Source organism: Cinclus cinclus, chromosome 3 (assembly GCF_963662255.1).
Source record: "Cinclus cinclus chromosome 3, bCinCin1.1, whole genome shotgun sequence".
In the NCBI taxonomy this organism is placed as follows: domain Eukaryota; kingdom Metazoa; phylum Chordata; class Aves; order Passeriformes; family Cinclidae; genus Cinclus; species Cinclus cinclus.
In genome coordinates this window covers 5531930-5653825 of record NC_085048.1, presented here as the reverse complement: position 1 = coordinate 5653825, position 121896 = coordinate 5531930, and the positions used below count along the sequence as shown (strand labels likewise).

The following is a 121896-nucleotide window of genomic DNA, read 5'->3' as shown; positions in this document are numbered from 1 at the left end:
TTTTTTTTTTCTCTCCTGCCTCATAGAGCCTCTTCCGTCTCACTTCCATGCAGGAGAGAAGTCCCATTTCACTGGACACTTAACAATACTTTTCTTTGCACTTGGAGGGGGGGGCAGAGGAAAGAAGAACTTGGATAACTCACAATAAAGAAACCCACATCAACTGTATTTATTTATTTTAAAATAATACCTTATGCTCTTACTCCTTATTTTACTTGTGATATTTTAAACTCTCCAGCAGGTGCTGCTGCATCCTGCAAATGTCATCTTTGTGGAGAGAAAAAAAAAGTTATAGACTGGACTACAACTGGACTTCGTTCTTTGTTTTGTGTCATGCATATTTCTGTGTTCTTTTTTTTTCCCCTCAAACTGTTTGCCTGCCGAGTTATTAAGGAGGGAGTTTTTATGATCCCAGTGAGTTTAATCCTGCAAGCACTCTGTAAGAAGGGGTTGAAGATCAGTGGGAGTTGCTGATCAAAGTCATGCTTAGAGCAAGTTGAACAGACCCAGGCAGAAATACATTTGTCTTTGTACAAAATATAAAGAAATCCAAATGTTTTATTAGAAGTGAAAAGTAGTCCTAAAATAAGTTCAATTTATAAAATTTAACAGCTGTTTTATTGCTTTTCTGAAGTTTCTTGAACTCCAGTTATTTAAGTTCACGATTTTAAATCAGTCTTATCATTGGCCTTCGTCTTGAGTGCTAGAAGTTTGCAAGACGGATTACACAGCACTTATTTCAGAATCTCTTAGTTAGGATTTCCACATGAGAAATTGTGGCCAAGTTACATGCAGCTAATGTAAAGAGATATGCTCTGTCCTGTTTGGAGATGGACCACTTGTGCCAAGCAGGAATGTGGGGGTAGTAAGAGTTGAAATTAGGCCTCGGCAATGGGTAATGTATCCTTGAAGTCCTTTAGTTGCATCAGGCCAGAAATGCCCTCATGAGCTAAGAGATCTCACTGATCTCTGATACTTACCTTCATCTTTGTACTGTACAATCACAGTGATTAAACTTGGTTGTGACCACAGTCTTGGCATTTTTCAGGTTATCTAGGAGTCCTCAGTTTAATTAAGATGAAATATTGGTTTGCTTTTGATATTTAACTTTACTAGAACTCTAAACTTCTTAGTATAACAGTAATGGCAGTTAACTACAGTCATAAATCCCAGGCAGGCAGCACCTGCTACTCTACCCTGTAGAACAGCTTGTGCTCCCTTCTTATTCTGTCTGGGGTGGCTTGAATTACCATCTTTCTCTTTGCCTTCTCTTCTTTATTTCTTTAAGAAATCTAACCTGGCTAACCTGGCTATGGCAATTACCTCTCAGGAAGTTACAAGGATGGGCAGGAGGAAAAAAACCTTCATTTTCCTTTTGACTCAACCCCAAAAGATTAAATATAATTAGGCTATAAGAATTATTGTAATAATCTAGGTAGTCCAGATGCAGTAAACATGGAGATAAAAAGTCTTTAGTCAATAAGGCTGGAAGTTCTCATGACTTTAGTAAATTGGTAACTTCATAATAATTTGATAAATGCAGGTTTGGATTTTCTGTGAGTTTCAGCTCTGTTGAATTCGGGCACTCTGGAAAGTGTATCTGTCTCCAGGAGGGCAGTTAATTCTATGCTAAACCTGGCAGTATTCACCCACTTTAGGTTCTGTGCAGTTTGGTGTGTCTCTCCATTCATTATAGAAAAGGAGCTGTATACACAAGATGGCAAACTAGATTTCTACAGTGTATGTCTTATGACCTGGAGATACATAACCTAAATGTGATTATAATTAATGGATGCATTATGTATATGTAATCATGATTAATACTTCTTCATTGTTCTCTTTTCCTATATTCCCAGGGCAGCTCATGAGGGCTTTTATAATTTTGGCCCTAGTTTATAGTTGAGAGGAGGACCCCAAAGTGGATGAGTGGCAATGTTGGAAAGAGTTTAAATTTACCTCTTGATAATTTTTTGTAGTTTTTTTGGTAAATGATCATTAATTGTTGATTTCTTAAGTAACCACTAAAATGTTGCAGATGATTGCTTGTATTGTTGAGGCAGTTATGCCTTGCTTTTCCTTGAAGTTTTTGTGTCCTGAAAATATGAGTAAGTGGATAAAGTCTGCATTTCTACCTCTTAACATAAATCAGATTTCCAGTAGAACTCTATTCAACTTACTATGTGAGAATACTTATTTTTTACTGTAACTTTCTAGTAGTGATAGGTTCTTCAGCATTTTTTGGCTATACTTATCCAGGCAACATCTGGAGGAACAACTTATTGCAGCTCCTGAGATACAGTTCCCAGGAGTCAGATCGACAAAGGGGTTAAAAGTGAGACAGCCTTTTACTTGGGTGGAAGTGCAGTTGTTGATTCAAGGCTCTCAGTAAATGATTGTTGGAGATCTGCCATGTGTAGCTGAGCATTTAGAAAGTACACCACAGACTCTGCTTCCTCCTAAGGAGCCTTGTCTGTCAACATCTCACTTTAATTGTAGTCTGTAAGGTACCTGCAAGGTAGACAAAACTCACCAGCCAGCAGCCATGGAAGAGCCAGGCTTTACTGACATCAGTCAAAATACTAATGACACCACTGTCTCTGAGGTTCCAGATTCTGGGGAAAATAAAGGGGGTGATCTTTCTGATCATGTCCCTGAAGACTCAGTATCCCCTTTTTCCTTTACTAATATCCCAGAAAACACAGATGGTAGTAAAGAGAACTCTGAAGATAGCTGTAATAATTCTGTGGCCTCTCAGTATGGAAGTGATGGAGAAGATGATTCTTCATCTCACCATGGTGCTGAAGAAGACCACCCACAGCAGCAGATGGATCTGATGAGCCCAGCTCTGGAAGATAAAGATGTAGAGGGCACAATCTTTGAGAACAACCTGCATTTTCCTCCAGATTTCAAGTTTCGTCAGAGACAGAGCACTTTTACCAACTCTTCAACTCCCCTCAAGTTTCCCCTTAACAATAACTCTGGAGAAACTAAGAACTTTCAGGAAGATTTTGACATTTCCATTTTTGTAAAGGTAAGAACCTGGATGCTCCTAAACACTAGTTTAAAACCCCAAATCAATGTGTGTGTCCTCCAAATCAGTGAAATACAGCTACCCACTGCTTTGCTCCCAACTCTGCTGTAGGGAGCCAATCCCTTCACTTCCCTCTTGCATCTTTAAGCAGAGAAAGAGGTGATCTGTGTTGTGTGGAAGTGCCTGGGATTTCTTCATTCAAGTGGAAGTGCGGTGCAGGTATTCTGATTGTTGTTGCAATTCATTAATTCTGGGAAATCTCCCTGCTGTTACAGCTAGGCTGCTGCTATTTTGTTGAGCTACTTCAGCTGTCCTTGCACTTCACTATCTAGTAGCTCCAAAGTGACAGCTATGAATGCTATGAAGAAAACTGAATCTATACTTTAAATAATGCTCATCTCTGAAAGAAGTTTTTCTTTTATTTTTTTCTATATTTAGATTTAGGTATTTCTGTGAAAATTTCAACATTTATTTTCATTAATTGCTAGGGATAAATTACGGAGGGGGTTTTCACACCTTTTCTCACCTCATAAAGGATTACTTAGATTTCAAAACTGTAAACACCTGTGTTCTTGAATAAACACTATGATTCCCTTCATAAGAGCACTTGTATTTAACTTTTCTCAGCATTTATTAGGCTGAAACACAGGCCTGACAGTTCCTTCTTTTAACTATGTAAGAATGCTCAAGATCTTGTGTACCTTGAATAGTTCAACAATACATCATTATTATAATATTCTGTTATTTCAAGAGAACCTCATGAAGTTTGTCACTTTTCAACACAAATAATATTATCAAAATCAGTTTCTCAGTTCCATGGGGGGCTTTGGAAACTGAAGAAGAGATTCTGTCACCACACATAATGAGAAGTGTTTTCAGCAGTAATTATTAGGTTAAATGACTCCCTGAAACAGCATCTGTCCTATTTCTGTGACCAGATCATGGTAATTCCTAAAAATATATTGATTATATGGTCAAAGTAAGAGCTGTGGCATTAGTTCTCTTTTATGTTCATGTAGTCCTTTGTACGTGTTGAAAGTTGCATCAATTGAGTACATTTTGTTTGTTAGCAACTATATGGTGTTAGCAACCTGAGAGCTGTATTTTGGCTTTTAAATAATCTCTTTAATTTCCTTATTCTTTCACATTCCTCTTATTTCAAAATAACAATGTCTTCTTTTTCTATGGATAATGTTCCCATTCAGGCAGAGTTGTTTGGGTGAATTTGAAAAATGGAGAAGAGAGGCATTTTGAATATAACTGTCATGGACAAGGTCCGAGGAAGTCCTTTTCCTTGCTTTTGTTGTGCAGAATAGCTGATTATCCCATAAAGGTCCTTATCAGTAAGTCCAGAGAGAAGGGCAAACTGTGCTCTTTGAGTGCCAAACATAAGTGCCTGGTGTCTTTGAGATGTCCTTGAGCCCCAAGATGTCCCTACCTGGCTCAAAGGTTGAGACGGGAGGCTCTCAGGTGATCCATGCTGGGATCTCAGTGGCAGGGCATTGGGTACTGCTGGGTAGGTGGCTGAACTGAACTCTTGTTACAGTGTTTTAACCCTTAGGAACATATTGTTTAGTTTTTGGCTTCTGGTTTTTCTGTCTTTCTGGTATCAAGATAATAAAGCAGTAACTCCATGGAGTGCAGATTCAGCTTTGCACTCTTTAATTACCTAGATAGCAAAAATCAGCCTGTAAAATGGAAGGTCATAGAACAATATATAACAAGAGTACTGAAATCCCTAGGGGCTGTGGATTCTTGCACATGGAACTAATATCTCAGTTGTGACAATAAATATTACTCATAGGTGGTTCCCTTCTCACATGGTCTCTAGTCCACCTGAGGCCAGTGTTGCTCTGAAACTGGGTTCATCTGGGTTTGCACTTTTCTGGAGACACTAACAGTGACAGCAGGACCTTGTGCTGTGGGACAATAGTGATCATGACAGTTCTGCCACTATTTATTCCTCCCTTTGCTTGTAGCCCTATATATCTCTGTGAATATCTGGAAGCATGAACACAAGAAAAAGTGGGAAGATTAAATAGTGTCTAACACACAGTGCAGCTGGATGGATAATGTTTACAGTAGTCCATTCATTAGACACCAAGAAAATGTTTACATCACTTTAACTCATTTTTCACTGATTATGAGTTCTTGGCAACTAGGTCATGTCAGTAGATTATTTCAGGATGTGCCATAAGGTAAAAAATGAATTCCCTGTGCCTTTAACAGCAGAATGCAGCATGTAAAAACATGAACCTGTTTTTGTGAATCCAGCACGTCCAGACTTGTCACAGCCACCTTAATGCCCTTTCAATAACATTGTAATTTCTTCCAACAAAATCCTTTGTAATTTGAACAGAAATATGACTGGCACACAGGCTGTGTTACTGAGTGCACAGGACAGCCTGACCCAATCACAGCTCCAAGGTCCAGCCTTCTCACCTGCACACTGTATTTTCCTATTGAGTAGAAAGTTTATTCTGAAGGTTTAGGTTTCTTTGAAAATTTTAACTTTTTTGTTTTCCTGAAGCTTAAGTTGATATTTAAAGACTAGTCCTCAAATTTTCTTTTCAGAAGAAAATGATTGCCCTTCTGGCTTTTTGGTGACCTGAGACTTACTGCAGATTATAGGCTCTCTATACTAATTTGTCCCATAGGAACACAGTTCCCAAAAGAAGGAATGTAATTCTTTACCCTAAGCAATAAACACCTTGTGTTAGGCAAAAATACCAACGTTATACAGTGGTTTAGCATCATCAACCTGCACCTGCTGGATCATTGCACTGGAGTAACAAGAGTTATGGATGCTGGAGAGCATCTCTGGAGATCACCTGGTCCAACTCCTTACTCAGAGCAGGATCACCTGCAGCAATTGTTCAAGGTCATGTTTGGTTTTCAGTATTTCCAAAGATGAAACCACAACTTCTCTCTGCAGCCATTCTAATTGTCCTACCCTCATGGTAAAACTATGGTTTAAATGGAAGTTTGTGTATCTCAATTTGTGCTTGTTGTCTCCTGTCCTTTTAGCGGATGCCAGTGCTTATATTTAAGAATCAGAATCTAAGCATTTAGCTGTTTCTGTCTGGAATTATGGTATCCTTTTGTAAAATTTAATTAAGTCAGGAGCTGGAAAAGAGGGGACATTTTTGTTTTTTCACAAGATGTTTCCCACTACCTAATTTGAAGTGCTCAGTCCTGTACTTGGACTTGTTGTACAAAAACTCCTGCAGTGCTGCAGGCCGTGAGAAGAGTGGCTGGAAAGTTGGAAAAGAACCTGGGGGTGTCAATCAATAGCAGCTGAACATGACTCAGGTGAGCAAGAAGGCCAATGGCACCTGGCTTGCACCAGTCATACTGTGGCTAGCAGGGCCAGGGCAGTGATTGTCCCGCTGTGCTGGGCAGTGATTGTCCCGCTGTGCTGGGCATGGTTGAGGCCACACCTCAAATCCTGGGTTCAGTTCTGGGCCCCTCATGACAAAAAAGAAATGGAGGGGAGCTGCCACTGCTAATGTGTCCAGAGAAGGGAACAGAGCTGAGGAAAGGTCTGAAGCACAAGTCTGATGAGGAGCAGAAGAGGGAGCTGGGGGGGCTCTTGCTTCCCAAACTCCCTGAAAGGAAGGTGGACCCAGGTGGGGGTCAGGCTCTGCTCCCAGGTAACAAGTGACAGGATGAGAGAAGATTCCTCAAGTTGTGCTGGCGGAGCTTTAGATCAGATATTAGGACTTCTGTTTTTTTTTATGGAGAGGGTTGTCAGGTACTGGAACAGGCTGCTCAGGGAAGCAGAGTCACCTATCCCTGGGCATCCAAAAACGTGTGGATGTGGCACTTGAGGATCTGGTTTAATGGTGAACATGGTGGTGGTGCTGGCTTGACAGCTGGACTTGATGATTTAAACGTTTTTTTCCAGCCTTACCAATTTTGTGATTCTCTTGTTCTCTGATTTCCAAGTCAGGAATATCTGAGGAGACTCCAACTTGGTGGCACAACTAACTCTGTGCTAGTTCCCTACTGACTCCCCAAGCTGAGCTGAACTGCTGTGAATGACAGACCATGCTCCTCACAGGGACAGTGAGACTCATAATTGTGTCACTGGGAAAATCACACTTCTTTCTAAAGAGATGGCTTTTCTCTTGTTTTATGAAGCATTCTGGTATCTGTTGAGAAAATTCTGTTTAGGAATGTGTAGTATTGATTTAGAACAAGAAATCACAGGACAAATCTAATTTTAAGCATGTATAATTTGAAAAGAGCAGAACCACGTGTCCAGTCAGAAGTCAGTGGTTAAAATGGTGTTTTGCTGAGCAGAACTCAGCATTTCTTACTATACTCATAACCTACAGAGGAAAACAACTGTATTTGCATTTTTGGGCTGTTAGATATTTGTAAGCATAACTGGGCATCCAGATACCTCCTAGCAATGGAAACCAGTTAGTCTTTTGATTGATTCCAGTACAACACAGAAGGCTGGTGTTAAGCCATATCTTCTCCAGCAAGGCTTGCAGGTAGTAAGGTAAATTCAGGCTGAAGCCAGGTGGCAGGTGTAACTCTCCATATATACACAAAATTATAGTAGTTGGGCTTTTTATGACATTTTAGCCTTTAAAATATTATAAATAATAAATCTAACAGAAGTAAGCAAATATTATTTTTGTCTTATGAATAAGCTTAGAAAAAGGTTGAGTGATAAATAATCCACCTTTTAAATAGTATTATCTGAGCAACCTGAGCAAGGAAAAGATCCAAGAACTATTTTCAGAGTTTTCCAGTCTTGGCAGGTTTGCAGACCAAGATGCTGGAGCTGACATGTACACAGCAGGAAGTGACTCATGGGGAGCCAATATCCTAACACAATACCTGTTTTGATAATTAAAATGAAATTAATGGTTGTTTACTCCTGCAAATAGTCTTAAGATAGTTTACAAGTACAAATAAGTATAGAAATACAAGTCTGGAATACCAAATGATGTGTCCTCCTGCTCTCAGTCTTATCTGACTATCCCTAACATTTGCTCTTTGAGAACATTCAGTGATGCCCATTCAGCACCTATACTGATTAGTCTCTGTCAATGCTTAATCACTGTCCTGAGACAGTATTTTCCTTTAGTAAAATTCTGTTGCTCTGAATTATGCTATTTTTCTTTTGAATAGACAAGACTTTTATGTATATAGAAGACACAGATCAAATTTCCTTTAGTCTTTACTTTCTTGAACTAAACGAATCCTTCAGCTTGCCTTCAAGCTTGAGTCATCATTTCTTAATGTTGAGTGGTTTGGTGTGTTGTGGTTTGTTTTTTTTTTTTTTTTTAGGGCTGATTTTTATCACCTTTTCAGTCATTCTCTGGTTAATTTATATAATTCTTAAGCTCCAGTTTGTAGGTACAGGTAGTGCAGATAGCAGAGCCAATAAAAATTACTACAGCAAGTGCCCCTTTAATTCATCATTTATCCAACTCTCTAGTCACTTTATCTGCTCTATTTTAACGTATTTTTGAATCCTTTAACAGTTACATGGTTCCTCCAGCCCTGGTGTTTTCCCAATAAATGCTTCAGTGACAGCTTCAACCATTGTTACTTTACCCATTTGCAAGCAGGTGTTTTACAGTAGTACTGCACAGTTTGCAGCTGCCATTTGACTTGTAGAGCATTAGGTTTCTCTTCTGTGAGAATTTAGGTTTCTCTTAGTGGTGTGATCAGACTCTGATCACCCCTCACTGAAGACAGCATGGTTTTGGAGTCAGAGAACTGCTCTGACATAAATCCAGTGCGAAGGACACCCTCACCAGGGCTGTTTCTCTGTTAACTCAATACAACTCTAACACCTCCACAGCACTGCAGACCCAGCGTGACTTTATGGCTCCCTCCTCCACCCTGCCATGTACAGCAGACTAGTAATTTCTTAAGTCTTCACATATAAACCTAATAGCTACTAACCCTTATTTCTGAGGAGGAAAACTCTGCTGTGGGTCTCCTCACAGCTGGATTTATGCCTATTTGAATTTGTGTGTATGTGTGTGAAAAGATTAGTGACTGCCATTCTGCTACAGATAACACCCGTTCCTACAGCTATCAGTCGTGAGCAGAACGTGTGTTCAGCACCAGGGCAGAGCAGTTTGCTTAATCTTTTGGATACAAAGGGTAAAAGGTCTCGCTCCCAACCCTTGCTGAGTCTGTGCCTCGCTCAGGCACCTGCAGAAAGGTCGGTGAATCAATTCTGAGCTGGCACTCCCGTGTCCCCCTCGGTGTGTGGCTGCATCCACAGCGGTGTCTGGGCACAGCGTTGTAGCGTAGCAACAGCTTCAAAATACAGACCTCTATTAGCTAGGAAATTGTCCCTGCACAGCGATTGCAGCAATGACAAACACAATGTAAACAACGTAGACCACACCAAGAGAAAGTTAAAACAGGACTTATTTACACATTTATTTTCCCTCATATATATTTCATCTTGTGATACTCTCTTTAATGTTCTGGAAACAAGGCTCTTATGCCAGCATGGACTGTTTTTTTCTTTTGAAACGTCTCAGAACCTACATTTCTGGAGTGAAAAATGTTCAGATTTGGGGATTGATTACTTCCTTGCTGGCCTGGAAAACTTATCTGTGTAGCAGTACTGTTACTTGTTAAATGAACCCTGTCCAAAACGGAGCAATTTGTATTATATCAAATTGGTTATTTCAGAAGTACCTAAAGAGCATCTCTACTGAGAGCAATATTCTACAAACACAAAATAATGCATAATCCCTGTAGAGCAACAGGTGATGACATATGCTGATTATTTTGGAGTCTGCAAGAGGAAAGCAGCATTTCTGCTCTGCTCTTGGATTTGGCTCGTCCAACTGAAGGCGTGTCTGTAAGCCATTAACTACACCTCTGCAGGATCTCTAGGCTCTTTTTGCAATAAAAATCTATCTGAAATAGCATGATGGGATGTTAATTCCTGTGGCCAAGTGCAAGCACCACCTGTAGAGGGAGGTTACTTGTTAGGTAGAGCTAGTTCATTGTATGGAGCGGGACCTAATTGAGTTTTCCAACCACGGGCATCCCCTGCTGGTTTAGATGTCTAAAGGCTTCTTTCCTGGCCTCTACTGCCTCTGCAGGCTGTGTGTGTCCCATAGATCCTGTCTCATGTTTATGGAGTTCCTCAGCTATCCTATCAAATGCTGCTGGATATCTAGGCTTAGGCAACTGCATCAAGCCATAAACTTTCACTGAAAACAATGGCATGGTCACCTGAATTTAAATAAACTTAATACCACCAGTGACAGTTTAAAAACAAATCTTGGATGACTAGATTAGATTAGATTAAGTGTATTCTGGTAATGGACATCTGGAAACAAACTTTGGATTGTTTTAATTTATTTTTTCAGGCTATTTAATGTCCCTTTTTATTTCAGTGTCCACACTCAGCAACAACTGAAGTGCAATAGCAATCAAACAGTGCGATGTTGGACACTTCTGCTGTTCACTTTACAGTCTAAATTAAACAGATAAAATAATCTAATACATTTTACCATCTTTCCAAGACTGAGATCCAGCACTCTTCCGTTAACTTCAAACTTTATAATTTTTTTAACAGCAATACCCATATATGTGTCTTTCAGCTGTATTTATTTTAGAATTACATTTTATTTAGTAGAAAAGCCAACTGAACCAACTAAAATTTAATTCCTAGGTACTGCTTCAAACACAGCTTAAGATTTTAACTGGGAAAAGAAAAATTGTTTGTTTCTTTGGGTCATAAGACCCTGCATTGAAGGCAAATTTTCTACTGTTCTGCCACTGTATTTACTAGTTCATTTAGAAATATTCAATGTCCTCTTAGAGCGTTGTTTGTGGCTGAAAAGAGACATATAAATATTTTTATGTATTTGTGGGCAATATGAAAGATTTTTACCACTTCCTTCTGGGAAATGTTATGAACCAGTATGAAACTGCCTTCTGTGGCAGAAGAAAGGAAGTGTGTCACTTTAAAATGAGTAATTTATTTGTCATCTGCAGGTATGATTTTTATATTTAGATGATTTTTTCATATCAATTGATGAAATAATTGTAGGTGAATGTTTACTGTTGGTACATCTCTGCTAATGTAAGACATCAGTGACATTCATGATGTTACAATGACGTTCTCAGGGATAGATGAGAAGTGAATTTGTCAGTGCACACATCTGGTTTCAGTACGTCCAGCAGTGTTCAAACCCAGGATTTTGATTCACAAGTTAACTGATTTTCTGTTGGAGGCTCCATGCAGGTGCTAATGAAGTAAAACTTGAGAACACATCTTCTGAGAGAAAACCATTATTTTCCTACTTATATATTTATAAAACATATAAAAGGTAGAAATCTGTACACTGGCCAAGATTGTTTCTTTGGGGATTCTAGGTAATCTGAAAAAGAGATTCATGGGACTGGATGTGACATTTTGGGACATGAAATAAGTATTCTGTTACAGACAGCCTGATCATATAATACCTCATCATAAAATGATCAAGGTCTATTTAGAAACTATTACTATTATTATTCATCTTGGAAATCTGTTTCAGAATGTCACTGCTTTAAAGGTTTGACACTTTAATTTCCAAATTACCTTTATTTATATGCAGCTAAAACATCCTTGCTCTTATGCCAGCCTAATCCATTAGAATTTGTTCATACATTTAGCTCTTTCAAAAATCAGTTTAGGCTTAGACAACTTCAGATGTTTTGGGGCTAAACCAGCCAAACCTTTTTGTCTCCATTTCTGCCAGTTTTCATAGTAATCCCTTTCTGCACATATTTTGTTTCCACAAGGTACCTTTTTTTTCCCACAGCTGCATCTTGTCTCAGGTTGCTTCTGCTTTTATAACTAAACTAAATAAGCAGCAAAAAGATTATTTTAACAACCTCCAGTTTTAAGATACCTATGATTGTTTGAGTAAAACAATTCTATTTAAGGTGAATTGTCTATGTTGCTGTGCTTTGGGAGATCTCAACACTGTGTCCCTGAAGCTTGAGGGCTGGTTGAGAAGCAAATGGAAGGAGTGGAAGCTTTGCATCTTAAAATATAGGTATTTAATCACTCCTCAGACCTCTGCTCACATGCATTTTTACCTTTTTTGGATTCATTTTAAAATCTATTTGATTCTATTTGAATCTGACCAGCAGAAGTGTTTTATATTTCCCACATTTATACTTCTTCTATAAATATGTTCATCTTTAGCTGTAACATTGATACTTTGGGTGGCCCCTCATTGCAAGAGGGTCTTTGTTAGCCAGAAATGGCCAGTGAGGTGCCCAAATAATATTGGCAAGTCTTCAGTAAACAGAAATACTGTGAGAAATAATTTAAACTTATAAGGTTTTTATTTTTCTTAATGTCATCAGAAATTCTTCCTCATTTTAATACACATTTTTCTCACAATTTAAAATTAATTTCTCAAAGCCTAAAGTTACTACAATGTCATATTTCCAAAAATGTTACTAAAATAATATATTGGACAAAGGTCCCATGTCAAAAATCTGTTATACCATGTGGCCTGTTTTGAAGAGGCACCAATCTGTCTTCCCTTTCTTTGGTGAGCACACGGATTTGTAAATAATCACAGCAAGTAGTTTCCAGTTACACAGTACATAGTTACACGGTGACATAAAAACCACCCCCTTTGTAAAAAACACCAGGGACTGATTTATATGTATAGCATACTGAATGATTGCATCACTTACTGGGCTTCATGAGGCACCTTAAATTCACTAATTTTCACCAAATATAGGCATGGATGCTTATCTATTGAATCAGTAACTTCCTCATGGTCCGACCGCGTGTCCCTGGTTTGCTGGCGCCTTGCAGGAGCCCGTATAAGGAGCACCCCAAGTCCAAAGCAGCAAATCGAGAGTCCCTTGGCTCCTCCCTGTGCGATTGCTGGAGTGAAGTTTGGCCGGAGCGGAGTTTCTGTGCGGCCCCGGGCGCGGATTGGCCCCGCACCCGCGGCTGATAACAGCTAAAAATAGTCCCGGTATAAAGCCCGGCCAGCAGCTCCGCCAGCCTGGCATTCCCTCCTCGACCGCCAGCCGGGGAGGGGACAGTGCTCCCCAAGTCCCTGCAAGGATGTGACCAAAGAACACTCTGCTGCCTAATCCCAATTAACAATTAACCTGACAAGACTGGACTGTGTGACTCGTGGGGATGGTAACCAAGTACATTTTATATTAAAACAAAACAAAACAAAAACCTAACAAAAAACACAAAAAAACCCAACACGGACTGAAGGCCAGATTTTCCAAGCAGATTTTCCAAACAGTGCGTGGCAGGTGGGCTGGTGGAATGTCTTTGGAAGCGTGCCGGTAGAATACTTCATGCAAGAATGTTGAATTTGTATATATAATCACAAAATCACCTGTATGGAGAGCGTGCTTCATGACGATGGAGTTCTGAACACTTAGGATAACAAATGTATTTTCATTTGACAATGGTTTGACTAAGCTGACATTGAGGAGTACAGGAGTCTATTCTTAGCCTGCTGTTGATTCTAGGGAAATTGGGTCATTTCCTTGCATTTTTGTTCACTTTCAAGCTTTTGTTTTAAGATGTAGCCTGGGGGATCAGTGAGTTCATTGGCTGAGTGCATTGCAAGATAAATCTTTGGGAGTCCTGAAGTCCTTTGGATGAATAAAGAAGACACCAGTATTGAAAAGGTCCCTTTTTAAAGTCAGGCAAAAATTACACTGACTTGAAAACAGGGTGTAAACAGAGAAAGACTTAGGAAGCATTAAAAATCAGTGTCACTATCAGCCCTATCAATAGTAAACTATTCCCACATGTATTACTTCCAATGGCTCTGAGTCCTCCTCTTTGATTTTACGAAGCTTTGCACTATGAAGTTTGTATGTGTGGATTCCCCTTCATTTTCATTACAGCATCTTATTTTTTTTATTCTTTTTTGTTTGTTTGTTTCTTTGTTTGCAATAGTACATTTCAAGGTTTATAATATCTTGGGAGAGTGATAGATGTCCTGGTTAACTTGCTTTCAGTTTTGATTCTATATACTTAGTTACCTGAAAAGGGCTATCAATTACCTTTTAATTTGTTGTTTAATTGCTAGATCTCTCATCGCATAAAAGATAATTGCAGAGTGTGTTGGTTTGACAATTCTGTAGCCTAAACTCATCTTGTTCTGCTTAGGAGACCCAGCATGGACAGAGATGATAGGAACTTCTTCACAGTCACTTCCACCTAATTGAATTGCAGAGCTGAGAGGAGTCAAACCTCACAACATACACAACTTCAGTCTTTTAAACTCTGCTTTTCCTCTCTGAAGGTCAATTTTCTGCATGAACCTGTAGTCAAGACTTAACTGACTTAACAGCAAAGTTTTGTTTGCAGACATCGTCTGCAGGGGAATTTAGTTTTCTCTCAACATCAGGAGATACGTATATATATATTTATTAACTAGTCTGGTATCAACTCTGACTTGCTGCTTGGTTAGAAATGGGTAGAAGTTTCTAATAATGAGTAAAGGGTTCATATCTCATTAGAACTTTTCCAACTGATATAGGTCTCACAGGAGAACCTAAACCTAATTAGAGTTGTCACCAAAGTCAAAGCAGTAAGACTGCAAGACAAACTGAGCTTTTACATTTTGGTGGTCTGTGACTTTGCTCCCAGGTATTGCAGCCAGTGGCCAATGGTCCACATCTTTCTTATAAAAGTGATACCTGCTACATGCTCTGTGAAAATTTGTGATTTTGGCAAAAAATGGAAAATTTTGGGAAAAAAAGATGCAAAAAACCCCCTTATGTCTTTCTAGTTAGACTACCCAGTATTCCCAGTTCTGACAGACTTAAACAAGGCACCACCATTATTTAGACTGTGCTCAGTGCTGAATTTCAGCAGAAATTTACTTTTGGTCTTAAGCTAATCACTGTTTTAGGACTAACCATCACCATCTTTCACTTAAGGATGTGGGACATGTTCTTTGAAGTCCTATTAGAGCTGGGTTTTCTGGTCACCAGCAAAAATCTGTTAATGTGATGGTTACCAGCAAAAATCTGTGAATGTAAATTAATTTGCAGAAGAGAAGTTCACATCTGTGCTTAACTCACCACCTCACCTCAATTCATCCTGGTTGTTTGCATTAACTCTGCAGTGAAAAGGGTCTTCAAGCAAGAAAAACCTGAAATGGAGTATCACCAAGCCAGCTTTAGGTACTGCAAGATGTTGAACTCTTACTTTGAAGTTCTTCGGAAGGTACAAAAGAACAAAGAACCCACCATTCATTTCATAACAGCTTGAGGTGATGCACTAAGGCAAGTGAGCTGGCAAACTCTGTGGAAACTTTATCACAGAAGTACCAAAAGGTGAAATGAAAAATGAATGAAGGCAATTTATTAAGGAGAATGGAAGAGTTCTTCAGTTCATAGTGAGGCTCAAGGTCAGCTAGATTCATTAACACATGTGAGCAGCACTGCCATTGACCAGAGGCATCACCATTGCAGAGGTTAAACTTTGCTGCCTCAGAGGGATGTAAAGATGTTGAGCCCTGCTATTTCACACTGACCCAATGTGAGTTTATCAGGGAGCAAAAATCCAGAGGCCCTTTTCTTAAGCCAAACAGTACATAGACTGAAGAGGATTCTGAAATCCATGGTGCAGATCCATGCACATAACCTGCTGTGCAGGCACTGACGCCAGCGTATGAACCCATGGGGACTAGCCTGAGTCATGAGTAATTTCAAACTGAGCTGCTGAAGGCTTCAACTTTTAGAAATAATGTGCATCAGAACATAGAAAGTAATTTCAGCTTTCAGCCAAATTGTTTGCTAAACCACGGTGTGAAACACAAATGTGTCCAATGAAATCAGCAGCAACTGTGCATTTTTTGAGCCTTATTTACTGGTGGGAATTGAAGCCTAGCCTGAGATGTGCATGAGTTGTACATGCCATTTTGAACACTTTCTGTAAATAATATTTCATATCAGGATTAAAGTAGTATGTTGTGTGCTGGTCTTTTGTTTTGGGGGGTGGATTTGATCCTAGTTTGCATGTTCATACTTCAAACCTTATTAATTTAGACTTAATTTATTATATGAAGCATACAAAGAAGTGAACAGAAATAATCTAAATAGGGACTTGCATGATGAACTACTGTAAAATAAGAGAGGAATAGGCATTACTTACTCTGTTGCAGACTTGGAAGTAAAATCATGTAATTTTTGTTCTGTGACAGTAGTAAGTCAACAACAATGGGTACATCACATTTAACCTGGTGCTGTTTTTCTTCACCACACTTGATAGCATGGAGAATTCATTTTGAAAAGCAAGGGCTGAGGATTTCTACATTTCTCCTTTTATCAGCTGCATTACCCATATAGCCCACAGTTTGGGACAATATGTCATGCTCTCCATTGTATCTCCTACAATACCACTTTCCAGAACAGTCTCAGTCCTGGTTGGAAGTATCTTTTGTTTTTAATTGAAATGTCACTTTTGAAATGATAGTGAAATAAACTCCTGTCCTCTAGAAATTTCTATACTGAATGCAGCATTAAGGAGATTATTTTGTACCTTTTCAGAGCCACTTCCTTACAAATGGGTACCTGAGGGTGTCTCAATATGAGCACTGAGATCATTATCCATAATGAAATCCCTCTTCACATTGAACAGCAGCAGGTTTTCTCTTGAAGGTGTTAATGCTTATTAATGTTACAGCAAAGTTTGATGCTGCCTCCATGTGAAAACACAATTATATATAAAAACAATTCCATGGTTTTGGACTAGAACTTCGCAAAACTTCAGTCTTAAATAATTAATTCTGCTAAATAGAAGAGTTTCGGCAAGATAATTTTAGAGCTAAAATAATGCTTTTTAATAAAAAGATAAAAGAGAGCTGCTGTTGCTCATGGCTGTGATGGATTCATAATATCTGGGGGTGGGTATAGAGTGGGTTATTTCAAACTGTTCAGTTAATGAAGTGCAAGGATTTCTGGCCTAGGCTGTTCCATCCCATACCATTTAGTGGGACATTCAGGCTGCACAGCTCTTTTTGTATCTCTTGATGTCTTTTCTTCCATTACCTTGAGTGTGGGATAATTTGCAAAAAGGAACAAAATCACAGTTCTTCCATCAAACCAACACATTTTGAGGTACTGTACATCTTTAGAGTGGAGGGACAGTATCTGATCACCCAGTGTTGGCATGAGGCTGATGAGAAGAGCTTTGTATGCCCTTGCATGTCTTGTACATTTTGGGAGTTGAACCTGCTGCCTGGCCCCAAATATCTGAGACAAATATTTTGATTTTTCTGAAATTCAGACCAGAAATCAATAGTGACACATTGTAACTCAAAAGAAAATAAAAATTACTGGATTGATTCCTTGCAGTTGTTAACTTGTTAAATGTGTTGCATATCAAAACTACTAGCATCCAATAAATACAGTTGCAGATTTCCAGTGATTCAGAACTGTCTCTGGAAGAGATGTTTTCATAACCCCTTCAATCCACCCTGGCTGTTGCTTAGGTGTGGGGTTTTTTGGCAACTAAGCAGTTAAATAATTCCCTGGTAAAATCAGGGAATAGCCCTGAATACCATTTGCTGCAGCTGCACCAAGTTCTTGCTTCTTTTCATCACAACAATGAAAAATGTTGCCTGTGTCATATAAAACTTGCAATACCTGCTGTCATGGAATGAGCTGGATGGAAGCACTGGGGGATGGATGTGCTTTGTGCTCCGATCCTTCTTGGTAAGGTAGCAGTGTGCTGGAGAACTGCATGATAGAGTTACATTGTGGATGCTTGGCCTCTGCTTCACCCTCTCAGGACAAATCTTTGCTGGAAGTGAAGCTGGGATCAGGCCTGTGAAAGCTGATAGTGCATCAGGATTCACCTACAATAGAGGTCTTACATGGGGATGTGACCGTTCCTTTTCTGAAGCTGTCCTCTTCTTTTATTAATGGGATGACGTGCTCATATTAATTTCCATATCTCATAAACCTCTAACTATAATGATTTGGCTTATGAGGAGTTCATAATTCAGTGTCTAGTGTTCTTGCTTGTAACTCAAAGCCTCTGCTACTTCTGATTTGTGAGAAAATGATAGGCCAAACTAAGTGACTCATTCTTTGCAGTACAATGAGAGTGTACTAATTATTTATCAGTGTCTTACCCTTAATTTGGCTGAAGAAAGAGCTGATTTCATAATACACAAAAGAGCTGTGTAGACACTAAAAACCATTTTAGTCAGAAAGGTTCCACCCAGCTGTAAGTCAGTTTTATATGACAGAAAAGCAGTAAATGCATGAATAGATTCCTAAAGCAGTACATATATACATATATATATATATATGCATCCATATATATTTCCTCCTACTCACTGCCTTCTACAATGTTTATACTAGACTGAGCTTTCAGAATGTCTTTTTTAAAAAACAGTATTATATGAACAAGTTATATTGTCTGATATGTTTGATCTCTTCTGGGATTCCATGGGGGTATTTTTGTGAAGCAGAGGGTTCTTATTTTTTTGAGGTGGGCTGGCTTATTCTTTCCATGGATACCTAAAAGCACATCTGGAACACCTGGTGTGTGGTATTGACTCCTCAAATTTTGTAGCCTCTGAGCACCCCATATCAGGTCCTGGGGCAGGGGGGGAGGTGGGAGCAAATGGGGAAGGCACTTCCTTGCCCAGAAACACCCTGAGCCAGGTGGGATCTGGCTCGTTCCTTCAGAAGTTTATAACTGGGTTAGGATGGAAACGGCTGCAGGGCACCTTCACTGCCTTTGTATTGCAAAGTTTCCCTTCTGCTTTGCTGAGCCTCAGCACAATAATCTTCGTCTGCAAACTAATTATAACACACCACTAAACCCAGACATTAATTAGGAGGGAAGGATTTAAATGTTTTGACACGCTGAGTCTCTACTGAAATTGCTACATCTAGAGTTTGACTTTCAGAAGCGCAAGGCACGCACAGCTTCTGGAGTGAGGGATGGCACGTGGACAGGAATGAGCAATAAAGCCATGGATTTCTTTCACTTAAAAATTATGGCAGGATTTGCCTGACCATTACATGTTTATCTAATTACCCTAGGCTCAGTGGAAAAAATTAGACACTTCTAGGGCATACTTTTTTATTCTAAAATAGACATCTAAATAGGTCACATGCATCACAACTTGTAAGTGGTGATATTTTGAAAGCTGATTTTATTTCTACCCTTTGGTTTAGCATTAGCAGCATTACCTTATTATTGTGCTCACAGCTGGCAGTATCTTCTCTTCCAGAGCCAATGATCCTGTGATATAACTTGTTCAAACCACTTGCCTATATCAAAACTAAGTTTTCAGTGAGGCTGGAACTACTGGTAACCTCAGCGAAGATGACCCATTTCCCATTGCTCCCAGGAACCATCATTAAAGGGGAATTATGTCACCATGAGACACTAGAGCAAAACAATTTTTCAGCAAAACCCAAAAGCTTATAATTGTATAGTTAATAATGCACTATTTAGGGATGTGTTTTGGAGATACGGTGATTACTCTTAAGTTTTTGGCAGACTTTTATAACTGTAATGCAAAATTACAATGCAATGATTCTTTCTGCCACATGTAAGTACATTTAGCCCATGTCCTTGGAAACTTGCCGGTAGGCCTAAGAATAATTGTACTTTAAATGTTTGGTAATTAATGTGCCTAGTCCAAAAATTACATGTAAAAATTTGCAATCAAAGGAGTAATAACACTTAATTCTCTTATAGTTAACCTTCCAGTTATTTGAATGAGTGCTAATTAGATCTAAAAACCATAAGCATACTTTTACAGTAATTATAATGATGATTATGTTGTAATTACAGTTGCAATAGCATAATGAGATTTACTCGTTAACCATTTCAGTCCTTCATGTAGTGCACATGAAACAGCTGTTGTGGGAAAATTCCCATAGAACTTATCCAAAGGGACACAGAGATGCTGGCTGTGACTGCTCTGGAGCCGTGTCAAGTGCCTAGAGGTCACAGAGAGAATTGGAGATCATCACTGAAGTACACAGCTAAGAGCACTTTCAGGAAAGGCGAGTGTTTGATCATGTCAAAACCCTCCCTAAAAGGCCTGTCTGTGTCAGAAGGGGAAGGTAAAACTGCTCGTGTCTGGCAGCTAGAGCTGCCAACAACCTGTGAGCCAGAGTTTTGGCAGTCCTGAAACAGGATCAAGGGCAGAAGTGCAGGAAGATACTTTCCGAGGGCAGGAGGACACCAAGTCCCTCCAGGCAGGGATGGGGATGAGGAGGAGGTGCCATTGACCCCTTCACCTCTGCCCGCTGTCCCCTCCTGTGCCAGCATTCCCTCCCTTCGTGCCTTTTGGCTGTGTCAGGACTTTCTATAGGTGTCACCTAATGCTCAGGGCTGCTGTGCAGTGCCCTCTGAGTCATGCAAGGAATGTAGGGCGAAGAAAAGGGAGTAGGGATGACAGCAGCAGGCTGTTCCCCCATGCTCCACCCAGCAAATCATTGTTCTCCTGTCCCCCCTCTACAACCAGCACCCCAAGGGACATGCTGAGAAATAGTTATGGGACCTAAACATCCCCATTCCTCTGCTCCTGAGCTCCATCAGAATTGGTCACATCACAGGTGCTTCTCTCACCTGAGTATTCATTTTTGGCTTCTGTACCACTCTGTATGACACACATGGCAGGGGGTGCTGAGGCAAAGCTCTGCTTTTCTTCCCATTTCTCGATTGAGCCAAGAACCAGTGCACAGGCTTTTTTTCTCTTACTTTTCTTAGCAATAACAATATTAGGATTTTGAACAGCTAGAGGCAGGACCAACACCCTTCAGAGAAGAAAAAAAAAAAAAAATCACTGTTGCTTAAAGCAACGAAACCAGCCCTGCTGCAGGACTTCCTTCTTCCCTGTCCCTGATGCTCCCAGCTGTAGAATAAGGGAGGGAACAACAGAAATACTGAAAACAGGGAAGAGCACAATTATTTGCTCAGAGACTGATCCTGCCGTAGGTACCAGGAGCTTGTCTCCTCCCCTGTGAGTTTAACCCCACCCTCTGTTTTTTTATGCTCTGGGCTATTTTGGGCGGGCAGCGAGGGCTGCCGCTCTGACAGATGAGGATACTGTACCAGAGCACAGCAGCACTTGTTGCTCTGAAGAACTACCGTAACAGGGACTGCTCCTCTGCTGCCTGCCTTTCCTTACTTATTATTAATTTAATAACCTGCAAACTTGTTTATTCCGATGCTTTCGAGCTTTATCATTACAAATGATATTTTAGGAGCTTTGTGAGAGCGGCTCAGAAGGGAAACTCACACACCGTGCAGTTGAAACCTCGTTTTGCCACTTAATTCCAAGAGATCGGCTGGTAGCCTTGGGGGTGAAAAATGACAGACTCTGTTGCTGCTAATGGGGAAGGAAAGGACCCTGAAATTGAGCTCTTTGTGAAGGTAAGTTGCGCTGTGAACTGGACACTGGTGTGACTCTCAGGTCGGCTCAGCTTCTACTGAATAATCAAACTTTAATTTTCTGGTGCTGTGTGGAAGCGGTGCTGTGACAGCCTGTTATCTCTTGTACACACACTCCCTCTGCTTTCTTCTTCGTGACATTAGAATTAGGTAATGTTGTGGAAGGAGAGTCAGAGTTCCTGTGTTTTATTGTTAATTCTCTTCTCATGAGTTTGTTCTGTTATTCTTAGGCTCCTGCCTGCAATGAGCTGTGTCCTAACTTTAAACTTGAGTCTGTAGGCTTCAGGTTTTGCTCTATAAATCCTGACTTTCTTTTCCATTTCTGGGAAGAGCTGGGGGGTACCAGGATTTGGTAGCTCAGCAAAAGCTGTCAGGTCTGAAATGCTGATGGACCATAAAACAATAAGGATTGAGATAAGCTGTCAGTCTTCTTATTATTTACCGCAGTACTTCCTTTTTTTTCTAAACCAATAAAAACTATATCAGTTTTTACTGTTGGTTTCATCAGCCTGAAGCTCATTCTGAATTTACAGAAGAGTAACTGAGAAAAGAAAACAATTTAATGAAAATATAGAAAAATGACTACCCCTGTTATGTGATAGGGTTTCAGAGTGCTTTGAGTTGTGTATGACTGTTGGTCTTGGACTGTGAAAACCTTACCATTAAAATTAGTTGCACAGTTGAAACCCATGACACGTGTCATCTTATTAATTGTAAACTTCATGCAAACTCTGCCTCAGTGAAGAGCTCAGATTTTTTGATGTTCAGAGTGTTTTAAAGCTCTATACACATTGAGGTATACCCATGTAAAATTATGGAATGGCTTGGTTTGGTAGGGACCTTAAAGATCATCTTGTTCCAATCCCTCTGCCATGGGCAGGGGCATCTTCCACTAGACCAGGTTGCTTAAAATCTTGTCCAGCCTGGCCTGGAACACTTGCAGGTGTTTGTTCTCTCTGAGCCTAGTCTGTTCCTGTAAATCCATTGTATTATTAATACGTGGGAGTTACCTCAGACCCTTAGCAAATAGAGCCCTGAATGATTAGGAAAGCAAATTCCAACCCCTCCCTTCTGTCAGGATGAGGGTATGTAATTGCTTTGTACTCCCTGATGGATAATTTGGGCTGTAAGTTGAAATGTCAGCCACATCCATGATGTGTATACATGGCCTCTTCACACATCTTCCAAAACCAGTCAGTTCAGGTGCAGGTGCTGTGACTGAGCCAGTAGTGAGGTCTTTCTCCATAGCCAACAGATTTGACAAGAATTTCAGGTTCGTAAGAACCTTGTGGCTCCTTTTAACAGAGAGCTTACTGTACTAAAATGGACCAGCATGAGTCCATACAGCCAGACACCTCACCTCTTGCAAGTTTCTACCAAATTGAGTTTAATGGAGATGTTTATGGGCTAAAAAATAGGTTTGTGATATTGTCTGGCACTCTGTCATCAGTCAAATGTGTGCTGGAGTGGAAATCTGTAGCTACTGATTTGTTTTAGTGCTTGCACTATTTCACTGAGGCTGGCACGGATGTTTTTGATATGTGGTTCTTTGACTGCATCAGCTGTTAAAGTGAAGGTCATTGCCCAGATTCATTGTGTGACGCTCTGAATCCATAAGATACTGGGAAAAATGAGCACTGCATTAAACCAAGCCATGCCACCACCTGAAGATTTATAACTCCAGAAGGAACATTTTTAGTAATGTGATTTCCTGCATAATGCATGTTACAGAATTGCATAGACTTACATAAAACTCAGAGCTGGAATAGAAGAATTAATTGGTATCTTCCTGGAGACTTTCCATTTAGGTTGAGAAATTGCAATTCTTGATGTTTTGGAAAGGTGCCATTAATTTAATTAAAAGTTTAAAAGGTTCTATAGTAAAGCATGTGACCAGAGTATTAAATTATACACCTCAGAAGTTCAAAAATAAAAAGAGAAGAACATCCAAAGGAAAGACAGGCTGAAAGATGAAAAATAGCAGAATGTAAGAGAATAATGAACAGGTGAAAATTCTTGTGAAAGGTGACTGCTACGAACAGGATATTAGTAAGGGGAGGTAAACAGGAAGGCTGATCCAGGAGACACTCTACAAAGGAGAAGACATTTATTCTGTCTGTTTTAAGGCTGGAAAGAACAGAAAAGTGGTAACTTCTGGAGGACTGTACGATACTGGGACAAGTGGCAAATGTAAATATACTGAACCACACTTGAGGCAGGTTTTAACAACAGGGAATGTTGGGATCAATGCACAATCCCTCATTTGATTTTTATAGAGGTGATACTTCACCCAAGGAAAAGAGTTCTGTCCTGCATCCTTGAAGGAACACACAGAAAACACAGCAATAAGTGAGAAAATGCGGGGCAGTAGATGTGGCCTGGTGGAAACTGTATCTTCCACATGCCCAAAAAAACCAGAAAGGGCTGTTTTTCACCAGCCACAGTGTCCCTAATAAAAGCATTTTCTGTCTCAGGTTAAAAAAAGAAAGGTGTTATACAATTGCTCTATTTCCCTTTGCTGTTTGTCAACCAGGAGCGCAGGAGCCTCCGACAGACAAGCAGGGAGTGGGGCTGTAACCAAAAGAGCTGCTTTGTAACCTAATGCAGGTTGGCTCAGGATCTCCTAAGCTGCACAGACAGGCTGGGCACCACCAGGACACAGCTGAGCTGCTGTGGCAGGGACAGGTTAAGTGGTTATCACACCTATTTGTTATCATCCCCATTGATTTCACTTGTTTTCTAACGGTGCCCTAAGCTGGATCTGTGAGGTCTTGTTTTGTGAACAAGGGTTTGATCTTGCAAGGTGTGTGTCTGAGAGCAAATCCCCCAAATCTGGGGCAGGACACAAGGAGAGCGATGGTGGGAGCAGTGAGCTCTGCCAGGGCGGTGGTGCTGCCTTGATCAGATGTGCAGCTTGTGTGAGCAGGCCTTTGCTGAACACTGAAACTCTCCAGCAGCAATTCTCTCTAAACTTGTTTGACAGGGAATTGAAGGAGGCTGCCAGACAGAAAGGTTTGATGAGTGTTGTTGTGAGACAGTGGTGGTGGCAGCGTGGGGAAGGGAACATCTGGAGGTTGTGCTTGCTCTGTGTTTAACCCAGCTTGCTGTAACTCAGGCTAATTTCAATCCTCTGTGCGCTGGAGAAGCAAGTGTTTCTGTATAAATGGCAATGATACACTGATGGAAGATACATTTAGCATTTCCTGGCAATCTTGCACCTGTATGCATGAACATAATTACAAAATTGAAATAGTGCTCCTTTTACATGAAGTAATACAATTAAAATCATAAGGGAGGACCACAGGACTTCTGTAGTTTCTTTCTGTTTGCAATGGAAACAGATGTTTGGATGTACGTTCCTTGCATTTCAGGATTAGAGTAGTACCTAATATTAAAAGTCAATTTTAAGGGAGATACATTGTACCCATGGAAAACAAAACATGATGTAAAGAAGACTGCATTGCTTAGAATGCAGTCTGGAAAGCAAACAAACCCCACAAGTGGACCAAAGTACATTTAACTTTTAAAATCTCCCTGCTTTAGGAACACTCTATAAAAGGATACACTTTAATCCATATTTCTGCTAGTGAGAAGATGGCGATATCATGGTGGCAGGAGAATGTGTGGTAAGCTGGAAGGCAGCTACTTCTAGAAGGAGTCATTGTGGATTAATATTAGGGGTATGTTCATTGGTGTCCTGGGCTGCACCAAAACCAGAGGGACCAGTCGGTCGAGGGAAGTGATTCTGCTTCTCTGCTCCACTCTTCTGAGACCCCACCTGCACTGCTGCATCCAGCTCTGGGCTCCTCAGCAGAAGGAAGATGTGAACCCACAGGAACGAGTCCGGAAGAGGCCACTGAGTTGATCACAGGGCTGGAACACCTCTGCTATGAAAACAGCTTGGAGAAGAGAAATCTCCAGGAAAACGTTATAGAACCTTCCAGTTCCTGAAGGGGGCTAGAGAGGGACCTTCCACAAGGGCATATAGGATAAAGGGGAATGGCTTTAAGTTAAAGGCGGGTAGGTTGATATTAAATGTTAGGAAGAAATTCTCTGTGTAAGGGTGGTGAGGTCCTGGGACAGGTTGCCTGAAGTTGTGAATCCCTGTCAGTGTTCAAGACCAGGCTGGATGGAGCTCTGAATAACATGGTGTTGTGGAGGGTGTCCCTGCCCTTGGCAGTGGAGTTGGAATGACATGATCTTTAAGGCACCTTGCAACCTAAACCATTCTAGGATTAGGTCAGCAAGAACTTTTGCTTAAAAGGTGCAAGGCTTTACTTCTCAAAGTGTTCACCCACAGTCACACTGAATACCATTCTAGGGAAAATGTGAAGGTGCTGCAAGCGCACAAATCCAAAGAGACCTCAGAGGCCTTGAACTTTCACTTCAGTGGAAGCAGAGAACTTCAGTCTCTCTACATACATTTAACATGTCCCCATCTGCCAGCTGACTGGACCCATCAGGATTATGTCTGAAAGTGTTGGCAAGATTTTGTACCAAGCTTACTGTTCTGAATGAATGGGTCAGTCAGAGAGCCTGGCTGCCAGGACAAAGCAGTCATCAACAACAGCATTCTCCATCAAAGCCCCTGGAGCTGCTGCTCTCAGGAATGTGTTGCTTCCCCTTTTGTTGACACAATTATCCCAGAAATTACCTCAGGGAGGAGCAAGTGTTTTTTTTTTTAATTATTTTTTTGGGGGTGCATTTTTAGGATTTTTTTTTTAAAAATATTTCTGCTGAAAGGTGATTTCAAACCAACCTTGGTTTGGATTTTGGTGAAGTTGTCACACAGCCTTAAAGGAAGATATAAATATAAAAGTCTTACACCTTTTACAAGCTATCATTCCCTACTGTTAAGGCTTTTGTGGTTTTAATATAAGAGACTTACTCTGATAAGAAAACTGATTTCAGTTTCAGAATTTTAGGGTTATCACAAACAGTACTGGCTTTGCAAACAGGGAGAGATAACTTGATAGGAACATTTTAACCCTTTATAACAAGACAGGCTCTGGCAATGGATTTGATTCATAGACTGCCCTCAAAAAGTCTTTTTTATTGATGATTAGAAATCAGAATCAAATCTGGAGGGTTCTAAGTTCATTTCTGTTTCTTGAGAAATGTGGTTATTTTTTGGGTATTATGAGCTCAGCTTGGCTTTCATACAAAATCATTCCTATGTTTAGCTAAACTTTCTAGATAAAGAGGAAATAGCAAAGATAAAAAAAGCACAAGGAACAATAATGATACTGAAACATCTGGTCCGACCTGTCTGGTGCTCCAAGAATGACTAAAACATTTTTTTGTTGCCAAGCCTTTCATATTTTGAAGGAGCCACACCACCCTACTAAGCAGCTGTGTACAGTGTGTGCAGTCTCTGACTCTTTTCAGCTGCCACCCTGGAAGTGGCGGGAGCACAGGGTTTTCTGGATATCTTGAACTCTTACCTGTTGGAGCTGCCAAGCAGGAGATGGGCACCATGGTCTGGGTCTCTTCAAACTGCTTTTGGTGAGGCAGTGTGTGATCAGCAGCCTGAGTCTCCTCTTCAGCATCCTGGCCTTGTGCTTTGATATTAAGGTTACAAAATGTACAAGGTTTATCAGTAGTCTGGACACCAGGGAGGGAAATAATTTTACTGGGTTTGTTTGAACATCTGTAAATGAGTTTTGAAAGTTCAGTGCAGGGAGACTTGAGTATTTGAATGTAGTGGTTCTGCTAAGATCTTTTCAAATCAGGAGTGACCAGAGTGACAAATCACTAACAGCTCCACTTCTGACCCACTTAAATAAGGGAAATATTATTTGGACTGATTGCTGCTTCTCTTTTTAATTTTTTGTTTATATTTTATTTATTTTATTAAGCATTTTCAATAAAATCAGTACAAGAAATAGAGGAAAAACATCAATCTTGGCAAGAATTAAATTTGCTTTAAAATTAAAACTTTTTTAAAAAATTCAATAAATTGCCATATAACTGCCTAGCAAATGTTTTAAAGTTAGAAGTTGCTTGTTTTTCCTTGTGATGAGGAAAAACAGTACTTTAAAGAAACTTTAACCTGAGTTATACAATCTAGTGTCTGTGTGTCTGTTTTGTCTCTAAGCATTTGCAGGTTTTGTTTTATATCAAGCCGAGGTCCTCGTTGGTGGGAATATTAGAGGCAGGCAGTAAATTGTTTAAGTGGGCCAAGGTTATAAAGTGACTAGGCAGGGATATATTCACTATCCCTGCTACCTTGAACCCAGTCTGGAATGTTTCTAGGATTGCCTGGGAAACTGGGTCTCAAGGTAAAAAGGGTTTTCCAGTCGTGTCTCCTACCTAAGTTCATGGTCTCATCCTTAGTTTATGGTAAAAGGTAAATGATACCCTGATCTGCCATGGTTTGGGGGTTTTCCTCTATAAACAGCTGTGACTACTTGCTTTTTATTCAACTTGATGCTATTGACATACATATTAATTGTGATCAAAAACATCTGATTCAAATGAAACATATCCCAATTCTTTGTTGAGTATGCATACCTTCTTTACATGACTTTATAAATGGGTTCCATTGGAATAAAAAAGAATTCAGAAGCATTCAGTTTGGGTCGTGACCACAAAAGCAAATGAGTTTTGTACTGCTGAGTTCAGTGGCAGCAGAATAAGGCCTGCCTAAGTATATTTGAGATCTTGTTTAAACTCCGCTTGCTAGCTCCTTCCTTTTTTCCAGCCTTTCTGAGCCATACAGTCAAACTAGGTAAACACTGTGCTTTAATTTTACCATGAAGAACTGGTGATATTCATAATTATTATTGCTGGTACTTAGAAATAGCCACCAGTGTGCTCTGGGTGCTCTCTATGTTTAGCTGCAGAGTGCTCTTTTTCCATCTCTGGCAGCTCCCATCTCATCAGGCTCACAGGTTGTTGTGTTGTGGTTCAGCGATGACAGTGAAGCTCCAGTGTCCTCAGGAAACTTTTACTGGCAATACATGGCTGTACTGAGGCTAATCCAGAACAGCAAATGTCACCGGGATCGTTTGACATAACGTCCCAAAAATACACAGGGACCCTTTCCAAGAGAGCCAGCAGGAAGTACGTCTGCCCGTGCTCCAGGATTTAATGTTGATATCAATCCACCTGCCTATGTCAAATAGTTTAATGGAAGGCTGTGTAAGGATTGTTTAGAACACATTGATCATCAGAGCAACAATATCACTTAGTTCTTGTGTGGCACATAATTCTTCAACATGTGGCAGATACAAGCAAAATGATCCCAGCTGTGCTACAAAGTGGTAAAAGAAACATTATTTTGTTAGTAGTATTTCCATTTTTCAGCTAGGAGTTTAGGTAGATTTTTCAAAATCACTCATTTTTAACAGAGGCAGATGTTAAAGGGCTGTGACTTTGTGTTAATTTTATACATGAATAATAGAAGGTTGGAGTGATAAACTTTTCTTTTAGCTAAGGTGGACTTAAAGTCAGGGAGAATCAGTTGGGATAAGGAAGGGTTTGGTCTTTTGCTGGATTCAATCTATAAATCTTACATGATGAAGGAAATCAGAGCAGGTACCTAAAGTGCTGTAGTAGGTACTTTGCAAATAGCTTGAAGTGATTTGTTTGACACAGCAAAATTTCACGTGGAAATTTCCTTATTCCCTTTCCTTCCTTGTCTCTTATTCTCCCCATTTTTTTGCACTTCTGTGTTGCTGACATGCAGTAAAACTTATCTAGATGAGGTAGTATACATATGTACATCTGGAGCCATGAGTTAAAAAAAATGTGGTTTTTGTATGTCTGAGGAGTTTCATCAGCATCATGTATTCCTGGCATGATTTTTTATATTAAGCTTAAGACTTGGAAATTATTACAGTGGAACAGAAGTAATTCAAACTGTATCCAGCTGTGCTTTGCAGTTCCAATGCCAGTAATTTTATCTAATAATACCTAAGGGTAGAACTTAATCTAACTGACTGCATTTACAACATGTCATTCCTGTTTGTTACGTAACTTGATTGCCAGTATACACATAAATGTAGAATGGTGAGTCCATGGGATTTTTTTCTCTGACTATCTTAAATTTAAAGATTCTTTGTAAATGAGTATTATTGTGTCTTTCTCAAGAATAATTTCATTACTTATTTTTTTAAGTAATGAATTTACTCTTCTATATGTATCTATATTTTATTAATGGTGGTGTTCACTGCCTGAAGTGATCTGCCATGTTTTAACATGTATTCTTCTTTGATTCAGTGACTCTGATGTACCGCAGAAATTTCATGGGTACAGTGTCATAGGAGGAGATGTGCTCAAAAAAGAGATTGAATCACCAAAGCCCCTAAGATACAGTTCTCTAACACACCACAGCAAAGCTTTGCCATGTTAAAATGCCTCCAGTGTTGTCAAAATCCAAATCTACCTTTTCTTGACTTTCCACTCTATGAACAAATGAGCACTTCAACACATTATCTTAAAAAGCAACAGCACAGCTCCCACCATTCAAACTCTCTGATTTTGATTATTTTTTCTAATCAAACTGTGAAAAGGGCCTGCAATGCAAATTCTAAATGTTAAGCTCAGTAGTATTCCCAGGTTTTGACTCAAATTCTTCACAGGATTTATTTAATTTTTTGTGCTTTTCTGCCTCCTTCAGTGACCCAAGTTTTTCAGGATCTCCTCACCTTGATAAAATGCTGATACCAGTCCTTCTGTGGTGCCAAGTTTGTGCACATGTTGCATCTTCTGTAGGACCAACTTCTCTGCTTTTCCTGCTTGTTCTCACACACAAACAGACTCATAAATTTATTTTATACCAGTCTTGTGATCCCCATGATTTCTGTGTTGGTCCCCAAAGTAGCCTAGTTACTTCTTAAGAGGTATTGTATATCTGGAGCTCAAGGGCTTCTCCTGTTTTGCCCCTGTGCACCTGATTTCCAAAAGACATTAAAATAGCTCTTTTTTATGCATTTCTGGTAATCCTTCATAAAACTGAAATAAAGCATTAATGAAATGCATTTCAGGAGTGTTGTGTTGTATTAATGCATATGTAGGATAGTAGGAGTTGAAACTGTCCCTGCTATTGCTACTCTGGTGTAAAGGATATTATATTAAGAATAAAGGTGCTCAGATAGTGACAGTTTGCTCTTCTAAATCCTCATCTTGGTAGATAGTAATTTTGTGTGCAGTGCAGATGACAGAGGTCCATGGTATTTACCTGTATGTGCTTGCTGCAAAAGGTAATGTAAATGCTCAAGGCCTAATATTAAAGGCTGAAACTGATTTTCATTTATTTCAAATTCTATAAAACCTGCAAGGATCTTATACATGGGAACAGTAGTTTTCCCTCCCTTCTTTATGTAAATCCTGATGTAAAGAAGCTATTTATTAACTACTTCTGTTACTTCTCTTGCATTTCATAGACTCATAGGATGGTTTGGGTTGGAAGGGACCTTAAAGATCATGTAATTCCCACTCCCCTGCCTTGGGTGAGTACACCTTCCACTAGACCAGGTTGCTCAGAGCCTCATCCAGCCAAACCTTTTATGCTTTCAGGAATGGAGCATCCACAACTTCTCTGGCCAGTTTTATTGTTTCCTTTGGTCTAAGAAAAACATATCATGACTCAACTCACTATCCACCAGCATCTCAAGTGTTAAAACCTGTTCATGATTCTGGAAATGGGGTTTATACACAGATGAAATTTGCTTGATTTATGTATGGCTTTAGTTTTTGTTTCTCTTAACCAAGAAGATGCCAGAGCAGACATAATTTTTTTTAAACTTCTACTGCTGGTAAAGATATGTAAGTGTAATGCTCTGCTTCTTGGAAAAGGGCTCATCACTTCCAAAGAGACTGTGTTGCTGCAGACTCAACAGTGGAGTTCAGAGTATGATGAGCTAATCCTCTTATGCTCCATCTCAGAAAACATCTGACAGCTGAGTTCAGCAACTGCCTGTTCAGAAACTGTTTAGCATCAGTTTTAAGTGCTCAAAAGATGGATTTTTTTTTTTTTGTGAAAGTGTTGGGTTTTGCATTTTTACTTCTTAGTAGTAAAACACAGGGTGATACTAGAAATTCTCCAAACTTCCTAGATGCTAATAGCAGTTAACATCCTTAGATCCCAGTTCTGCAAAGGAGGCTATGCAGGCTGCTCTGTGCTTTGGCAGCCACCTCTGAACATGACTCTCTTTGCAAAACCTATTTCCTGAGGTAAAAAATAAATACAGATGCCTTTTTATAGCATTTCCAAAGCACTGTGCTGTCATGGTCAGTACTTTGTAGGTGCAGAAGCTGAGAAGCCATGGCTTTGTGTAAGGAGGGCCAGCAAGAATTCACCTTGGTCCTGTGCTCTGTTCTTTAGTCCTAGCTCTTTGTACAGCACTTAGCATGACTGATTTAGTGCTCATGTGCACTCAGCCTTAGTAATTCACAGTAAATAGCCCAACAGCAAACACACAAATCATACTAATCATAGCTATGCATTTTTACTTTCTCTTTTTGCTGCTGCTATTAGTAGGGAGGGGGTCAAGGTTTAGATGATCTTTTGACTGGTTGTTTTAAACAACACACAGAGTTTATGTATGTTAAGATATTGGAAAAGAAGTAGAGAAGAAAAATTTTAAGGCTTAAAAATTACTTAAGATTGCCACCCTGAAGGTAGCTTTCTTGTTTAATTAAAAGAGCAAACATCACTTGACTGCAATATTCAATGTATCTGCGGAGTCTTTTTAGCACAGTGGTAAGTATAACAAGACAGAGATCACAGAATGGTTTGAGTTAGAATGGAATTATAGCTGTCTACTGCTAATCCCTCTGCCATGGGCAGAGACCCCTTCCGCTAGTCCAGGTTTCTCCAAGTCCCGTCCAATCTGGCCTTGATCCCTTCCAGGGTTGGAGAATTCACAACTTCTCTGTGGAACATATGAATAGTTAAGGTCAAATATAGTCAGATTAGGAGTAGGCTTAATAGTAGTTGTAAAGGTGATTACCTGTTGGAATGAAGCACCAAAGAAGTCATGCCCTGTCTGCCTTTGGTTCAGATCTAGACTAGATATGCTGTAATGAAGCACACGTAGTTAGGGACAATAAAGGAATAAACATGCCAGGAAAACTGCAAATCATCAGGGCATTGCTATGAAGGAGGTCTTGACAAGCCAGAACAAGGCTTGGTTGAAGCGCAGAAGAAATCTTTGCTTTCTGTTTCTCTGAACAGCAGCAAAAGTTTGGTTGTGGCCATTCTGATAGAAATGGTGCTGAGAGGCTGCTTTCGTGTCCTGGGTGTGATAATGGAATGTGATTAATTCAGGTGGTTAAATATGGAATTGCTTATCTTACATGCTTATCATAGCTGGTTATGCAAGGGCCAGACTTTGGAAGGGCCTCCTAAGGCTGGGCAGATGAATGCTGTGTCAGTACAGGTCCGACCTTGAAGATGAGATGAGGAAGAGCTAAACTGGGAGATACAAGAGCAGAATTCCCTTTCTGTCATTGCCTAAGTTGCATCACAGCCCTGTGCCCTAGCTTCATTCCCTATGAAATGTTTGCCCCAACATCCATTTTCATATCTGTGTAGTCCAGATAAAATTTCCCCTCTTTTCCCTTTGTACATATGAGTGACTGTCAAAAATACCTAATCATCATGGATTAAATCCTGACAAAATACTAATTATTGATTAATTTTCAGGTTTGGCTGGTGCTTCTCTGTATGGATTGCCAAGTTTGTCCTCTTCACGACATTTTAACACCCAAATAAGACCCTCAACCTTGGCATCCAGGGCATGTAGCTATTGTTGTTCTACATGCTGGTACATGCTCATACCTGTATATTGTTCCAAACAAGTGGAAATCAGAAAAACCAGCCCTGATAGATCATCGCTATTGTTGCCAGTGTTTTTCTAGATTGTGACTCAATTTGTGTGGGTCAACAGGCACGTTGTATTACTGCTTTCCTTTTGCTTTTAGCTGCTGAATGGGCAACTTCAAACAGATGCAAATGCATATCATGGGGGGAAATTATTTTCTTTCACTGCCCTGTGTTTTGTGATGAGCCATTGCTGCTGATTCAGTGTACAGCTGGAGACCTGTTTTGCTTGTTTATTTTATTTATAGTATTTTTTTAAAAAGCTCTTCCTGAATGAAGAGGGATTGAATCATGGAATATTCTTGCAGGTTCTAGGTTCTCTCAAAATGGCAGTTTTAGTTGTTTATCTATGCTTAGTTCTTTTGAATTCCCAGGAAATGCCAAGAGGATCCAGTGCAAAAATGCCCTTAATTATTAAGTCTATTTTCAGTCTTCAATTAGCATTTAGTTAATTTTAATTCACTTTTCGTTCTAAGTGTTGACTCACCCATGCAGTTTGACAAAGAATTCTATTTTGCCCTTTCTGTACCAAGATGCACTGAATTTGAACTTTTGGTTTTGTTTTCTTTTTTAAAACAATATTTCTGAGTCTCACAGTTCAGCTTTAGAACCAGTCCTAGGGCTGGGTCTTGCTTGGGGTTCAAAAATGATGTTCTTTTGCCTTAAGTGCTCTGTACTTAGCCTGGTCCAAGATGGTGCCACAAGGAGCTCCTCAGAGTGCATGAATTTAATTTTCTATTGCATATTTCAATTCCATATTTACAAATCTTCAATTAGGTGTTTCTCTAAACACTCAGTAAGTCTTCTTGCTATTCTGTCTCTAATAAAGGCAGGTGAACATGGATGTGGGAAGACTTGTTTTAATAGGAAGTATCCACTGCCCATCCTGGCTCTCTGGCGCCAGCAGCCCTATGACCTGAACACCTTGTTCTCTTACTGAGCACAAGCTCTGCTCGATGGTTTAATGATTCAGAGTTTATCTCAAAAGAGATGGTACAACAATAATAATAAATCGTAAAAATGCTGACTGTAGACAGCTTCTCAAAGAGCTGGGGAAAGATGTGGCCAAGGTGGGAAATTTGAAGAAGTTATGTAACTTTTGTATAAGTTATATAAAGTGATATAGTATAAGTTATTTAAGTTATATAAACTTTATAAAGTTATAATTAGTCCCATGACATCTCTTCCAATTTGAGCACCAAGGATTATTAATTTTTAACTTATTAAAATATTTGAATATTTATTTAACATTTATTTAAAGCCATATCCAGGATCTTTGAAAGTGAGTGCAGTGTTAGTACTAATCACCTTGTGCCGTGCTGCCAGAAAGAAGGATTCTGTACTAAGAGATGTTTAGCTTTTCATTGCAAGTGTGAAATCATAGGATTTCTCTTGTTATTTTTGGAAGACCACTCGTGTGCGCTTGACATTTTACAATAATAGGAAAAAAAATCTCCATTTTAGAGAGAATTATAAGTAAAGATTAAAAAAAAAAAGGGCTTACTTTTCAGATCTTATTCAGGTACTTGAGGGAATTAGGCCCAGCTGTACACAAATGTATAGAAAATGTTACTAAATTTGCTTGCCAATTGCTGGTTTCTCAATTACCTGATTAACCTGGATTGTCTCCAGAGAAGGTGGCACCTTCTTGTGAACTTGACAATAAATGGGTGAGGAGATTTAGAGGGCATGACCCTTGTGTCACATTCCATTTCCACCATATCAAAAAGGATTTGTTTAATTTGAATAAAGCAGCTGGGTGACAGTGTCAGAGAAGCAGAGTGGAGAGCCAGAGAAAGGGTTGGGAGCTGGGGGCAGATCTCAGGGTTGCTATCACCAAATCAGTGGTGAAGCCAGGGAATGGGGAATATTGCTGAAAGGTGAGGGACAACAAAGCTATTATTTTTTTGTGGGGGAAGAGTGTGAGCAAGAGACAGTTTGGGGAGAAGGCTGCTGATTGCTTCTGAAAAAGCTGTGAGAGGAAAGAGCAGGATGGAGAAGAGTTTTGCTGCACAGCCATGCTGGCACTGCTGGTCTTCTTGGAGGGTGCTCCACTTGGAGCACGAGGGTCTTAGGAGTGATAAGAATAATAAAAAAAAAGATGACATGTTGGATTGACAGCATGATCAAGGATCCCAGAAACAAAAGGACACTAAGAGGTGAAAAGGTGCTAGGGAAAGTATAATTGATTATTTTAATCAATAGCATTGAATTAAATTTATTTAAGCTTTGGGGTTTTTTTTGTTTATTTGTTTTTTTTTTTCTTTTTCCTTGTTTCATGCTGTATAACAGGATAAAATTAAATTAGAGGAAATTCAGTCTGAGCATCAGGAAAGATGTTGAGATGCTTGAACACATCCAGAGGAGGCAACAAGGCTGGTGGGGGGCTTGGAACACAAACCCTGTGAGGAACGGCTGAGGGAGCTGGGGTTGTTTATCCTGGAGAAAAGGAGACTCAGGGGTGACCTCATCACTCTCTACAACTTCCTGAAAGGTGTTTGTAGTCAGGTGGGGCTGGTCTCTTTCTCCAAGCAGCAACTCACAGAACAAGAGGACACAGTCTCAAGCTGCAACAGGGGAGATACAGGTTGGATATTAGGAAAAAATTTTTCATGGAGAGAGTGATAAAGTACTGGAATGGTCTGCCTGGGGGGGTGGTGTCACCGTCCCTGGATGTGTTTAAAAAAAGACTGGATGTGGCACTCAATGTCATGGTCTAGTTGAGGTGTTAGGGCATGGGTTGGACTTGAAGATCTTGAAGGTCTCTTCCAACCTAGTCATTCTGTGTATTCTGTGAATCAGGTCAAAATTTGTTTTGAGAAAATTATCAAAACCATTTCCTATGGAAAGTTTTTAAAGCATTTCAAACTGGCCCAAACAGTACAGACAAAGGAATTTAAGAAATCATCCTGCACTGGGATACTGAGGAAACAAGAAATGTCTTCCAGACTCCTCTCATTGATCTGTTTTTTTCTGTTCACAATATTTATCATACGTTAAATTCAGAAGCCCATACTGCAAGAAGAAGACTTTTACTAATGCACAAACTTATTCAGAATTTCTCAGTAGCTTTTGGAAAGCATCAGTGTTTATTTTCTCCATCATTTGATATTGAACACACAAATTGTTTTGCTTTTAGGTGAGTCCCAAGGAACATTTATATGCTGTTTGTGTGTATGTAGACTCTTAGACTCTTGCTTTCACTGCAGGTATTTCCATTTATAAACTCAAAACTTGTTCTCTGTGCCTTTTTAAATGAAATATTCAGAGGGAGTGGCATCAGAAAGACTGCCTTGTAGTGCAGCACCCCTCTAATGGCTAAATATGACTGCATGTCTGTGTAGATAATCAGATGAACAAGTACAGAAAGGAAGAAAATATTAAAAATGGAAAAAAAATCTCCTCTATACTGAACTCTGTGATTATTTCTCTATGAGTAGCTGGAAACCAGAAAATGTATTTATAAGGGATTTTTATTCTCAGGGTGTTAAGATTTGGTCCAAATACCAATAATATTTATTGACAATGAGTTTATTGGAGTGATTGTGGGTTGCACTTGGGAGTCACACTGAGGTACAAACATCAAAAGAAAGACTGGTTTGGGCTTGTGGTTTGCTGGTCCTTTGCAGCAGAGCTTGATCTGCTTTCAGTGGAAGTCAGAAACACATCTCATCTCATCTCATCATGGAGCTCCCCCTGCCCTCTGCAGGGCTGTGAACTTTGGAGATGCAGAAGGAGAGAGGAAGGTCCAGTCCTGCCCATTCCAGGACACCTCCTGCGCGCTGCCAATTGTTCTTTTAGCCCATTCCGAGTCACTGAGGAACAGTATTTTTGTGATGTCAATAAGGTACAAAGCAAGACCCCCCGAGGACACTTTATGGGATCAGCTGATACAGTCAATGCCTTTATCAGCAGCACCCACCGTCCAGACCTTTATTTGCAGTGCCTGCAAGTGACTCTCTTTACTAAGACTGCAAATAAAGTAATGGAATTTCAATAAATAATTCAGCCCTGGATCTTATTTCAGGTTCAGCATTGACTTTCAGCACCTGGCTGCTGTTATTATTTGTTAGTCTGACATGCTGCTTAGAGGCATGGAAATTTGGCTGCTGTTCACCAACATTTGCAGAATATGCTGTGTGACCAGATTACTACCCCCAGCTCAGAGATTTTTAACAGGCATACAAATTCCAGATGTGCCAGATTGAATTCTTAAAAGAAAAACTTCATGCAGGATTCTGGTACTGTAATGGGAAGTCTGCACAGATCTTGTTTTGGAGAAACAACTTCTGTATTTGCACCTGATCTCCACTAGAAACAGGAATAATTTGGCTAGAATTTGCATTGCCTATGACACCTTTTGACACTGATCTATCTCTCATTTTATTTTCTGCAGCTTCCCCAGGGGGAGTTTCTTTCTTTCTTTTTTTTTAATTTTTAATTTTTTTTAAAAGATCTAATTAGCTTTCAGGATATAGTATCATCAGTATCTGGAAGAATTAAAATTGGTGCTTTGTGAATAGCTAAATAAGAGTTATTCACAAATTATTTCTTCAGAGCACTTGTGGTTTTAATAATTTATTAGGAAGAAACTAGTAAATCTAAAGTATGGCTCTGCTTTCACTGAAGTCAGTGGAAAATTTAGTGGGAATACTTTGTGTGAATACTGACTATTACAGACTAAATAAAGTACAATATCACTGAAACATAGAATATTTTGAGATGGAAGGAATATTTTAAAGGTCATCTAGTCTGATTCTCCTGCAGTAATCAGGAACATATTTAACTAGATCAGTTTGCTGAGAGCCTTGTCCAGCCTGACCTTGAACATTTCTAGGGATGGGGCATCTGCCACCTACTCCATTAGAATATAACACACTAATGGGTGTGGTGCCTAAAGGTAAAAACCCTAATAAGGTCCTGCAGGCTTAAGCTTCCAAAATGAAGGAGCTGCATTATGGATATGCAGAACATGAGTAGGCACTGTGGTATCAATATCTTGCAGGACAAGATCATTCCAGTACCTGAAGGGAGCCAACGAGAAAGATGGAGAGAAAATATTTACGAGAGCCTGGACTAACAGGGCAAGGGGGAATGGCCTCAAACTGAAAGGGAGCAGGTTTAGGTTGGATGTTAGGAAAACATTCTTCCCAGGGAGGGTGGTGAGGCCCTGGCACAGGTGCCCAGAGAAACTGTGTCTGCCCCGTGCCTGGAAGTGTCCAAGGCCAGGTTGGATGGGGCTTGGAGCAGCCTGGTCTGGTGGAAGGTGTCCCTGCCCATGGCAGGAAAATTGGAACTGGATGATTTTTAAGGTCCTTTCCTGCCAGAACCACTATGATTCTAAGTTTATTTGTCTTAATAGAAGTATTTGTGACTTTCTTGTTCAAAGTCCTTACTTCTTCCTATGAGATACACCACAAATCCAAAACAACCAATAGTAGCTGATGCTTCAGCATCGCTGTTGAATTTTACTAAACTCATGACAATGTTCTAAATACTGTCCTGACTCCCCAAATCCTGTCACTAAGGTTCCTTCCAGTACTTGAACCCACATGCATAAACGCAACTGATAGATAAGAAAAAAAGGTTGCGTGTATGAGGGATGTGACAAGTCAGCTACCTTTAGGAAAACCCCAGAAATGGGATGTTGACTTCCTTCGGAGCTGGAGCTGCTCCCTGCAATGCAAACAGGCAACGCTAGAGGGGATTTTACTACCACTCTATGTGAGGCATGTGCCTCTCCCAAAAACCTTTTCAAGACGTGTGTTCTGGTTCAGCCACAGGATGTTGGCTACAGGCTGAGCGAAATCTTTGTATGATGCAGGTCAGGAAAGATTATGATAATTGTTCCCTCTGGCCATGAAACCTCTCAGTGAAATTCTGGTCCTGTCAAAGTCATGGGCAAAATTGCCATTGATTTCACTGGGGCCAGACCTCATTCTGTGCAGGTTGGAGGGAAGCAAAAGTCTGTGCCACCAAGCATCCAGTACTGGCAGCAGGAGCAGTTTTATTGTTATAGTCACTAATATATACTGTTAAAAAGAATTTTTAAAACATCCTATGCCCCCTCTCCACTCTACAGCAGGATGACATAAATCAAGACCAGTTTTACCAGCTTCTTTTGATTTCTTCAAAGCCTCCACTAGATGCAGATTACATAATCTCCTTAGAAAGCCTGCTCTGTGTTTCATTAGTCCTATAATTACACTGTTCTTTTTTCTCTCCTAAATCTTTATTGTTGCAAATTGAGCAAAATACTTTATCCCATCCTCTGTGAGCATGAACAACAAAGGATCATCATCCTCTTTGTGAAACAGTCTTGTACATGCTTGAGGACTGTTATGTTGTAGTAGAACAACATGTGTACATCTCATTACCTAGTTGCCATTTCCTGTAGAAGCACACACTGGTAATTCACATTGTGATTTACGTAAAACCTCCTTCGCTTTGCCCTCACCGGCTATTCCCCATCCTGCATTTTGTACATTACATTTTGTTTTTCTCACATCTTACACCTTGAGGTTTATTTTGCTGAATTTCATTTAAGTGATTTCAGGTACTTTGTTCCAACTTCTTAACATCACTTTGAGTCTACTTCTCTCCTGGGAAATCCAGTAACCTCTCTGTGCTTATTGTTGTCAGGAAATTGTGTGAGGTTCTGTCTGTTCCTTCCTCCATTTTTCTAATGGAAGCATTAACTATGACTCATCTTGTCACAGACCTTTGTGGTACCTCTATTTGTTATGTGTTTATGCTCTAACAGAAAACTTGGTTATTGCTGTTCTGTTACATATGTTTTCAACTTCTCATACAAGCACTTTGCAGAGGTTTCATGCAGGTCTTGTTTCCCTATTTTGTTAATGAAAATATGGTCTGGATCTGATGTCATGAGCCTTGCAGAGGTCAGCTCTAGGTACCTGCTGCTTCTTTCATACCCAAAGTGCTGGGTAACCTGGAAGAGAACAAAATTTACTTGGGTTAGTTCATGTTATTTGTTCCTGATACGTCTATATTGTCTTATCAACTTTAGATTTCCACATTCACTTGTGAGTTACTGTTCCTCATTTGTTCTGCTGTCTTTCTGTATGTTAAACTTATATCTCTGACATTTCTTGAGTTCTTTTCATGTTTATGTAGTGTCTCACTCACAGTGAATTATTGATGGGTCTCTAAAAAGCAAAGCTTTTAAAAGCTGTTCTCTGAGGTTGCATCCACTGGCTGATGTGGGTACCCAGGATCCTGTGCCAGGATCCTGGTGAGTGATGGAAGCATAGTTGCTTTATTAGATTGGAAAAGGCTCAGGAAGAAGTGTAAAGGATGATTGTTATTTGTTCTTCTAGCCAAGACTGATACACCTGTATTTTCAGTCCAGTATGCTCCAAAACACAGGAACTTTTTGAACAATCTCCTATCAAGAGCTATGATAAGAATGGCAATTTTTGGTTATGAAGAATTTCATGATTTTGCTCTAAATTGTGCTAAGTCTAAAGAAACAATTCAAAAACATTCACAGCATTACTGAACAGAGGCTGTGGTGTGCTTTCTCTGAGGAAGGAAATTGCCATAGTAATTTTAAAAGGAAATTTTGGCTGCTGGGTAGGCTGCTGGGCAGCCAGGAGCCCTGTGAGTCCTGATGAGCTGAAGGTTGTGACCCCCCGAGCTTTGTGTGGTCCCAGCTCCCTGCCTGTCCTTGAGGGCTGGCCAAAGACCACAACTCCAGATGTATTCCCCAAAGTGATATGGCCAAAGCTTTCATGTATCTCTATCAGGTATTTGTCAAATTCCGGGTGAGCTCCTCAAAGAATATTTTATTTAATAAAGAGATTTCATTTTTGAACACTAATTTTTCTGTCTAGTTACTCAAGAAACTCACAGTCAGTGATAATTCCTTCTTACTGAGGCTTTTAAAATCAGCTTTTCTTTTTGGGTGGCTTGTGGCATGATTTGCCACATGTAGAGAGTTGATACTTGTGAGAAGTCAGCTGCCTTCAAATTGTCTCACAAGATCTAAAACTGTTAGCCACTCTGAAAATGTCAGTCTGCATTTAGCACCCATCGTTTAGCTTATATTATGCTGACATTAAAAGAATATAAATATGCGCTCTGTGTGATTTCTGTCTACACTTAGTGCTGATGTTAATGACTCTCACTCTTCTGGGGGCTTTTCCCTTATACATCACCCTGTGAAAGTCAGTCTTGGTGTTCAGAAGTTCCTCACAGCAGAGCATGGAGGAATTATGGAATGGAATATGGTCTCTTAGAAAAAAAAAGTACCAAACTATATATATATATATATTTGTATTTATTTGGTGTAGGAAGGTTTGTTACAGTTCCCACTACCTCTGGTTATCTGATGTTAAATTCTCATTAGGTTGACCACACATGCATAGCTAAGTAACAGGTCTACAAATATAAATGAAATGAAAATGATATCATGTTCTAGGGTGTCAGACCAGTCTGTGCCCTTCTACTGTACTGATATTTGTCAAGTCATGGAACTTTAGAATAAAGGAGAAGAGGTGATGGAATAGCATGGAATCCTTTCCATGTGATCAGACCATTCAGTCATGTCTAGTCTGTAGTTTTCTAAGTCTAAAATGCACATGACTTACTGGAGTTCTCAGACATCACAAGGTTTATTTCAGAGCAAAACTTCATTCAAGAGCAAATACAGTGGCCAGTGGCTCCAACAAAGCCCTTGAGGTAACAGACCTATTTGTGCAGGTTGGTCCCTGTGCATACAGCTGTTCTACTACCAGGACCTCAGCTGATATGGCAGATGAATCTGATCTTTACTGTGAATATCCTAAGCCATCATTAAAGGATTCTCTGGAAGAAGCCAGCCTATAGGACTGATCCCTTCCTTCCCTTTCTGCCCCTCATCTGGATATAAAAAGTTGAAAAATCATGATTTACCAAACCTATAGATAATTGTCATGTCCTAACATGATGCCCATGGGGTCTCCAGCCTGCAATTCCATCTTCTGAAAGTCTTGAATGTCTCAAGAGTACAAATGCATCTCTTCCAAAGCTGCAGAGATGTGAGAGTGCAGTGTCAGCTCCTTGGAGATCCTCAGCCCTGCTGACATGCTGCTCAGCTGCTTGGAACCCAGTGTGAGAAGCCAGCTCCCCTCAAATTGGCCAGTAGTGCACACCAGTTCAGCTTATGTGCATCTAAAATATATGCCTGTATGTAATGCCAGACTTGGACAGCATTTTGGCTGGGTTTTGGAGAGCTGGCTAAAGAGTCTCACCACTTCCTTTTTGTTTTGTTGCTACCCTGACAGTCCTTCAGGCAAATGCTCTATTTTTGTTTGACATATATGCACATGGTCCATTTCCACATACTCTATCTTGCCCTCCCTTGGAATGCTGCTGCTCAGCGTTTCTCCTAGAAAAATGAAATCTCAGGAAAAGTCCAATGAAGTTGAAATGCTGCACATCAAATTTATTATTGTTTTTATAGGCCCCTGTTCAGGAAAGTACTTAAGTATGTGCTTAAGTCCTATTGAAATCAACAGGACTTAAGAACATGCTTAAAGTCAAGCAAATACTTCCTCTGAATTGGGATGTATTTCAGCACATTCTTAAATGCTTTCCTGAACCAGAGCCACAGTCAACAGGAATGTCCTGTGATATACAGGGCTTGTGAGTTGAGATTTACTTCTGACTTAAGACCTACCAGTGTTGCTCTATGAATGTACAGTTCTTAGTTTGCCTCTTGGTTGGTGGCACTCCAAAAAGCTCACTGGCTTTTGCATTTGGATGAGAAATCAGGAAAGAAAAAAAGACAAGAAAATGGAAAAAGAAAATGACCCTTACTAAAGCAATACCTTGGCATCACTGATCTCATGTTGCAACCCATGATTTTTTCCTACAATGGAGATTTGTGCTATTGTGTGTGTGGTAAAATTACTAAGACAGAATTTTTTTTTCTTAATAGCACAATAAATAGGATATTTCCTGGCTTGCTTTGCCTTTCCAATAGGATTTTCACTTCCCCTTTGGGTTCTGAGCGTAAGGAGAGTAAGTGTCAAAAGGCAGGAGCTTTCCCAGTTTTAAAACAGAGAGGGTGTAACCGTGTGTAATGTGAGCCTCGAGTTTGATTGTAGGGGTGATGAAATCAAGCCCCTCCTTAAGCCTTACTGGGAAACACTGAGGTGAATTGGCCTGCTTGTTTTTGTTAACTTGTTAAAATCCTTTTGAAAAAGAAATGTGTTTTAATGTCTTCAAAAGTATCTCCTTGCTTTACCCCACAGTCTAACAGACCCCAGGACCACATACAGAATTACCTCAATGCAGTGAAAATGAAAGGAGGAGGATAGGTAAACCAAAATACATTATTTGCCTGGAAAAAACACAGTGCTTTGCCATATGCAATTCTTTCCTGTGCTGCCATTTTAAAGCTAGATGCTTAGTCATTATTAATGATGGTGTATTTCTTTAAAGTTTTGTATTTTGGTATGAACTGGAAGTTGTCTTTTTTCCTCCCGTAAGGTTAGTTAAAATAATGTACAGTCATCTGTGTGTATTGCAGTCCCTGTGCAATGTACCAGTAGGAGTATTTTTGGAATATGTGAGGAAATTTATTACAGTAATTTCATTTATAGCAAAGTATTAGCTTGAACTTGACAAGAGCTCCTTGTTCACATTGTTCAGCTGTGCTTTGCAGCAGTTGGAGGCTTTTGATACTGCCATGACTTCACAAAAATACTTGACGCAAGTTCATAAAATCACTTGAGACTATTTTTTCTCCCTCCCCAAACCACCTAAATTTTGTTAATTGATAATGTGTTTGTGCAGCCCCCACATGCACACACACATGTTGTTAAGGTTTAATTAATTCACTAAAAACAGCTGAACTATTTAAGGAGGAGCACCTTATAATTAATAAAGGAGAACATGTTGTTCATTCTTGCCATTACTGAGACAGAGGGAAGCAGCTGGTCTGACAGTAGGCTTTTCCTGATGTGATTATACTGAGTTCCAGGGCAGGACCTTGCATCACTTGGTGTGAAGGACAGAAACAGCTGGAGACTTAAGTGGAAAAGAATGCTTTTTGAGTAGGTAAACTCATAAAATTATGTTTGTGAGAAGCAATGGGTGCAGAAAGTGCTGTTTCCAAGATGGAGAAACTTAAGCCCCTAGAAATTCTGGCTCCGCAAACTTCAGACTTTTCTATTGCTGGGGTCCAGGTTCATCCCACCTCAAATGAGGGCACCCAGTAGATTCAGTCAAAGTGAAAGGTGGACAGATTCATCTTTCAGATGTGCATCTTGGCCTAGCCCACACAGGAGACCTTCTCTAGGGCACCTAAATTAAACTTCAGTGGGCTGAGTAGTGAGTGATTGGCCAAAGAGTCTCACCCAGTAAATCCTCAAATCTATTATACTTTTCCACGGTCACTATGGGAATTTGCCTTTTCGAGTGGGGCTCTTCTCAGTTGGGAGTGCACTTAAACAACTCTATCTCCTTTATCCTAGTGCCCACAAAGCCTTAAGTCTGTCCCTAGCTGCAATCTTTTATTCAGAATTGTCAGTACAGTCCCTAGTTGCAATCATAATATCAGAAATATCCAGTATTACTGGCAGGGAGAGTGGAAATGTCACCAACTTGCTCAGTTTTATAAATGCTTCATTACTTTTACTGTGTTTCAGGAAAGCTTCATGAGAAAGCTTTTGTGAAAAACAGCAGGAATAAATGGTGGTTCTCCATTTTGTCAATTATTTGCTCTTTTCTTTCCATCCACTGCTTGAGTTCTTGATCTTGATGAAGGTGTTATTTAATTCCTGCCTTTCTGAGCCCTTGCCCTTGGACAGATATATAACGGGTTTGTCTTTGGGCACTACTGGGGTGCATTAAGAAAGCTCTTTTTCTTTGAAGCTCAGAGTGACTAAGCTTGAGAAGTTTTCTTTCTCATCTCCTCCTGGTAGTTAATAGACTTCACAAAGGATCTCAAAACACTCTGATAAGCCTTTGAAGTTGTTACCTACTAAGGTTTTGCTCTTTCTGAGTGTTGAACATTGAATTACCGACTGCTGTTAGAAGCAATGAGAAAAGATTCACAAAACCAACTGAGCCTTGCCTATAATTTCCACAGAAAAAGAGCTGAATATACTGGGTAAATTGTGTTGCTGGGGAGATTTTGATTTTGTTCTCTCCTCTGTCACCAGTTTGCCTTGTGATTTGTGGTAGCATTTTTAGTTATGCCAGTCACATGAGATCAAAACCCATGAGTCAGTCTCCACCCAAATCATGAGCCTGGCTTCCAGATCCCAGAGCTTTGAACAGACATCATACCGTACTTTTTCTTTATTCTATCTTCTGTTTTTGGAATTTCCTCTGCCTATTCCCAGTGTGTCTCTAGCAATACATTTTTCCCATTGCTTTGGAAGTGTTGAGAAGGAATTTTGACCATTTAGGACTGTTGGAGGCCTCATTTGACCTGTACAATTAATTATATTTTTGATCACCAAGTCAATCTTATTTCTTCCACATTTTACATCTTCCTTTTCTCTATGATTTCTACATCCCTTAGTCCCACACAGTCCATCGCTTCTTGTGGTGTTTCTTCCTTGTCATTTTCATTCTTCCAGGTGCATGGTGTAACTCTTGGGGATGTCCTTTGTTGAGAGTTGGACTCAATGATCCTTCCAACTCAGCAGATCCTGTGATTCTGTGCTTTAAATTATTCAGTGATTCCACTGATTCGGTGATTCTGTGATTCAGCTGATTGTGTGATTCAGATGATTCTATTATTGTGTGATTCAGTTGCTCCGTCCCTCCTTTAGTTCTCTGGTCTGGAGATGGTTTTTCACCATTCCCTTGAAAGACAGAGAAAGTGTAAGAAGATACAGGTCTGGGTAACCCTTAATTTTTGCATGAGAATAAAGAAATAGAGAGAGGAGGGAAATTGTGTTCATGTGTCTTTCCTGAAAAAGATGAAATTATGATTTATGTTTAAGATGGTGTAAAAATCAAAGGGAAGTTTGGTGTCATGTTGCTGTTTTCTCCCATAGCATTTGCCTCTTTTCAGGAAGGGTAAGAAGTCAAAAGCTCTTGGCAATGGTTTAACAAGCTGAATCCAAATCAGAAAATGTGACTTTGCAGTAATAATGGCATGCACTATGGTGGTGCCTGGTATTCCCATGGTGACATTGTTGCTGTTGCCATGAAATTTGCAGAACAGAGCTAATGATTAAATCCATGACATTTTGCAAAACCAGGCTACTCACACCTCAGGTAGATGGGAAATGCATCCTGTCTTGCTCATCCTTATGCCCTACCACTCTTTTCACCCACATTGTTTGTTGATCCTTGTGTGTGCCATGTGCCAGACATACTGCATACCCATAATTTTAAGTAAAACTTCATCCAGACTATTCCCCCCTATATCCAAGTACCTCTAGAGTCTAAGTGCTTGAAAACAAATCTGAACCCAGATCAAAACTCTTTACACAGATCTGAACTTTGTGACAGGTTGTCTGCAAGCCTTGAATTCACACTCTCCCCATAGTCTGGTGGCAGGAAATGTGGAATTTGTTTTTAAACCCCGAATCATCAGAAGTTGCATTCAAGACATGAGAAAGATTCTTGATGCCCACCAGAAAATCTTTTGGCTGAACATTTCACAGGCAGGGCCTGAATTTGTACCAACTGGACATGTCTCAAAGAGTTAGTTGTTCTGCTGGGGATGTTTCACGGAGCTGCAGTAATTAGAAGGGATTCGTTCTTTAAGACATAGAAATGCTACCTCACAGCTTGAATATTAATAAGAGAAAATTTATGAGAGCCAACAGAGCAATATAACATTGTCTCCAAAGGAAAAGCACATTTATTTGACTAGCTCTTTCATCAGCCATTTTCGGACACACACTGTGCTTAAAATACAGTTATGCAATCCATGTGGGTCAACAACGGAAGGTTAGTTGCTTCACCAGGATTATAAATGTCTTTTAAGCACAATGGTACCACAAATTAAAATGGAAATCTATCAAAACAGTTATCATCCTGAAAGCTTTAGCCACAAGCATAATTATTGTAAAAGGATGTTGTCCTTGGCTGCAGCTTTGGCTCAGTTCAGCTGGTGTTATTTGTATCCCCCCATGGCTCAAAGTTAGAATTTGCATGGCTAAGGACCATAAATTTTTAGAGGAAAAAAATAGGCTGTTCCTCAATGCTAAAACTAACAGTTTTGTTTTGTTGTGTAGTGGTTTGTAGGCAACTCATTAGATACTAGAGATAGGAACAGACTGAATGTGGTGGCTGAAACCTGCCTTGAACCTCAGAAGGATTCAAATGGAGATTTCTGTCTAGACCGGGCTGTTTGTGTCTAAGGCAGTTGTTGATGTGCACAAGAAGGACTCAATGTCCAGGGTCTTTGGGTTTAAAGTACATGTTTTAGATAGTAAAACAGTGAAGCAGATATTGAGTTGATATAAATGGCAGTCTACAGACTTAAATAAAGCAGAAATCAGGTCCTGAGTTTGTCCACCCCGTCCATGAGGCAGACAGTCCGGTAGGGATGACAGTAGTTGAAAGAACGCCCTGGATTTTGCTTGCCATCAGCAAGGGACACATGTTAGAGATGTCCTCAGGAGAGGCTCCATGTTGCATCCTTGAGCTCCTGACAAAGGCTGAATCCTGCATTAGCTCCTTTCTTGTGTTGATGATAAACTATATTAAATTACAAGCACTGCTGGTTATTTTAAAAATGCTTATTTTTCTCTCACCATCCAATTTTTTGTCTTGAGGGAGGTGAATGAGTAACAAGTCTGAAATCCATTTTTCCTCTCTTCCCATCCCCCAGGCTGGTATAGATGGAGAAAGCATTGGGAACTGCCCATTCTCCCAGCGTCTCTTCATGATCCTGTGGCTTAAAGGAGTTGTGTTCAATGTCACCACTGTTGATCTGAAAAGGTAAAAATTGTTCAGTTTAATTGAAGATAGGTGTACGACCAAGTATTTGCACTATAGAAAGACCCTACTATGCTAAATCAGATTTTTATCTGGCCTAGAGAGCTTGTGGTACACAACAAAATAGTTGGGATTCAGGTTTGATTGTTTTTTGTTTTTGTGTTTTTTTTTTTTTCTCAGTTGTGGAATGTTTTTATATTAAACAGGGTGCATGGGGTAGTTTCAAAGTCTTCCAACCTCAAATTACAGGAGAGAAAAAAAACCAAAAGGCAGACTTATTTTGTAGGAACTATATATATCTGTGCAACTACCCAACCATAAAGATTAGTGATTTCATGACTTTTTCCCTGCTTGCAGAAAGCCTGCTGACCTGCACAATCTAGCTCCTGGGACCCACCCACCTTTCCTGACGTTCAATGGAGAAGTCAAGACAGATGTTAACAAGATTGAGGAATTCTTGGAAGAGATTCTTGCACCTCCAAAGTAAGATCTTTGACATTTTTTTTCAGTCAATATTCCATTTCCTAGGAATGAAAGATGTCCTAAGAAGAGTTCCTAAAAAGCACTCCTTCCTACAACCTTTACTTACAGGAGTAATATTTATTTATGAAACCTTCTGGTTTCAGTGAGATGACTTCCATGTGTGAAGGTTACTTATATGACTAATAACCACAGAATGTTTTCTCTGTACACATTTCAGGATGCCCTTGTATGCAGAATTAAGGAGACCAGTACTAGAAAAAATTTGTAGGGGTCTGGTGGCCACATTTTGCAAAACTAAAAATAACTTGGAATAGATGCTGAGAATTGCCACACAAAATATCTGTGCCAGGAAAAGCATTTTACAGTGAAAAACTAGAGGTTTCTGAGCTCTATGTTGTGTTAGGAAGGTTGGAAGGGGAGCTGATTACAGAGGACGAGAGACTCTGGAGGCAGAAAAGTGCTCATTATTCTTGTCAAGAAATGACAAGAGCCCATAACTGGAAGTTATAACTAAACTGATTCAGATTAGAAATAAGGCCCAGATTTTTTCAGTATGAAAAAGCTACCAATGAAAGGTTTAGATTTACCAGATATGCCTTACTTAGTCAAACATTCTGGACTTAATACAAGGATAATGGAAAAAAGAAATAGTTGGCTGATGAACTGGACCTAATAATCTATGAATCCATCACATTTGGTTTGGTTCCTTATGGAGCATTTTACCTCTAAGTGAATCAGCAGCTATAGGCCAGTCCTGAGGCAAGAGATCAGGCATTTAAATTTTCTGTGCTCTGCTCCATGACCACTGAAGTCAGTAGAAATCATTAGTTTGTGTTTATCTTTCAAATCAATATATTCCTTTATACCAAATGTCTATAAAAAGCAATACAGAGACTGGAACATTTGTTCCTTCACCTGGTTAATCCTAACATCCCTTGCTATTCCATCCTTGAGTACATTTTCAGAGTAGAGGATTAGACACAATTGCCATTCGTAATGGAGAGATCTGGCTGCCAAACTCCCCTGCACCTTTCTGGAAATTTATGCTTCCTTCTGATTTAAGGCTGATTTTAGTTTGTAGTTACATAAAGCACAAGTGCAATTACCTTTGTCTTGACACCATCCCTGTGTAAGTCCCCACACGCTTGCCTTGGCAGACAGATAACAGATACAGTTAAGAGGGTCTTGCCAAGCTGTTGTTTTGAGATAATGAGTGTTAATTACAGTTCTTCACAGAGGAGGTTTTTGTCTCTTCTTGTAAATTATATTTGTAGTCATCACTGTGATGCTGGTAACAAGATGTTGCTCTCCTCACTGCTTTTGCCTGTTCAGGTACCCCAAGCTGGCTGCTAGGCACCGGGAATCAAACACTGCTGGAATCGATATATTTTCCAAATTTTCTGCATACATCAAAAACACCAAGCAGCAGGATAATGCTGGTGAGTATGACCATTACCAAATGTGCCAGGGAGTTTGTGTGCTTAGAAGTGGAAGAAGTCTGCCATTCTCTCATCATTTTACTGTAAACTTTGTTCAGATGACATCAGTTACTGCTGCTGAGCAGCTCGAGGTGGTTGATTAGGTGGACTCAACTCACGTATCTACAGTTGAATTAACTACATCTGTAGTAGTAAATAAAAGAGCCACAAAGTGTTTGGTAGCCTCTTTACCGACAGCCATGGCATGACTCCTGTCCATACAGCCCAGTTTCCTCACCAGAATAGGATCCCTAGCTGCTTCCTGGAAGAGTCTGGTGGCCTGTGCTACCTCCTCCTCTGTCCCAGCACTGCTTGGAGGAGTGTGTGTTGACTGGAGCCAAACCTGGGAGAGCAATTTATGCTTTATTAGATGTTGCCATCAGTCTCTTGGCCCTCTTATCTTATGATTATGTTAATGCTGTTATAGCTAATTTGCTCATATAAGCTGAGTTATATTGAGACATTCCATGTAAAGTAATTAAAAGAAAGAAGTGAGTTTAAGAAATGTAATTGCACTCTGTGAGCTCCAGAATTTCCTTCACATTTCTTTATGAAAAGAAAGTGACCCCCAGAAGCCAGATGCCATTCATATTTATATGCATCCCACACTGTCTTCTGAATAAAATTGCTGTTCTCCACATTCCTTTCCCCTCAGAGAGGCAAGACTTCAGCGAGTCTGAGCTCCTGTTGCTCCATAAAGCTGTGGATTTACACATCCCTATCCCTTGAGATGACCTAGTAGAATATTTGCAGTCATTCACAGATGTACCTCCTCCTTTATATTACTGCTTTCACAGAGACCTAAGGCATGTTGAATACCATGAACTTATATCATGTAATTCAGAAAACACTATGGATTTTGCAGGTTCCAGCTCTGCCACACATTTCATCTGTGCAATTATATTTCATTGCCCAGGGCTGACCCATGAGATAAAAGTGGGTGAATGATGATTTATGTCAGATAACAATCTCCTCTGTAAATATTTTTGTGCTGTTAACAGAAGGAAATAATTACAGTGCTTTGCTTCTCAGTGATGCTAAAACCTTTTTTTTTTTTGTCTAATGCTAAAGGGATGATGAGCTAACCTTTATAGGAAGTTGTAAAATGAAGATAAATTAAGACTTAGACTAAATAGATGTAACAATGAAAGTAAAATATCTTGGCCATTTACAAGGAAGTTTTATGGTCTGCTGTGCAGCTGTAAATCTTCATCTCTGCTGCCCCACATGCACAGTCCCAACTCTTGCTTCTCAGTGACTGCAATATTCAAATCCCTGGGCTCACAAGGGCTGGCATCTGCCACCAGGAGTAAATGGTTGTCCTAGAGGTGTCTGCATCTGGCCATAAGCAGAGCTGGAGTACAAGGTCTGATGTCCACTATGGTGAGATAAGGAGTATAACCCTGCAAAGCACTCCACATTTTCAGAAGATGCAGTGTGATTAGAGAGAGCTTTCCCTAGTCCTGCGTAACAAACTGTTTAGGTAGTCTTGTGAATGATAATTAAGCACACTAAAGTTTTAGAGACAAGAGCTGTAAAGCTGCAGGAGAGACATAATCTTTGCTCTCTGCAAATATCCTCACTCCATTTTTGTTACCTGGTTCCTGCTCCTCTCTTATCCAGACACTGCAGTCCCTGAATGTACTGAATCTCAACTTTCCTCTTCAAAGCAGAGAAAAGCTTTTACCTTAATTTTATTACAGCTGGAGTGCTGCACTTCAAGGAGAATAAAGCAGAGATGGGAAGAGTAGACCTGAATCTTTCTATCTATAACTATGTTCTTTCTATCAATTAAGTAAGGTCCCTGGGACTATCAGTGCAGACCTTAATTTCAGCAGAGTAAATGACTGTCAGTTTTCAAGGGCTAAGGAAGAATAGTTTCTCCCTAATCCCAGGGCTGTTTTACTCACCTTCTGTCCAGTTCATCTGAACAACAGCAGTTTTTCTGAAGGCTGATTTGGATGGGGGAGAATGAGTTAGTCAAAAAGTAGTTGTGTTAAATTTCTTGAGCAGTGGAAGACTGCATGCAAAGAGGAAAGGAGAGCAACACAGTGTACATATTCTTATTGAATCTATTTGGTTTTGATTGGTATTTCATTTTTTTTTCTTGTAAAATTGCAACACCGATTCAAAAGGGATCTGGGGCTCTAGCCCTGATCTGGTCCATATAATTTTACAGTAGGTCCTGCTGCATTATTCATAATGATATAATAGAATCACAGAATCCCAAAAGCTGGAAGAGACCTTGAAATCATCGGGTCCAACCTTTGATCACAACCCTGTCAATTAAACCATAGCACTGAGTGCCACGTCCAGTCACTTCTTGAATAGTTCCAGGGATGGTGACTCTACCACCTCCCTGGAGAGATCATTCCAATGTTTAACAACCCTTTCAGTAACTAAATTCTTCTTGATGTCCAGCCTGGCCTTCCCCTAATACAGCTTGAGGCTTTTTATTGAAGTAAATAGTTTTTGTATTGTATTAATATTATAGTCTACTGTATTTATATGTTAAATAAATTTTATACTTTTTATATATTGTAATACTATATTTGTATTGTATTATTATATATTATATCTATATTTATATTATTATATTTTTCCTATATAGCAGCAGAAGTACTTGTATATAGTTCAGTCACCAAATAAAAGCATTTTATAAACATAAAATGTAATTCTGAAGCTGAAGTCCCTTTCCCAGTCTCCTTGTGAGCAGGTGAGATCCAAAAAGAACAGAGATTGCTGCTTGTGGTTATCATAAGTGGTTTCTGTAACTCCCAGCTCTGAGATAAAGGTACTATGTGTCTCATAGTCACCCTCTATATCCGTTCCTAGCTCCAGCTGATTCCAGTGCTCTGGTTAATCTGGAAAGCCACACCAGTGACTGGAACATCAGTTGCACGTGATCAAAACACAAATAGACAAAGAGTTGTTAGCAAATTAAAAGTAGATTATAGAACTCAGATCATTATATTAACAATAATTTTCATTTCTTTTAATTGGCAATAGATGTGGGGAGGGGGGCAGGATAGCAAGGTAGCTAAAGCACCAACTATCAAGTTATTTAAATTATGTTCTCTTTAACTCAGGAGTCAGGGAAGTGAATTCAATAACATGTGGGGTACCAGGCTGGAAATCTGTAGCATCAGCCTGTCTCTGGCTGTGAGAAGTGTGGGTTAGGTGTAATTATGTGTGACCGTTCCTTGTAGGGTACTGGTTTAGGGCAGGTCTCATGGTGTGTGCAGCGTGAGCTCTCACCCCAGCCCGGGGCTGTTACCGCGCTGCGGAAAAGTGACACCAAGTGGTTGGGATAATTAATGATATTAATGAAGCATGAGGGTACTGGATGTGAGAATTGATGAGAATCTAACGTACACCAAAGGAAAGTCCAAGCTGCTGTCCCTCTTAGTGGAGTTTGCAGCCAAGGGCATGGAGAAACGTCACACTTCAGATGATGGCACTGCTGGCTGTGTCACTGCAGTATTTCTGTCTTGAGAGCACTGGCAGCGTGGCACTGCTAACAGCCTTTGCATAGCTAAATGTTTGGGGCTTTTTCCCTGGTAGTGGAAAAGTCAGTGAGGACAATAAGAGATTGGTAAATCCTTGTTTTGGTGTGTGCCTGAGCCCTCCTGTGTGGAGGAACAGATGCAAGGATACATTTATGGGTCTATTTCTAAGATTGTGACACCCTCTGCTGGCAAATGTAGGAATGTATAAAGCAGCTTTGCGCAAGCGGCTTTACAGTCAGGGTGGAAACACCTCCTTAACAAAACAGGGTTCTTTCTGTCAAGACAGTTTCCTCTTACAAATGTAACATTGTCAAAGAGAAGTGTTTCATAGCAACCTATCAATTTTGACGTTTTCATGGAAAAAACTGTGTTTTTTCTGGATCAGTTAAATTTACTTTGAAGTAAAAATGTTTTAACATTGCAGAAAAAATAGTGACTTTTTTTTTATGAATTCATGCAGTACTTCATTAGCCACACACCGTTATGTTTTATGCCTGGCACAGAAGCAGGTGATAACCTTCTTCTTTAAGTCTGCGTGGTAATATGTTATTGATCATGATTCATTTACTTACCAAAGGTATTTGGCAGCAAGGCTCCCCTGATTTAATAGTTCCCTGAATTTCTAATTCTTTTTTTTTTTTCCATCTTTGTTTTCCTTACTTTTCTGTCTTATAATATAAAAATGTTGAAAGTTTTGGAACGAGCTGGCCAGGGCTGTAAGCCCAGAAGCAAACATGCTCATGCCATATCAAAGTTCTACCACTTTTAAGCTTCTTGAAAGGGAAGGAATTGATTCCAGATTCTCAGGATGTGGCAAGCTGTGTTTAAAGAAAGTGTGTGCATTTATTATTTCAAGTCAGTTCAATCAGAACTTGATTCCTTCCACCCCCTGTGCCACTTGATAATTTTATAACAGGCCTGTTTGAAAGAGTCATCTCCTCATTGTGGGATTAGATCTGTGTCTCAGTAGCACCACTGGATTATTCGTTTCTCTGTCTGTTGTCAGCAGGCTTCACCCCTTGTGCCTGAAATGACAAGTGCTCATTCACACATGGACAGGAGTCCGTGGGAGTGTTCAGTGCAATAGTCTTGAAAATTATTTCTTGCTCAAGTTTTCGCTGCCAGTTTGAGAGTTTTTGGTTGCTTAGTGATTGTTTAATATCAAGAAGGAGGTCTTGTCTGAGCACAGGAAAGTAAACTGAGGTCTTGTGTGTTTACTCTGGTTCCTCTGGTTGATGCTGAACAAGTCACTCATGCCCTGTTCAGTCACCAGGGAAGCAACAATTTATGTATTCATTGGAGGAGGATGAAATCTAATTAATTGGAATGCTGTGTACATAGTCAACATCCTGCTTATTATTTTTACTTGTGAGACTGTGTACTGCAAACCAAGGGGACAACCTGGGGTAACCAGCCATTAACTGTCCTGCCTAAAATTGGGAGTTTTTGGCTTGTAGAATGAGCCCTTTGATTTAATGTAGGAGTTAAAAAAGTTGTTCTTGAACTGAATTCTTAGGGGGCACCAGCTCCAGTGTGGGTGGGCGCATTCATTAGTGGCACGGAAGGATATTTCACTGTACGGCTCCTCAGAAGGCGCTGAGCTGGGAGACCACCAACATGATTTCGTGCAGAGGAATTTCCAGCCGTCTGACCAGAGGACTCTGCTTGTCTGGTTTGGATTTACATCAAGAGGCCAAAAATAAAAGCGCATTTAAATCATTAACTCACATATGATTAAATGCCGTTCACCTCTTTCAGTAGCTCCATCACACTTTGTGGTTTGGTGCGTGAGGTGGGAAATGTCTCTGTCTGTGTGCTGTGTATGTACACGTGCAGTAGAAATGCACACACACGTACAGGACTGGAATTAAAACTGCCCTGCATCAGTTTTATACTGTGGAGTTACTCCTGCTAAGCAGAGGGTCAGACCTATAGCACAGGTATGTGCACAGGCTGAATTGTGCACACTGATCCTTCCTGGAAGCTGTCACATGCCTCCTGTAATAAGCAGAAAATCTGTTCACTCCAAACTCCAGCTTAGAATATTCACAGTAATACCAGCTGCATGGTGAGACCCTCTGTGGCACCTGAGCCAGGGGTAGGAGCTTCTTGATGTGGTGGGGCAGCCTGGGACATCCTGACAAGCATGGTGTGGTCTGGCTCCAGCAGCAGCAGAGTAAAACATCTGTCCCCAAAGCGTCTCCACCCATGGTGGGGAAGGGCAGAGAGTCACCTCTCTTTCTTCCAGCTTGGCTTCTCTCAGCTAAAGGGGTCATATTATAACTGTAACTCTGATATGGCTTCTCCTGACTCTTTATGACCTGTTCTGTGCCTAAAGGCTTCACCCTGTGCCCAGCAAAGTTCCTGGCAAAGCTGCTCTTGAGTTGGCCAGAGCAAGTTTGAATACTCTTGTATTGATTGAAAGTTTCTTGTGACAGGGATTTTGGATCAGATTCTAGTTTGGGGCCAGAATTAATGCTTTATGCTTTTTGAAGGTACCATATACACATATAGGTAAAAATATAAATATGTGTGTGATGTCTGTGTATCAACTTGCCATTACTTTTTTTATTCTTTCTCTTTAGTTGAAGAATTTCCATTTTCCACTGCAAACCCCACATCTGTCCAAGGCCCAGAACAAGCCATAATTTGTCCTGCAGTGTGACAGCGCCAAGTTTTCTTTGTCATACAACCAGGAAAGACTAGAAAGAGCTTTTAAAATTGATTTAGAGAAAAGGACTTGCTTCACGATGGAACATGTCAGGATGACAGTTCTTCTAGTGGAAGGTGTCCCTGTCCCTGGCAGGGAAGTTGGAAATAGATGGCTTTTAAGGTCCCTTCCAACCCAGGCCATTCCATGATTCCATGCTGATTCCATGATTCTTTAATTTTGGCCTTTTGAAGCACAATAAATAAATAAAAATAAAATAAAATTTAAAAAAGGTATTCAGAACATTTTAAACAAGTTTTTATTACTCCCCCTGAGCTGAATAATGTTGGGCTCATGGTAGCTAAAGTGCTTGGCAGATTTACAAAACCAGCCCTAATATAAAAAATACCCAGTCTTCAAAACATATGTAAAATAGCTTTTCTGCAACATTTGTGGCACATAAAGTACCAAATACATGTTGGTGAGTGTGATATAAAGCTTTTATTACTATTCATTTGGGACGACCCACATAACTCATTCATGATATGTTAATAAAACTGTTCACTCTGTCTCCTTATAAAAATACACATATAAAGACCACTAAAACTGTGGTGTAGTTTTGTGCTAACTTGTTAAGAAGTGCTGCAAGTTGCATTTATCATCTGTCCCAAATTGCTTTATCTGCTTTCTGCCCAGTAATCAAAGACTAAAATGCCCAGGAACAGCAGTTTGCAAAATAAGTTTTCTTGAGAAATAGCTTTTTGAAAGTTCTCCTCAAAATCATGCTGGCTGGAGGCCCAGTGCCATCAATATTCTGTCTGGTACCAGTGACAGCTTTAAGGACCAATATCTTTCGACCCTCCAAAACTGAGAACTGAAATGTTATGCCAATAAAAGGAAGAGATTTTCAGTTTTCTAAAATGATAAAACACCATCTCCTCAATCTGAGAAATATGTACCGTACAAGGGAGTATTTCTGAACTTTCCATCTTCTAAGACCTTAGTAATTGAGGACAGAAGATTTCCTGATGGAAATGTGAAAAACACTATTTGAAAAAACACAAAAGGAACATTTTCTGCCAGATGTGATCAGACTGCAGGCTCTCCAAGGCAGGGACTTGTTATGCCTGGTTAATAGTCTTAGATGCAGCCATTCTGGGAATAGTAAATGTTTGCAGGAAATTTACTAACAGACACAATTTTCTGACACATCTGTGCTGAAGCAACTTTGAAGACATAGAATACCATAGGGGGGAAGAGAGAGAAATAAAAAGAAAGAATATATGTATTTATATAATTTAAAGTTATAGAACATGCTGAAGTCAACAAGATTAATGACATGATGAAATTAAGGCACTTTCTCAAGCCTTTGCTGAGTCAGGGCCTATATACATGGCCAGGACTAGAGTAAAACACTTGCACTGGGAACAGTAGTTGGCAGACACACTCCTTTAAGAGGGAATTATTTCCCCTGTGTGTTTGAATATTCCTCCAAGTGCTGCTGGCTTTACTGGGATGCTTTGTTCTGCTTCCCAGCTGAGCTCCCATGCTTGCACACAGGAGCAGTAGCACAGCTGGAAGTGGATTAGAGCAATCTGGCAGCAGCAGTCCTGGGAGGAATTAAGCGCCTTGCTGCTGGAATGGGAGGCCTAAATTACATTATTATTTAGAATTGAGTTTTAACTTCATTGCTCCATGGTTTTGCCCTGATGGGTAACTCCCTTCATTGTGATAGACTTGGTGTATCTTAAGTATGTTCCCGCAGCCAGGACTTAGACAAAGTTATGGCCTTGCTCAGTTCAGTGTCCAAATCTTATATTAACAAATGATCAGGTTTAAGCACCCAGCTGGTCTTGATGTCCTGACAAGATTGTTCACAGGCCTATATTTAGCTACTGCATGCTATCTCATGGTAGAAAGCCCAGTGACTGGCTCCTGGAAGTCAGTTTGAAAAACTGTTGATTACTTCAAAGGGAGAAAAATTGGCCCAGGATCTGTTTTTGCCTAAGCATATTTTTTTAATTATTATTTTTAATGCATGCAAATGTTCTTCATAAAATAACAAGGAAAAGAAGAATGCAATGTAAATGAAAAGCAATGTTGTTAAGTTTCTTTATTAGATATATTTTAAGTCATTGGGTTTCAGCTTCAAAACAGTACTTGAAATGAGGTGAAAAAATGGGAATTAGAGAAATAATTATTGAAAAATAGCCTGGTTTATCTGATAGCAGAAAAAAGTAATCCGAGTTTCATGGACTTTGAGGCCAGAAAGATCTTTGTGTTATTTGCTATGATCTCCTACAAATCTCATCCCAGTGAGATTTGCCCATTGAACAAACATGTTAATGTTCCATCCTTAAAACGATTTGGTTTGATTGAGCAGAGAACAGGAGAAACTGAAGTGTTCCTGGTGCACCAAAGTGTCTTTGGTCTTTGAGGCCTTTTTCCAGTCCTTGAGCACTGCCTTATTGCTTTCCTGTGACCTCTTTCTGGACTTCCCAATGGCTTTTTTTAAAAAAAACTGAGGACACCAGAACTGGGAAGAATGTTTTTAGTACTGGTCTCAACAGCTCAGTTGCAACAGAGGCAATATGACCTCCCTACTAATTCTTGGATTATTTTCATACATCCTGACTTAATTATAACTTATTTTGCTTCTGCTCCTTTCAGGGAGGTTGAGGCATAATCACAATGATCCCTAAGTCATTTCAAGGTGCTTGAAACAACAATAACAACAAAATCTGAAAAGCAGAGAGACAATGAAAAAGAATTAAGATGTGGCTCAGTAACAATTTTTGAACACAAAAGTCAGAAAATTATGGAAATATTAAATAAATCTATTTGAGATTGAGATTTTTCAAGTGAACTGAGGGATTTGGGAACTTAATAGCTTTAAAATTTCATCCTCAGATGCTGCTAGCTAGGCATTGCTCTGTCTCCCTCTCATATGTCTTCACTGATGCTGGAGTTAAATAGCAGAGTTGAAAACAGTGGAATGCAATTGGGATTGTCCTGGTATAAACAGAAGCAGACTTTATTCTTCTACATGCCTGGAATTAGAAGAAATTGATATTAAAGTTTCAAGCACCAATAGTCTGTACAGGAGCAAATTTCTTCACTTAAATCGTGGAACACAAGGGGTCCCCACAGCACTGCTGCTAAAGCCCAGCTGCACTCGCTACCAGAATCTCACTTTACTCTTACTTGAATGCAGATACATTAAGTTAGTTTTAGTTTGTTAGTCCCAGAATCGTTTTATTTGGTCTTCAGTAGTAAAACGAAAGTTTAAACTCCGAGTGAACACACTTAGAAATCGAAATAGTGGAGCGATAACCTCATACTAGAAATAATCTGTATTTATAATCTGCAGGGCTTGGTTTTATTTATTTATTTTTTTCCCCAAAGTTCCTGATGCAAATCAGCTGCTGCTTGTCTGCAGTTGCTTTAGGGACACCTGCTCAAGACCAGCATGGCAGAGGTCAGGATTAGGCCCTTGGGGACATGCCCTAGAGATGATGCTTGTCACTTGTGTGCTGCTACAGGGTCACAGTGCTTGGTGAAAGGTAGGTTTTGTGCTGTTCTTCCTGAGGCACTTGTAGACCAGTAGTTTTACATTCACTTGCTTGCTGCCCTCAGGGTCACTTGGACTCCTAAGAGGCTTGGGAATGAAGCTTTCCTTTGGTGTCATTTGAGCACCTGGGTTTTCTTCTTAAAAAACAGCATTTGAAGGTGCTCTTACTGCATCCTTCATGATAATGTTATTTTTGTAATTTATTTCTTGCCTCCAATGTAAAAAGGGATAAGAAAAGGGAGGGAGGAAACCTGAGTTATCAGTAAAAAAATAGAAACAAGTGAAAACATTCTTTCTAAATGCTTGAAAAACATGTCTAATTTACTGTTTAAGGCATTATTGATTCACCTGCTTTGCTAGGTTTAATTTGGGAGTAGGACAGATGGTATCACAAAAATAAAAAGATGCGAAGATGCTTCTTCTTTTTGTTATATTTACTGTTTATCACATCTAACCTGACACATATTTCCATAGCAGGTGCATTACTGCTTTACTGATGTAAAGTTTGTGGCCAAAGAGTACATTTATTTTTATTTTGTATATAGGAGGTTGCAAGGCAAATTATTTAAATTATTTTTACAAGGCCATATAGAATAGCTTGAGAAGAAGAGACTCGAGTCTCCTAAATCCAGGTAACCTCTTAATCCTTGGATCACTGTTCTCTGTCTTAAGAAAATGTATCTGGGAATTAAGCTTTAAGTCTTTCTCATTCCTTCTATGGAGGTTTTGAGATATGTCTGTCAAAATATCCCAAACTTTTTGGGTGAAACTCTAATCAATCAATCAATCCACATAATCAGTCTGTAGATGGGGTGAGAAGGGAAGGGAAGAGAGATTATAAGGGTGGGATCACATCACCTAAATCTGTCTAAAAGTTATATATTAGTCATTCAAAAGTCCTGGTTTATTTCTGATCAATGGAGAGAGATATCAATCAACTTCTAAAGAGCATTTTGATTTTTCTTGAAATATGAGTCTAAAGTTGGGAGAATTTCCTTTGTAGGTGCCTTTCTTTCATTGCTAGCTGTAAGGGATGCTTGAACTATTAGGTCAGACTAATTACCTAACAATTAGATAGCTGAAGTTAGGGAAGGGGAATCTTACCCATAAGCAAATCAATGGATTTTTGATGTGTCCAGGTTTCTAAAGGTGCCTGAGGTATCCCTCAGCTGTGTCAGCTCCATGGTCCTCTGAGCTGGATGAAGTGTTCCTGGGGCTTAGCACCTCCATTTCTCTCACTGCACATACACAGAACAACATATCTTTGCCTACATGTATGGAAAACATGTCCCTGTTTATGCCTGTCTCAGACCATGTCTGAAAGGTGGTTTATGACCAGAGCGTGTGTGGCTGTTTCCATGTTTACCCCTGTGTTTTTGTGACTCACCCCATTCCTGGTGTTTGTTCACCCCAGCACTGACTGGGAGTAAAAAAACCCTTTTCAAGTCCCAACTCTGACTTGTCTGAAGGATGAACATGAGCCCCTGTCCCCTAAAACAACCCCAAACCAGGAAAGAGTGTGGTTGAAGAATAAAAAACACTAATTTATTTTTCTTCTGTGTACACAAGGAGGTATTTGTTGATTCATTAAGTGGGCAGAGACAGACAGATCACAGCTTTTCCACATGGCTGTGTGGGCATTCACCTTTATTGTGGGAACATGCACAAGTCTCTTTTCCAGTGAATATTGAATTATTTATCTGGAGTGGAACATCTTTAATAGGAGAGCTGAATCACCCCAGAAACTCCCTTTGGCCCAGACGTAGGCATCTAAATACCTTGGATGCATGGAAGCACACAACCTTCATCCTCCTCTGCATTTCCAATGGCTCTCCCAGTGACCTCCCACTCATTTGCTGCTCAGAGCTGGGGATTTTATGAGGCAGAAACATGCCTGGAAAGGATGCTGCAATGCTCAAATGGGCAATGTATTTGCCCTGTGGGGAGTAAACCCTAATATTTAAATAACTTTTGAAAAAATTTGAGGTATTATCCTAGATCACTTGGGTGAACTGTGAAATTATATTCAAAGGGTAGGATTCATCTCGCCTGACTTCACCTCCCTGAAAGTGAGGTGTCTAGTCTGAGCTAGTCCTTTAGGTTTCATCTGTAATTCAGCAGCAGGAAGGGCATGTGTGCAGTGAGTCACGCTGCTCTGAATCAGGTGTCTCAGGCAGTTGGATGGAAATACCCTCTGGAGATGCTCAGCCCCTCTGAGCAGAGAGGGAATCTACAGAACCAGCTTAGACAAAGCACCCAACTCTTCAGCCATTTAAGAGAAGGAATCAAGGCAGCACTCAGATCTCAAGGGTTTTATTGAAATCACAGGGACAGAGATAAACTGTTCAATATGGAGTACAGAGTCATGTGTATTGCAGTCCCAGCTCCTCCATGGAGAAGAATTAATCTATACTAATTGAAGTTACAATACTCTGTTGAGCCAGCCTGAATAAAAAAGGGCAGGATGGAGAAAAAAGAGAGTGAAAATACAGATCCTTGGTTTTTAATCAGACTGTCAGACTAGTGGAATGATATAGTTTTCTTACCTGAAGTTGCTGTTTCTTAGGTTGTTCCTCTCTCCTACCAGAAAACAGTGTTGGGTCTCATATAATATCAAACTGTGAATCTGGAAGTGATCAGGAAAGGTGGTTTGTTTGTCTAAAGGAAAAATAAATCTCAGATGGTTTGATTGAGACTGTGAGTATTTATGTACTGTTCCCCCTTTTCCCTCATTGTGTATTTCACCAAGTTCATTTGCGTGTGTTACAGGATAAATCTTACAGGAGGGCAGTGGAAGAAAGCAGTAAAAAGGGAAAACATCAATCAGTGATCCAGGGTAGCAGCAGGAATTGTTCATTTTTGTACATGGATCATGGTTTGCTCTACTTGCCTGGGCTTGACAATTAAGAACCTTGCAGTTGTGCCGAGATGAGCCTCAGGGAGTTTCAGATGTTGGCTACAAAAGACAAGATGTTGCTGGGCTTCAGTCACTTTGAAGCCTTGTTGTCACAGGGGTCATTACTTAGAAAGAGGGTCACATATATTTGTCCTTGACTTGGAGAAAATGTTTTGTGACAAAAGGTTTATTTAATAAAAATGCCATGGGTGGTGTGAGCAACCTGATTTATTGGCAAATGTGGGTGGAATTTTGTGAATAGTAACTTGCTTTGGAAAGTAAAAGCATTTTCTGTCAAACTGTTTGAAACAAAAGGTTATTCTCCTTTTAATTTGGGAATTATATGCTAATTTTGAAGATTACCAATGTTTAAAAAGTGATGTGAAAATGATTGGATGTCCAGGCAAGACTTACTTAACCAACTATCCCCAAACATGACTTTCTTGTTTCCATGTTTGTTTAGAAATCTTGCATTATTTTGCTTAAAATTTGTTTAAAAATTAACTATTTTTGCTCTCTTTTCACAAATCAAATATTTTTATATTCAAGTTGCTTAAAAATCTATTGTTCTTAGTACTCTGATTGTGCCCTCTATTCTTTGAATCGCTTTCCATAACGACTATCAAGTGAAATCCTTATCCTGCAAGAGTTTCCACAGAAGCACATAAAAATAGAGTCATTTCACCTCATTTTAGTTATTTGAAATTTAGGTAGCCAGTCTGCCTGTGTGTGTGTGTGTGTGTGTGTGTGTGTGAGAGAGAGAGAGAGAGAGAAAGTGAGATTGAGGCTTCTCTGGTGGTAATTCAGCTTTTCCTAGGCTACTATTTTAGGATGGAATGATTTGCCTTCCAGTGGTTCATTCAGGGCACAGAGATTGGTGTTTATGTGCTTTGTATGCTTTGCTATTTCTCCTTGTCCCAACATTATACAAAGAAGGAAATATTTGGAGTTCAAGGAAGGGGAAAAGGAGTCCTCGCCTGACCTCTGCAAATGCTGTGGGTGTGGGCAGCCTGAATCGGTTTTACTTTTTCCAAAACGTTTTTCTTTTTCTACTTTCTAGTTACTTTCCATTTTGCTTCAGCCTTATTTGACCCACAGAAAACAGAGGTGGAAAGGACTGATGATGCTGGAAGTTTTATGGCTGGTATTATTTCAGGGGTAGATTAACTGATTAAAATAGTCTCTTTTGGCTTTAAAAGCTTCTGGAGAAATTCTAATCCCACTGAGGTCAACAGCAAAACTTCCATGAGCTTCAGGATGGGCAAAATTTCACCCTGAGTATGTATTAATGAATCTTTGTCATCTGGCCCTCTGCTTGACTTGCAGGATTGCTCCATGCATTACATTTTCCAATGATTTGTTCAGATGTAGTATTAAGTACTTCAAGGCACAAGGGTTTCTCTCCATCCCCTGGAAATAATTGCACAGGCTAATAGTTTAAGGAAGTTTTTGCTTGAAGAGTTGAGTAACAGAGCCAAAGTCTGTTCTTGGCTGAACTGGAGTAAATATGGAATAGCTTGTTGACAATGCAGAGTTACTCCTCTTTTATGTCAGAGTAACTGAGAGCACAGTTTTGCCAATTATTAACTTTTGTTACATTATTTGTATTTCTGTGCATGTCAGAATTTGTTAATCTCATTGTTCAACATCAAGTAACCTTCTGCTGAAACAGAACGTCATTGTGAATTAGGTATCATCAGCTAAATTGAACCTCACCCTGTGCATTTGACAGATGGTAATGCATTCATTAAGTGTTCTGTGGTTGCTTTGAGGTTGGAAAGTGCTATTTTTCTGGCTTCTAACTCAGAATTCTTGAGTAAAGTTTTTTAAAATCCTAGTTTTGAAGGGAGAGTAAAAATCATAAAAAGCTCATGAGGTTTTTTTTTATTAATATTATTGTTTACTATTGGTGGGATGACAAGGCAGGACTGTGATTGCTAGAAGTTGGTTTTGGCTGCATAAGTCACCTAGAATGAAGTAGAGAAAGCTGAGAGAGATGTTTTTTGTCTATATGTGGGTAGAATTTCTGGGCATTCAAGGTTATATTAAATGTATCCCAGTGAAGGCAGTATGATGCTGGTGCCTTTGTGTTTGGTGATTCTGCTGTCCAGAAAAATGATTTCCAGGAGGTCAGACATTTCAGCTGTTGCATGGATAAGATGATGACAGGGCTCCTCTCTCAGAGCTGGTCACGTTTAGGATCTCTGAAGTTCCTACTGAAAGTCTGCAGGGTGGGGAAGCAGTTGGAGGTAGAAATTTCAAAAGCAGCACAGAGCCACATACTCAGGCCTGGCTCTACTTGGTGTTGTAATATTGAATCCTCCACCCTGACATTACCAAGACAATGCAAGGGTGTGATTAGACACTTCAGGAAAAGTTCTCCCCACAACTCATTTAGGGGTCACCAAAACCAAGTGTAGAAGAGAAAACTCCACTGAACAGAGAGGAAGCTCTCAGGGTGTTTAATTCAAACCTATTCTTTTAATTTTCCTTACTTCAGGGAAAATTTATCCCACCCATTAGCTGTTATCAGCAAACCTATTTAGTTATTCAATGATGTTTCCCAGAGGACAAGCTGCCAAGGGAATTATTAGGTGCTTAGCTACTTCTGAAATTCACTGTGGGTGGTACTCTCACAAATGGGGAATTAGTAACTTTTTAGATCTTCACATCTTTCTGAATGTCTTCATCCAGTCTGGTGCTGACTGGTGTTCACATGGCTCCTGCCTTGGTGAGTGCATCCTCTCCCCTCTGTTCTCACTGGAGACAATGTAGAGAGTCATCCACATTTTCATGAAATAGCCACAGTATGGGAAGTTTGGAATTAAATCCAAGTTTAAGGAATTGATCTAAGCTGAGTTTGATCAGTGATATGAACCCAGACAATTCTTTCCCCAGGAAGCATCCCAGAACATTCAGAGCTATAGGCTGTTGTGAAGAGGTCATTGCCTGGTCTCCATTCACAATATTTCACCTTTCACGTAATGCTTAAATACCTACATGGTAAGAGAGAAAATTAGCTTCTTTTACACATTCTCTTACTTTGCATGGGGATTTCCCTGAGTACCTTCTCAAGGAGCATGAAGATTTCAAATCATACAGATAAATCCAAGTGTGTTAGGGCACCTAGAAAGTAGGATTTGCAACATGGACATTTGCATATGGATTTTAAAAAATGCCTTGGAAACCATCGACAAGCTTTCAAAGTCTGACCCTGTGCACCTAAAATCCACTTGATGTGGCAACTTTTGGATTTGAATTCTTAGTTTTTCAAAATTTTTTCACTTTTTAATTGGAAAGAGAGTAATTATCTCTTATTTGCTATTTTTCTATTTTCCAGGCTGTTCTGAGAAGTTTACTAGGATCTAAGATCTAGTTTACTAAGCAGAATTTTGATTTTAAAAATGGGGCCATTGGTGTCAGTAGTTGTTCAGTTCTTGCCTATCAGGATATAAGATGGTTCTGACTGTGTGGTGATTTCATTGTGAGATGTCAGCATCCTGTGGGCTCCAGCAGAGCCTGTGAATTAGGTCACAGATGTATTGAACCCTGAACATACGCTTATTTCTGGCCTGAAGCTGCCATATGCAAGTGCCAAGTATGAATTCAGATAGTTGTTTTTCTTGCTGTCACAAACAGGCTTCACTCCAGGCATTGTTTTTGGGACAGCCATGACGCACTTTGATAGAGCAATGAGAGCAAAAAACCCCCCAAAACCTAATGAGATCCAGAAAAGTTACATAAACACACCTCACCTGCTGCTGCTGACTCCGTGCACACACCTGACTGACCCCATGGGCCAGCACAGAGCATCAAACATCCTCCTGACACTGGAATATTGCTCAGATGACTTGGAGAACCAACAATCCTACTGGGTGAAGGGAATACTGGAAAGTGGTCAGTGTTGAGCCAGTTCTCCAAAACCCATGTGAACAAAATTGAATGAAATCACAGTAATTCACCTCCATTGTCTCTATATGAACACACTGTAAGAGGACACAGTCTGAGGCTGACCAAGAGAAGCAGAACTGTCTATTCAACAGGTATTACAGGTCAAACAAAAGAGAGATTGCTAAATCCTTTGAGTGCTGCCACTCTCCACAGTTCCTACCCTCCCATGGAAGTTGTGAGGCAGGACAGCTGCAGGCGATTAAAGGCACCACTGCCAGCATCTGACAGCAGAATGTCAGTGTCAAAATTCAATTTGAATTGATTAAATGAGGGATGGCAACACTTTTGTTTTATGGATGGCAGCACTTCAGTCGCTTTAGATGCTCTGCTTTCAGAAATAAAATTCCTTCCCTCCCTGCTATGTTTGTGGGGGTGTTTTCAGTTGGATCCCAGTCATTTCTCCAGTCAATCAATTAAGCCAGGGTTTGCCACTGTGTCTCAGAGTCAGCCACAAAAGAGCTGGTACGGTTCCCTGGTGCTGGGCCAAGAGACTTCAGTGGGAGCAAGGAATCAAGCGGCTTAATCTGCCTTCCACTGCTGGCACAGGTTTAATGGATGTTAGGGCAGCAGGAAAATCATGTTCTGTGGTGTTCAGCTCCTGCTCTCTCAGTGGCCCTGGACATGCTGCCTTTCTCCCTGTGCCAAAAGCACAGGGGCAGCTGACAACAGAGCCTGTGGAGTTACCTGTGCCAGCAGGGCTCTCTGTGATGGGTGATAGCTGCAGCATTTTTGAGCGCCTGATGTGGTCCATAAATATGTTTAGGACCATAGAATCATACAACAGTTTGGGTTGGAAAAGACCTTAAAGTTGCAAACCCCCTGCTGTAGATACCTCCCACTATCCCAGGTTGCTCCAAGCCCTGTTCATCCTGGCCTTGAACACTGCCAGGGATGAAGCCACAGCTTCTCTGGGAAACCTGTTCCAGTGCCTCACTGTTTCACAGCAAAGAATTTCTTGCATATAATTAACCAAATTTCCCCTGTTCAGTTTGAACTTATTGGTCCTTGTACTTTATCTCCATAGGTCTTGCAGGGCAATATCACCTGAGTAACTCTCCCATAAGTTCAGTGGCAGTAAGTTATTCAGAGGTATAAGACTTTACAGTATTAGGCCATTAATACTGACTCCAGGCCACATCTGCAGCAGGTATAAATCACTGCAGGTAATTTTCACCAGCTGAAATTCTGGCCTTAAGCCCACGAGTCATATTGTTATTTTTTCACATTGTAAATTCTTGCTGTTCCTTATTTATGTTGCTTTAGGGCACTTTAGGGCACTTGTGGGGGACTAGGACTCCATCATGCTTTTCACCCTTCAAACAGAAACGTGAAAGACCCTTCTTTGCCCCAAGTGTTTGCAGTTTAAGTAATGCACAAACCTGCACAGAGTTAACCAGCTTTTAGTAAGTGCATTATTGCAGGCAAGTTTTTCTATTGTCCTGACAGTGAAGCACAAGGACACAGATTCCTTGCCTGGGTGTAAAATTTGCACTCTGCTGCAGAGGTCTAGGTGGCATTTGAAGACTGGAATTTGTTGGAACCAGCAGCCATGTGACACAGGATCTTCAGTAACTGAACTAAGAGGTCTGGAGTCTCTTCTCCATTGAGAGACTATTTGAGATCTCTCAAAAGGAGCATTTGCACTCAAGTTGAACCTGAGTTAAATGGGAATTTTAACACTGGCTAATATCTTGTCTCCTTTGTAGCATATCTTTCAGCTCTATGGAGCTCTGGTTAGCATCTTTGGAATTACTGCTATTGCCTTTAATTACTTGTGCAAGGGTGTTGAAAGAAGTAAAACTAAGACTTGATAGAGCTGAAGTAATGCTAGACAATTCAGCTTCATTGCAGTCCTACATGGGTGGTTAGAAAAATGAAGGAGCAGTGTACAGGGTTCCAGTTCCTGTTTGATGGCTTTCAACAGACCAAAAGAATATCATAGATAATATGTGGGTTTTTGGTATATCATCTTGACAAGCTGTTTTTTCTTTCTGGGATCTTTTTCACTGATTTTTGTTGTTTGTCAGGAGAAGATAATGGTACAACTAGATCCCTGTGTCTCTTTTCCCACTGCAGGATGAGCTTTATCCTCAGGCAGGTGCACTTTAGTGGGCTACTTTGCCATTGGATTGTGTCATCTTTGGAGCACAAATTAACAACAAAGAAATTGGTTCTTGGTTTTTTTCCTAGACACTACTATAGCTATTAATATTGAGCATTTATAAACAATTCTTATCCTCCTCTAATCACTTTTTTTTTTTTTTTTTTGCAAAGCCCTTGAAAGGGGCTTGGTGAAGGCTCTGAAGAAGCTGGATGACTACCTGAGAACTCCCCTACCAGAGGAGATTGATGCAAACAGCACTGAAGAGGACAAAGCATCTAAACGCAAGTTTCTGGATGGAGATGACCTATCACTTGCTGACTGCAACCTTCTGCCCAAACTCCATGTTGTCAAGGTAAAAGATGTGATGAGATGGTCAAAGAAGCCTTATCTGATGTGATGTGCCTTGCTCTGACAGCTGAGTGCCAAAACCAATGTGTATTTCAGCAGAGAGTTCTTAAGGCCTAAAAGAGCAGTTTGAAACACACTTTTGCTCTTCAGTGTTTCCTACAGGTTAAATAAAGGAACTTTATATTTAGTTCATGGGAAATCTGTCCCATCATTTATTAGTGGTGAAGACACTACTAAGTTGTAGGTGTCTTTTCTCTTTATTTTTACCCTGCTGCAAGGAGCAGCATTATTTCATATTAATTAGTTCCTAATGCCCTTAAGAAACATGTCAAAACTTTAGGCAGTTCCCACTCATTTGTAACTTAAGAGCAGCGGCCCATCTCTTTGGGGAATATTTATTCCGTCTGGTATTTCACACAGAGAAGTTAACAAATCAAAGTCATTGACGAAGTTGAGGATTTAAGATGTACTATGGTTGCTGGTATAGTGCAAATCATGTACATCATCTTGACTTCTAAATGTTGCACTTATTTAATTTATCAGATGACATGTTGCTTTAGAATAACACAAGTACCTGGCAGACCTTGGCGAGCGAGTAAGCTAGGAATTAAAGCCAAGTCATGCATCTAATTTGGCTCTGTGAGCCAAACATAAACTGAGCCTGGGAGCTGACTGCACATATGCAAAAAGAAAAAAATTTAAAAAGCACATAAGTCACCAGGTAAGAAATGTGATTATATCCTAACAGGTTTAGCGCTTTTTCTGGCTCGTCTTCATTGGCAATGTTGGAGTCAGACAATGGAAAATGAATGTGTGGCCCCTCACTGGTTTTGTCTCCTAGGGGTGAAATGAAAGATGTAAAAAGAGAATTAAAATTTTTCTCAGACAAGCGTAGCCATAGGATATTGCCTGAAAAGCATTTAACAGATAGAAGAAAATTTTTTCATTTGATGGAAGATGTGTGCTGGAAATTTTGAAAATGTTGACTTAAGTTCCCTAGCAGGTTTTATCTTCCCCATATGCATCTTGGAAGGCAAGAATGTGTAATTAAATGCAGTTTAGGACAGGATTTGGACTTGCATATATACCAAGTGGATCCTGGTAATAAAAACAAATCACAGTTATTTCTGAGAACATGTCTGTCCTAAGAAATCTGAGATGAAAAACAGCTCTACCATGTGCTTTAGAAATAAAGGGGAACTCTGTGGCACATATGTAAATAATTTATGCCCAAGAACAATTTTATACTGTCAGAAAAAATTAGAGATTGGAAGCACTCATTAAATTAGCTAATCCATCCCTTCCTATCAGACAGTTCACTCTGTCACCACAGGCTTATTCTATATGGTATATTCCTACAAGGAAACTGAAATATCCCAACCCAGCAAGGTACTTTACCAACCAACTAGTTTTAAGTACAGATTAATCCCATTGACTTCAATGGGACTGTACAGGTGCTTAAAATTAAGTATGCACTTAACTATTTTCCTGAATAAGGGCCTGAGTGTTTTTAGAAATCGAAAATTTGCTTGATAGACAATTTCCTAGTCTAACAAGTCTTGAAATAACCATTTTCTTTCTCAGTTTATCCCAATGCTTCTGTTTCTAATATATGCTAAATCATCTTGGTTTCCTAATCATGGTACCCATGCCACCCTGAATTTTTCCTTTTCATGAACATGGATACAGCCTTCCAACAGCTGTAGGTGGTTATATCCTCTGATACAGTTTGCCAGGCAAAATATATTACATATATTAAAATATATAGCAACACATATATATATATAATGTTAAATATAATAATTAATAAGAAAATATATTATAATCATTACTAGTGCCTTTCTCTTAAATCTGTCTTGCTTTTTATGGTTCAGCCCCTTCTTATGTGGTGTCTCAGCTTTAAGTGATATACTTAAGACTTGTAAAAAAAACCCCAAAACCCCAACAGGGTAAAAATCAATGAACTTCATGTACCATAAAAGTTGAAATTTGGTGACAGTAGCCAGGTCATAGCTTTAGAGTGTACTTAGAACAAGCAGCAGCCTTGCAAAATAGGGGACAACCAGCAGTCACTTCTCAGGCTTTCCTATGATAAATCCCTGATTCTCCAAACATTCCTCTCATTTGCTATTAATTATATGACAGAAGAGAGCAAGAAGCTCCCTAAGAAGGAGATACATCCCCTGTGAGATGCTTTATTCACGTGTTTTATCTTTGCTTTAGATTGTTGCAAAGAAATACCGCAACTTTGAGTTCCCCGCGGAGATGACGGGGCTGTGGCGGTACCTGAAGAACGCGTACGCCAGGGATGAGTTCACCAACACCTGTGCAGCAGACAAAGAAATCGAGCAAGCCTACGCAGATGTGGCCAAGAGGCTCAGCAAGTCCTAACTGCCCCCAGCCATGGCTCAGTGTCCCCTTTTACAGACTCTGCTCCTTGTTGCCTTAAGATGTACTTTATCCTTATGCTGTCTGTTTGGGATCTTTATGATTTCATCTGCTCCAAGTGTATTGGGCAGGGACAAATCTGCCTCTCCGTGGAAAAAAGAGAAGGCAGCTGTAATGGGGGGTGGGGGGTGGGCACCCTTTGAAGTCTAACCCAAGATCTGGCTCAACTAGTATTATTTGCAATCAGTATTGGAAATGAGTCCACTTGACTAGTTTCTTGTTCTATGTTGGGAGTACATCATGACCTGTATTCTTTAGAGTTTTATAAATAGCTGAAATTTCAGGTAGGAGAGTTAGGAACACACAGAGCTGGTTCTTCTCTAGGTTATTTCAAGGACACTTTTCCCCTCAGTTCTATTAAGATCCTTGAGGCATGAACAAAACACGAGAGAGAGAGAGAGGGGAAAAATAGGAATTTGACCCTAAAGCAGAAATGCTCTTAGTAGTTTTATTTAAATAAACTCTCTGAATGCATCTTCTGTCTTAGCAGGCCCAGGAGTTTATAGGGTATTTATTTTTAACTTGGCGCAAGAGGGGGAAGCCTGAGTGAATATGTCAGACTTGCAGATGCTACTCTGCATAAAATTTGCATGGTGTTGTTGGATCTGAATGTTTAAAGCAAAAGAGTGAAAGAGCAGTTGAGCAGGCAGCCCTTGGAAGAGCAGAGCCTGTGCCAAAATGCCCAGTGGATCTGCTGGTTGGTAGAGACAGAGAGACACAGCAATAACAGGGGCAGCAGATTGACTCCAGCACCCACAGAGGGAATTGGCACGGCAAACCAAACCATGTAGGATATTGTCATCTTGACTGTATGGTTGCCAGTTCCTTTATAATTGCTATCTTGGGAAACTTGGATCAGCAGTGGGAAGCTGTTGCTGCACACGGATTCCAGGCAGGGGAATTCGTTGCCTTGGGCTCCAGATGGGTCATTTTCAAGTGCTCATCATCTCACCCCAGGAGGGGTTTGCTGTGAGAGCCTCAAAGAGGGCAGGCTGGCACAGTGAGAGGCACGTTTCCAGCTAGGAATTCAGCAAGTGTGCTAGCAGAAAATCCATTCATGATGCCTTAATCCCACTCATCCAGGCTTTACCCATCCAGGTTCCACAATTCTGAATTAGGCTTTTATTTTCTATGAGCAATTATTTTGCTCTATCTGCAGTGCCTGCCTGACACATCTGCTTTACACTGCTGATTATTTGCATGTTTCATCTTCAAATTCAGAATGACAGCTCTTTCACTTGAAACTCATGTGCTCCAGTACATACAGGAGAGCACATGGTTCATGGGTTTCAGTTTGTGGGGGGATTTATTGCTGTTTTAAAAGTTAAAGCTGAGCTGTAACCTGATGTGGCTCCTCCTCTGATCAGAGCTGCTAAAGCTGCTCTGGATTGAGGGGAACCCCAAGCTGGTGAGCTGTGACCAAGTGGAACCTCACAGCACACTTGTTTGCAGCCAGAGAGCTGGGAAAGTGGAACAACATGGAAAGCCAGGCTCTGCCGTGTGATGCTGATGACAATCTGAAACCATCCTTTTACTTTAGTAGGATAATTCCACTTTTCACACTAGCCCAGCTGGGAGCAGAATGTTGCTCATTGACTGAAGAGAGTTTGTGGTTCACTATTGTTTCACATGCAATGGTCAATTTGTTCTGAACTTTCAAATCCTTGGAAGAAAATCCATTAACTCCCAAGTCTTCTCCTAGAATGGGCTGTTTTAGCAGCGGCTAGACTGGAGGGCAAAGGCTTGCACTCTTTAAAATAGTGCTGAGAAATCAGCTGGCTCAGAGAACACTAATAGAGGTGAGAAAAATCTGATGAGATTAGAAGTATCTGCACAAGCACATGTGACTTGTTAAAAACATTTCTTCATGAGATTGGAATTATTGTGATCTTTTTTATTTTCTTTTTCTTTTTTTAAATTCTGGCAATTATTTATTTATTTATTTATTTATCTTAATTGACTCAATCCTTTCTTTTCTGGTCTTTGTTTTCACTTGACACTTGGGTCAGGATGGCTCAGTCAGTTTAGATAAGTGTTATTAGCAAAGCTATGCAAGTTTGTTCCTCGAGAAAAGTCTTCTACTTGATCAATGGTCCTGGGGAGCTTTTGTTCTCAGTATTGATATCTCAGTATGATCCTGTCAATCAACAGAAACTACATTTTTCTCAGTTGCCTTTTCCCAGGTTTGCACTTCAATCAGTAGTTTCCTTAGTCACAATTGCTGTGAATATTTGAATAAAAGACAGCATTGCAGAAGCAGATGCAGATTCTTGCTCTCTGCTTATTACATTTATGTCCTAGAAAAAGACTGTCCAAACATGCAGCAGATCTCAGGCAGGTGAACAGGGTCTGCCCTGATTTCCATCTCAGAATCCTCACCATTTTGCTGAATCTCATAGTTCTGAAATTCTCTTTTATGTTTGTCTTTATTTTTCATAGAAGAGGTCCAAATCACAATCTTTTGATTGCAGTGACCTCAAATTACATCTTTTTTGTATTAAAAAAAATGTTTAATAATGGTTGGGCTTATATTAAAAAGAAAATTATCTATAAATGCAGTGAGCTTTTACTAAGATGATTTGCATGTTCTTAAAAACTTTTTAAGATTTCATAATAAATCTAAAAGTCCCCAGGCTAATTTCTTTTCAGTTAATTAAAAAAAAAAATCCTTAAATATCTTCATTTTTCATACAGCATTCCAAAATATCTAGATCAAATGTAATGACGGGTATGAGAAATTAGAGGAAAATGGAGCAGTTTTCAGCTATGGTGCCGGTTCCATCTGAATTCAAGTATCAGTCTGGATCCTAACTTTACATTTTACTCATAACACTATTATAGGCTGATCCAAGATCATGGACAGGTTCAGGCTTTCCCTGACCTTTGTTTGGGTTTGAAATCCAAGCTCATGTTTTCATATCTGTAACTTTTACTCACCTTTGTGCTTCTTGGCATTATCCATTGCCAGAAGCAGGAAATACTGGAAATCCTACATAGAAAAGTGTTTTGCTAAGATTTTGAGCTCACTTCTCAAGGCACAGGATCCATCACCAATGAGGTTTTAAAGGGCTCCAGACTCTTTTAAACAGAGTATTTTTGGTGACCTTCCATTGTATTTAGAATTATAAGTAATAAATATTAATCATACAGGATTGTATATCCACATTGGCAAGGCAGAATTTCTGAAAAGAATCTAAGTGACAAGACAGACATTGCAGATTTACAATAACTTTGTTCATAAATTTTTTTGCAAGATGTAAAGAAAGACATAGTGCAGAGAGGGAAGAAGCCAACAATGTGGATTTAATCATCTACATTTCAGAAATGCAGACCAAATGTCTGTGAAGATGTCCATTTCATCCAAACATTTCTTAGATATTTATTTCAAAGCTCCCTGCTCAGTCAATCCAACACTCTATTCATATTGGAATGAATATTGATTTTTCTTCTATGAGCAGTGGCATGGGAGTCTTGAGGATCCTATAGATTAGTTACATTTATTCTCTGTTAGAACTGCTTGAATTGCCAAGAGGTCATTTTGCAGCACAGGTAGAACTAAAGAATATCTGTTTAAAGTCTATTTAATGCAGGCCTTGTGAGAAGCATTTTTGCCTATAGAAATCACATAATTATATTGCTTTATCAGGTCTAATGTGGAATATAGAACTACAGGTTACTCCTCTGGTTGCGCCAGCAGAAAAGCCACTGTCAGAGTGAATGACAGTCAATAGCACAAAGAAAATAGAAAACTTTGTTTCCTACAAGAAAGTTCAGCTAAATTGCATGTAGCATTTATTTTATATATATATTTATTTTATTTTAACCCCTAAACACCTTTCTCCCTCTCTTGTCTGTGCTCAAATTCAGCTCCAAGTTAGCCATAACCATTTCCTCAGTGATAAGTAGCAGAATTCTCATGGATGGGCACAGGGGAAGCTGTGTTTTAGTGTAGCCGTTCCATCTGGTAGGACGAAGCCCCCTGTCTGCATCTCCTGAGTTTGACTAATTAGCTGAGTTGAAAGTATTGCAAAATTTTAGCCAGTGGAAATCACACTCCTGTAAAACCAGAAGCACGTGGAAACATTTTTTAAAGCAATTAATTGGTGTTTTAAAGAAAAAAATAACCCCTAAGTCTTGTGTCCTCCTTCATGTGTATTCTTTTAAGCATCAGGAAATTTGCCTTTGTTTATTACTTTCCTAAATGAATTCATTATTCTTGAATTGTTTTTGATATTAAGAAATATTTTTCCAGTAAGATTTTGCCTCTCTGATGAATCTTTCATATCTTCATTAATTTTGATGTCTGCAATGACTTAGTAATTCCAGAGGGGGCAGGAAAGCTGTGAGGTTTATACTTGTTGAGAAGTTGAAGAAGGTAATGATTTTTTTTTTTTTTTTGAGAAAACAGCATTAAAATAATTTTAAAAATTGTTTCTTTTCATCTGGGATACTTTAACCAAGGGTGATAGGCTGTTTAGTCTGGACTGTGAATTTCAGCACAGACATGAGCAAGGCAGCATGCTGAAGGTGGCTTTGCCTAGGGGCTTCTCTCAGGTAGTAGACATGTTCCCTCTGAGTCACAAATTTCCCATTTCCTCCTTTCTGGAGGGCTGTTGCTGATTTGGACACTGAACTACAACAGCCCACTCAGTGCTCAGCAGTGAAAAGAGGATTCCTGTTCCCTTTTCTCCCTTTCCAGCTCACCTGCAGGGAAAGCAGAGTGTCTTAAGCTGCTTTATTTCCTTGTCCCACATTCCAAGCATCACTTGGCCCCAGAAAAGCCTAGAAACCCCATCCAAAGCTGTTTTCAAAGGTTTGATGTGTCCATTTTTTAACAAGTGACATAAAAGCCTGAAGAATGCCGTGTAACCCCCTCAGGCACTCCCCACGCAGGACTCAGCAGCCTCTCAGAGACTGCAGCAATCATCTGATTCCCCTGTTGCCCCAAATCATTCCCCTTTCAGCATTCACTGGAGAGATGCTGATCCTGAAAACACTCCCGAGGATGTATTTGAGTGTGCTGTATTTGAGCTGTGCTCATCAGCTAAGCAGCTCTGAATGGTGGCATTGTCACAGCTCAGCGGGTCGTGCCTCTGCTGCCAAGGGGACCCACTGCCCGCTGGAGGAGCTGAAACTGCCCCACCAGTGATGGTGCAACCATGATGAAAGGTTTGAGGGCCACCTTTCCTCCTGCCTGGCTCCCTGGCTGAAGTGTTAGAGCTCAGCTGGAGCCACGATCCAGCTCTAATGAGCATTTCTAGCTTGCAGCATGTGAATAGGGACTACTGATGTGCTTAATGTTAAACATGTGCTTGCTTGCCTGCCTGCCTGCCTGGAGAGGGGCCTAAAAGCCATGACAGAAAAGCCTATATTAATGAAGGGCATTATTATTCTCTTCCCTTTGAAATCTGGTGGCAGAATTCCCAGTGGGGGAATTCCCAATAGGAATTCCCAGTAAAGCCAAAGGTGGCATAAGCGTGAAGATGTTTCAAGTGCAGAGAGACCAGAGAGCACTCGAGGAGAAAAGGAGGCAGCAGTGGTGTAAAGGTTCTTAGAGCAGAAGAAGGACACCAGGTGGTGACTGCAGGGACACGAGCACTGCTGCCAAGCTCTGCTCTGGTGCCAAAGGGGTTCAGAGTGGAGCAGGACCAGGCTATGCTGGCAGTGCAATGCCAAGGCATGTTCTGCTGTATCTCCAACCACACTCCCTATGGTGGTATCCCACAGCACTACGATGCATCCATTGTGTCTGCCTCACTCTTATTGTGAAGTGGCTTGTCTAAAGAAAAGCCACTTCATAATAAGAAGTCCAAAGAAGGGTGGGGGAATTTTATTTTTGTGTATACATGGAGTAAAAACAATCCAAATATGCTCTAATGGTTCTCAACATGATACTGTCAATTCTCACCACGGGGTGGAATTTGTTGGTAGAAATTAAATCAAATTAAATTAAAACAGAAAAGCTTGGCTCTTGCTAATGGGTACTACTGGGAGCCCTGAAAGCAGTTCACAGTGTAGAACCATAACAGGAATGAACATCCTCTAATTCCCAGAATTGCTTTGGATTCACAGGGTTATTTTAGCCTATTCTGCTGCACTGCTGAGAGGTTGTTCTTTCCCTTCTCTAGGTCTATAAACGCTGAAGAATTTGGGAAGTGGCTACAGGCACCAAATTAGTCTTTTTCACTCCTTTTTTTCCCCTCCTTCATTAAGTTAGCTACTTTAGTTTGGAAGTAAGCAATAAGTAAGTAGAATTTGCAAACAGCAGATTTCTCTACTCTTTCATTAAGAAAGTTTTTAGGAGCTTTCAGGAAATAAGAGGTTATCCTCAGCTTTGGGAATAAACTGTTCTATAAAATACAAATGTAAGTGGGATTCTGATTAAATTACTGAAGCAGAAAGATTTCAGTCTGCTTTAAGAAGCATGCTTAGGAATGAATGAACAGAGTGTTCCAGATACGGCAATAGGGGTTGCAGTTCTAGTTTCTGGGGTTTTTTTTTTTGTTTTGTTTTGTTTTAATTACTTATTGTACAACATAAAAGCTATATATATGCACACATATATATATACATATTCAGAGTATTTATCTGCATTATTTAATTCAATAATGCTGTGGAGTTTGTTTGGGATGGAAAGTGGCATAAAGAGGAAAACTTACACTTCTGAAACAGCACTATTATTTCTCTGTCTTTCATTTGGTTCCCACTGGAATAAACAAGAACCACACAATTAGCTGTGTGGAAGCAGGGTCTCAACTTCACAGAGCCTGAAATTTTGGCAGTCCCTTGGAGGGCAAGGTAATTTGCTGTGTAGCAATCTGAGCCTTGCAGTGGGCACAGCGTGTTTTGAAGGCGTTCAGAGCCATCCTTGGGTGAGGGAGTGATGCTTGCAAAGGACCCCAGTGAATCCCCTGCTGTTTTAAAATGAGATTAAGCCATCATGAGATGTGGACTGGCTAACCCCAAACCAGACACACTCGCCTGCAGCGCAGCCGCTAAATTGGTCTGACATCAGGAACCGCAGTGAAGGAGCTTGGCCTCAGAAGTGAGTCAAAGCAGCATCTTTGTCACCAGTCATTTTCTATTTATAATGACACAGATCTATTTTATAATCACGGGGAGGCACAACAGGAGTGTGCTTTGTTCTGCCTAAATCGCATTTCTCGTGCGGGTGCGTTTAAACACAGCCCTTGGCCCCTTGCCCCACACCACACACACCCAGGGCGGGCAGCTTTGGCACAACAATGCACACCCTGTCGTGCTTGAATGCTCAAAGCCTCCAGTGCTGGAGCAATAAACTCCTGCTAAATGGCTTAAAAAAATGTTCCCTTAAGTGCATCGAGCTGCCTCGCTGCTGCCTCACTTCTCATTTCCAGTGCTGTTCTGTTTTAAGCCTTGTGTTTCAAAGAAGCCGGGAGTATGTTGTGTTGTTTAGTGATGGAAATTGCTGGGCATTATTAACTGTAAGAATTTGGGATGAAAAACCCCACTCCCCAGCCCAACCCTCTTTCCTGGTGCAAATCTGACAGCTTTTATTCCTGACTGTGTTTTCAGAGGCTACGAACAAATTTCCAACAGCTGGTTGGTTTGGTTCCTGGAGAACAGGTCCTCATCTGTGCAAACCCTTAGAGCTATGATGGTAACCCCCCTTTTGCTACTTTTTGTCTTTTTTCTTTTCTTTTTTTTTTTTTTTAATGAAGGGTCCTGCTGCGTATTTCCTAGAAAATTGTGATCTTGTGATGAATAGATTTATTTTTGTAACCTGTTTCCAGTTCTAAAGCCTGAAGATCAAAACCAAGTTGCATAGTAAGATTTGGGGGTGAGCAGAAGTGCTTTTTTTCCCTTCCCAGACCTATTCATTTTCAAATCCTGACTAGTTTGGAGTATAATTCTGGTTACTTTGAGGATGTCTGAGGTTGAAAGTGAGGAAGGGGAGCCCACTGAGAGAGGATAGCAGGAACCAGTGTGGAAGTCTTAAGAGTATGTGGAGAAGTTTCCTATCAGTGTGTGAGCAACCTGTGCAGAGACCTGTATGGCCCCACTGGACCCACAGTTGCTTAAAACCTGCACTGATATTTAAAGGCAAAATTTGGGCACTGAACCATGGCATGACACAATACCTCTTCAGGGCATTATACAGGCAAAAAAGACCTTATTTGAAAAGATGCTCAAATTTTTAGCTACTGGTCAAGACCTGAGTTTCCATGACTGGATTTTCTCCTCCAAAATGTCATTAATCCCAGAAATGGCTAATGGCTTCAGGGCTCCCACCTGAAGTACTCGGCTAAAAGCAAGATCAGAAACTCATATGGAAAAAGCAGGAATTACCTTTAAACTCAGACCTGGTACGCTTCAAAGAAAAGTAATTTATTTGTAAACAATTATTTTATAGTGTCTGACAGTGAAAAGTAACTGTGTATCCAGAGGTCTCCATCAGATAAGAAAGCAAGCCAGAATCCCTTTGCATACTTGTGTTTTTCAGTCAAGGAACATCCTCTCTTAATGTGCAGTTTTAGATTAGATTGCAACCTTTTGGGGTAGAAGCTATGTATTTGTTCTCTGCATGTGCAGCTCTTTACATGACAGGAACCTGATTAGGGCCTTTTTGTGCTGCTCTAACCCTCATAATCTGTAATAATAGGAAAAATACAATTAAAATGTCATTGCAGTTCACCTTTAATATTATGATTGTGAGACTGTACTCTGTCAACTGTGAATAAAATAATGTCATTTTTGTATAATAGCTAGTATATTTTATTATTGAAGAAAGAGTTAAATTAATTTTCAAATACAAAAAAGTGTCTGATTATTGTTTCATTTTAGGCTTTTGAATATATAAGCAAATATTTCTTTTGCATCCTTCAAATGAGTATGTGTTAAATGAAGAAACCTACCTTACTGAATTGGAGCTGTTTATAATTATATTCCAAGAGTGATTAGCACCTTATAATTTGAATAAAAGTGGTTTATTTTCTCATTGGGTTAGTGCTGGACTTTTGTTTAATTTTGTTAATTGTTTTTTTTTGTTTAAACAGGCAACTTTTCCTTGCCTGCAAAATACCAAAGGTGTGCTCAGAGCTTGGATACAGCTATAGCCATCCTTTACTCTAAGACTGGGATATGAGAACTTGTGGAGTTATAATACATATCTGTAAAATAATGGAGGGGGTGTAATGGGGTATGACCATTCACTATGTCTCATATCAGAGGTTATGTGTTCCTAATGAAATAAACAAGCAGCAAGTTTAAAGCAATCAAAAAGAAAAGCCTTTTTACACAGTGTTTAATTAAACTTTGGAGCCCTTTACTGGATGATGCTGTGCAGACCAAAATTAATATGGGATTCAACTTCCTGAAGAACAGATCCATAAATGTTGTTAAACACAAAACTTTGGAAGCAATGTCCAAGTCAAGAAGTCCCAAAATACCAGGGCTGAGAAAAAGTCCACGAGGAAGTAGGTTTCCATTTGCCTCATTTCTTATATTGTTTCTGCTGTGAGAGATTAGACACAGCCATGGGAGGGCTGGGAGCCTTGGCTCCAGGATGTCCTTTCTGGGATTACAATACACAAAATGTGAAGTATTGTAAATTGAATTCCAGCACAGAACTTTGAATTTAGCTTTCCCAAAGCAAACCAGTTCCAGAGACGCTTTAGATACAGAAACTCAGAATCCCTCACATAGCAAAAGACAAGGAGTCACATTCCATCTGAAACAACACGAGTTTATGATCCAACAGCTGCAGCTGGAGAGGAACAAGCAGGATCTCTCTGAATTTACATATAAACTTCTCTTCTGGTCCCAAAGATTGTACCCAAAGGGTCACATCTCTCTACCCTGCTTTGCTCTGGTGCCACATCTCTTTTGATGCTGTGTGTGATATAAAAATGGGCTTCTGTTTCAAATTCTCCAGACCCAAGGTGGTAAGTTTTTGCTAATGTTTCTGCTCAAACTAGTGCTGAAATACCATTTCACTTGTCTAGCACTGTACAAATCCAAGGTCTTGGTTGATTTCTTTTGGACAAAGCCCTAAATGTGCAAACACCCAAGTCCACCTTCATAGCAGATGTGATCTTTCCCTTTTTCTCCAGTCGTGGATCATGAAAGAAAACCAGGGAATCTGAAAAACCATCAGACTTACCAAAGAATTAAAGAATTAATAAATCATTTTTTTCTTAATTTGTAGCCAGTCCTGAATGGAAGTTCAGCTTTGCTTTTCAGTCACTCAGCTGCTGAGGGTTTCTATGCCCTGCTATGGCTGATGGGGGACACTGCTGTGCATTTTCCTGTAGAAACACACACCTTGCACAGCTCCATCATGCCACTGTCATGCCAGAAACACAGGTTTGAGACTGCTCCATCCTGATAAGCATCTCTGACAGTGCTCAGTGCCAAGTAATACAGAGGGCTACCAGGAGCCCTGACCCTTGAGGTTTGACCTACTGACCATACACAAAAAAAGTTTTACACTGCTGGTTTTTTAGTGTTTTTTTAATTAAAAATTATTCCCAATTGCTTAATACCCTCTCATCATACAAACAAACGTGACACTGGTCTCAGGCTCTGTGGACACTGGCCTAGGGGATGTTTGACATTAATAAAACTGAGTGCATCAGATCCACTAGGCACTGTGTAAAATAAGTGGTTTCTGTGCATAAGTGATTGTGATTGCAGATCTGAATGATGAAAAATGGGGTGAGTAACAACCTAGATCACTTATCACTTTTCCTGTCTTCATTTTATCATTCCTTATGCATTTGCTCTGAGAAAAGCCAAAGCTTTCCCCTTTCCACAGCAACGTCTCACTGCTTCTGGTCATTTTTTTGGTCATTCAGTCTCTGAAAATTCACTTCTACCCAGGTAATCGCTCTCTCTGACAGGGATTCGTGTTGCTGTCTCTCCCTGCTTGCCATGTAAAAAGCTAGAGCCCTTGATGGGCTCCATGGAGCTGCTGGCACCTCTTCCTTCAGCAGTAGGGTGGGGGGAAGCTTTGTCAAGGAGGCTTTAGTTTGGGTTTTCTTTTTTATCTGAATACCTGATGTAAGACTCCACACGTCCTGCTTGACATGCTGCAATCAGTCCAGTCTGCGCCAGGCAAGAGTTTAGACATTTCAGGTGTCATCCATCCTTCATATCTCGTGCATGCCTTTCTTTTCATGAGCCCAGCAGATGCCTTTAATTGCCAGCCTTCACTTCTTGGCTTTCCAAGGAGCAGCAGAGGAACTATGGAGTCCCTCTGGCGAAGGATGAAACGAAGGGGCCCAGCAGTGTTATGACATTTTCTTGCACTGAGTTGGCTTTGGGAAGAATGGCCTCTTTCCTCCCATTAGATAAGCACAGAAATTTTAAGCAGATGCTTGCAAAACATCAAACAAATATATACTTAAAAAAAATAAATACAGGCTATACCCACATGCCCCATAATCTGGCCAATATTCAGCCACCGCTGACAGGATCTAGCCTTTCTCTGGAGGAGCCTGGAGGAAAAGGAAAACCCGCAGTCTAGTCACTCCTCAGCAGGATGAAACTGGCTCCTCCACCACCCCAGAGCCCAGCATGGCCATGCCAGGGGCTGGTGGCCAATTTCCAACCCACCCTGTTGTTCAGAATCTAGAGGCAAAGGCAACCCTTCTCTCTTGGGTGTTGTATCTATACCCCAGGGACTTTAATCTCTTTAAGATTCCCCCAGAATCAGCATTGCAGAATGCAAAGGGGAATTTAATGCCAGACGGAAGAAGGTGCAGCAATTTGAAAAGTCTAAACTGTCAAAAAAAGAAGAAAGGGTGTTTTCTTTAGCGTATACGTAAGCCTTGTAACCCTTATGCTCCAGAATTTTAGAGCAGAGATAACAGAGGGGATTTCTTCTTGTTCCCTTGCACTGAAACTCACAGGTTTTGGGAAAAGCTGGATGGAAGTACATTCATTGGGAAGTGTGAGAACGAATTTGTTGCAAGAAGTCCCCCTTCCCTCAACCCTTTGTTAAAACAACATTAAAGAACATTATTGGTGCCAAGGGGAAAGACTTTGAAGAACCTGCTGGAGTTCAGGTCACCCGTGTAATCCTCATCCAAGTCCTGGTGTGGATGGGTTGTGGAACCAGCTTTCATCAGCTCATGCACCACATCCTGCACAGCTCCTGCCCTGTCAGTGCCCTGAATGGGTGATGCAATTTGTTTTCTTGGCACAGAGTGGTGCTGGGCTTTCTTAATTCCTTATTGCTTAGGCTGTTAAGAAACTCTTTAAAACAGTCACGGTATCATGTGCTTTCTGCAGCAGCATTGCTTGTGACTGCTTCACAAACATTCATCAGATCACTTCTTGTGTCCCCAAGGGGCACAGGATGATGTTTCACAGTGTGGGAACCAAGACTGAAAACTTCAGAGATGAGTTTTCACTTGAGATGCTCCGTTTCACCTATTAAACATGTGATTTTTGCACTGTGCTGTGATTTCAGGGAACTGCTGTACCAATAAACTCAATGTACTGGGATCACTCCCAACCTCTGGGACAAACTGGCCCAAACTGGCTCCTGTCCATGCTGGTATACCGTCCTCAACTGAATAGCTGCCTGCAAATGGCTTGTTAGAAACACCCCCTGGACAAATGAGCTTCCAGCTGATTTCAAAGGTCAGTTTTGGGAGGGTACTAGATGGCCTGAACCAAGATGCACATGCATATTTATATATTTTTATGTAAAAGTGTATAAATTTATATACATATATCCACTAAGTAGTAAAGACAGGTATTTGGGTAAGGGTTCCAAGTGCAGCTGTGGCTGCTCAGAAGCTATTCCCCTCAGCTGTGGCCTCGGGTCCCAGTGCCACCAGGAAGCTTGCTTATAAAAAGTAGCAAATTTGGGGCAGTACTTGGTCTCTCCTGACTCTGGAGTGACTTTGCAATTATAGTAATGTTTTACTGTAGTTTTGCTTCGTATAATATTCTGTACACATATGCACTCCTATCTATACATGCACACATATCCAGTGACATCCTTCCCTCTGAGCAGCTGGGCTGCTCAGGGCTCTGGGCTTTCCCTTATCATCCTTAATGATGGCAGAAAATCAGTGCAGCTGGGATTTGAGCTGCCACAGGACCAGCTGGTTTTGGCACCATGTCTCTGCTGAATCCCAAGTCCTCAGAAGGTTATTTATCACACCACAACCAGGGCTGTCCTGCCTGCCTGCTCTGCTGGGAATATTCCCCATCCCTTGCCACTGGCATGATTCCACAGGGAGAGCCCCACAGATGCTGGAGCCGGTTGGATGCCTTGCTCTGCAACCAGCACACTCATATTTATGGTGTAGAAGGTAAAATCTTTATTCACAAAGCAGCAGCTTTAGCTTTTCATTGTCAGTGTGGATGTTGAACTAATCAGAAAGGGGAGCAGGGGAAGGGTGGGGACAGGAAGAGAGGAGTTTGTGGGAACATAACAATGTTAAAGAAAAAAAAAACTCTGCTTGCTGTCAGTTAAGTCTCTCCATTAGTTACCTCTACTATTATGGATTCATTTTAAGATCCAGATTTCAATATACATAACTTTAAATCACTAACATCCTTCATGGCTCTGTGATTTGCTGGTTCCATATGTAGCCTCTTGGCCCATTGTGTTGGCTCAGTTTCAACTCTTGTTCTTCCTTTGGGTTATGGTTTCCTCGCTTTGATGGGGGGTTCAGGAGGGGAGGAAGAGGGGGAGAGCAAGAAAGGATGGTGAGACAGAAGGCAAGTGATGGTGGAGAGGGAAGGGATGGGAGGAAAGGAGAGGGGCAAAAGGAAAAGTAAAAATAATACAAAAAGAGAGAAACAGTTTAAAGTAAATCAGAAGAAGCAAAGCAGAGTGAAAAAAAGTAGAAAGAGGAAAACAATGAGAGGTGGTGTCATGAGCAGCTATCCCCACCTAGCTGCTCTTGGCAGTGCTGGGATGCTGTGGAGTGGGAGGAGAGGGCTGATGCAGCCTTTCCCAAGTTCCTGGAGTGGCAATGCCAACCTACCCCTCATCCCAGTGCCAGGCTGCCCCTTGTTTCCTCACAAGCAGGCTCAGTCTCTGCCTGAACTTTATAATTAAGCTCACTGAGATTTTGCTTAGGGTCTGAGCTGACAGCTGTATTGAATTTTGGTTTATTGTGTGATTTATCAGGGCCGTCGATGGGCATTTGGATGATTTAGTGCTGCAAAAATACCTTGGAATGCAACGCACAGCAATATCTGCATTATTAATAACAATAATAATAAAGATAAATGTCCCTCCTCAGAGCTTTCGATGGCTGTGCCACTCAATTTAACATTTTAACAGTGGCATGTGGCCTCTCCGTGGCACCTGGTAGTGTCTGATGGATATGAGCAGGCAAAGAAAAGGTTATTTGTCAAACACTCAGCCTCAACTGTACAGTATTTTGAAAGCTCCAGGTCAGAGCAGCCTGAGCTGCATTCCTGTCCCTGACATCCAGCGAGACTGAACTTTGTCATGTTATTAAGCTGTCAGCAGTGCTGGGGCGTTATTTGGATTTCTGGTGGGAACTCCTTGCACATGCTTGGGGTGCTCTAGTGGGATTATATCAACACCATTGTAAAACACACACAAATGAGCTGTGCTGTAATTACCACATGAAGACCTCACTTGGCTGGGTTAATCAGCAGAGAATGGAAATACCAGATAAACACAAATGACCCACCAGGATGTTTATTCCAGTGGCAACAATGCCATTGTTTCCTAGGAGACCAGCCTGATTCCAGGCTCCTCTGGCAGCCAAACCACAGTGCTCATCTGTGCCATGGAGGAGAACACGGAGCTCTGCTCCATCCTCTCCAGCAGCACCTGACAGACCAGCAGGACTTAGGGGTGGGAAGAGTAGAGGGACCACAGTATTTACAGATATTATAAATATCTGTGATACTTGTTGATTAAAATACAAGTGTTCTCTAGACCCCTGTTCCACGCAAAGATCTGCTTTGCATGAAACTCCTGTGCCCACCAGGTAGAACAGAGGCTGCTTTCTCTGCACACCCCATGATGCTCTTTGAAGTGGAAGGGGCAATTATGGCTTTATCAGTTCCAGCTGCCCGTCAGGAAGGGAAGGCTTGGCAAAAGCAGCTGTCTGGGGTGGCTTGTTATGTTGGTCACCATTCAACTAATCACATTTTAATGTACTTTTCTGATTTGCTTTTTTGGGAGAGACACAACCAGAATTAAATTGACTGCATTTCCCAGTGCCACAAGTCACAGTGGCCAGGTGGGACCTCGGTGGCAGTGCAGAGAGCAGAGATCCTCCTTCACAAACCCTCCTTTCTCTGCCCAGTGCATCATTCTTGTTTTACCTACAGAGCCCCTGGGGGCTGTGATCAACACCATGGAGGTTGGTTTGCTAAGCAAATACTGAGCTGCTGGAAAATGTCCTTGTCCCAGGTATTTGCTACAAGTTCCACAACTCTCTCCATGGATAAGGGGTTGCCTGAGCACTCCTTAATTCAGTGATGGTGTTTATCCACAGTAGTTTGGATGAACAGTGACAACCTACCTGACTCTGTCAGGAGGTGATGGCAGAGCATTTGGTTAATCCCTTCTGAAAAAAAACACAGGGAAACATAATGAATGGTGACAACTCATCAATAAGTAATGCCAGCAAACTTTGAAAGAGGTTTTCCACACAGCCTGACATCCTGTCATAGTAATAGCCATAAAATAATGAATATATGACACTATATGCAAATAATACAATAAGTTCCTGGTGCCATTGTGCTACTCCCATGAATTTGCAATCCAAATGAAATTATTTCATACTGGAGCCTCCATTTGCAGAGAGAGGTTTGTCCAGAGACGCTCACTCATCACTCAGATGGTCAGGTTAATTTTTCATCTCCCAGACACCTTAGGACAAACAGGACCATCAGTTCCTTCCTGTTCCTGACCCACAGGAGGGTTTTCTCCTCCACAGAAAGGAAGATGAGAGGAACAAGTGGTGGCTGTGGCAAGGCAATCCCAGGGACAGTGGGTTAGGGAGACATAGTCAGAGCCAAAGAGAATGATGTTTCCTTAGGGCCTTTTTGCCATCTGCTGGTTCTACAGGAAAAACTAACCAGACCATGCTGTGAAGAGCTCCTCTCTGAGTCCCCAGGTGCTCCATTATTTCTGGGAACATCTAGGACACTAGACACTGAGTAAACATGGAAATCTCATACCATTTCTTCCTGCTGTTTGCACATCTCCCTGTGCCATGTTCCCTTTTATCTCTTGACCTCCCATCTCATGCAGAGGGTTGAGGTCCACCATGCACTGGGGATAATTAATGCAATTAATAAATAATACTGACCAAGAAGCCTTTATCCCTTCAGTGCCACCACCACTGCAGCATCCTGTGGTGGTTTAGCCCCAGCCAGCCACTGAGCACCATGCAGGCGTTTGCTCAATCCCCCAGTGGGGTGGGGGAGAGAATCAGAAGGGTAAAAGTGAGAAAGCTTGGGGGTTAAGAATAAAACAGTTTCATTGATATAGCAAAACCCATGCACACAAACAAAACAAACCAAAGAATTAATTAACCACTTCCCATGGGCAGGCAGGTGTCCAGCCAACCTAGGAAAGCGACTCCATCACATGTAACAGTGACTTGAGAAGACAAATGTCATCATCCCAACATCCTCCCTTCCTTCTTTCTTCTGAAACAGGATTCCTTATGATCTGGGATATCCCTTGGGTCAGTTGGGGTCAGCTGTCCCAGTTGTGTCCCCTCACAAGCCCTTGTGCACCCCTAGTCCCCTTACTGGTGGGATGGGGTGAGGAGCAGAAAAGGCCTTGGTTTTGTGTAAACCCTGCCCAGAAATAATAAAAACAACCCTGTGTTGTCAGCACTATTTCCAGCCCAAAATACAGCCCCATCCCTGCTAGTGTGAAGAAAATTAGCTCTATCGCAGCCTAAACCCATGCACAGCCAAAGGAATGGACATCACAGATCTGCTCCTCTCCTGCTTTTATCCACTGTGTAACAAGGCAAGGGAAATCCTGATGTCTTCCCTGAATGTGGTTCCTCACCTGCAGAGACCTAGACAGGAACCTCGTGCTGCACATGTGACTTGAGCTCCCAGGGGAACAGCTAAATGCTGTCATGACTTTCCAAAAATCTGAATGCACAGCTCATAGATCTTCTGTGTATGGCTTTCACTCAAGGGATATTTTGAGCAATGTGTATCCCAGATGAAAAATATTTTTCAGCCCAAAGGAAATTCTCATGAAAAAATGTAATCCTGTCAAAATTTTCCAAATAAAATTTCTGGTTTGGATGCACACTCAAAACCCCACCAAAACAGTTAATCTTAATTTACTAACCAGGACACCGACATTAAATATCTCATTGAAATTCAGCATTTGGAAATTAAACTACATTTTAAAGGGAAATAGCATCTCAAAAGGAAATGTTCCTTCCAGGGTACCAAAATGGGCTATGTTTGGTTGATATCCATTGTCACCTGTTTGCTTTACTCATTTGCTGTTCTCTTGCATGTGGACTAGGTGAACAGTCTTAATTTGTGTCTTAGCAATTGTGTGTCCAGCAGGGCCAGGAAAGTGACTGTCCCTCTCTGCTGGGCAATGGTGAGGCCACACCCTGAATCCTGGGTTCAGTTCTGGGCTCCCCGTGGCAAAAAATACATTGAGGGGCTGGAGCATGTCCAGGGAAGGAAACAGAGCTGAGGAAGGGGCTGGAGCACAAGGGAGCAGCTGAGGGAGCTGGGAAAGGGGCTCAGCCTGGAGAAAAGGAGGCTCGGAGGGAACCTTCTTACTCTCTATAGTCATGTGAAGAGTTTGTGGGGAGGTGGGTGTTGGTCTCTTCACCCAAATGACAAGCAACAAGATAAGGGGAAACAGAAAGTTGTTTCAGGGGAAGTTTAGATTGGATATTAGGAAAATTTTCTTCACTGAAAAGATTATGAAACATTGCCACCCATGGCTGCCTAGGGCAGTGGTGGAATAACCATTCCTGGAGGTATTTAAAAGTTGTGTAGATGTGGCACTTGGGGACATGGTTTAATGGTGGCCATGGCAGTGTTGGGTTAATGGCTGGACTCGATGACCTGAGAGGTGTTTTCCAACACAAACACTTATTCTATGACTCTGTAGTAAATTATCACTGTTTTGGTCTCAGAGGGGTGGGCACAGGTATCCCATACCTTTGTTTTGAAGGTGATCAAAGCTGGCCAGATGCAGCTTGGATCACATCCTTTGTTTCTTTGACTCCCACCTGAAAAAATGTATGGGCACATACTTATCCTTAAATCCATGATTGAATTAATGGTTGAAGTCATGGTCTGTTGAGCTGGGATAGAGTTTAACATGTGCTTGAAGAGGTGCTCGTTTGGTTTACTGAATAGGAGCATTTCCAGAGAATTTAGAGTGAGAGGTTTATATGAATGGAAAAGAAAAAAAGAAGACAAGATCACGTAAAAGGTCAGTGTCACTGGACAGGAGTGACACAGCAAGAGAAGAACCTTCAGATAACTTCATCTTCTGAACAGCACTGACCAGCACCTCAAAAAGTTTCTATAACATGCCCACAGCTGTGGGCTAAAACTTAGTGAAAAATAAATAATTTGGAACATTTGAAACATAAAGATAAGTAGACAACAGAATTTTGAATAATGAGGAGTCATGTGGTGATGAACTGTTCACTATGTAGCCCATGTTTTCCTTGTGGTTTTATGAAATGTCTTAAGCAGGAAAATAAGAAAGTAAACACCTCTGCTCCCAGTATGCTTGAGATACATGTTTCATATCCAGCAGTACCAAGATTTCTTGTTTGGTACTTGCTTTCTCTTTGCTATCAGTCAAGATCTTCTGCAGTTTCAGAAGGAAAGATGTTGCATATTGTTTTCCTCATAGCTGCAAAACCAAAGGATTTCAGAGAAAATATGAAGCTTACTTGTAAAAGAGGGTTAAAAGTGTTCCCCTACAAAAGAGAAAGTATTGTGACATTTGAAAGATTATTATTCCTGGGACCCAAGGTTTTTACCAGTGATCTGCATCTGTAGCCTTTTCCAAAATACTCTGTCATCGAATGATTCAATGTCATCATCAAAGAATTTTTGGCTACTGACTTTCCTTTAATAATGGTTGAGAAGTTTAATGAAAGGTCTTCATAGATTTCTTCCTAAATTGGATGAAATCCTGCCTTTTTTCCTTTTTTTTCTATTTCTTTTCGGTAATATTTCTGCTCAAAGAAAATTATAGCCTCTGGTGCCAGTGATGTGCTCTGTATGTTTTGTTTATTACAGTGGTTTTAACTGGAACCATGGGTGAGGGAGTATCATTATAAAATTCCTGATACCCCTCACATATTTGTGTAAACATAGTTGTGGGCACCGAAGGCAGTGGTGGAGCTGCCAGTTTCAAAGCATTCCCTCCTTGTTTTAAAACTGTGGTGCATGCCCACGTGTTCTCTAGGCAGGGAGAAACCCAGGTCCTGGTTCAGACCAGATGTCTGACCCCGTGTGTCCAGCCTCACCTGGGTGAAGCTGGGAGCTCAACCCCTTCCTGGTGTTTGCCACCAGGAGCATCCTGAGGAGCTGTGTGGCTTCTCACAGAAGGGCAGCCTGGAGTGGTACAAACCAGGAGCTGCTGCATTTTGTAGTAAAAACCTCTTGACTGCATAGGTTACATAAATGCAGTGGTTGAGAGGAACAGGTGGTTACTCAACTTTGTGAATAGCAAGTGTTGGGTCTCATGCAAATTCATGCCATGTCTGCAGTACCAGCGAAGATGAGCTCTGAAAATAAGGCCTGCTGGTCCTGTCTTTGCAGTTCTCTGCTCATCCTTTCTTTGCAATTCTCTGTATTTCTTTATTTACTACTTTCTAGCACTGAATTGCTTCTGCTCTCTGTAGGACTGCAAGAGGTGAGAGCTATGGAGGAGGTAAACAAGAAACTGAAATGAATGGGCCTGGGTTTTCTAAAGATCCAGGAGCTGAATTCCTTGCCATTTGGCATCTACAGATTTGGGACAGATTTTCCAATTAATTCAGCCAGCAGCGCTGGATGTCTCTCACCAGGACAGTAGTATCCCACTCTGCAAAAAAACTTCAATAAGAAAATGTTAGTCTCTCTTAGAAACTTGGCACCTGTGAATCACCAGTCTGCTGATTTATTTGTATTACTTTGTTATCAAACCCTGGAACAGCCTAGCTAGGGAAGTGATGGAGTCACCAGCCCTGGAGTGGTTTAAAAGACATGCAGGTATGGTGCTGATAGACATGGTTTGGCAGTGCTGGGTTAATGGTTGGATTTAATGACCTTAGAGTTCTTTTCCAAATGGAATAATTCCCTGATTCTAAGAATCATGAGAATCACTTAGTTAAGGGAGATGTGAAGTGGGAGGGGAACTGAGATTTTTATTTGTCTTTAGGAGCTATCATATCAGTAAGGGCTGTGTGTCTCTGGTCTCTGCAGAGCCCAGCACACCCTGGTATGACCCTGTTGAGATGAGGGCTCACGCCAAAACCCTGGGGTGGCCTTGTCCTCATCTAAAGTTGGCTGCCTCAGACCAAGGTGTATCTGCCATCAGTGATGTGAGATGTACACCCCCACAAAGCTGTTTGCCTTTGTTGTTGTAGACACATCCCCCTAGGATGGAGGAACACTGCTCTTTTCCGGAGGACTGTCTCAGACTACACATTCAGCTTTATGATGGATGAAGTCAAGTGAGAATTATCTCATGTGCACACAAATGGGGTCAGGAGTGATCTGAAGTACTGGGCTGGCATGCTTTGCTGGGTTGGGCAGCCAGAAGCTGTTACAGCCAACCCCCAGGAATATCTGTGCTTCCACTGACTGAAACACCCCTCTGAAAGGCACAAATTCTGCTCCAGCTCCACAAAATCTCCTCTCATTGCAGTGCCATAGGCTAGGGATTAGAAGGCAACTGAGAACACGTTTGTCCCTCCAATGGCAGAGACAGCTGCCAGCAAAATGTGAAGAGTAGGAAGAAAACCAGGCAAGAGCTGTGGACATCCCCCACTGGAGCCTGGAGAAAAGCTCTTATTGATATCTCTGCAAATCAGGGCTGAGCCAGATGAAAGCTGTGAAGAGACAGCTCTGTGTTCTGTGAGGCTGTGTTGGTCTACAACCAAGGAGGAGAATACTCTGTGGTCTACAAGAGCCTCCTGGGCAGAACCAAGGCAAATTTTTCTTTCATCAGCACAACTGGAATTAATACAGACTAGTTATAGCGCAAAGAAAAAGAAATAAATTCACTCTGTACATTTTCCCTTTTCTCTCCTTCCCCCACACCCTGAATATGCATTAAAAGTAAGTCCTGATCTCTGTACTCAAGAAATGAAAACTTACAATGAACATCCTGGGAGTATTTGGGAAATGTTTATATGGCAGGGTCGTCTGAAGCAAAGAGGAGATGGAGCAAAACTCTCATGAAGGGCAGGAAATCAATAAAAGATTGGTCACTCAACCCTGGGATAAATATAGAACAAATTAGTGAGTAAATACCTCGTGGACTCAAGGCATCCTGTTGGGAGGGGCTCTGAAATCAAAATGTGGATGGAGACCACACTGTCTTGGGAAGCAATAGTGGGTTTGGTTGATCCATGTTTTTATGTTGCTGACACTATTGTTTTGTTTTGTTTTCCTTTTTTTTGATTGTTTGTTTGATTTTTTTTTTAAAGAGAGACACAGTGTCTTCACCTATTTTGACAAATTAAACAGTGCCAAAGAGCATTTCATGTGCAGCACATTTGGTGTTTTTGCTGTTGAATTGCCTGAATTTTCCCCAGCATCCTTCTGGCCTGATCCCAGTAGCATCCAGATGTGAGCGGGAGTTAACAGAGACCTCAGACTGCTCCCAGTAGCTGTCCAGATGCAGCTTCCCACTTTTGGTGAGAATTTAGCAGTGTGGACATGGGCATCCAGGGGAGCATTTCTCCTGTGTTTGTGTACTAGTACAGGTGCCATTGGTGTGTTTGTGTTTGAAATAAAGTAAAATATTTAACCATATATCCGTCACAAACAGCTGTTGGCAGATTTTTGTAGGGTGGCAATCCACAGTACAAGCACCAGAGTCCTGCAGCCCTGCACCATCCCTTGGGTGGCTCCACTGCATGTCCAGTGTCTGTGTGAGCTGAGCTACTGCTGTAAAATGGCAGGAAATGGCAAATTTCCACACTTTCTTTGTTGGGCATACCTTTTGTTACTTTAATGAGCTGAATTAGCTGAGCAAAAAGTCACCAAAGAAGGCCTGGGACAAGAGCTACAAGGCTGGGGGTCAAGGAGAAAGGGCAAGGATCCAGCACAGGAGGAGTTTCCAAGGGTCTCAGTGGCCCTTGAGCCTGGACCATCAATATCCCATTGATGATGGCGAGACCCCAGGCTTACACAGGCTTACACACCTTCCTCCCCTGGGACTCTTCATCCAAGAGGTTCCTTTTGTTGTGTTTTGGCTCTTCTCTTCCCTCTCACAACTTCCAGAATATTTCCATCCCCCTTCTGTTCTGTGTTGTGTCTTTGCCTGTGTTTTCACAAGGGACATGTGTATTCCATGGGTGTTCAGTCTTGCACATGTGTTGCTCATGCCAGGTATGAGTTATTCTGTGTCAGGAACAGTCATTTATGGGGCAGGGAGTAGTCAAAAGATATTAACAGTAAATTCTGGCAGTTGGCAATGAGTGTTCAAAATCCTTGGATGCTGGGAGCATATAATTCATAGCAACGGCCTCAGACTCACTGCCATGAAGAAACCAAGTTTTCATAAAATTAAAAAAACAAAAAAACTATCCTGAGGTTGCATCCAATGTATTTTAAGGGATTTTCTGTTCCAAAAGTCCAATTATATAAAAAAGCAAAGGTAGGAAAAATGCCTATTATCTGCTGTCCATTAGCCATTTCTTGTCACAATAAGGATAGGGAAAGATAAGCACTTTCCATGACAAGTGACCAATTCAATAGCAAAGTAATGGAAGGGGAAAAACAAAATAACACATAATAACCAAAACATAGGCCATATTCAACACGAAAACTGTGAGTGAACAAAACCAGGAAAATTACTAGAAATTTACAAAAGCCTTTAAAAAGATGGTCTAAAATCAAAGGGAAAAGAAAAAAAAAATTCTTAATTGCCTTTCAAACAACATCCAGCCCACTATTTTGCATTATTTTGGTCCTTTAGGACATTCTTGGAAACTAAAATTAGATTTAAACGTGCATCTACTAATGTTGAATATAATTTCTGTTTCAGAATTTGTTAAATAAACGGAGCTGGTTCATTTTACTGTACTACCTTGTGTTGATAATACATTTAATATTTAATTTCCATTCATTTTGCATTCAGCTGAAAGAGGTATTTATTTTTCTTTGCCCAAAATTTAATGAAAAATGAATATTCTCCTATAAATAAATAAAAAAATAATGATAAAAACATGATAGGTGGAACTATGTCAGTCCAAATGTGGGCTTAGGGGGATTTGGTCACTTAGGGGAATTTGGTTACTTAGGAAGTTCAGAATGTCATTCAGAGTCTTTTACTGTCATTTGGTAGCTCCTGCTCTACCCAGGAGATCCTACTTTCTTCTTATCCTTCTTGATAGTTCCTTCCACACCAGGCACTAGCCTGCTATTTTTATGAAATAAATGCTTTTAATGGGCTTAGTGCCTTTGCACTATGGATCTTCGATCCTCCAGTTGTGCCTCCTGATTTTCTGTGTGTGTTAGGGAAAAAAGAACCGTGAATTAATGTTCAGCATGAACATCAACAAATATTAAAGATGAGGTAGCAGGAACACCTTCCACTATCCCAGGTTGCTCCAAGCCCTGTCCAAACTGGCCTTGGATATTTGCAGGGATGGAGCAGCCACAGCTTCTCTGGGCACCCTGTGCCAGGGCCTCACCACCCTCACAGTAAAAATCATCTTCCTAACATCTAATCTAAAGCTCTTTTCTTTTAGTTTAAAGCCATTCCCCCTTGTCCTCTCTCTATCTTTCCAATTAAAAAGCCAGTCTCCCTCTTTTGTTCGGCTCCCTTTAAGGACAGAAAAGCTCCAGCGGGATCTCCCCATAGCCTTTGTTTCTCCATGTTGAACACACACAGGAGGGAAGAGTGTGGTCCGTCCCCACCCCACCTACTTTCAGTGGTCTCGTATTCACACCTCTCAAAAGAGGGTGGAATTAGCAGTTTTGGGAGACGTGTTGCCTGCAGAAGCGCGCGGTGCTCTGCGATGCCCAGCGCCTGTGGTTCTGGCACCAGAGGAGCTGACTGCTGCACTTTCTCCAGCAGATCACTTAAGGCAATGGAGAGTTCAATTCAGGGAGAATGCAGGGAAATTGCTTTTGTAATAACAGGGAAGAAGTTTTCACCCACCTCTTTCACCCTAGCCTGAGTTCTGCACAGAGTAGTTATCTGTATGAATTGTCTTCCTCAGCCAGTCTGAGTCATTTTTCTGAGTGTAAATTCTAAGGGATTCTTTGTGGCTACACATTGACTCTGGTTTCATCTCTGGCATCCCTACAGGAAACTCAGTTGCACAGTTTTGGTGTGAGACTCAGCAAAACAGCCCTAGACTGAGTGGGAAGAGTTAGACCCTCTGGAAGAACAGAGACAACGTGAAGAGGCAGGGTGAGGAGAGGTTGCCCTGCTGCCCTGGTTATTCTAGTTCTGTGGATAACCAGAAGGTTACAGTCTTCAGCACTTCTGCCAGTCAGAGCTATTTTTGATTAAATACAAAGCCAGGAAGTTTTTAATATGGGCAAACCAATAATGGGTTGTGTCACTGGCAAGTTCTAAAAATTATTATGCTGAGTCTTTGTTAAAAGACAGAACAATTTGCTTATAGTTTTTCTTTTTCTTTCTTTCTTTCTGTCTTTCTTTCTTTCCCTTCCTTCCTTCCTTCCTTCCTTCCTTCCTTCCTTCCTTCCTTCCTTCCTTCCTTCCTTCCTTCCTTCCTTCCTTCCTTCCTTCCTTCCTTCCTTCTTTCCTTCCTTCCTTCCTTCCTTCCTTCCTTCCTTCCTTCCTTCCTTCCTTCCTTCCTTCCTTCCTTCCTTCCTTCCTTCCTTCTTTTTCTTTCTTCCTTCCTTCCTTTCTTCCTTCCTTTCTTTCCTTCATCTTATATTTGTTTTTTAGATTCATTCATGGGCTCAACTCTTGAAAAATACCTTTCTTGGTATTTGATAACACATTACCTATAAACTTCTATAGAAGTTGACAACCTGGTCTGGGACACTAATACAACTCAGACTTTTACGCATAAACTGAGTATGGTCAACAATACGTTTCACACTAAATGACATTGTCCTGTTACTACAATGTGTTTATATCTTGTTGTGTGTTCCAAAAACTCCACAAGAAATCAGAATATATGTGGTGGCTCATCAGTGATCAAAAATGAATGAGCTGTAAGATCTGCAAGGAATCAGCTCAACAGAAAGAAATATTGAATGCCATGAGAAAAGTTATGTGTTTGGCTAGAAGGAGGCCACTGGATCAGATATTTTTTCAAGAATTATGCTTGTCACTAACTATTTCTTAAGAATGAGCATATTTAATATGGCCATTGGTCATTTTAGCATAAAAGCCTGTTGATCTCCCAGTCTGCCCTTGTGAGACTCCACCTGGAGTCCTGCATCCAGTTCTGGAGCCCTCAGCACAAGGGGAGCAGGGACCTCTTGGAATAAGTCCAGAAGGAGCCATTAATCTGATCAAAGGGCTGGAGCATCCCTTCCATGAAGGCAAGCTGAGAGACCTTGGGGCTGTTCAGCCTGGAGAAGGGAAAGCTCCACAGAGACATTAGAGACCTTTCCAGTGCCTAAAGGAGCCAACAGGAGAGCTGGAGAGGGACTTTTCACAAGGGCATGGAATGATAGGACAGGGGGAAATGGCTTTAAGCTGAAGAAGGGTACATTTTGATTAGGTATTAGGGAGAAATTCTGAGTGTGGTGAGGCTCTGGAAGAGGTTTCCAGGAAGGCTGTAAATGCCCCATCCCTGGAGGTGTTCAAGGACAAGTGTTGGATGGGGCAACCTGGCCTGTGGAAGATGTCCCTGCCCATGGCAGGGGCTCTGAACTGAATGGTCTCTAAGTGCCTTTCAGCCCAAATCCTTCTATGAGTCCATGATTCTATATTTTGCTGATGTCACAAAGAGAAGGGTTATCATGCAGGGAGATCTGGCGTGTTGAGGGTGAGAAAAACAGAAATAGTATGATTTTCAGCAGACCAAAATACAAGGATTTCACTTCAGAATTAATAATGAGAATTTTTGCTTTAATATCAGAGCCATCACCTGGAAGCAACTGAGACATGAAATGCATTAGTTTATTAGCTGACAGCACAGTTATTCAGAGCCACCAATGCAATGGAATCAGAACAGCACAAAAGTCTTCTCAAAATGGAAGATGTCTCCAGCAAGGAAGATGTTTTCCACTGTTGCAAAATATCTGCAATATTGCCTAATGCCTGGGTCTCTGTTGCTGTGTTGTCAAGCCTGAGCAAACCAACCCTGTGAGATCAGACTCGGGGATTTCACTAAATGGACCTGGTTGGGGTGCAAATAAAGCCTCACCATAGTTGCACAAAACACTTCACCAAGCCAAACTGGCTTTCACCTGGCACGTGATGGGATCTGAAGTACCTCCTGCGGAGCTGTGAAAACAAATCTTGCAGGCGTCTCTCCATTAACACCTGGAGATATAGCAGCACATTTCTGGTTCTGCTGCCCTGCAGCTGCCCAGGTCCCTGTGCCAGCAGCTTCTTCTGAAACATCTGACACCAGTCACACTCTGAGATGGGGCCATGGTAAGATGAGCAGCTATTTCCAGTTTGGCAGCCTGGCAATTCTTGTTTCCCTGGGAACTGGCTACTGCCCACATAAGCTGAGCCACTGTGTAAGAATCCATAATTAATGTCACATTTGCTCTACCATCAGTCTAGACACATTTGTCTAAACTATTGTTTTTAGAAAAGAAACAAAAATATAAAAAAATGTCAATCCCCAACAGACAGAGAGTAGAGAGTAAATAAAGCCTGGCAGGCTCTTTTGCCTTTGATCACTTTTGCTACATTCCAAGTTGTCTTTTGAAAGAGTCTGGCACAGATTTGAAAAAGTGATTTCCTTTATCCTCTTTGACTTTGCAGTTGCCCTGCATTAGCTGGCATCACATAACAGAAATGCTGTTAGAGTTAAATAAAGTAGACACCATGTTCAAGGTTGAACAGAGTTATGTTGTATATTTTTTGGGCACCTTTTGCTGTTGTGTTTCCACATTTTCATCAGCCTAAAAATATCCAGAAACGTTGAGAAATAGCTTCAGTTATGTCTGAAGTTTAAGCATTTGTGAAGTGTTATACTGAAGGAATAATACTACAGAGGCTTTCGGTTCACAAGTATATCATTAAACAACCAGATGAAAGCACAGGAAAAAAATCAATTTATAGGATTCTGATTTGATATCTTGCTTGTTCTCTAAAAATGCCAGCAAAGGTCACCATATAGTTTCTCAATACATGATGCTGTTTCCTAAGAAAAAAGAGAAATCAATCTATCTTCCTTCCTTCCTTCCTTCCTTCCTTCCTTCCTTCCTTCCTTCCTTCCTTCCTTCCTTCCTTCCTTCCTTCCTTCCTTCCTTCCTTCCTTCCTTCCTTCCCTTCCTTCCCTTCCTTCCCTTCCTTCCCTTCCTTCCCTTCCTTCCCTTCCTTCCCTTCCTTCCCTTCCTTCCCTTCCTTCCCTTCCTTCATCTCATCTCATCTCATCTCATCTCATCTCATCTCATCTCATCTCATCTCATCTCATCTCATCTCATCTCATCTCATCTCATCTCATCTCATCTCATCTCATCTCATCTCATCTCATCTCATCTCATTGACTTTGAGTCCTCTAAAGCTGTGTGGACAGTTTAAATCACTCAAGTAGATTTCCTTAGAATTTAGTGGAGTATGACATCTTATTTACTGTTCCCTCTTAGGGTGGAATGAGGAACACTCCTCTCTATCTCTTACACAGGGATCATAGGAAAGTTACTTAGATGCCACCTTAACTTATAATTTCAGGTGTCTACATACGTCAATATCCACCAGTGAACTATTTGTCTTGGCTCCCACTATAGTCAAAACCTTATTGTTCTGGTTAGTGGAACCTTAGGCAAAGAATTTCTGACCACATGTCTGTGTCTACAGCCAGATGAACCTCACTGACTCTTGGGATGAAACCTCCAATGACTAAAACACAGGTCAGATGCCCAGCACAGGTCTAACTGTGTTCTGAAGGAACTCTGGATGTGATTCATCCTGTCCTTCATGCCTAACTGTGGTACGGATCTGTCACTCTGGAACAATGACCCCTCTTTACTGTTTTAGCTGTTTGCCAAGCGTTATGTGATCTTCAAAAGGTGCCTCCAGTGAAATTTTTTCTTGAGATGGATGAGTTACAGTGACCTCAAACACATTCTTTAGAGATCCTATCTACCTATTTATAGAATTTCAAAGTTCTAATCAACATGATATAACCACAAAAGCCTTTTAACTGGAGACAGAGAAGAGCTGCATTTTGGGTTTAATGCATCCAAGCATTTTATACCACCCTCATTCAAATAGTTTCTGAACATTTAACAGAAGGATGCAAACAGTCTGTATATTTACTGTCTCCAAGTTTTGTCTCCTCTGACAAGAAATACAGCTCTAGAAATCTGTTCACACAGCTCTCATAACTATATTCTTGTAAATACATGGTAGAATTATTATTGGATTAAAGAGAAGAGTACACCAACACCAAATGTCTTGCAAAAACCTGTCTTGAAGGGACAATAAGGCAAATCATGTAAAATTCGAGGGAAATCCATCATAAATAAAGGTTTTGCCTGTTTTCATGGCCAATTATTTTTATTTTGCTGTGTGATGGCAACCTTTCTATATTTCTGTCTGAGTGAAGGGAGTTTAGAAAAGAAACTATTTTAAGAGAAATTTTAGTAACTGGCGAGGTGAAGGAAGAAAAGGCAGAAGAGTGAGTGAATGGCAAGAAGCAGTGTGCAGAGGTAACATCTTCATGTCTCAAATAGTGTAGACCATACCTAAAGAGAGGGTCAGCTGGAATAAATTTAGATTTCCCCATTAAAGTAGATATTTTAATAAAAACAATAATTCAGTTCTGTTCAAAAACTATATTTTGACTGAAGAGCTCAGATTTCTTTAGACTCAAAGTCTGTTTGTAGATTTTTAAGGCATTTTTTTGGGGTAAAACACCCTCAGTGTAGCTGCAGTATCACATAACCATTGCAAACAAGTGTTTGACATTGCTTTTACACTATCTTTCCAAAAGCAGAGCTCAGAGAGTGTGCTGAAAGCCCAGAGCCTATCTTCTAAAGCTCAGTGCAACAAAAACCTACAGCTGTACACAACTTTCATCCAGGAATTTAAACATCTCCCCAGTCTTCTACCTCATGTACACACATGTGCTCTGGACTCCTGTTCCCTTTCCCTGAGTGAACATCAACAATCAAACAATGACCTGCAAGGAATGAGACACACAATTAGCAGTGAAATACAAAACAGCTGGTGCTGCTGAATAGCTGTTATTCTGAGCACATGAACCTGAAAAGATACTGTTTAGCTTATAAGACAAACAAAATTTTCCTCCTGCTTGATCTCAGAGACCATCTACCATCGGGAGCTGTCCATTTTCATTTAGTCTTTCTGATGCCAGGGCCAACTGTGCAGGGTTATAAACAAAGAGCAGAAAGTATCATTTTCCTTGTTAATTTGACAGTAAACAGTACTAATTTGACCATGCAGCTGTTTATTGATACCACCCCCAACAATTTAATATACAAAACAGTAGCCAGTTGCTGAGACTGCACAGTTTATAAAATTCAAAGGGCCAGAATGGGCACAATCTCTTGCTGTAAAGCAGACATCAGGAGGGATTCCCATTTGTGCACTCCACCTTGTGCCAGGAAGGGCTGTGGAAATCATAGAATCATGGAATCACAGGATGGTTTAGGTTGGAGAGGACTTTAAAGACATCTTGTTCCAACACTCTGTCATGGGCAGGCCATTTTCCACCATCCCAAATTGCTCCAAGCCCCTTCCAACATGGCCTTGGACCCTTCTATGGATGGGGCAGCCACAGCTTCTCTGGGCAACAAATGTAAAACATGCATTACTGGAAACAAATGAGCAACTTTTTCTTCATGGGTGTCTTCAAGACAGTGTTTCCAGAAGCATTTCTTATTAGTCTCTGATTTCTGGGAGGTCAGGAGGAGCACACTTACTGAATAGCGTCTGCTCAACTTGCTCACAGTGTGATGCCACTGAAAATTGGCCTTAAATGTTTGTTTCTAAGACATCCTTAGTACTAAGAGATGAAATGCTGTATTACATGAATAGTAACTGGTGACATCTACAAATAGTAATATCTTCATGCCTTTTTTCTTTCCCCAGCCAAACTTATCTCCCCTCTTTTTTCATTTGTGCTTGTAGTTTTTACCTGCAGCTGCCAAATGCTGAGAGACATCAGCTTCTCCAGAGACAGAAAGGGAGAAATTCTACAGCAATGCCATCTTACTGGTTTTATTTCTCAAGAATTGTTTATGGCTTTTATTTGTGTGGCCAGAGCCCTGTGACACACTGCCAGGATGTAGTGTCCTGCTGAAAAGCTGATGTCCCCATCTAGAGAATACTGAACCTACACAAGTCTAAGTAAACAACATCAGCTGCCATATTTGAAAGGCAAGTATAGCAAAAACAAAGTTAAGATTTTTCTTGCCCCATTTGCATGATTTTTAGTAAGAGCTTCTTGCTTTTGCCTTTTATTATACCTCTTTTGTTAATGCTTCCTGGGAGTGATGACTGATGCTGTATCAGCTTTTTGGATGAAGGATTGTTTTAAAGATTATAATGAATGTTTGGAAAAATTCATACCACTTGATTATGCCAAGTTTTGATTGGATCACTCTGACTTGGCAGAGATGGTAATATCAGCTTTGATTTTTATTTTTAACTCACTGTTACCCAAATTTAAAATTCAACATCGTATTAATTAAAAATACATGTATGTTTTTTATTGGGCTGAAAGGGAATTTCAGTGTGCAGATAATACACTTATATACATTGGTAATTCCAGGTGTAGCAGACAGAAAGAGATGAGAAATGCTTGCCACATAATACACAGAAATCAGAAGAAAAATATGGGTGTACCAGCAGAAATACTGCGGCTGCATTTGCTTTAAGATTTTAAAAAAAAATTGAATAAAAGGCGTTCAATGTCCATATTTCCTCCTAAAATGTAAATAAAGACCTTGGTATTTGAAACTACATCCTGACACTCTTTTTGATTCTCAGTGCATGCAAAATCAGGAACTGCACAAATCTGTGGTGCTCACAGCTGCCCTGTGACAGGTAGCTGCTGAGATGTTCCTGGGTTCTGTTGGGTCAGGATATTAAAATGTCACCTCTGCTGACATAGGTGGGAGGAGCTGTCAGTTCTCAGGGTGGGAATATTTGCAAACAAGTGGGGATGAACGCTTCACTTAACACACCCTGAGCATGGATTCCATAGTGGTGTAAAATCTTCAAGTGCTGCTGGGAATTTCCTCCCATAAAAATGAAAATTGTGTTTTCACTGAGCTCGAGGAAGCTTAGATTACCTGGGAAATGCACTTCCTTCCTCTTCTGGGGGTTTGTATTTGGGTGGTACCAACAGCAGCCATACTCAGTAAAGAATCCTGTGTCCAACATATCCTGAGCTGGAATGGAAGCAGAATTACAGAATGGTTTGGGTCAAAAGGGACCTTAAAGATCATGTCATTCCAACCCTCCTGCCATGGGCTGGGACACCTTCCGCTATCCCAGGTTGCTCCAAGCCACATCCATCCCAGCCTTGAACACTTCCAGGGATGGGACAGCCACAGCTTCTCTGGGCAGCCTCACCAGAGCCTCACCACCTTCATGTAAAGAATTTCTTCTCAATATCCAATCTAACCCTGCCCTCTTTCCATTTAAAGCCATTCCCCCTTGTCCTATCACTACCTATCCATGTAAAAAGTTCCTCTCTGACTTTCACTTGGCACCACCAAGTTAATTTTGTGGTTTTTTGTTTTCCCTATATGATACCACAACTTCAACAAGGGAGCTATGTCTGAAAGGCAGAAAGTTGCCTACAGCCACAAGCTTGCTCCAGTTATGCTGACTTGCTCTTTCACGTCACTTTGTGTTGTTTTGCCTCTGCTGCGCTGAGGTAAGGGGCAGTACCAGAAAATCCAAAAAGCACCTGCAGGTGGTCTGGTAGTGCACCTAAATAAATCACTTGTGGGCCATAATTAATAAAAGCCAGCCTGAAAGAGTAGTACAGCACTTCTCTGTGGCAATTGCACATCCCTTTACCCTCATTTTTCATTTTTGGTCTGTGTGTGTTGACCCTTCTGTTGGCTCCAGACACGAAGACCAGTGCTAGCACTTGGTGAACCTGGCTTGGGTTTGCTCTCTCCCCAAGTTTTCATAGAAGGCAAGGCCTTTTGAAGGTCTTAAAGATCTTTGGAAATGATAAATGATATATTTTGTTTCAGTACTTTGTTTTCTTGAGCCCAGAACACAGTTTGCAGGTTTCTTGAGTTCCTCTAGATGGCAACTGCAGGACAGTTGTCCCTGGCTCTAAAACAACATTGAAATGGTGAGATATAAGCTCAGAGAGCCAGGAACAGGAAGGGTCCTCCCAACTGAAACTAATTGGATCCATGCTCTGATATCCGTGCCTGTTTCCAAAAGGGTATAATGATTCCAGCCAGACTGTTTGCTCAGTGTCAGTCTGAATTTAACTTCATGCTACTTCGCTTTATTTTAATTTGACATTATTTTCGTGTTTATTTTACCTAATAAGTGAATCATTTAACTATAAAAGACTCATTTTGGAGGGTTAAGGGTGGAATCTGGAATGGGTGAAGCTTGGAATAACCACTGACCTGCTCGATTATGCTGGAGTAGGGTATGAGCAATGATGTCACATCAGGGAGGCAAGCCAGACACATAGGGGTGAGCAAGACTGCTATTCTCCCTTCCTTGTCATTGGAAATGTCAGTAGACTGGCTTGAAGGACAGATGTGGTTGAATTTCTGATAAAGACATGCTGAACTCTCCACCAATCAGAAAACATTGATGTTATTGCTGAAATTTACTTTGATGAACGGATTCTAAGAGAAAACTAATGCATTACTACCACAAAAACACCATTTCACTCAATCTGCAATATCATGATACAAACGAAATATGAGGGGTACACAGTCTGTGATTCAAAAAGCACACTGTGAAACTGGGAAACTGTTTTTGAAAACTGGACTTTCATAATTTATCAGACTATCTTCCAATATACGTTATCAATTTTTTTAAACAGTGAATGGAGCTTTTCCTGATTTATGCTGTTCTGAAGGTATAATTTGGTAAAAGTCTCATGACTTAGAGGGAATAGTATCATTTGTTCTCACTTGAGGTGAGATTTATCTTGTATGACTTTAGAAAGCTGCACTGAGGATGCTAACACTGGTATCTACTATCTACTATAACCAAAAGAAAGAAATAGGATCCCTTGGAGATTGCTTAATCTAATCTGGTTTAGTTATCTGTATTTGGAAGAGATACATCATGGGTTTAAAATGCATCTTCCCCTCAGAGAGCTGGGATGGCTCAGCTGGGAGAAGAGAAGACTTCAACTTACTGTGGCCTTTCAGTATCTGAAGAGGGCTAATAAGAGGAATGGAGAAAGACTTATTACTAGTGTCTGTTGTGTGTCTACAAGGGTCAATGGTTTTGAGTAGAAGGAAGGGAGATTTAGGATGGACATAAGGAAGAACGTTTGTGATGAATGTGGCAACACTCTGAAATGACTTGCTCAGAGAAGCTGTGGATGTTCCATCATTGCAAGTATTCAAGGCCAAGCTGGATGGGGCTTTGAGCAATCTATTCTAGTGGAAGATATTCCAGCCCAGGGAAAGGATGCTGGTCTGGATGATCTTTGAAGGCCTTTTCCAACCCAAACCACAACATGGTTCTATTACTCTATGATTATGGAGTCCAGACTGACTGCTTCTATGCAGAAGTATATACCTGTGGTCAGATAAACTTGGTTCTTACAATCTAAACATGAAAATTTGGAAATAATATGATCTGACCCACATTTTGCCTGGACAAATCATAATTTTATTGAAACTACTTGTATTTTCTGGAAAAGCATCCACTGCTGGTCTGGAGATCTTTTGCATTGTTTGAACCACTTCTCAAGCTATACTTCCATTTGTACCAGCCAAAACATCTCTTGTTTAATTGGGATGAGGTTAGGGACAGATCCAATTCATTTGGTATTGAGGCTTAGTCTTCATTTCCTATTTAGCCACCTGGAAAACCTTGTACAATCTGAAAACTTTATGAACAGCAATATTTATACTTGTTCTCAGAACAATGATCAAAGCACTGGATGACATGACACAATACCAATCCCTGTAGGAGCCTAGGGAGTGTACCATATTAAAAACTAATTTCCTGTTGACATTCCTATTTCTGACATCTCTTAGCTAATAATTTCTTAATTCATTTTACTTCTGTGCTATTGAGACTGTGCAAGGTTCATGGTTGCAGGAGAATGACGGCACACCCAACTGACCTTGCAAGAGCCTATGCACCTCATATATCTCAGAAGATAATTTTATAGACCAAATGTGTTGGTTCAAAAGAGGATCAAGTTAATCTAAAATTCCTGAGTGACCCCAATTACATGGTATTCATGGTATTTCTAAATTCTTTGCTTATTGAATCACTTTACTACATTCCTTTAATTTTGCCATGCATTAGGTCACCTCAGTCAGCTATCTGCATCTGCACCGGAAAACTTGCACATGAATTTTGATCTTCAAGAATTCTGAGCTTCTATGTTTATTAAAAAATAAGTATGAACCCACCAAAATCTCTCTCAGATAAGTTTAAGGTGCAAATTACCAAGATCTGTTGAATTAAAAATTATTAATTCCTCAGATTGCCAGAACATGTGTCTTGAAGGCAGTTAGGCTGAAATCCAAACTCTCTCCCCACCCACAAACCACAGGCACCTGAGCTCCAGGAGAATCTCTGAATGTGGGTCTCATGCAGGCCTTGGCTGAAACACATGACTCTTAATATGAGACACATAAGTCACTCTTAAGAATATGCGGCACTTCTTACAGTAATGAAGGTGATGTGAGATCAATATATTTGAGGAATGACTGACCATGAGATTGAACTCCTGGAAAAAGAACTGCACAAAAAGACCAAGTCATTGACATGCACAAATCCATATCCTGATCATCTTTTTCCCGTTATCCCTACTTCTCAAATACTCCACACTGAAATCCTTTTGTAGGCCAAATAGCAGAAGAGCAAGTCCTGCCCTCATTAATACCAATTTGAGCCCACAGAAACCATTAGGATTGGAACACTCCCACTGGCTGCTACATTTAGCCCAATGCAAAACCTCACTGATGAAATTTGGGATAACCAAAACCAAATGTGACTGATTTAAGAGAATGATGATGTTGTGGTCAAGGCATTGGAGCTGGGTATTGGAGACATAAATTCAGTTTCTGGTCATCTCATGGTTTTGGTGTTTGATCATGGGTAAGTAGCACTGTAAAAATAATACAGTAATGGATGCTGTACAGGGGGCTTGACTAGCTCTGGATAATATTTTAATTGAGATAATGAGGATCTAATTTCACAACTGTTACAGACCTGAAAGATAATTTCTTCGCTCTGAAAAAGAGTTACACAAAGGATAAAGAGGTAAAGAATAGAAAGTATTAGAGTACAGTTCTTGTCAGTACATGACACCTGAGTAATAATGAGTTCATGAATGTTTAGGCATTCAGAAAACATCATCTGAGAAACATTTTTACACTATTCTTTCATATTAATAGAAATACACAATCTTAAGGAAAAAAAAAATTGCTACAAGATTCATTCTGTTGAGCTGGAATAATGCCATATAATTTTCTTGTTATTAAGCAACATTATTTTCTTACTGACAGGGAAATAAGGTTTTGTGCAATTGTACAACCTGTATCAAACTGAGTTAGGCAGATTTGTCTAAAGTTGTCTTGCACTGTCACCCTCTCTACCACAGTAATCTGATCCTGCAAAATTTCACAATGAGTTTTTGGCAATTGTTCCCCTAAGGTCCATGACTTTTCCGATAAAATCCTAGGCACTGATCAGAAAAAAACCCTTCAAAGCTAGAGAGGGCACATTATTACAGTGGTTGACATAATGTCATCTGGAGGAAGACATTTCCACTCAAAATTAACCATGGCCATGTGGGGAACACTGTGGTTTTTCCTGACTTCAAAGCTCAACATGGTAGTTAACAAATGACAATACCCACTTCCTTGGGCCTTACTGAATTTACTTAGAGGGCTTCTTGAAAATTATCTTCCCCACCACATGAGTGACCAAAATGTAAACCTCTACAGAAAAAAAAAAAGTCATTAGCATCTGTAAAATGTGCCCATGTTTATACGGGGCTTTGATGTGTGTGAACAAGTGCTGACTCCAGATTTTAGTAAATTTAGTGTAACATGTTCCTAAATATTTTTAATGCAGTTTTTGGACAGAGTGAGAATATAAAACCTGAGATCAGATATTTTGCAGGTCAAACAAAAGCATACATTTTCTTGTGCTATTCTACATATTTAGGAGTTTTTATCTGTTTGTCTGTCTTTCTGTTCCTCAGTCTGTCCATGCAGGGAATCATTAAATGCCCACATGCTTAATTTGACTTCTGATATTTTTTCTGCTGTGAGTTGAGCAGCTGTATTTGAGTCTGCATAATGTACAAGAATGGGATCAGGTATACTCAGAAGTAAGAGAGAAAGGGGAAGAAGGAATGAGCCCTGGTTTTGTGCTCAGCACAGTCTGGATGACTCCCAGCATTTCTATTGCTCATTATTCCTTTGAAGTCAGTAAATGTCTGTGAAAATTGCTGGTGAAGTTTTCTCACCTCCACAAGACTCTGGTGGAAGAGGACAGTTTACTCTCACTGCCGCTTTCTCTTTTATCTTTAATAGAGGTTGGTCCACAGTCTGCGTCAATAGAGCCCAGTCCTTCCCACGTGAATTTTGGCATGGTGGCACCTGATGAGCCATGCAGGGGATGGGAAAATGTGGGGTTCTTTATGGTACCTAAGATATTACATTTCAAAATACATAAATAAATAATCCAAGCAACCTGAAAGAACATTTTATAGTTGTAGAATCAAGCACTTAAAAGTTGATAAATGCCAAAATTAAGGGTGTCAATCAAATTCCAAATATTTCCTTCTAGCACTGTAAATTATGATAGTCTTTAGTTATCTAATCATATGCTTTTTTTTCCTCAAGGCTCTTGTCTCTAGTAAATGCACATGTAACATTAAGGAGCAGAAAAAGAAATTGAGGATTTGCTTATTAAATTTCCATCAAATGAAGCAGAGTGCAGAAGTGGAGTTGCAAAAAAAGGAGCTAATAGTTGCAGAAGGGGAGTTAAACAACTAATTCTGAGATAATAATTTTTTTGACAATTATTACGATGTATTCTTAATCTCTGTATCTGGGGAAGTGTTGACTCAGATTATAACCAACCATCTGAGTAGTCATCACTTTGACAATGTGGTTTCTCTGAGGCATTACAGATTCTAGCTGGTTGTGAAACCATAAACACAGTCTTCACACACATTCAAATTCAGAAGATTTGTAGAGATGCACCAGAATTGCTATTGCACCTTTACTATTTTGACTGAAACAATACTGATACATGATTAAACCTTTCAAAGATTTTGCACAGGAAACTTTTAATTCCTTCAAGTTTCTGTAATCTCATCCATTCCTCTCTTGCTGGTAGAAAAAAAAGAATAAATTAGAAGCTCTACTTTTGAAGGCATTTTATTACCAACAGTTGAGCGAAGCTGTGTTCTTACACATACAAGTTATGGACATTATGGCCTTCTTGACCTATCCCAAAGGAAGCACACTCATGGTAGAACAGGTGACCTCTGCCTAAGCTCTGCTGAAGGAGACCCTAATCAAAGATTACCTATTCAAAATGTCTACAACATCTCTTTGGTCTCTTTATATCATTAAACACCTCTGGTCTCACCATTATCAGCAAGGAGGTGCAGTACAATTTCACTTGCACCAACTCCAAAACTGGTCTTCAATCCAACCCACTATACCATCCAGCAGAACAAGGCTGATTTGGTAGCACATCCAGAATAGTTGTTGGTAATGCACTGCAAAAGTCACTTTACCCTTCAATTATCACTTAGGTCTGGAGTAGAAAGAGACCTGGTATTTAGTCCCCATGCCTGTACAATCCAACCCCAATGCCACTGCTCCTAATGAAAATGGCAGTCTGGCAATGATAATGCTGCTGGCTGTCTCATCACACATCTGTGCAGGGGCAAAAGATAGGAAAAACATAAAGTCTAATTTCTATGAACATTTTGAAGCCTGCTTTGTAACCTTACTGGAGTGTTTTTAATGTAGTTTTACATGTGTGCATGTGACATATCAGAATTAGAGGAATATTATGGCAGGAAGTCTGGAAAAGGCTTCATGAAGATGTCTAATACATGAACATCATCCATGTTATTCTTGACATTTTTGCATGTTCTAAAAAACAGCCTGTAATGACAAACTCAAATTCCTAAGTGATATACTTTCTTAGCTTAAAAAAATTTCTTCTCTGGTCAAATCTAAATAGTTCTTGTTGAATTTCAAGCTTATCACCTCTTGTTTATCCTTCTTTGCTCCTTGTCTGCACTTTGTGTGTCCAAGCTCAAACAAATATTGAACTGTCCAAAGCAAAGTTTTGAATTTCTCTGTTTCCCAAAGAAAGTTCAGTTATGCATCCCTGTCTAGGAAGACACGGTTTAAAGGAATAGGATTTTCACTTTGTTCTTTGAGTATTATTTTGTTTTAACCTGGTTTTCTTCATTGAAGCTCTAGAGGAAGCTTTGGTATTCTCCAGCTGTGGAAGAGCTTGTCTTACTCAGTAAGTCAAAGAGCAACCCTGCACAGCCTGGTGAGGGGTTGCTCTTGAGGTGAGGGAATGGTGCTCTATTCCTCTCCCAGTTACCAGGAGTGATTTTTGAACACCTCCTTCCACTAGGGCTCTCAACAGACAAGTCTATCTCACACAGTGTCCATCACAAAACCTTTTACCTTTTCAGTTAGAAAGGACTTCAGACATTGTGCCTTCTAATGGTGAGAGACACTTACCTAGAAAACCACTATAGTGAAATTCAAAGTGAATCCAACTGTCTGCCACCCTGTGTCACGACATATAATAAATGTGTTCCATTCCAGATTTGTTAAGAAATTTCAGTTATGTCCATATAAAATTTTATGACATTTCAGGCAGGTTTTTTCAGTTCTGTCTACTGTCTCCATTTCTAAAACTGCTTTTTTACTGCTTGATGGGTTTTCTTTTTTCTTTTTTCTTTTTTTTTTTCATTTTCCATCTAATAACATTACTGAAAAGTGATGTGAAATAGATAAATCCGTCAGTTTCCTCTTTCATTCTCAGACTCACACACGTATGAACCAGAGGATGTGCACAAAGTACAGGAGATGGAAAGAAAATATAGAAAATCATGTGCATGTCCTTTCTACTTCTGTGATAAATGAAAACCTGAAGACCTGAAGAGCCAGAGTCCTGCAAGACTTGCAAGGCTGTCACGCTGCTGCCAAGAACATGCTGTCATTTGTGGCTCCTCACACTTCCTTGACCACAAGAGAGCCTGGAGACAAGAATCCACCGCTGAGGCTTTGAAAAACTGTATTAGGTTGTGGAGCAACTGGATTCATGAAAGTCTCCTTGTTTTCCTATTTGTGGTGTCTCTTGGCTTTGCAGCCTATTGCCAAATGTCCATTTCTGACGACATTTTTACCTAGGATATTGTATATTTTCACACTAGATGGTCTGGTGTCTGTGCTATTCCAGACCCAAACCAGCAGGGAAAAATGGATATTACATTGAAGCACATGCATATATCCTTCAATTCTTCAAGAGCTTTAGGTCACAAACGCAAGCAAGAAATTAGGAAAAGACACAGTTCAGGTAGCTTTTACAGTCTCAGTTTTGTTCTCCAAGTGCAGATCATCTATGGAGGTATTTAAAATTTAAAACATTTAAAAGATGTGTAGACTTGGTGACATAATTTAGTGGTGGGCTTGGAAGTGCTGGGTTATTCATTGAATTCAATGTTCTTAGAGGTTTTTTACAACCTATTCTGTGACTCTATAACGAAATGATCACATCCTATCTCTTCCAAACCGTCTTGGAAGTCTCAAGATCCAGAAGATACCATATGGCAGTACCATAACTCTTGTGAGGGTGTGGGGAAATGGATTAAGGGACTACAGGGACAGAAAAGAGAGGTGCAAAAAGCCTCATCTGCTTTCTTGTTGAGATCCCTGCTCTTGGTGCTGGGAACACTTGTGCTTACACCTCCCCATGCAATTAGAACTACTTCTCTCTGTTCACCTGACAGCATAAAAAGCTTGCACAGAAAGTATACTTTCCTTTTAAAAACCATATAAATTGCCAACTTCAGTAATTGTGGGAAAAGCCTTAATGGATAGCCCTTTTCCCTTGCCCTACTTATACCCACACAACTGGTGCTTTACCCATCTCCCTCCCAGCAACCTCCGTCATGCTGCTCAACTCCAGCAGGAGGAGCAATGGGAGCACACGAGAATCATCCTCTGTCTCTGTGCTCCCCCAGCATTACCAGCACCCCTTCCACAGCCAAGAGCAGCAAATTATCTAGAAACTAGTATTTGGCTCAGGGCTGGAGGAAACTCCAAAGCTGTTAAACTTGAAAAAAAAGTCTCTGTGGAGTGTGTGCGACCTCAGAGTTCCCAAAGGCTCATTTCATAGGATAATTTCACCGGGTAATTTCACTGGAGAAGGTTTTTGCAGGAAAAGGCATGTCTCTGACAGTAGGGTAAACCCCTTGCTGAATTCCAAATCCCTGCTTCCAAGAAGAGGGATAGGAAATTTTTTTAATGAAACACCTATTTGGGTTCTGTTGAATTTTATATTGTGAGACAATGGAACTTTTTTTGCTTGGGCTCTGTTTCGGAAACAGGTGAATCACATTTGTAAAATTTCAGCCTGACTGGTTAAGTTCACAGAGTTATGACGATGTATAAAAGGAGTGTGATAATGGTATGAAAGCCACATGCAGGACAGTATTGTCTGAAAAATGGTGTAGAGTTAGGGTCTCATGCAGCTCTGCAGAGGGCTGTGCTCCTGCCAGCTTCTTCCCAGTTCTGTCAAGGAGGGCATATCCCACACCAAGAGGTATAATAGGAAAACTAGAGTTTTCTTATTCACCTGTGCTCCCCACTGTTAAGTAGATTCCTGGATAGATAAAGCTTTACCCTTAAAAGGGGATTGGCAGAATTTAGAAATGACACACATTAGACTGTTCTCTTTTTAGCAGTGCCAGGAGGAAGGATTTGTGGCAAATGTAGGAAATACACTAGATGGTGCCTTGGAGGCACCTGCAAAGTTAGGTGGGAGGTAATTCAGGGGTTTGGATCTTAGAAGGATAATTAGGACAAGTTAAGCACCCAAGACTTTTTGTGGCTCTTGGCCACAACAGATGTGAAATGAAGATTATTAAATGTTAAAAATGAATGAATGTCAAAAATCAAAGAATCACAGAATGGTTTGGGTTTGGAAGGGACCTTAAAAATCATCTCCAGTTCCAATCCCCCTGCTATGGTCATGGACCCTTCCACTAGACCAGGTCGCTCCAAGCCCCATCCAACCTGGCCTTGAGCACTGCAAGGGATGGGGAATCTAGAGCTTCTCTGGGCAACCTGTGTCAGCATGTCGCCACCCTTACAGGTAAGAATTTTGTCCTGACATCTAATCTAAATCTCTTCTCTTTTAGTTCAAAACTATTTCCCCATTTCCTGTCACTATCTGCCTCTGTAAAAAGCTTCTTTCCTTCTTTTTAATAAGTCCCCTTTAGAAATGGGACATTTGAACTGGAAACCGCTCTTAAGAAAGCCAAGAGAAAGGTCTTGAGCAACTCTAGAGAAAGCCAAGCTGACAGAAAGTAAGAAAAAATGGTGTTGTCCTCCTGGGTTTTCAGCTGTGTGCTTCATGGTGGAGCAGTACCCTGCAGATGACAAGTCCATCCTCGGTCTTGGCACTGAGCATGACAAGAGATCTATGATGGAGTGTGATCCAAAGTGCATGGATCTCACCCTTCAGCAAGTACACTGCTAATCACCTAGATAGCCACAGAGGCCAGCTGGACATCAATTATCCAGAGATTCCTGAGGCCGGAAAAGGCTGATGGGACTGAGGTTGAAGAACGCACTGCCACTCTTCTGCCCCCCTCCACCAGGAAAACAGCAAGACTGGCTTGGCACAAGCCACTGCGAAATGGCAGGACATTCTTGTGGTTGGCTCCCTCATAATTTGCTTTGGAAATATTTTGGACATCTCTCCTCTTGTTGGGCAGGGGAGGAGGAAGTGTTTGAATCTTTAAACCCGGAGTGTCTGGCTCTTTTTCTATGTGCTGCTCTATGAGAGGATGAAGGCAACACTTGAGCTTAGGAGACAAGTAGACTTGGTTGAATATTTCCTACCTGCCAATTGCTTTTATTAATTTATCTTTCTAAATTGTTTGTGCCCACGAGTTGTGCTTCCCTATTTCACTGCCTCTGAAGAACAACAGTTCTCGGGATGGTTAAGCAGTTTCAAAAGGCGAATTGCCCCCATAGGTGACACTGCTCCATTTAAAAATCTATCCTGCTTTCTTTTCACCTGCTTTTTTCTCTCACAGTTTTGTGCCCAGCTTTGGGCACAAAACAGTATTCCAGTAACAACTAATGGTTTCCTTCTTAGCACAACTAGCTTAAATACTTTATATCACACATACAAGACAAATACCTACAAATATCATACGTAAAGCATTGAAAGGGCATTGGGGTATATAAAGACGTGAATTTAGAATCTGCTGGTCCAAAATATGGATTTAGCACCACCAAGAAGGCAGTCTGGTGTGCAGGGTGTTCAGATCTTTTACTGTGAGTCCTAATGCCAGAAATATCACCTCTTTGTGCCTTGAATTATTATCCTATAAACTGGAGTTAATTTTACTTGTCACTTTGTAAAATACTTTGAGGAATATTGGCCAAAATTACCATCTAGGAAAAAAGTGTTATTAATATTATTAGGACTGATGACACAAAGTTAAGCTGTTCCAATTTTATCCAATGGCCAAACACACGCTACAGTTTTACAAATTACAGTGTGGGCTATCCAATTTCATGAGCACACTTGCCACTTGGTGCCACAGCTTTATACCTCTGGCTCCACAGTTAACATGAACTCAGTATAATCACCATAGAATTTATGTCAATTTTGTGGAAATGTTATGATTATTCACAGCTGAGACTTCAAAGGCATCTTAAAGCACTCCACAGCCATAGAGTTTCCTGTCATGAGTCTCAGGAGATCTACCTGCTGCACTCACCACTGAGCCTGGAAATCTGCCCACTGAGCTTCAACCTGTGCCCACACAGGGAGCCCAGCTCCTGCATTTATGGGAGTGAGCCTGGGACAGGAACATTCACCTCTGCTTCCATCAATTGCCTCAAAAATGCAATTTTCTGCATCTGTGCAGAGATGGACAGGGGATTGTCCATAGCTGAAGTGTGAAAAAGGGAGCTCTCTGGATTATCAGTCTAGGATTATATTTTATTCAATGATGTAAATAAGCACAAATCCCCAAAAAGCTGAAAAACTGACCTTTGCTAAACCTCTGCACTGAAATTTAGCCTGTGCCAGGTACTCACCTGGTCACTCACCTGGTCTGTGCTGGCTGCTTCATAGTGTTCCTGAGAAGCATTGTAGGAAATGACACATTGGAATTTTTGGGAATGAAGGAGAACACATGGATATGATCCATGCCACGCCATCTGTTCTTAGGACCAGAGAAAGGGGCTTGACCTTTATTATTTATTAATAAAATTTATTTTAATAAATGTAGCTGTTCTGAGCAGGAGCTTTTGGCCTCTCTCATACATCTTTAAAAAGCCATTTCTAGGATGGGAAAATTAGCAAATTGTTTAAAATTAGCAGACTTCCTGAAAACAATACAGAGAATTGTCTCTCATGTGGGTGCAAGACATGCTTTTAGAACCAGAAGTATCATCATTAATATATCATCAATCGTCTTTCCTACAGTAACAAAATTTTCTCTTGAGACTGAATGAGAAGTATTTTTGTTAATTGGTTGGCAGAAATGAGAGCTTTTATAATTATTATAGATGTGTACTTAAGGACACAGTTTAGGGGTGCACTTGACTTTGTTGGGTTAATGGTTGGACTTGATCTTAAAGGGTGACTAAAATGGGCTGAGAGCCCCTAAGACATATGACAAAATGTTTCAAGACAAAGACAGTGCACACAAAATGATGAATCATATAATATATATAATTTAGGTAAAATACTTATATCTGAGCAGTAGCTATTTGCTTTTGATACCATTTTACTACCTATATGAGAAATAAAAAGTGAGATTCTCTTGCATGGGAACTTATTTTATGTCTCAAAATAACTTTTTTTTTTTTTTTCCATTGTGAGGAAATGAGAGGTCTGAGTCAAAAATCAAGGTCTTCTTATGGTACATGTTGTACTGAAAGAGAGGAAGAATCAGGCTCTGATGCTGAAAGATAACTGTCTGGAGAGATGAGGTTACGGGCACTAAAATGCAAGTACTGTTTTCCTGACATTGTAAAAGGGGAACTAACAGCTACATCTATCACGCAGAGGTTTGAATATAAATTTTATCTCAGATGAGAAACTTCCAGCTTGGAAATAAATCTATTCCAAGGAGCATCAGCCTCTGTAGCCTCTTGGGTGTGATCTGATCTTGCCCTGGAAGGTAAAGGGATAGAGATGACCTTGTGATTGTGCTCAGACATTGACACTTTGATGCAAAAATCAAAGGCCACAGGCAGGGTTGGCACCCTGTGGGTTTGAGGTTGACTTCCAGTTCTGGTCCAGCACTCTGCTTTCACCTTCTTGTGATGGAGAGGAGAGCAAGCAACGTGCTGGGATCTGCTTCCTTTTTTCTTTCCAAGCCTTTGCTCAGTGCTCCCTGCTGGCAGCAGCTGCTCCTTGGGGCTTGTAAAACTGAGGATGCTGCTCCAGAAACTGAATGGAACAACCACCTTCTGGTCTGAAATCTGTCTGAGAACTGAGCTTCACATCACCAGGGATTGCACTCCCCCTCTGTTTGGAGGAAGCTTGTCTGCAGCAGAGGCCTGAGGCTCACAAGTGTCAGATGGGTCCTGCTTACCTGACACGTCAGGGTGCAACTCAGGAGCCTCCAGAGTGGAAAGCCACGGCAGGAGTTGTAATAACTCATATCCTCTCTTGGGTGGTGGAAAGAGGACCTGAAACTCAGGGGCTTGCACCAGCCACACACAGTTCTCAACACCAAATTTTGGTCCTCATGCATCACCGGGAGTTTTGCATGAGAATTAAGGTTTGGTTTAATAAGCAAATAAAATTTCTACCTCAAGTCAGGTCTTCACCTGCATTTTTTTACCTCTTTGAGCAGCAAAATTGCGAGTTATGCATTTGCAGCTAAGTTAGGCTGCATGATTAGGTAAGCATGGTAATAAAGGATTATGGAAATGCACTGACCACAACTCAAAGTCACTGTGTAGGAGAATGGATATGGTTGGGTGCATGGTTAGGTTTATGAGAAATAAAAATCTGAATGATACTGTGCTTGGGAGTCATGGGCCTTGTGTTTTCTTAATGCCAGGAGTGATTTATTTCTTGTAAACAGCTTTGCTCAATTGGGGCATCCAGTTACTACAGACCTTGTTTGGTATAAAAACTAACGGCATAGAAAAATATTGCTCTAGCAAGGTTTAACTGGTCGTCAGCCCAAACATGTGGCTGAACATGAATTCCACTGCTTGAAATATCCTCTGGTCGCTCAGCAACATCTTAATGTCAAGAGGAGATTATAGTCAGAGTTCCCGTTGAGCCGTGACTCAGAGGTGCTGTATGGAAAGAGGACATTTCCAGCAAAAGCGTGATATGGAAACTAAACACAGTGCTGGAAATCTTCCCCCTATAGAAAAAAAAAAAAAAAAAGAAATGTGAAAGGCTAGCTCTTCTGAAGTGGAAGTTTGGCTGTTGCTGGGAACGTTATGAAAATACACATTACATGCCTGGTTCCTCATACATAACTGTGTTTCACAGCACGTTTCATCACCCACCTTTGCCCTTCCTTTTTAATTCAGAAAAGGCACAGGAAGGGATCTTACTTCTCAACAAAAATAAGTGAAAAACCATGTAAAGGTGGCATTTTTTACTAAGCAGGAACTCTGATAAACTGAAATGGTGTCATTTTGTATAAAAGCTGGCTATTAACATACCTTAGATACTTTGAGAGGTATGGAAATGTTTTAAAAAAACATGGACTGAAGAGATTGGCCTCAGTGAAATTTACATTAAAAAACCCAAGGAGACACTTAAATATTCATAGTTTCCATTTCTAATCTTTCTCCACGTAAGTTTCCTGACATACATAATTCTTAGCTATGTTTGTGAGATGCCCGGCATCTTGAGGTCAGATGCATATTTCATGTTGGGATCCAGATTGGATATTTTAAATGTTCTGATCCTGTGCAGACTTGCACACAAGAGAAACTATAAAATGATCAGGACTATGTGCAGTTTTAAAGCCAGCCACATAAGTGAATATTTTTAAATATATGCATGCATATATATATATATATATATATATGTATATGTATGTGTTTGCAGGATTGTGTGATATAGAATTCAGATCAGAAAAATATACCACTGTGTATAAATGCTTGTTTGAAGGGACTAGGAAAGAAAGCAGAGCCAGTCTCATCTCATGGAGCCCAGTAAATGAAGAAAAGTCAGTGGGCACTAACTGAAACGCAGCTAATTCCACTTAAACATAAGAGAAACCTTTTCTGCTGGGTGAGTGGTCATGCACAAGAAGGAGGTTGTGTAGTATCCAGCCCTGGCCATATCCAAAACCCACCTGGAAAGAGCCTTGGGCAACCCTGTGCAGGTGACCCTGCTCTGAGCAAGGATTGGGCAAGCTTCAGAGGTGTCTTCCAGACCCAGCAGTTCTGTGATTTTGCAGTATTGTTGAAGAGGACACAATTACTTGGATTTATCTGAAGAATGATTTTACTGATTGCTTAACTTCATTAAAAGCCATAAAAGTTTATAGAGAAATTAAATTATGGCTTTTGTTCCAGGCTCTGATCATACATAAGGTTCTTTTAAAACCAATTATTTGTTTCAAGTGTATTTGGTAATCTTATGTAAAAGTAGCATATTTCACAGGTTCATCATTCAGTTTGCTAAAAAGTTCTTTCATATGTTTAGAAAAACCTTCTTTCCATTTCCTTTATTCTTTTAGTTCCTTCACTACAAGGAAGAATACATAGCAAAACTTGGTTTTGTTTTTTATCTCTAACATGCTCTCATGAAATAGTACCTATGAAAACCAGCATGTGATAAATTTCACTAGCACTGGAATAAAACTGGAAGAAAATAGGATGAAGGAGCCTAAAGGGTTAGGCATGGAGTACCCAGGTAACAGCCTTTGCTGAAGGGGTTGTCCATTAGCATTTTTTTCAGTATATTTCTCTTCACTTGATAGTTTTCCAGTTTTCTATGTGCAGTGATTCAGTTCTTAGCAGAGAATGGCTTGGGTCCAGTTATGACAATGGCCTTAGAAATTATTTACCATGAGAATCTGAGCTGAATTTCACAACCGAGAACAAAGTTTATGGTTGTTTAAATCTTGAACTGGATATGAATTTTGTGGTTGGGGTTGTCTGAAATATTTGTTGTTGTTGTTGCAGGAGACCTGGACCTCACTGTTCTTGCTGCATAAACTGGATTAAAATGGCTTCTTCCATGAAAAAGCCAAAAGCCTTAAAAACACCCTCCACTTCTCTGGAATCAAAAGCCAACCATTCATCAGAATAGTCTGAGACTGTGTACCCCTGAGGTGCACCAATGCAGTGGGACTGTCTAGTGTCTGGAGCTGGAATAAATCATCCAGTGGGATAGAGCTGACTACTGGCCACCCGCTGAATGAGAGTAACCCAACAGGTAACCCTGGAGTAAAAGTCACTGAGACATTGCTGGTCAATATGATAAGGACTAGGATAAGATTTTTTTCAAGTTGGTAATTTTTAGACAGTGTGGCAAAGGAGGCGTTTAAGAAAGGAACCACAGTAATCAAAATAGGCAAAGTTTAGGGATATTTATGGTAAACCTCTTCCAAACTCAAGGGGAAAAGAGGTGTGAATATATTAGGAAAAAATAGCAAATAGACAACAAAGATTAAATGCATAGGCAGCTCAGAGCCTCTACTTCCTATCAGGAAAAGAGGTACATTGAAATTATGCTGACTCTTAGAGAAGTCTGATTTGTTTTGTTGCAGTTCAGAGGAGAATCCAGGCTCTGGTTACTAAAGCACTAAAGATCCTCTCACTGCTGGCGTAAACAGGAACCTCTTCCAAGTGAGGATAAGCAGCAAAGGATGTAATATTGAATTATTCTGCCAGTCCAGAGGTGACCCTTCTGCAACAGGCTTGGGGCCCACATGTGCATGGCAATGCAGTGAGGTACATCCCCTTGTTGCTTTCACTGTGTCTTTTCTGTGGCTGGGAGGGTGCTCTGGTGCTCAGGGCTGTCAGCTGGGTGTCTTTCCTGAGCTCCGTATTTATTTTAAGAAGTAAATATCACTCGGCTGATGTGTGCACTTAGCCTTGATGAAGTCATTAATGTGGTTTCCAGCATGCTGTTCATAAAATTCATGGCTGTACTTAATTGCTACCATGTTCTTCCTCCTCACATATTCTTATATTAATAACAAAAATGTTGAAAGGCCTAATAAGCTACACACAGTAGAGGAATGCTTGAACTGCTGCTAGCTGGTCACATCACCACAGACATGCAGGCCAGTTGTCAGACAGGGGATTATGTGTCACTGAAGGCACAGGGTAACAGCACAGCCAGAGAGGCAGATCCTCCCAGTTCTGCCAACCCAAATGCTGCCAGCAGATGCACAATGCTGGGTCTGATGGGTGGGTTGGGAGAGGAGGAGGATGCTGCTTATTTACTCTTAGAGCTCTGTCACCTTTTTGGTTAGCAACTCCTGCGATGCTGAGCTGGGGGTTCACTGAAGAAGATAACTCTGATATTCTCCTAGGAAAAAATAGGGTTATCCCCCTTGGAATAGCTTCTCTTGGTGGTGTTTCTTAACTTATATCTCTACAAAGGGCCAGGACAATGCCTGGGGTCTGCCCAACCAGCTTAATTTGGGGCTTTCTTTTAGGAAAAAGGAAAAAGGTGAGTAGGATGCTATCTAGCTGTTGAAGGTATCAAACAATTTCAGGTACCTTATCTATTTTTTTTTTCTTTTAGCTTGCTAGAGATTTAAAGAGTTGCATTTATCTAACTTTAGCTCTTTAAGTGTTAGATTTCTTTTCTAAACAAGTTTATTGTGTTGTATGGTTAATACCTTCACAGTTCATTAATCCCCCCTATTTAGGGATTTTATCCCTTAGTAACCTCTGCCTACTCCTGATCTTAAAGGTCTTTCCCAACCTAATGCTTCTATGATTATAATCTCCCTCTGATCTTTTCCTCCTGAGTTTAGAAGGAGTCTCAATGGCTTGCCTAGGTTAGGTCACTGATTTTTTGAGTGCCAAAACTAAGATGAATCACATTGCCTATGATCAAATCCCAGCTGCCCAGCTGCTCCCTGGGCCCAGGCATCATTGCTGGGAGAAGCTGTGCCCTGCAGGGTGGCAGTGCCTTTCACTTGCAGTCCTGTTCCTCTAACTCAAGTCTCCAGAGAAAGTCTGAGCAGTGACTCTGCACATCAGCATTCCAAGGGCATTGCCTTGATACCATATCCAGTGAGAACAAAATCTTTTCCTTTGTAGGCGTATCACAATGCAGTGAGGTCAGTGTAGTTACACCAAGCAGGCATCCAACCTTGGCTGCCTAAATTAGGCCAACACAGAGGTTGCTGGAGGACTTGGTCAGGGAGGCAGGATCTCCTGCAGCTGGCTTAGCTGACTTGTGCTGCAGAGTGGACTGATGGCTGCAGAACTCAAACTACACAGGGTGGTTTTCCTTTGAAACAGTCTTTCACACTGGCCTGAGGTTTTGGCTCTGTGCACAGCCCAC

The 121896-nt window shown here is 40.6% G+C and overlaps 1 protein-coding gene across 2 annotated transcripts; it reads left to right on the top strand.

Annotated features, from left to right (window-relative positions):
- The first annotated feature begins 2542 nt into the window (after positions 1 to 2542).
- On the top strand, positions 2543 to 80600 carry CLIC5 (chloride intracellular channel 5). 2 transcript variants are annotated; one of them, XM_062489631.1, is made up of 6 exons: positions 2543 to 3031; positions 48095 to 48204; positions 48559 to 48684; positions 50017 to 50123; positions 69014 to 69195; positions 71415 to 80600. In XM_062489631.1, the coding sequence occupies exons 1-6, from the start codon at positions 2543 to 2545 to the stop codon at positions 71580 to 71582; spliced, it is 1182 nt and encodes a 393-aa protein (XP_062345615.1). In that variant the 3' UTR covers positions 71583 to 80600. The 2 variants fall into 2 exon arrangements, with proteins under 2 accessions (XP_062345615.1, XP_062345616.1); XM_062489632.1 differs by lacking the exon at positions 2543 to 3031 and adding an exon at positions 21087 to 21437.
- The last annotated feature ends 41296 nt before the right edge of the window (positions 80601 to 121896 follow it).

What these genes read in the sequence shown, in the direction of transcription:
- CLIC5 (XM_062489631.1), top strand. Translation starts at nt 2,543, where the DNA reads ATGGAAGAGCCAGGCTTTACTGACATCAGTCAAAATACTAATGACACC. An exon ending in ACCACTGTTGATCTGAAAAG is followed by an intron (nt 48,205 to 48,558) that starts GTAAAAATTGTT and finishes CCCTGCTTGCAG; the next exon opens with AAAGCCTGCTGACCTGCACA. An exon ending in GAGATTCTTGCACCTCCAAA is followed by an intron (nt 48,685 to 50,016) that starts GTAAGATCTTTG and finishes TTGCCTGTTCAG; the next exon opens with GTACCCCAAGCTGGCTGCTA.